Source organism: Sus scrofa, chromosome 1 (assembly GCF_054392235.1).
Source record: "Sus scrofa isolate SSC_HxYL_T2T_F1_AM1 chromosome 1, Sscrofa_HxYL_maternal_Yorkshire_Landrace_v2.0, whole genome shotgun sequence".
Taxonomy (NCBI): Eukaryota; Metazoa; Chordata; class Mammalia; order Artiodactyla; family Suidae; genus Sus; species Sus scrofa.
Genome location: NC_139383.1, coordinates 196,492,370 through 196,617,376, shown reverse-complemented (window position 1 = coordinate 196,617,376; position 125,007 = coordinate 196,492,370). Strand labels below are relative to the sequence as shown.

General features: G+C 41.2%; 1 long non-coding RNA gene across 2 annotated transcripts; it reads right to left on the bottom strand.

Moving 5' to 3' along the window:
- Window positions 1–32,170: 32,170 nt before the first annotated feature.
- On the bottom strand, window positions 32,171–97,149 carry LOC146406941 (uncharacterized). Of its 2 annotated transcripts, none has more exons than XR_014819687.1 (3): window positions 96,942–97,149; window positions 35,648–35,879; window positions 32,171–34,343 (listed from the first exon to the last, which is right to left on the bottom strand). It is a non-coding gene; the product is annotated as an uncharacterized LOC146406941 (long non-coding RNA). The 2 variants fall into 2 exon arrangements; XR_014819691.1 differs by having other exon boundaries at window positions 35,717–35,879.
- Between the last annotated feature and the right edge of the window lie 27,858 nt (window positions 97,150–125,007).

Here is a 125,007-nt window from a genome sequence, read left to right as displayed (position 1 = left end):
CTTTTCTTAAATCCAAGCCACATGCAGACTTTCTCCTTGGAGATTCTGTTTAAAGGAAAAAAAGGAAGCAGATAATAGATATAATACCTAAAACAAACTCCCTTCAGCCATGACAGTGTTATTACAAACTTGAGTGAGTACCATTATTATAGATAAATAAAAACAACAGACCAGAACCAATTTTACATAAGGAAGTATCATTCAATTTGTTGCACGGCTTGGTTTAGGCTTTTCTATGGTCTATCAAGTGATGATTAATAAAAATAAGAATGTTGGTCTTTGCTCAAAGATGGCACTCTTAGAAAAGCACCCACATCCAGTTGTTAACAATGTTAACGTTTTTGTGTCTCCCAACCAAAGGAAATAGATTCACTACGTTTGAAAGGTAAATTATACTCTTAAAATCAAACAACCACAAACTGGAAGGCAAAAAAAAAATCAACACATTTCAAAAAAAAACTTTTAAAAGCCAGAAGCTTTGTGTTCTATTGTGTTTAGACTTAAAATATGGAACTATTTAGAAAGAATTAAAGAGATTATGTTTATTTGATTTCAAGTTATCTCAGCAAGGAACACATTTTTCCTACCTCTTTGGAAGAACAGCAGGTCAAATGACACATTTGTGAGTGCCTGTTTGAAATATTGCAGCCACGCTGCAGGGTTCACCTGACCTGAGCACCACAGATTGAGGGAACAAAGGCTTGTGTTTTAAATGTTCCTTTAAGAGCCTTTCTGGGGAGTAGGGGGAAGTGGGAAGCTGTCACAGGCCTGGCTTTTTATTTTTATCCTATGACACTAACCAGTTTTAATCATATTTCTAACCCATGACTTAGGATCCTAATTAATTTTCCCAAAAGCAAAGCGTATATACCATAATTCTGCAACTTGGCAAGAATAATAGTTTCAAAGTCACCGTCATCCTTCAACTCAAGAGTTTCCCCAATACACGCAGATTCATTCCTCTCTTTGAGTAGGTTTGCTTGTGAGACTGTTTATAGCAAAGGGTAGGGCTTTATTCTCAATGCAAAAACAAGAAGCAGAACAGGTTTATTAAAGAGATCTAGGATCTGAGAAAATGATTTACTTTATCACTTGACTAACTGAAAATCATTCATTCACATATAAGGTTCATTGGGGCTGCAGTTCCCTTATTAAATGGAACAATTAATATTAAAGTATCTGAAGATCATGCTTGAAAGGACTTTGCTAAATGTTCCTGAGAGTAGTATTTCCAAACACAGGGCAGAACACAACCCCTGTTTAGGGCGTAACCCAATATGAGGACTTGTGGGTCAAATCTTGAGCCCTTCGGAATGACAAACCTTTGTGGCCTTCTTAAAGAAACCCTCCCCCCTTCATTTAAAAGGATAGATTGCCAAAGCCTAAGTCAAACGCCAGAACCTAAAAAATGGTTGGACCTTCCTGCTGCACCTGATACTTCCAATGCTGATTTCCTGCAAGCTCCCCTTTCTTCACCTCCTCTGCCCCAGACTTTCCTAAGCCAGAGAGAAAAACAAATTTCCCTTCCCCAGTGCTAGGATTGCTGGTGCAGAATGTAACTAAATGTCAGCAGCTGGGCCAGGGCAGGGGCCATATAAGGAAACATGACAAGACTTGGTTCTGAAAAAGATTCCAGTTCTTTGCTCATCTTGGCTTCCTGTACTTGAAGAGCACAGAGAATTGCAGTTAGGCTCATTTAAAAAATTAAAAATGCATATAAGGGAAATTCCTTAGAAGGAGGATAAAACAGATGCTCTAAGGGAAATTCCTTAGAAGGAGGATAAAACAGATGCTCTAAGAGCAACAAAACGGGACAGAAGTATCGATGTTCCTCAAGACCACTGCTTTCAACTTGAAGGTATAAACGTATTGCCTGGGCGTTGTGTAAGATGCAGATTCTGAACCAGGAGGTCTGGGGTAGGACCTGAGACTGCATTTCTGAGAGGTTCCCACAGGATGTTGTTGCAACTGATCTGAGGATCACATCCTAAATAATTAGGGGCTAGACCACTTTACTGGCCTTTCAAATACTCCCCTTTCCATATGACTGTTTCAAAGTAGTTTCATTTAAGAATTGCTGCCCAACTCAAGAGATTTCCTGAAGATGAGCACTGTGTATTCTAGCTCCCTGATCTGTTCTTTAGCACCTAGCCTGGCACCATCTTCAGAATAAGAGAGATGAGGTCCCGACAGTTTGAGGCAAACCCTTTAGGAGGTAATAGCACAGTTGGAGAAAGGGCACTTGGGTTCAAGGACAAGCGTGTGACGCTGGCAGAAAATGTGTCTGAGAGCCTCTCCTCGTGTCTTCATAGAGTCTCTCATGAATGTTTGAGAAGAGCATCTCCAGTCTCTCGACCTCCTTTTAGTGTTGGGCATGTTGGTGCTGTTCTTCAAGAGAACAACAGTTAGAGCAGGAGAGGGTTAGGTTGGGGGTGGGGGCAGACAGGATAGACTCCGTGACCTTGATTTAGCCTGAAGGCTTGGTTCACTCACTTCCCCAAAATGAGATGAGCACACACCTACCAGCAAGTTGATTTTTCAGGATTAGAAAAGATCCATGGAAAACACCCAGCACAGTGCCTGGGGGACAGTAATAAATATCAGATGCAATAAACCCTCCTTCATCAAGGCCTGCTGTAACCCACGGCTTTTCAGCCTTGGCATGTTTGTGGCTGAACATTAGAATCCCCTGGAGTTCAGAAAAATCTCCATTCTCTTCCCTTCCTCTCCCCCTCCACCATGTTCCAGTCCAATTAAATGATAATCTGGCTGGGGGGGTGGTGGTGAGTGGGGCCATTTTTAAAGCCCCCAGGTGGTTCCAGTGTTCAGCCTAGATTGAGAACCACTGTCTACCTATAAGGAGCCTAGTAATAGGCACTAGCTAATTAGCCTCTCCTAGGAGTTGGTGGGGGAGTGCAGAGGCTTCCCACCCTATCCCATGCACAGCTCCAAGGCTCCTCTGTCTTTTGGATCTTGCTGATCTTTCTGGAACAGCAATCTGCCAGTCATCAGTGGTAATCACTTTCTTCCTAGGTACACGTCTGCCCCGGGGACACTGGCACAGTGTGGCTCCATCTCTCCGGATGTGGAGCTAGGACTTCGTTTGTGATCTGTGGTTATCTACCTTCTCCTTAACTCAATGATTATTTTATTGTCATCCACATTTTCTGAAGTTTCTCCAGTCAATGAAATCAAATAGGGTCGATTAAAACAGCCAGCAGGAAAACACTCCCCAGTATTTAGCCCTGGAGATCTTGCCCACAGGGTGTTTCATGGGGATGTGGCAGGGTATGTGGGGAGGGCACTCCTATGTGTTGAACAAATCAAGTCTGTCACCTTCCTTGTTGCATTCTATCCAAGACTTCAAACTACCACAAGGGATTGTGAATAGTAAATAATATAAAGGATGTTAGCCTAGTGTTTGGAACAAGACATGTTTTCAGTCAATGTTAGGGTTTTTTTTTTTTTTTTAGCTATTAATAGGTTACACCTGCTGGGCTCAGCCATGCCACCCAGCACCACTCTGTTTGCTAGTCTCTGCATCCATTCCCAATGCGGCTATTTTTTCCCCCATCAGCTCACTCCCTCACCATGCTCCTACCGCTGTTTGGGGGGATTCCTGGCAAAGTTAAACAGAGTCCTAGACTTTGGGGAGACCCGTTCTGTTACACATATTCCTGGGCAGCACTGCTTGGGCTCCAGAGGCTTACCAAGCTTTTTGCTTTATTTTCTCCCTCTGAACCAGGCATAACCTACCATGTCCTCAGAAGCATGACCTGCATTTTATTTCTTAAATGGTGCTACCAGGTCATGCTTAATGGACACATAGAGCTGAAATATGCAGGGAGCACAGCGTGGGCTGGGCTGGGATGCTGGGACTCTTCCTCTCCAGGAGAGGAGCCGGGCCTTTGGAGGGGGTACTGGGTTTACACTTCTGCCCTCTTTGCTGCCAACTGATGAACTATTACTGTGCTCCTCCTGGGCCATCTGGAGATGATAGATGCCAGACCTGGTCCTGTCCACAGGTTTTTTTGAGGAGGTATATAGGCTGTATGGGAGGGAGTAACTAACATGTAGGTTCGTATTTAAATAAGGGCCAAACATGGCTAATCTATAGTATCACGGCTGTAGAAGCTCTCAGAAGAAACAGATACTAGGGGTCAGCTTGACATGGGCTGGTCAAAAAAGATGTTATTGATGAGATGAACCAAGAATGTTGGAAGGAGGAGCCATGGGAGTATTACCCTGGGGTGCAGGCAAAAGGAAGGTGTGTTCTTTGGGGAGAATCTAAAAACAGTAAAACCAACTAAAAGTCCACTTATTACTGTGACCCACCAATCCTAGACAATGAAAGACTATCCTGGTTGTGTACTTTATTGCCCTAGTAACGTGCAAAACGCTATCAGCTGGGTGCTTCATATTTACTCAGAAATCAGTCATCTTTCTTCTGTTTTAAGTATTTGAGCTCCCCATTCCTTCTGTCGGGTAAGTTAGTATTTCTCTTAATCTCCCAGCTCATTCCATTCCTAAGAGTCTGGTACTTTGGAGGTCCTTTCTGGAAAGTGCAATGTTTGATCAAAGGTCATTATTACAACTTAGCATGAAAATGGGACATCAGTGGGTGATGGATGTGAACAATAGCCAAAGAATGGGCAGTGGGTCTAGAATTATAGAATTTTTGCCTTCAGTCTTTTGACTCTTCTTTGTAAACCTGCTGCCCCATCCAAAATCAGCCCATGATATTGTGGACAGGGGCTCTTTCCTTGGGGACACATGTGAATAGCACAAGGCCCCAAGATTAGTGCTTGGCCAGAGGAGATGCTCGATAAATATTTGTGTTGGAAAAAAAAAATTCAGGTGATTCAAACAGAGGTGAAAAGCCACAATCAAAGCTGCAAATCTGGCTCTGAAGACCCAGCAGCTCTCCAAGATGGAGCGGTATTGGCATCTCATAAATTGAGAATCGAGGAGCACATGACCTTGTGGTCTGGGCCAGGTTGCCATTTTCTTTCTAAAATTTGCCTTGCAGCAAGCAGTTGAAGATTGCTGTGGATGTTCATGACTCTTGCTGGACATCACTGGAGCAATCTCCTCCCAGTAACTATCAGAATAGTTCTTTTAAGAACAGTTTTTGTAAGCTTGGGGGTTTGTCTCTTAAGGGTCATGGTTGGAGGAGGAGGTAGCAAAAAAAGGATGAGGTAGGGAAAATGGAAAAGGAAAAATAAAGGCAACATTTGAAGCAAGGAAAATGAGGTCTGTGCTATTCCTTCTAGAGCTGAATCAATGAATTGCCTTTTTACCCCATCAGCCATGCATTCACACTTGGAAAATTGCTAGAAATATGTTTATTTTTTGGATCCATATGTATATCCAAAGCAGCTGCTGCAGAATATTCCCCTACCAGCTCTAATCTCATGCAGGAGATTTGCTACTCCTTTAGTTTCCAAAGCCTCTGTTCTAGCAGTCATGGTGAATTAGTCAGATTCACTAGAGGCATTTTAGCATTTCTTGAGTGATGAGATCAGGACTTGGGGTCCCCACCAAACACTTCAAACATCCAACCAAGAGAGCAAATCGGCCAAGTCCTACCAAGTTTAAAATCCAGTCTAATTTTGTGTTTGTGTGAAACTTTGATCTGTTTTAGGAACACTGCCTGCATTTCTCATCTGGGCCCATGGTCTTGGAAATGTGTGTCCTGCTCCTAAGAGATGCTGAGAAAGAAGGGGTTGATAGATCAGTGCAAGACTCCCACGATCACACCTGGGAAAAGCACCTCAAAGGCATTGCTGGGGCTAGGTCAGTGTTGCCACCTATAATAAAGAACTTTTGTGGTTTTCAAAAGTATTCATCTCTAATTAGGACTGTGCTTGACTTTGGACTTGATGGGGGGAAAAGAGATGAGGCAAGATGCCATTTTTACTTCTTGGGAAATCTCAAACCACACCATTCTTTTTTTTCAAAACACCATTGAACCAAAACAAGTCTTCTGCACTTGTCCATCTGTTCTGTAGTGGTGGAGTCTGCTTGCCTGGGCTCACAAGAGCCAGTTGGAATGTCTCTCTCTCACTTTCCATTCAGGGAGGTCAGGCTGGTAGCTCTCCATCAGCCACGGTGGGAATATTTATGGAAATTGTAGATGCTACAAATTGTGCTCTCCCAAGCCAGCAGCATACTTGCTCCCACCCACCTCCACGAACCAGCTTAGTACACACCTTCTCATACAGCTTCAAATCCAATCCAATAAGAGCCCCTGCCTGCTATGCTTGAGAGCACAGGGACCATCTGTTCCACTTGTCTATTGAAACATTTGCAATATATTGTGGCTGAAGGTTTTTTTGGTGTTAATTTTACTGTGCCACCGTGTAACCTTGAATGATACTTACGTGGATTGTAAGCTACCTGAGAGCAAGAATGGCTGTATACCTCATGGAGTTTGTCAGAATGAATGCAAATGACAGGTGCTCAAAATAAAATGTTAAAGAAATGAGGTACCTAGTAACAACTAGGCACTGGAAAAACCTAGGCAGTGAATGGAAAATGCGATACGTTTTGAAATGCCTCCTGAAAATATGACTCATATGTAATTTAACCATATAAAAAGCTGTTGTAATGCCATTTCCAGCTTTTTTCTTTGCTTTTTAGGGCTGCACGTGCAGCATATGGAAATTCCCGGCCTAGGGGTTGATCAGCTGCAGCTGCTGGCCTACGCCAGAGCCACAGCAATGCTGGATCTGCGCTACATCTGCAACCTACACCACGGCTCACAGCAATGCTGGATCCTTATCCCATTGAGCAAGGCCAGGGATTGAATCCACATCCTCATGGATGCTAGTCTGTTTCTTAACCTGCTGAGTGATGGGAGCTCCGCCACTTCCAGTTTATAGAGCTGGTTTATGCTTTCTAGAGACTTGGGCATGCCTTTTGTTCTTAGTACAACATTTTTGAGTCATGGACTCTGACACTCTCATTGATCATGGTGGAGGGTAGTGGAAGTGAACATATTCAAAGGCAGGGTAGTGGAGTTTTCTCCTCTTGGCTCAGTGGGTTGAGAACCCAACCAGTATCCATGAGGATGCGGGTTCAATGCCTGGCCTCACTCAGTGGGTTAAGGATCCAGCATTGCCGTGAGCTGTAGTGTAGGTCGCAGATGTGGCTTGGATCTGGCGTGGCTGTGGTGTAGGCAGGCAGCTGTAGCTCTGATTCGACCCCTAGCCCTGAAACTCCATATGCTGCAGATTCGGGCCTACAAAGGGGGGGAGGGGCAGGGAGGCAAAATCCCTGGCACGAGGTACCGGCTTCTTAATCTGCTGTCTCACTAATCAGTTTTCAAATGGCCATCAAATTTTTGCTCTGCTACTAATTGAAAAAGTGTAAGTTGTAATCTATATTCTCTACCCAACTTCACATACAGTCGTGATTTCTACTAAACATTTTTGGGGTCAGGATATGTCTTAATACCAAGAAATAAAGCTCCATGGGTAATGTACCAGTAATGGATACACATGTTTTTAAATATTCTAATACTAATGTGAGATTACTTAGGGCCTAATCCATTCTGATTGGACCCGCTATCAGTGGAAGGATAAAGATTTCTATCCCTACATTAACACATTTTATGGGTTGCAAAGCCACTTTTTCCTCCACTGCAGCGTAGGGTCGTGAACTAAGAGGATCCTCACTTTCTGAGGGTTTCGTCTGGCTTTTAAAAAACCGTTTTAGAAAAGATTAATCTGTGAAATAGGCTTCTAGAAGAAGTGGGTAAATAAGACATCTGAGTTTTATGAAATGTTGCTCTCAAAGTACTCTCTGCTCCTCAAAACATGTTAAATGGGGTAGAAGTAAGTGTTAAGAAGCACTCTATTCAAAGCTATTTATATAAATGTGCTGTCACAGATTAAGTGACTTGAGACAATCTGCCCAAAACAAAACCAAAAAAGACTTAAAAGGCAAGATTTTGTATTTTTCCATATCCTTTTTCCTTACAAATGGCTAACATTTCTATCTTAGTGGCACTAATCGTGATGCTATATGATTTTGTTTACTGATTTCATTTTTTTCATTCCCCCCTCCATCACGAGTCTGTTCTATGCATCTACTCTCGTGTCAGTAAATAACAGTTTTATAAAGAAATGGGGCAAGGTGTTCCTTCTGTGTTGCAGCAGGTTAAGGATCCTGCATTGTCTCCTAGGTGGCACGGGTTCGATCCCCAGCCTAGGACCTTCCGAATGCTATGGGTGAGGCTGAAAGATGGAGAAAGAGTAGAAGAAAAAGGACAATATAACTAGCACTCTTTCGTTTTTTAATGATTTTTATTTTTTCCATTATAGTTGGTTTACAGTGTTCTGTAATTTCTACTGCATAGCAAAGTGACCCAGTCACACAAATATGCACTCTTTGTCTCACATCATCCTCTATCATGTTCCATCACAAGTGATCAGATATAGCTCCTTGTGCTATACAGCAGGATCTCATTGCTTATCCACTCCAAATGCAACAGTTTGCATCTACTAATCCCAAACTCCAGTCCATCCCACTCCCTCCTCCTCCCCCTTAACAACTACAAGTCTGTTCTCCAAGTCTGAGTTTGTTTCATTTCTTTATGCTCAGTTCTTGCCAATCTCCTGCCTGACACTAAAGAATTTTTTTTCTTTTCTCCTCTACTTTCCCTCCTAATTTCTAGGGTTCTACTGCATTTTACTAATTTCTTGCTCTCTCCAGAATGGTCCATTACTCTTTCCCTTGAAGACTAGGAGCTGGGTGACCTGGCTCTATCCCTTGTCCTTTGTCTGCTATTCAGGCTCCTGGCAGCTGATTGAGGACTCACAGCCTTGGACCAACAGCTGGAGTCCCATATCCCAAGAAAACCTGGGCCCAGCTATCTGTGTGCTTGGCATCTTTGCTCTGAATTGTACCAGACTGAGTAAATTACAAACTTTTTGCATTCAAAGTAAGAAAAGGCTATTGTAGCGCCGTTACCAGAGCTGAAACCAGTTTCAGGTGCCTGAGAGATTATATTTGCCCTGCAGGAACTTAGTAAACACTGGGTTTTGGCTTTCAAGGAAAAGGAAACCCTTTAAAAATACTCTCCTAAAGTAGTTTTCCCTACTGAAACAATGGAGGGTAGACATCCTATGATTTGTCTTGAGTAAATTTGCATGGTTCTTTCTCTCTGAATTTTTGCATAGCACGTTTTCTCTTTACTGCTCCTAAAGCATCTGTTAGCACTTTCTTTTCCACCCCCATTTCTGGGGCATTTTCTTTCTTCTGCTCCTATTGGACCATGTGTATCTATGGCCACATTCTAAACCATCCTCCTTGGACCAACATAGCCAACCTGAGGGATCGTCCCCAAACAGAAACTTTATTATGTTATTCCACTTAAAACTTTTTTAAGTCCTAGCTCCTTGAAATGGCAATCAAGGGTATAGTTGCTTGAGAAACTAAAAAGCCTCCTGGGCAGCAAGCCTGTGATGTTCCCAACTGAACATAAACTGTGGCCACAAAAAACTTCCCTCCACAACCATGTCTGAAACGGAGACAAGGATGCTTTGCAACCACGAAAATGACTACATATCTCATTTTCCCAACTAACATGGAAGACTTTATGTGACCATGCTAACCCCACTTTAATCCTTCTATCTCCTAGATATAAAACTGTCAAATACTCAGTTACTGAATAGTCCCTGTTTGGGATGCCAATCAATCCAGAACAGCCTTGTGCCTTCTCCTACACTCCTCAGAACCACTCAGCAGAAGCCTGAATCTTGTAAAGAGACCTTCTCCACCTCCTATTATCTTCGCTCATCATTTTCTCTTGTTACAACAAGCTCAATTTTTCCTTTTTCGCCCAGGTGTGGGTTTTTGATAGTTTTGGTCCATTGACTTTAACACGTCCCTCCCCTCCACAGCGATTGCTCTGGTCACAGCTGTCCACATTCAGTTTCCCAAACATGCATCTTTTAGTCTAGGCAGTTCCCTTGGCCTACAGGACTTTTTCCTTCCCCCTTTCCACGTAGAAAATCCTTATTTTTCAAAATCCTACTCCCATGTCAACTCATGTGTGAACGCTTCTGAGGACATACACACTTTCCTGGGTCAAATTCACATCATCTCCTGTTAACTCAGCTTGAACCTATGATGCAGAGGTTCAACATCTGTGGACTTTGAAATCGGAGAAGACCAGATTCAAGTTCAGGTTTCGGCAATGCATGACCTTGAGAGACTTCCTTATTATGCAAATCAGGTCTGAACTAGCAAATTCCATTCCTCTAACGAATTCAATTTTCATTATCACCCTCATTGACACTTAAGAGATGACCCTGAAACTTACTGCACACCTGTTAACCATCCTAGGGCTGAGAGCAGTACATCTTATTTGGCGCTTACTAAGACAATGCCCAAGATATCTAAATAAAGCATGTTCATCTTCTTTGCTTCTCTAGTTTGTAAACTTGGAATTAGCAACTTGATTTTTTTCGAGAGCACGTTTGTGAAACGTGTATGAAGAATTGGCGCTTAAGAAACAGCAGCACAGAGTTCTCGTTGTGGCTCAGCAAGTTAAGGACCTAACATTGTCATTGTAAGGATGCAGGTTCAACCCTTGGCCTTGCTCAGTGGGTTAAGGATCTGGTGTTGCTGCGAGCTGCAGTGTAGGTGGCAGACGAGGTGTTGTCATGGTTGTGGCGTAAGCCTTAACTGTAGCTCCGATTTGACCCCTGGCTGAGGAACTTCCTCTGAGGGTTAATGGGATGGGTTGTGTGAACTTTCTAAATCAGTGTTTGTCAACCTGTGATGCACAAAAGAATCCCCTGAAGAACGTTTAAAACCTATCCATGCCTGGGTCTACTCCCTCTAAATTCTGCAGTGTGACCTGGGCCTGAGGACTCTTCTTAAACTGTGTAGGTTTAATTCATAGGGAGAACACTGGTGATCCAGATCTAGGCAGGAAATTTCCTCTAAAAACATAAGGCATTTCCCAGGACCAGGGAATGGATAATAAAACAAGCATGGAAATCTACATCCACCAGTGATAAGTGATCCAAATTTTATGAAGACACCCCCACACCCACCCCAGCACACTTTCGCAAGGGCAGGACTCCTCCAAACTAAAAGCAAATAAATGATAAGCTTCACAATGAAATGCAGGCAGCAGACATTTTAAAACATTAACAAATTTGGAAATGTATACTGTTGCACAGATTAGGGAATACTGAAATGGGGCCAGAAGCTAATTACATGGAAATATTTCTATTTGCACATATCTCCAGAAGGCAAAGTAGAGATTGCAACCAATATATCTATAAAAGTGACAAGAATATTAAGTTTTCTGCCATTCCCCTAGTACACTACCTTTCTCAGCATGTATTCTGTCCTAGTTCTTGTGAAGGTGAGAATAATATCAAACTCATTAATTGTCTACATTTTAGATACGATAAGACTTTAGTGGATGGTGTTAATTAAACTACAAAACAACTCCTCTTGCTGTGGTCTGCATTCCAAGTTAGAGCAATTAATTCACTCACTTAAACTGATCAAGATTTAATTACCATCACTCTGTGCAATTACTCCATAATTAAAGTAATTTGGTTCATTCCACTTGCTGACAGTGTCATTGAACAGCCATTCACAGAACCAAAAGAAGTGATAATTAACTTAAAGAATAGCTCAGGGCAGTTTTTACTCAGACAAGTTCACTGTTAGTTATTCTGAAAATACCTTGAATTGAGGTAAAGTGTGGAGAGAAAATCCTGGAAGAATTTTAAAACAAAAATGATAAAAATAAACAACACTCTAGGATTTTTTTTCCCTCCCTCAAATAAGGTCCCCGGCAATTTAAATAGCTATAGTTATAACCTAACCATAAATTAGTGTCAGGGGCAAAACAAACAGAACTTCAAAAAAAAAATTAAGCACTTAAATATTGGTTAGGACTAGTCACTGGTGGGGATTAGTGCCTGCTTGGGGAGTGGTAGGTATGGTACAAAATATACTGGTACAAAAAGAACACCCAGAATCTCTAGAGAAGTACCAAAAAGGTGTTTAAGGATGGCAATGCTCAAGTTTGAAAGACGCTTTGGGACACACAGGTCATGGAGATGAACAGTTCTACTTACCTATAGAATCATTGTTGTATGTAGTTAATTGACTAGTTTTCCAACCAGGGAAAATAGATTACATTAGGAATTCTAATGGAGCATTACTGGGAAGTATTAGACTAGACTAATAAGGTATGTGATCTGCCCAAGATCGTAGGACTGGAGAACAGGAGACTTGCCTCCTCAGAAGGAGTACTCTGAGGCAGGTTGCCTTGAACTGAACAGAACTGGATTAAACTGAATTTCTGGGAACGGACTCGATGAGATCCAGAGTAGCCTCCCTACTAAAGGGCCAAATGAATTCAAATATTCAGTTAATGGTGGTTCTGCTGGGATTTGGGGGAAATTGAGAATAGTTTCTGACCACCCCACTTCTAAGGGAAATAGTCACAGAAGCAGTAACCTTCCATCATCCGCCAGGGAAAACATTGGCTTTGGGAGTGTGATTCTCAAGGGTCTGTCTGCTGGGCATGACCTCTGAGCAGCTTCCGGATCCTGTGCTTGGAGCTGGGGAGAGGGAGAAGGGCACCATGTCCTTCTGGCCTTTTTTCAACATAATTTTGATGAAGATTGAAAATTTTCACTATTAATGATATATCCTATGGAGCCTGTAAAAGAGGCCAAGAGTGCAGTGACCTTGGGTGGGCCACACGGGGGGAGTGGCCCCAGAAGCAAGACCTTTTGGGAGGCTCTGCCCATGTCATCACCATAATACTAGTAAGGAAATTGTCCTAAATGGCTTTCATAAAACACCGAGAACTAGGAGGTAAGGGGACTCTCCCAAGATCACAAGTCTGGATGGTCCCAGAGTTGGGGCCAGAATTCCTGCCTCATGTCTGCCTAGACGATGCTCTTCTCACTGACAGTGATTAATACAAACTATGGCACAAATGACTCTATTTAAAGCATTGCGTATTTCCCCATTCATGACACTTCCATGCATACTCAGAAAATTTAGCCTAATGCATGGTCCAGCCTTGTCTCTTAGAAAATTCCATCTGAAATCCTTTCTTTCCTGACCCCATTTGAACATATTAGCAGGGCACGATAAAATATTATTCAAGGGATAAAATATACCCTCAGAGTTTTACTTACAAATAAGTTGTTATCTATATAATTAGGCTATTTCCTAAATATAATGAAAAATTATAAGAAGCTGTGTAATGATAAAACTAATTTTTTTGGCTACAGCATGCAGCAGCTTGAAGTGGGACCTCAGTCTCAGCCCACAGGGGTGAAAAGTGCTGAATCCTAACCACTAGACCACTAGGGAACTCCCTAAAACTAATTTTTAATAGGATAATCTGAGGGATTGGGATCATAGAACTTCATAGTTAGATGTGATTTTTGTGATTGTTGGAATTAGCCTAACAGGAGAATGTGCATAAAGGAAATGGATGCCTAGAGTGATGTGTGTAACTTGCCCAAGGGCAGGTGGCTAACTGTTGGCAGAGTTAGGACCAACTCAAGTCTTCTCACTCTCATCCAGAAAGCAGTATAGAAAGTCAGGTATTTGAACTGAACATAAAACTTTGTTTTCTGAGGGAAGAAAACCAAGGGCTCTGCAGCCAGACCACCTGAGCTGGATTGCAGACCCACCACTTCCTGACCTCGCTGTTCCTCATGTTCACCACTTGTACAAAGAGGATAATGGTAGTACCTCTTCCTAGAATTACTGTTGGGTGAAATGAGTTGACTCCAATTGAAGCTTAGAGCCATCTGCCCACGGGACTTTGAGATCTTAGCCATTGTTCTTGGTCCAGCTCGGCAAAGATGGGCTGTCTTAGTAGTCATGCACTTTCTCTGTGCTGGAGCCTCCAGCTCCCCGCTTCCCCCGTGTTGCTATTTTTCTGAAGTAGTCCCTTGAGCTTATTAAGGTTCTGATGCTCCTGGATTGGAATGCGGTGGAACAGGAGAAAGTGCCAAACCGAAACGTCAATTCTCAGATCAGATTATTCATGGAATGATTAACCCAGATTTGCAGATAGAGCCACAGCTCCAGGCAGGGTTTTCTGTTTTTTGGTTTTTTTTTGTTTTTTTGGGGGGGTGGGGGGGGCAAGGGGTGGGGGGTGTTCAGGGCCACACCTGAGGCATATGAAAGTTCCCAGGCTAGGGGTCAAATGAGAGCTGCAGCTGCCATCCTCCACAACAGCCACAGTGATGTGGGATCTGCAATCTACACCAAAGCCAGATCCTTAATCCAATGACCGAGGCCAGGGACCAAATCTCAGAGATACTATTTGGGTTTGTTTCCACTAAGTCACAGCAGGAACTCCTTTTCCATTCTTATTGAAAAACTATGGCTGCTTCAGAATTCTCACCAACCATAATTGCACCTGTTAGCTAGTGAATTCTCTCATGACCAATGAAAAGTCCAGTAACTGATGGACTTTTCTATCATGATTTGAGTTCCAAATGCATCTCCTGCTAGTTACAAAAGCAAAGTTCTCATTTAAGTAGGTTACTTTCATTTTTATAAAGTGTGTGTACATGTGTGGCCACATGGTTCTGTGCACATGTGATATAATGTGCAAGAGCTCTGAAGTAGGAATTTGAGGACTTGTCTTCTGGTCCTGATTCATCCCCATCTGGCTGTGTGACCTTGAGCAAGTCACTAACCTCTCTGGTCTTTAGTTGATTCAACTTTTAGGATGAGGAGATTGGATGAAAATCTTTCTGTATTAGTCAGGGCTCTCCAGAGAAATAGAACCAATAGGAGATTCATTCATTCATGTTAAGGAATTGGCTTCTGCAATTATGGAGGCTGGCATGTCCCCAGATCAGCAGATTTGGAGATGTAAGAGAGCCAACGGTGTGGTTCCAGTCTGAGGACCAACAGACACGAAACCCAGGAAGAGCTGATGTTTCAGTTTGAGTTTGGAGGGAGAAAAGGAACCTGATATTTCAGTTCTAAGGCTTTCAGGCAGGAAGAATTCTCTCTCACTTGGGGGAAAGTCAGTCTTTTGTTCCTATTCAGACTTACAACTGATTGGATGAGGCCCACCCACATTATGGAGGATCATTCAATTTACTTATCTATTGATTTAAATGTGAATTGTGGAGTTCCTGTCCTGGCTCAGTGGAAAGGAATCTGACTAGTATCCACGCAGGTTCGATCCCTGGCCTTGCTTACTGGGTTAAAGGATCTGGCATTGCCGTGAGCTGTACGTAGCAGATATGGCATTGCTGTGGCTGTGGCGTAGGCCAGCGGCTACAGGTCCCGATTCAACCCTTAGCCTGGGAATCTCCATGAACTGTGTGTATGGCCCTAAAAAGACAAAAACAATAAGTGTTAATCGTATCCCCAGATTCCCCCTTAGAAACATCAAGTAATGTTTGACCAAATATCTGGGTACCCTGTGGTCCAGCCAAGTTGACAGAGAAAGTGGACCATCCATCCCCTTCTGAAGCCTCTTCCAAATTTAAGCCTCCATGATACAAAAATCATACTTATCACTAGGACATAGGCAGAAATCTCTCCTGTAAGCAGAATCTGTGCTCTGTTTCCTGAGCCCTTCCCTGTGTGCAGGAAGCCTAACCACCCCTGGAGCAGAGGTGTGTGTAAAGCAGGGTGAGGAGAGAAGGAAGGAGCCCTTAGTTCTGAGTAGGGCTCTTTTCATCAAATAGGCAAGTGGATCAAAAATAGGAAATAGTTCCTTAATTTTTTATAGTAGGCACTAAATACTATTAAAGGATATGAAATGATTAGAAACTTGATCACTTGGGGAAAGAAACACTTCAAAACATTGAACATGATATAAACTATCAGGTCCACAAGATAAGAAGTTGGACTGGGAAAGTCCTAACATTAAAATTAACTTCTGGAGTTCCCGTCGTGGCACAGCAGAAATGAATCCGACTAAGAACATGAGGTAGCGGATTGATTCCTGGCCTCGCTCAGTGGGTTAAGGATCTGGTATTTTGGTGAGCTGTGGTGTAGTTCGCAAACACGGATTGGATCTGGAGTTGCTGTGACTATAGTTGCTAAGGCTATAGCCCGATTGGACCCCTAACCTGGGAACCTCCATATGCTGCTGGTACGGCCCTAAAAAGACACACACATACCAATCACCTGTTTCTCTTTTAAAATGTGGCCACTGGTAAGTGAAAAACTATGTGGCTTGCATTATATTTCTGTTGGATAGCACGTCTATGGAATGTTGGTAGAAGGCTTTAATGAAGTGGAAAAGCATGGAAATTTTACATGAGCTACAGGAACCAGGAAGGCAATAATAAGGTCATGAGTACATTTTAGGAAAAAGTCTAGGAGTTTAAGATACAAGGGTATAGAATATCTTTGTTAAATACCCATGAAGAATGTATAGATTGAATATATCCCATTAATGCAATACCTGGTTGAGTACCTGCATCAGTCCTTTGACACTGGAATCAAGCTTTATCCTTCCTCTTTAATCTCATTGGCCAGAATCACCACAAACAATAATGGGATGACCACAGACCTGTGAGGAAGAGTCTTTCTCAAAATTGAGAAATCTCTGCCTATTACCTAAAGAAAATCTGGGTTGTTTAGAGGAGGGAGTAAAGGTGACAATTGCTGTATGCCACAATCAACATGTGTGCACCGGTGTCCTGGTTAAAAAATGGGCAAGCTCTCAACATCTAACATTATGATCCCCTAAACTAGTAATTAAAAATATCATTAAAATCATTTGGGCTCCTTCATGTTTGATCCCCATCTCTCCAAAACTTCATGCTCGGGTATGAATTTTAGTTTTGCTGACATAGGACTCTAACAATATGTGTTTCACTTAGACTTAGGGGAAAAATTGGGTTTAAACTGAAAAAGATACATGGAAGCATATGGCCCCCCTTTTTTCTCTTACTTCCTTCCTCCCTTCTCAAGGAAAGAGATATATCTTAGCATTGACTTTTTTTTTTAATTAAAAGAGGGGAAAGAATTTTTTTTAATTAAAAGGAAGGGGAGACTCGAAGCTTTTCTGGAACATAGGGTTTCCTTGGATGAAGTACACCTGTGATTATTCTTGTAAGGATGTATAATAAAATACCAGAAAGTCATATCTTCAAACTGAGTCAAGCTTGGACTCAATTATACATCCCTTTATAGCATGGACTGAAGTACAGATTTATATCAAAAAGATTTGATTCAATGCAATCCCTATCAAATTACCCATGACATTTTTCACAGAACTAGAACAAACAATCCAAACATTTATATGGAACCACAAAAGACCCAGAATTGCCAAAGCAATCCTGAGAAACAAAAACCAAGCAGGAGGCATAACTCTCCCAGACTTCAAGAAATACTACAAAGCCACAGTCATCAAAACAGTGTGGTACTGGTACCAAAACAGACAGACAGACCAATGGAACAGAATAGAGAATCCGGAAATAAACCCTGACACCTATGGTCAATTAATCTTTGAAAAGGGAGGCAAGAATATAAAATGGGAAAAAGAAAGTCTATTCAGCAAGCATTGCTGGGAAACCTGGACAGCAACATGCAAAGCAATGAAACTAGAACACACCCTCACACCATGCACCAAAATAAACTCAAAATGGCTGAAAGACTTAAATATACAACAGGACACCATCAAACTCCTAGAAGAAAACATAGGCAAAACACTCTCTGACATCAACATTATGAATATTTTCTCAGGTCAGTCTCCCAAAGCAATAGAAACTAGAGCAAAAATAAACCCATGGGACCTCATCAAACTGAAAAGCTTTTGCACAGCAAAGGAAACCCAAAAGAAAACAAAAAGACAACTTACAGAATGGGAGAAAATAGTTTCAAATGATGCAACTGACAAGGGCTTAATCTCTAGAATATATAAACAACTTATACAACCCAACAGCAAAAAAACCAATCAATCAATGGAAAAATGGGCAAAAGACCTGAATAGACATTTCTCCAAAGAAGATATACAGATGGCCAACAAACACATGAAACAATGCTCAACATCGCTGATTATAAGAGAAATGCAAATCAAAACTACCATGAGATACCACCTCACACCAGTCAGAATGGCCATCATTCATAAATCCACAAATGACAAGTGCTGGAGGGGCTGTGGAGAAAAGGGAACCCTCCTGCACTGTTGGTGGGAATGTAAACTGGTACAGCCACTATGGAGAACAGTTTGGAGATACCTTAGAAATCTATACATAGAACTTCCATATGACCCCGCAATCCCACTCTTGGGCATCTATCCGGACAAAACTCTACTTAAAAGAGACACGTGCACCCACATGTTCATTGCAGCACTATTCACAATAGCCAAGACATGGAAACAACCCAAATGTCCATGGACAGATGATTGGATTCGGAAGAGGTGGTATATATATACACAATGGAATACTACTCAGCCATAAAAAAGAATGACATAATGCCATTTGCAGCAACATGGATGGAACTAGAGAATCTCATCCTGAGTGAAATGAGCCAGAAAGACAAAGGCAAATACCATATGATATCACTTATAACTGGAATCTAATATCCAGCACAAATGAACATCTCCTCAGAAAAGAAAATCATGGACTTGGAGAAGAGACTTGTGGCTGTCTGATGGGAGGGGGAGGGAGTGGGAGGGATCGGGAGCTTGGCTTATCAGACACAGCTTAGAATAGATTTACAAGGAGATCCTGCTGAATAGCATTGAGAACTTTGTCTAGATACTCATGTTGCAATAGAACAAAGGGTGGGGGAAAAAATGTAATTGTAATGTATACATGTAAGGATAACCTGACCCCCTTGCTGTACAGTGGGAAAATTAAAAAAAAAAAAAGAAAAAAAAAAGATTTTGTCCATAGGCTTACTAGCCCATATTAAGGCTTATAAGAAAGTATTTGAGAAAATAGGAAGGAGAGAGGGTTCCACTGAATTGACTCAAGCTTCCATACACAAGAATGAGGCACATCTAGTAATAGGTGGATGTGGACATAATTCATACTAACCTTGCACATTTAATACCATTAATTTGTCAAAACTAATAATATTAATTCATTCAAAAATGAGATTAAACCCAGGCACCCCTGGAAGCTGTAATCCTTGACTGATGGCTCTGTGACACGGCAGCACAGTGCCTCTAGCAGAGCAAGCCGCGCACATGTGGCAGATTGCGTCAGGAGACCACCTAGCATCTCCTGTCTTCAACTACAGCATCTTAAAAAAAAAAAAAAAGTTGCTTGTCTCACTGCACTTCTTGAATATTACATTTTAGCAGCCCAACCAATGATTTATATTTAATGCTAACAGGGCAGAGTTGCACAATTATTTTTTTAAACAGTGTTTTAATGGAAATCAGCAGGTATGAAGAACCTGACCAGGCTCATAAAATGCTGGTCGCTGCAGTGGACTTTATTTCTGACCATGTAAATCAGGTACAGGCATCACTAAATGCAGCCAACCTTGGACGGGGCAGCGTGTTCCATGGCATCCCTCTGAATTAGGAAGGACACCTACTTGTCCCTTCCCTCATTTTCCTCTCTTGCTCCTTTGCAATATGTTAACAATCCATGTCTACTTGTCTCCAGTCTTTTCTCTATTATTCATTCTATAAACATTTACTGAGCACCTACTATGAGTGAAGGACTCTTCTAGAATCAGGCATGTGAAGATTAATAAGAAAGAGCCATCTCTCTCCCGGAGATGATTGCAGATTGAGAGATATTGTGGTACATGGAGAAAAGCATGCAGGTGTCTTGCAGCCAGGCAGCTCCAGTGTCTCATTCCAGATGCTGCAATTGGAATAACTAGCTATGTGACCTTGGGTAAATTACTTAGCTTTCCTGAGCTCCCATTTCCTCCTCTGTAAAATGGAGATAACCACTTCACTGCTTATAACATTGTCATGAGGATGAGCCGAAAAAATTGATGTAAGACAATTATAACACAACACCTAGCAAATGCTTATTTTTACAATGATAGCTAATACTGCTTTTTATTACATAAGGTACCCAGCAGAATACGTGTGTGAGGCGGACACTCAACAAATATTCACTCCCTTCTTCCTTGTTATTTAAGATAAATTTTCTCAGGACCAGCCTTAGGGAGGCATGAAGGGGGGCAGGCATTGGTGTGGGGCACATGCCCTCTTCCTTCCTGGTGAGTCTTCTCTCTCTATGCTCCTGTGTTTTCTGTTTAAACACCTACTTTCAGGAAAAAGTCTGAAATTTCTCCAGGCTTAAAAAATGAGTAAATGACTGATAAGGGAAATAAAACTCTAACAGAAATTTAGTAACTTGCATGTAGATAGGGGGGCCTTCTGCTTTTATTAGGTGCCAAGGCACTGGAAATAGCAAGGTACCTCTGCCTTCTAATTCTAAGCACTGGTGGGTTGTCATAAATAGTATATTCTTATAATAGAGAAAAACATGAAAAAAAAAAGACTTTTGGGGCCCCAGATTCTATAGCAGGCATTTATTAAAGTATTTTTTCCAGTCAGAGTTTTCTAAGATAAATTCCTGATAGTTGTTAGAATTAAAAATCAGCAAGTGACACACACACACAATAATAGTACCATCTATATGTTCTGTGTAAGTACATAATAGGGATTTTTTTTTTCATTACATTCTTCAAAAGTTCTAGGAAGTAGGTAACTTACCTGCATTTTACAGATGGGAAAACTGAGGCCAGAGAACTAAAACATCTCTACTAAATCTACACGGTTAGGATCTCCAGGCTCTTCTCCGTGAACAGAGATGGTATTCTCTATATTGGCCAAGAATTTGTTCTCAAAAAACTGAGCCTCTGCAAATGCTATGAGTGAAAATCCAATTTTTATTTCATCATGTGTTTATAGATGAAATTTCTTTATAGCTACTTCTACTGATAAAACACAAGGTCACCAATTATGACTAGCATGGCTGACAGAGGATACTATGCACTGCCCAGGAAGGAGAACTAGAGCGCCTCCTCATGAACAGGATCCTCCACTGCAACATATGGTTTTCTTTTAATAGGATCAATTCAATCTATGCTTTCCTTTAGCTAAGAATTAGGGGCAAGCCAAGTAGAGAGCCACTTCCATAAAGGCGCCATGGCATGAAGGTGTTAAGCTAATGTGGGTATCTGGGACATAGTTTGGAATGGGGATATGTGAGAAAAAGTGGCTGAAGACTGAAATGAAAGGACAGATCAGGGCTTAATTGTTGAGGGCCTTGGTTACCAGGCTAAGGGATTTGGTCGTAACCCCGTAACAATGGGGACCAGTAGGAGGTGTTTAAGATTAAAAACTCAGAAATAAGCTCTGAGTTGTAGACCACCTGGGTAGCAGAATAAGGATGGAGGGAAGCTGGAGTCTTGGAGACGGAAAGACCCATTGGCACTTGAGTCTGATGGGCCACCTTAGGTGGGCCAAAGACCTGGATGAGCTTGCACAACATGCCTAAAGAAGAAAAAACAGATACTCCAAATATGTTTTGGATGTGGAATGGTGGAAGAGGGGGAGGCAGCCTAGGGATCACTGTCTATGTATTAGGGATCATTGTTTATAGACTAGGGATCATGAAGAAGGCCCAAGGATGGCTGAGTTTCTAGACCCAAGATAAAAGTTAGGTTTCCTCCGGAATACTGTAGAGGATTCTGAGGCAGAGGGCTAGCTTCACGATCTTGCCACAGGCACGGGAAGGGCAGGGGCAGCACACTTGCCAGGCATTTGTCATCTTTTCCAGACTAAATGAGTGGTTTGCCATGAAGACATTTTAATCTTCTAAGTAAATTTATGATACTGCCTGATGGCGGTGATTTTATTGGTTGACTTTCAGCAAGAATGCTGAAAGTCAGAAGATGCAATTAGATAATACAGAACCAATGTATAACCACCAGAAAAGCCAAGCTAAAAGATCGGTACCAGGCAATACCGAAAAATAAACCAAGTAAGAAAACCTGTTACTAAGGGACCACTAGAGGTTTTCAGACAGGGTAAATATTGGTTATAATGTGCCATAAATGTACATGTTGGAAAGCTAAGAGATGAATCCAAATTCTTCCAGATATTTTTGAAAAATTGACTCCAAAATTCTCTTAAAGTACAGACTCAGGCTGCTGTTTTGCTGACCATTTCTTAAACTTGAGGGTGGGAGTCTTGCCCTAAGATCCCAAGGGAGACGGAACACATGACACTGGACAGAGCAGATGAGATTGACAGCAGTTTATTGGTCCCATATATTCACAGCCTGGGGGAGGGCACCACGTACCCTGCAGAGCCACATAGAGATTGCAAAGAGAAGCAGCAGGCTCTGTGGGAGGCAGGCTTTGTAGTAACAAGAGGGTGGGGTGACGGGTTCCCGCAGGACTATGTGATTGGCTTGTTTGAATCATGCCACAGGCTGGCAGAGAGGTGAACCTCATTAGGGAGGACCAGGTGGGGAGCAGCTGGTCTGGCTGCTAGGGAGACTTGCTGGGGTGAGGAGCCTTTTTCAGCGAGTTGAGGCAGGCTATCTGGTAAGAGCAGGGAAACTCAGCCTTCAGAATTGGGGGCCCGATGACGTTCAAAGATGTCAAGGCAGTACATGAAATTTTAGTCTCACGATACAGCTATCCAGTGTAACAGCCACTAGCCACATATGGCTATGGAACGAACACCTGAAATGTGACAGGTGTGCACTGAAATGTGCTATATATGTGGATATGTTTTGGGGTTAGGTAAAACTGAAATTAATTTTACATGTCTTTATGTTTTTGAGTAGTGATTTTTTTAAACTTACATATGTGGCTAGCTAGCATTTGTGGTTCACATGGTATTTCTTTTGGACAGGGCTAACATACACCTTCCTCTAGGAAACCAAGAAACTCAAAATGCCTTGGAATAGTTGACTGAAATCTTTGTAGTATGGAAAACTCTTACTTTATGAACCGAGAGACTCATTATAGCTATTTAGTCCTGGTATCACTCCTCAAGCAGGCTCCCTAACAAACAGGTACACTTTTTTTTTTTTTTTCCTGGCCAGGACCAAATCTTAACCTTCATTGACTAGCATTCCAATTTATCTTAGCAGAAGTTCAGAAAAAGAGGTTTTACTGTTATTGAGCTGAACTGTAGCAAAGTAACAGAAAGGGCAGGGGTAGGGCAGGCATTGCTACTTCAATGGTCTTTGCCAAGGACTCTCTATATCCCCACATGTGATTTATTTTTAAGTCTCTTGTATTGATACTGCTGGACCAAATATCAACAGCCTTCTCCTAAAACTAATTTGTACAGGTTAGAACAGCAACAACAGCTCATGTTGTCTACAAAACTGAAACCAGGAGGCCAAATGCCTATCACACTAAATAAATCAGAGTCAGGGAAACTCCACACACTTGGGGAAAAAAATGCTATCTTTAGAGGCAAAAATTTATGGCCAATATTCTTTGGTTTTTAATTGAAAGGCTATATTAGATGCTAATTTTGCAGTTTTGCTGCTGTGGTTACCTCTCAGTTATGAAATGCAGCCAAGGAATTTGGTTTCACTATAAACGAAGCAACAGCTTGTTCTCCAAGTGTTTAAAAACGGCTAGTAAGCATTAGCATGAGGCCAGAAAAATCTAAAGTAATAACAGAGGGATGCAGTTTGGGGATTGACGATTTATAGGCCATCCAACTAAGTAAAGTCAGTGTCCTAAAAAGCTAAGTTCAGTCAGCTGGTTTCCACCCCACTGTGACTGTAGCATCTTGCCCAGGAGACGGTGCTCATCTCGAGGAAAACTGGACTCTGCTTCTTTTAAGTTTTCTGAAAGGAAATACGCATTTCAATCTTACCGTATAATAATAATAGCCTCCACTTATTACTGTGAGCAGGCATTAGGTTAGAAATTATACTAATTATGCTTTCCAGCAAATCTTCAAAGCTGATAAAGATGAGATCCCCATCTTGTAGATGAGCAGAAGAAGCTCAGAGACATTGGTTTTATCATTCAGAAATGCCTTGGCTGCAAATAATAAAATACCTGCCAACTGGTGGCTTATACAAGTTGGAGGTTACTTGGCTCATGCAACAGGGTGTTTCAGGGAGGTCCTTAAGTTTGCTGCATTGGCTCGAAGACCCAAGATCTTTGTGTCTTTCTGCTCTGTCAGTCAAAGTGTGTTGGCTTTTGTCCTTGGATTCATCATTGCCATGTGGTTTCTAGATCTCTAGCAGGAAGAGGGGAGAAGGACAGAGAGGCAAAGGACCTTGCCAGCTAAGGCTGCCCTTCTCAACTACAAGTTTCCCCAGAATCACATCCAGCATCTTGTTGTCCAGGACATGTCTCATGGCTACCTCTAGCTGCAGGAAAAGCCAGAAAAGTGTTATTATCTGAACAATGACCCTAAAGCAGGATTCTTCTAGCAAGGAATAAGAAGAGATTGATTAGACAAGTAATTTTAGCATCTATCATTTTAGGGTTGGATTCTAGGGTTATCAGATTCCAAAACCCATGCTCTTAACTGCTTTGCAGCCTCCTAAGGAGGCTTAGTACATTCCCACCCTTGACTGGTACAAGTAGGCATGTGGGCTCTGTTGACTTGAGGCACCATGTTGAAATCCCACCACAGAAGGTTTAGTGTTCCACCCACTTTCCTTATAATTCCCCTTGGATGCTGGTGAATGCAGCACAATTGGCTGTCATTCAGTATGAAGATAGTCTCTGTTTAGAGCATTCTTTTTTTAAAGGCAAGAATGCTAAGTAATCTTTTTAAGGTTTGGAGACCATCTATGGAAAAGATTTTCCCACCAGCTAGATGGAGAAAACTATTCCAAAACTAACTCTTGCCCCTTATTCTATCTAAGCTTTTACCAACATTTTTAGCTCCAAAGACCTGCCTCAATTCCTTTGCCTCTGGGTGGCAAGCTATATGAGTTAAGCTTCACATTTTTGGTGAAATATTTTCTTTGTAGGAGACATGGGATCCTATAGATAAAATGGGGGATGTTTTAGTAAGTGGAAAACAAATGGGGATTTGTGTGAGGCTGTGTATACACACACATAGACATGGAAGCTGTGGAGAAAGGGTTTCAGGGACAACAGTTGATGAGAGACCCTGGATGGCAGAACTCGGGAAGGAATGGGAAAAGCCATCATAAATATGACTTTCTTTTAGAGCAGCAACAGAATCCGTTATAGGGAAGCTCATGGATTAGTGAGACCTTCTGTGGCAGCCCCAATTTTATTCTATCCTGTTACAGATTACATGTTTGATGGTGTGTCCTGTTTGGTCAGCCAGGTATGGAATATGACCTCCTAGAAATGAGTTATTGGTGGCCTTGGGACATTTAATTAAAATGGTCTGGACCTATTTAGGTTCAGTGTCGTTGAGAGATTCAAAGTTTGGCCATTCCCTCTTCTTTGTTCTTTACTCTTTTCCTTTTGTTGTCATAAGTTTCTATGAGTCAAACTCATATTTTTAGGCCAAGATGCTTCTGCAATTCACACCAGAGTTGCTGTGGTCCTGGTACCAGGCAGTCCTAAAATGGGGTATCTTTTTGAAGTGGCTAATGGTTAACAAACTCACAATATCCATTTTCTCTGAAGTCATTATACCTAATTACAGATATGCTAATCTAATGGATGTAGCTATAGCTTTTCCCTAAAATTAAGCAAAAAATAGGAGTTCCCATCATAGCGCAACAGAAACAAATCTGACTAGCACCCATGAGGATGTGGGTTCCATCCCTGGTCTTGCTCAGGGGGTTGGGGATCCAGGGTTGCCATGAGCTGCAGTGTAGGTTGCAGATTCGGCTTGGATCCAGCATTGTTGTGGCTGCGGTGCAGGCTGGCAGCTGTAGCTCCAATTCAACCCCGAGCCTGGGAACTTCCATTTACTGCAGGAGCGGCCCTAAAAAGCAAACATAAAATGTAAAATAATTCATTTTTTTGCATTTTTAAATTTTAAGTGTTAACCCTTGCAGAAATGTTTGAATTTTATCATATAAATGGCATACATTGAATTCCAATCTGTGGACTGCTTGGCCATTAACTGGGAGCATTACAGCCATTATTAAGAATTTAGTTATTTATATTCACAGGTGAGTCTAATTTTTTTGAGATTGCTTCTAATTTCATTCACTTTATGGTAATTTATACTGAAAAAAGGCCACATTATCTTCATATTTGACATGGGAAGTGCCCTTTTACTTATGTTAACCCAATACAATTCTATTTACAGTATTGGTTTTCTTTTGTCCTTCTTTTCCTGCTTCACTTTACTCCCAAATCTCTGGCATTTGGAAACTTTGACTGAAATGTGTATTTTTATTTATTTTTTCCACTGTACAAGGCAACAGAAATAAGAGTGAAAATAAAACCAATGGGACTTAATCAAACTGACAAGCTTTTGCACAGCAAAACACGTATTTTAAAAACTATGGTGATTGAGGCTTTCTTTCCCAGGGTCTGCTGAAAATGACAACAGACAAGACTAAAAAGGGCAGTTAATCAGTGCTTTGTCTCACCTTCTGGCTCATTGGTTCCACATTTTCCGTCCAACTAACATCAGTTGGGATGTTTCTTTACATTGTCATATAGCTGATGGCTTCTGGAGACTTTTTCGTCAGAACCAAACTATCTCAATACACCCTCATCCATAATCCGAGGGTGGGCTCAAATGGGACTAGACTGTGTGAAATGTTTTCATTTCCTATTGACTGGTTGTGTACTTCCCTTGTGTTAATCCCTTGTTAATGGACACTTTCTTTGAGCCAGCTGAGATCGGAGTTGTGTTGTCTTTGTGATTCTAGCAGATTTTATTACTTGGATATCTTTGTTTTCATTATTTTGAGATTTTGGGATTTTGTCTGTTTCATTGATATTGATTCTCTCAGTTAGAGATGCCCCAGTCTCCCACTGTTTCTGTTTGTGTTTGATCTACAAACAGTGGGAGGGAATCCTTAGGCTGCAAATGTTTTGGTACTGTGCTTCAACTGGGAAAGGCATGGAAAGAGCCATTAGCAGCTTTCTCAACGGAGAACAGATGAATGTGGCTTTGTAGCTAGATGGGGGACTTACATTTTGTCATTTAAACGACCTCAGGTCATTGTTCTGGGGCACTCACTTTAGAGGGCAATGTGGAATTTTGAAGAGCTCTAGACAATCACTTTTCTGAGAAATCCAAAGAAAAATACGTATGGTTGCTTTAGTAATTAGCTCTGCCTCTTCCCAGGTGTGTGACTTTGGGTCATTTTTACCTCTCTGGGTCTCAGTTTCCTTATCTTTAAGATGAAGGTACTAGACCAAATGATCTCCCCTTGGTTAATAGACGTACAAGAAGTAACATTTCTTAAGCTGTTACTTTGTGTGCAGGTATTTAAATATCTTATTTCAATAATGTATAGTTAATATCATTGAGCAGTAATACTCCATGTTTTAAGTATTAATTTGCAGATGAAATAACTGAGTTAAAATGTAGGTACATGATCTATCATCTACCTGTGTTGACAGTTTTCTCCATAACTGCTTAGTAGGGAGAGATACCACATCTGCCAGAACACTGACTCCAGGATTTGGTTTTAAATACATTCCTGTTAAATTAGTTTACTTAGTAGTTTATACGCAAGGATAAGGCACCTTTTCAGCAGCACCCCAAGCAAAGGGGTCATGACCTTGAAGATGCACTAGCTGAGTGGTGGCAACCAGGCTGACTTCAGATGGCAGTTGCAAGACCTCTGTCCACTCCCTCCTCTGAGGAGTCTGCTGTTTATTGCCTTGTCATCCAACCAAGGACCAGAAAGATGCCACTTCCTATTCAGGAACCCTTTTTAGGCAACATATCCTTTCGCTTCTGTGTCTCTTAAAGATTAAGAATTGACTGAAAAAAGAAGAAAAATTTTAAAAATGCTTATTACCAGAATTAGTAAGGATTTTTTTAAAAAGTGAAACATGCTGGCAAATGTATTTTATAACTGTACAAGTAAAAAATATAAGCTAGGAGTTCCCATTGTGGCTCAGCAGGTTAAGAACCTGACATAATGTCCCTGAGGATGCAGGTTCAATCCCTGGCCTCACTCAATGGGTTAAGGGTCTGGTGTTGCTGCAAGCTGCGGCATATGTTGCAGATGCCACTGGGCTCTGGTGTGGCTGTGGTGTAGTCTGGCAGCTGTGGCTTTGATTCAACACATAGCCTGGGAACTTCCATGTGCTGCAGGTGTGGCCATAAAAAGAAAAAATCTAAATTGGGTAGAGGTTTTACAACAACTCTAATAAAAATGCCGTCTCAGAAGGAAGGATTCTCTTGAGCTCCCTGCTTCATTATCAATAGCAGTATGGGCTGGACATCCCTTGTCTTAGAGAGGCAGGACCTGGACCAGAGATTTTTTTTTTTAACCAGAAGGTAGAGGAGATGAAGGGCCCAATTTTAGATGGTGTCACAGACGATCTAGAGAGAGAAGTCACATGGAGTTCTTAACCTTGAGGAGAAAGATAACACATTGTAATGAAAATTGTGTGAGCCAGAACTCAGGACCAAAGCACAGGGCACCCAGCCTTGGAGCAGTAGGCATGGTCTGGCCTGTGCTTAACTTGCCATGCTTGAACTCTGTCCCATTACCTAGGAAGGTGCCATATGGACAAGTCTCAGCCTTGTCAGAGGGTTATCTCAAGACCAAAACCATAGACCATGACTTACCATTCCCCAAACTGGTCACATTCTGGACACCTTTGTGCTTGATTTCTTCTTTCTCATTCCTTCTTGCTCATCTGGAGAATCCCATCAAGTCTTCACTATTTAATTACATGAGTCACCCTCTGGGTAAAATCTTTTCTGATCCCTCCAAAGCCAGTTGGGGTATCCTGTAGGCTCTTGTGGCATTTTGTGCCTGCCTGTGTTTTTTTTTTTTTTTTTTTTTTTTTGTCTCTGTATCTTATTGTGGCCTCCAGAACCTATGGTGCTTGTCAATCTCAGTGTTACCAGTGGTTCATCAGGGGCTGGCCCATGGCAGGTGCTCAAGACATCTTTGTCGAGTGGAGTCAGGAGGGCAGGAATAGGCAACTGGCCAACTCCCCCACATGATGGGAGTGAACATCCTGAGCAACGGGAGTAAGATGAGAAGATGCTCCCATCCCAGCATAAATGTGCATAATAGCCCCCCTTCCAGAAGTGCTGAAGAACCATGGGATGGGAATATCCTGCTGTAAGGACCACCACATCCAGCATACTGATGGATACAGCTCCTCCATAGCTCACAGTTCCAAAGACAGCTACCCAGTGAGCAAAGACAGGCTGTGTCACAAATCAGGATAGCTTATACACAGTGCTTCCTGTGTGTGTGGCCCGACTCTAAGCATGCTAGTAACCCCCACATGGGTCCTACTTAACAGGTGAGGAGACCAAGGCACAGGGTGCGTAGTTAACTGGCTCAAGGGATATAGCTTGAAGTGGCAGAATTACCATTCAACTCACTATCTAGTTCCAGGGCAGTTTTAACCACCATGATCTAGTTTTCTCTAAATACTTGAAGGTGTTCATTTTATGGCAGAAGAAGAAGGGGAGAAGGTCATCCCTTGTATTTTGTGGCAATGACTCATCATCTTTAGTATTTAATGCCCCCCCAAAAGGTATATTAATTCACTCGGTTGAGACTTTTAGAATTCAACATTTTTGCTTACCTCTTCAGCTGGTATGTAGGAAAGCAAATTGACCATGCAGAATCCTTTCCAGTATTTGGTATGATTTTATAAAATTATTTTAGTTATTTAAGCTTAAATAATTTCCAGTGATAATTGCCTAATGCTCTCCATTGAGCTTGCATTTTTACTCTTTTGATTGCTTCAAGGTATTCACTAAAAAGTATTTAAAATTATTGCTTAGAATGTTCTTTCCCTCAAGCAAGAAGAAAGTGCATTATATATTTAATAGCCTGTTAACTCACCTTTTCCCTTTAACCTTTCAGAGAAGTTACCCCATGCTTAATATTTGCAAGCAGATAGATTAAAAAAGCCTAGATATTGATGATTTTTAGGAATCAATGCAAGTGAGCTCTGGGAGAACTGGCACAGCTACAGCTCAGCAGAAAAAGACCCTTCAGAAAGGCTAAAAAGAGATGATCTCTCTGAAGCCCCTTAGCTGGAAGTGGGCTGGGGCAGAGGCATTGAATGCCTGGATGGGCAGCCTGGTGCCAGAACCTCCAGTGGAAGCTTCCTTCTGTTGCCCCAGGCGGGGCCATTCTGCTTCCTCGGCAACCAAAAAGTCAGATTGAGAGCTTTTGCATTTTTCAGGAATTGTGCACCAACTCCGTCTCTTTTGTGATGATTTAAGGAAGAAAGGAGAGAAGGGGAAAGAAGGGATTAAGAATGGTGGGAGGATACTCTCCCCAAACAAAGAAGCAAATACACTCATAGACTGCAGAAAAAAATGGCAACCCTCCTAAATTCTACATATTTTCTTCAATGACTGTACTTCTAAATTTTCTCAACAAACAGAAATTTGAAGTCTACTGTCTTAATATAGTTCCTTCTGCTTTCTTTTAATTAGCATGATATAGATTAAAAGTACATGAATAGAGAAAAATATGTGTCTTTAAAGTGGGTTTCTTGTGGACAACATATAGATGGGTCATGTTTTTGGATCTACTCTAACTTTGAATTGCTGCATAGTGATTCAAAGTAATTATTGAAAATCACTATTATTGATAAATTAGGAGGTTGGGATTAACATACACGCTGCTATAAATAAGATAGATAACCAAGAAGGACGTACTGTATAGCATGGGGAACAATACTCAATATTTTGTAATAACATATAAGGGAAATTGTGTGTATGTAACTGAATCACTGTGCTGTATGCCTGATATTGTAAATCAACTGTACTTCAATAAAAAGATGCTCGAAGAAACAAAACACCCAAAGTGATTATTGACATAGATGCATTAATCTCTACCACATTCATTACTGTTTCCTGTTTGTTCTTTCATTCCTATTTTTGTCTTTTGTTGTTTTTCTGTCCTTTGTGGTCTTAACTGAGTGTATTATGTAACTTTATCTGCTTTCTTAGCTTATAAGTTGTACTTCTTTTAACTTTTTTTAATGGTTGGCCTTTCTTCTATAGTAAAATTACTAATTTTTAGTTAGACACATTGTCATTCAGTGAAGAGAATATGCTTCTCAATCTTCCTTACAGCTGGGTGTGGCCAAATGGTTAAAATTTAGCCAGACATGTTAAAAAAAAGTGTAACTTAAGGAAAGTGACTTCAAAGGGAGAAGTATACTCTTTGATTTCTTCCTTCTGCTTGGAAGGTGGACATGAGGGCTGGAGCTTGAGCAGCCATTTTGGAACATGAGATGGTGTATGAGTCATGGCAGAGCTTGAGGGGGAGGCCTGGACCCTGATGACCAGGGAGCTATGGTCCATGATGACTAGGACTCTGCCAGCCCTGGATTGCCTTTCCTTGACTTCTTTTAGTGAGAAAGACACCCCTCTTGTTTAAGCCTGATTTTTTTTTTAATCATGATATTATATAGAGAGATAGCCAAAGCTAATCTGAAAAGATATATCTGCTTTTTATACCTCTTTATGGTTCTGCTATCTATTAATTTATACAAGTATGGTCTCTTTTTAGACGAGGAAAGCTAAGAAAGATTTTCTTAGAGACTTGGAACTAAGAAACTTGTTGATACACTAAAGTATATTTAATAGCCCCCCTTTAGGACAAAAATTGATGAACAATATCAAAACACCACAAACTGGGCTCAAGAAATAAGGCATAAAAAAGGAAAAGAAAGGCTAAATTAAATAAATTTCTGAAGGAGTGAATGATTTGATATTTTAAAATTCCCCTTCCTTCATCAGCAAGTCTCCAGAGGAAGAACCCATTCTATCCTGATGCTTAATAACAAACATGGCAAACATCAAACTGACCTCCTACTTCTCAGCAATAGCTGGTGAAAGCATTAATCTTATCATTCCATGAGTTATTTTTAATCAATGCAACCCAGCTGCCATTTCCTCATGTACTAAATGAAATGAAGCCCTCAGTGGGTGCATAGTACACTTTTAGATGTGTGAAAAACTGATACCCACAATGTAAATCACAATTATTTTTTTTTTCCTTGGGACCATGACCTTGATTCAATATCCACATTGCCAGCTCAGTGTTGGGGAAATAATCCAGCACTGACTCCCAAATACAAGATGTCATTCTTCAAAACATTTTTGACGTTTTTATTGACATATACTTGATTTACAATGTTGTGTTAATTTCTGCTATACAGCAAAATGATTCAGTTATCCCCACACACGCATACATTCTTTTCCTATTCTTTTCCGTTATGGTTCATCACAAGATGCTGTATATGGTTCCCTGTCACTATACTGTAGGATCTTGTTGTTTATCCATTCTGTATATAATAGTTTGCATCTGCTAAGCCCAAACTCTCAGTCCATCCCTACCCACCCCTTCCTCTTCTCCCATCTTGACAATCCTGTCTGTTCTCTGTTTGTGGGTCCGTTTCTGAAAAACATTTTTGAAAAGAACTTTATAATTTCTTCAAGCAGGTGGATGATTGAAGTAGTAAGTTGGCTAGAATGAGCTTCTGGAAAAAAATCCAGCACAGTAGTCACAATTGTTGACATTGCTTTAGAGAGGAAATGAGAGAATAGGGCATTCTGCAGCGGAGAGTGCTGGAGTGGGTCAGCAGCATCTGTGGGATCTGACTCCTCCACAAGACAGGGGGTATCTCATTCTGATCATGAGTAGGTGGCTCTAGGATTGAAATTTGTATCTTTTGAATGACTCACACCACTTCATTTGAATAAAAGTAGACTTGAGCTTAGATATGGCAAAGAGTTAAAAGAAGATAACCAGTAGTAAAAACGTCTGTTTTTTTGTTTTAATTTTTTAAAATTTTTGGCCACACTTGCAGCATGTGGAAGTTCATGGGCCAGGAACTGAACCTGCTGCACCACCAGGAAACTCCAAGAATGTCTGCTTTTTAATTTGTGTTTATCTTTTTCTGGATCACAAGTGGTGAATATATGGTCTTTTTCTCACTGTTTCCCTTTCACACTCTTGGAAAATATTGTTGATTTCTTTGAACTTCTGCTTACTGAGTTCAGATTTAACTTTAGAATACTGCTCAACTCAACAGCTAAGCAGCTCCTACCAATCCCTTGGCTGTGCCATAAAAACAATAACTGGTTTCCTGCTATGGATGTTTGAAAGTTTGGTGAAAAGTTATTTCATCCAGTGAGCTGGATGGTAGCACAGCCTTCCTACTGAAGATGAATTGGCTAGTTTCTAATCATCTAGGTTTAAAACACGTCCAGGGTGCCTCATCCTTGGTTTCTAGTTTTAAGGTCTTTCGAGTGAAGTAAAAACATTATAGATACTTACAAAGCAACCTAAGTTCAGAATTCCTTTTTATTTTTGTAGTGTTACCAATATAACTTTGTCCACACCTAGTACAGCCCCAATATTTTTTTAGAGCTTACCTTTATCAGGCTTGACTAAGGCATTCAATCGGGTTGAGCTCACATTTCATCTACTTACATAATACTTAATTAAATTGCATAATTAAAATAGCCTGATAGGAACAGGTTTGGGAACAATCCGAACTGCATCTCAGGAGGCATTCAACAAACCAGTGAGAGCAGAATGCAGGAGCATATACAGCCGTGAGGAGCATCAGCTTTTCTTGAGCCTTGGTCAATAGATCTTACAGATGCAGTGCCCAGTGTTGATTAGTCCTCCTGCATCCAGAAGTCAGTTAAGACACCCCACTGCCAAACAAATGCCCTAACTCTCACCACAGATTACACTAGGACAGGTATCCCTTTTTGCATGCATTTTCTTTAAAAAAAAAAAAAAAACCAATTGGCTGTGAATATCCTCACTACTTATTTATTTGGCAGTAAGAGCAAATAATTAAGGGGCTATTTTTTAAACAAAAACACTGGAGAATCATATGATGCTGCCAGCCTTGAACGAAATCCTGGGCCACAAGTCTGCACACACCTCTGGAGCTGGCCTTATGATGGCAGAATCTTTCATCTTGACTTACTGTTCACTATGACCTTCCTATGATGGCTAATATAAAGGAACTCAGCATCTTTCTCCAGGATGCCTTCTGTTGTTGAATTACCACTGCTGGATGTGTTTCCTTCTCTGAGTTCTGGTCCACTTTTCCTGACTGTGGCCACCATCATGTCACCTACCCCAGCAGAAGTCTGTTCAGCCGTTCCTTGCTGCACTTCACAGAGAATATGCAGAACTGTCTTTGGTGGTGTTGGCACAGCACAGTTGATCATGACTCCTGCTAGAAGACCCAGGGAAATGCAGTATTTTGCATGAAGGGAACCACCACATCTTTGCTTATACCTGTTGAACATGAAAAAAAGGCCACATTACTTTTGTGACAAAATGTATACAACATATAATTCATCCTTTAAACACCCTTTTTTGTGCCATAGTGGTGACCTGAGCCATAGCAGTGACAATGCCTGATCCTTAACCCACCTGAGCCATGAGGGAACTCCCCTTTAAACCTTTTTTTGGGTGTATAATTCAGTGGCATTAATTTCGGTGTCATGTGCAGTTATCACCACTCTATTTTCAGAACTTTTCCATCACCACTGATAGAAACTTTACTGGGTCAATGCCAACTCCCCATTCTGTCCTCTCCTTGGCCCCTGGCAACCATCCTCCTTCTTTCTGTCTTTATGCAGTTGACTATTCTAGGTAACTCTCACAAGTGCAATCTACATTTGTCCTTTGTGCCTGGCTTATTTCACTTGGCTTATTTCACTTAGCATTAACGTCTTCAAGGTTCCCCCATGTTGTCTCCTGGCTTTTTAAATGGTTTTCCCACTCAGACAATACCATCATAGCCTAGAGCCTTTTCTGTGCCCCATGAAGACTATTTTGAGGTCACCTTTCTTCCTCCAGCTTTGTGCAAAGAGGTGATTCCCTGCCATCTCCCAGAGCGTGTGTGCCAGCTGTGGGCCTTTTATGGACACCACACCGCTGTCCCCAGATGTGGCTGTTGGGCTCTATTCGTCCTTTCTGAGGTTCTAGGATTTTCACTTGCCTGTTAAATCTTCTGCCACAGTCCATTCAAATACACAAGTTTGGCTATTCAAATTACTTTTTCCAAAAGTACTTTAAAATGCATTAAGTTATTAATTGCCTGCTGGCACTTTAATCAAATGGGAAAATTGACATAGCCAGAGGCATGTATTTTTGTGGAAAGAAAATTTATTTAAGAAGAAACAGCAGCTCTTACTGCTTAATTTAAACTGAGAAAACTGTGGAAAATCAACTGCTATGGAAAATTAATAAAACATTTCCAGCTGCAAACAGTGACTAATTGTACAAGATGAAGACTGCCCGGAATTAATAACTTGCAGTCTTCTGTGTGAAGAACCCCCCACCACTTCAATTTACTGGGAGATTAAATTACTTCTAAGTTTGCCATATTAAAACAGAACATGAATAAAACGTTAGTGAATGCACATCTATTATTTACTGTCTGTGATATGGATATAATTATTTCCAAACAACTACAATGTGACGTGACCAGTAATATTTAAATGACTCTTTTAGCAAAAGAATCTACTGCAACATTTTTTTTTTTTCCCTCAAGGGAGGAACAACACCCTTCTTCTAAAAGAATAAAATGGTACCTAGTGGACTTCTGCAGATGGTATGTCCCTGCCCCCGTGGACTGAAATGTGCTCAGTGTCCAAATTTACTCTCCCTCTCTGCATCAGATGGTGCTTTATGTGCAGCAGAAAGTCTTCGCACCTCATTTATGAGCTCTGATCTTAACTGGAAGCTGATCCAGAGGAAAGAAGTATAGGTGCTTCGAGGCTTCTCCTGATGCCTGGCGTGACCAGGGTCCAATAGAATGGCTTCCTTTATGGAAGGACAGAAGAGAAGGTCAGAGCGATTTCCTGGGAAAATGGGGTTCATTCATCAAGGACATACATTTGTACAGGCCCTGTCAACACCAAGGGCACATACTCCACGCTTGATCATGACATTGCTCTTATAGGCATTGGTTTCCTCTGCAATAAAATGAGGAATGAAGAACATACATCAATGCGGTGGTCCCTTTTCTAGCTCTGTTGCCAGGATTGGACTAATTTTCTTGCCCCGAAGCTCCACCAGGTGGGTCTCTCGGTTTCCTAGAGCAATTCAAACTCTGAGATCCTGTGAAATGAGATACAGCAAGGAGATACCATTCAATAACCAGGAGAGATCTATTCAAGTGAGAGGGATAAAAGAAATTTAGAAAACGAAGAGCCCTGTTTTTATGAAGTGATGGGATGTTTGGGGGGGCTGTTTAGTTTGTTTGTTTTTCACGTTTTAGAGGTGAGCAGAAAGCTCAAGAAACCGAGAGAGAATGAGCCAATTTGAAGTTGCGTTGAGATGTGTCGAAGATGGAGATTTTCTCAGTGGAGAGGCACTGCCTCCCTTGGCTGTTTATCCTTTAATGCTCATACAGAGGGGGCATTCAGCCTCTTGCTATTTGATATTGCTGGCAGGAAGGTCCGAGTATTGGCCTGGAGAGAATAAAGGCACGTTGTTTAGAAATGCAGAGGCTTAACCTGAAGTGTAACTGGTTTGGGGTTTACCATAGAAGTTATCTGGACATATCATTTGATTTCCAGATTTTAAATGTAATTCTAAACAAGATCGGGCCGCACAGCCTTCTGCTGTATGACAGAGAGACTTTATCTGCTGCCGAATGCCATTCAGGCTTAATGCTGCCGCAGTGAATTGTATAAATTGGGGCATTCTTTGAGGCCCTAAAGCATTATGGCGTCTCAGAGGAGGAGAGATGAGGCCTGCCTCCTCCTCCCTGTTGCTCAGCAACACATGATTTAGGTTGTTTCTCTCTATTTTGGCTTTATTTTGGGTTCATTTTGGTTTTCCTTTTTAAGAACTTCTTAGCACTCTTTACTGCAAGGCTGAGCCTTCTCTATAGGCCAGGTGTCCAGCTGCAGATACCCCTGGGTTTGAGGAGTCCTGGGGAAGATTCCTCACCCTGCTGGCAAAAACAAGACAACTGCCCTCAAGAGGTAACAAATTGGTTTGCACTTGTGCTAGTGACGGCTGTCAAGCAGAATGTGAACCGGTGGCTCTCCAGATCCTGAAGGGGAAGTAGCACTAAGAAAGGCACTGCAAAGAGAGAATGAGGACACAAAGTCAGACTTTCCCAGGCCTGGGTGGATTCTGCCCTTTAGAAGAGGTGGACCAACCCACCCTCTTGCCTTCACGTCTCACTTCACGTACAGGGTTTGCCCCAACCTTGAATAAAAACAGGACATTTAAAAATCACACATTTGCCCTAAAGAGTTGTCTCTACTCCATATCTCCAACTCCCCTCAGTGTCCTTGAACTCACTTCAGGCCGACTCTCATCCCTGCTGCTCCTTCAGAACCTCCTGATCCTGGTCATCATGACCTTCCCATTGCCAAAGCCAGTCCTCATGTTATTTCATTATAAGGAACATCTGATTCAGTTAATCTCTCCCCAAAACACCTTCGTGTTTTCAATTTGGATACAGAGACATCAGAGGGGCATGTACACAGAAAAACACCTTGTGAGGACACAGCAAGAAGGTGGCCTTCTGCAAGCCAAGGACAGAGGCCTCCAGAAGAAACCATACCTGCGACACCTTGATCTTCAACATCTAGCCTCCAGAACTAGGAGAACATAAATTTCTATTGTTTAAGACCTCCAGTCTGTGTGTTTCGTTCTGGTCGACCCAGCAAAGTAATACACTTGTCAAGATACTAACTACTGGAGTTCCTGTTGTGACTCAGTGGGTTAAGAATCTGACATAGTGTCCATGAAGTTTCAGGTTCCATCTCTGGCCTCACTCAGTAGGTTAAGGATCCAGCATTGCTGCAAGCTGCAGTGTAGGTCACAGATGCAGCTTGGATCCAGTGTTGCCGTGGCTGTGGTGTAAGCCACAGCTGCAGCTCCAGTTGGACTCCTGGCCCAGGAGCATTCATATGCAGCAGGTGCAGCCCTAAAAAGAAAAAACAGACAGTGACTACTGATAAGTCAAGTGTTAATCAAGGATTTGTTTCTGAAAATTATACTCGGACAAAAAAAATAGAGTTACCTGGTAGCCTAGCAGTTAAGGATCTGGCATTGTCACTGCTGTGGCTGGAGTCATTGTTGTGGCATAGGTTTAATCCCTGGCCTGGGAATTTCTACATGCATGGCCAAAGAAATAGAAGACAAATACTTTGGCCTCAAGAAGCTTGCCATGTGTTGCCCATGCAGATGTACTTGCGTTGTTAGGGATGGTTCTGTTTATTCTCAACTTCCCTCTCTAGTCCTGCCCTCCACAGCAGCTGCTCTGTCTAGTGCCCCGGGATGTGGAACCAGGGGATTGGATCTCCTGGGCTCTCTGGCTTCCAATTGGTTTGGCTAATGGAAATTAATAGGAGGGGATTGGAGGTGGAAAAGAGAAGTAAGTTAGCCATTGCAGCCCCTCTCTTTAAAGGGCCAGGTTTTGTCAATGCCTGGGTTTCTTCCTGGCTAGAGATTTTTCTAGGTTCTGTCACCTCTGTTTTTCTTGTCCCTTCAGGCCTACAGGGGGTCATGGCTTCCTGCCACTCCTTGTCCCCAGGTGCTCTCTTTTGTCAATTCCCCCCACCCTACCCACCTCTACAAAGAATCCTGTTAGTCAAGCTCTTTTTGACTAGACCTCTTTTTATGGGCTATTTGTTTTACATCAGAACTCTGATACAGAGGGTAGTGTGGTGAAAAAAACCATCACTTTGGTGTTAGACAGCCCTGAATTTTTAAATCCACCGCCCCTATATTGCCCATTCTCCCTTCTCTCTCCTGACTGGTAACCACTAGTTAGTTCTCTATATCTGTGAGTCTATTTCTTTTCTGTTGTATTCACCAGTTTATTGTATTTTTTAGATTCCACTTATATGTAACATCATATAGTATTTTTCTTGTTCTGCCTGAGTTATTTCACTTAGCATAATACCTTCCAAATCCATCCATATTGTTGCAAATGGCAAAATTTCATTTTTTATGGCTGAATAATATTCCTGTGTGTGTGTGTGTGTGTACACACCTTTATCCATTCATCTGTTGATGGACACTTACTTGCTTCCATACCTTGGCAATTGTAAAGAATGCTGCTATGAACATTGGGGTGCATGTATCTTTTCCAATCGGTGTTTTTTGGTTTTTAGATATATACCCAGGAGTGGAATTGCTGGGTCATAGGTCAGACAGCCCCGAATTTGAACACCAGTCCATCAATAAGCAGTTGCACAATTCTGTGCAAGTTTATCTCTCAGATCCTTAGTTTCCCCTGAGGTTATATAAAGTGAGCATAATAACACTTTTCTTATAGGGGAAGTTGAGAAGATTAAATAAGATAATATATAGTGCTTGGAAAATAGGTGCTCAACAATGGTATTACAGAATTAGAGAAGCAGCTGGCTTTATTTTACAGGGCACTCTTAGAAATATTCATTTTAAACCTAAAGAATGACTTTCTCATGAGAAAGTTTCAGGTGCCACAGCAATTTCAAGGAAGAGATTGAGGCCCTGACAGGTCCCCTGCACTGGACAGAACTGTTGGTCCCAGCCCATGGGGTACACACCCTTTCTCTCAGGTTTTCAATCCAATACTACAGTAGGTACTATTTTGAAGGGATTTTGCAGATATAATTAAGGTTCCACACCAGCTGATCTTAAGATGGGGATATCACCTAATCACAAGAGCACTTCAGAAGCAGAGACTTTTCTTTGGCTGGTCACAGAAGGGAAAGCAGAGAGAACACACTCCAACTTGCCTGGAGGAAAGAACAGCCAGGTTGTGAAACTGCCTGCAGAGGTGACATGGCAAAGAACTGCAGGCAGCCTCTGGGAGCTGAGAGGGTCCCCGGCCAAGTGCTAGCAGGAAAACAGAAAAACAAAGACCTCAGTCCTACAACCATGGGAAATAGATTCTGTCCACAAAAGGACCTCAGGCTCCAGATGAGAACTGTGGCCTCAGCTGTCACTTTGATTTCAGCCCAGTGGATCCTGCTCCACAGAAACTACAAGAAATAAACTTGGGCTGTTTTAAACCACCAAGCTGGGACTCATTTGTTTCACAGTAATAGTAGACTATTTCATTCCCAACCTCTGTACCAGCGAGTTGCTCTTCCGACTGTAAAGAAGATGCTTTTTGGTCCCAGCCCTGTCTGTACCCTGCTCCAGCCCCTGGTGTTCCCATAAGCATATGCTCGTGCCTCCCTATACTTCCAGCTCACTTATCTTGAATGTTCACCCTCCAGGAACAAGATTTCAACAATGTTAAGTCATAACAACCCTACATCGAGCTTCTGCCATGCTGGGAAATAAAATCGTCTGCACGGCTATTGGCCAAAGGGATAAACAAGTGAGGAGAAACAACACAGAAGAGTAGCTTCTAACTTCAAACGACATTTTTCACAGGCTGTCTTAATTTTAAAAATGGTACTGGAAGACTTTGGAACATTCCACAGTTCAAGCTATTCATGGGTAAGGGAAAATTTACTAAAAGGTGACCACCTCAGTTCCTATCTGCACATGCTATTTCTTTTCTTTCTTTCTTTCTTTTTTTTTTTGTCTTTTCTAGGGCTGCACCTGTAGCACATGGAGGTTCCCAGGATAGGGGTCTAATCGGAGCTGTATCCACCGGCCTACACCACAGTCACAGCAATGCCAGATCTGAGCCACACCTATACCACAGCTCACGGCAATGTCGAACCCTTAACCCACTGAGCAAGGTCAGGGATTGAACCTGCAACCTCATGGTTCCTAGTCAGATTCGTTAACCACTGAGCCACAACAGAAACTTCTGCACTGTCCTATTTCTTTAGGCTCCTAAGCTCTTTCTTTCTCATGGGGCCATAGTGCAGACACCTAAAATCTTAAAGAAATGATCAAGTAAATTAAAGCATATGGGAAACCTTGATTATAGAGTTGAGGTGAGCCAGAAGAGAAACATGGAATTTAAGGAACTATTTTGGTTAATCAGAGCAGATGCCCTAAGAATCAAGTTGACCATTTAAGGAACATTGTGAAGTCTATATTTGTCACATCATAAATTATAAGGGAAGAATGTTACTTTGGTGACCCATATCCTCCCACTTCATTATCTGTTACATATATTTGCTTTTCTTTTTCCATATTTGAAAATGTGTACTCCAGGTAGATTTTCATAGATCTTTAAAAGATTTAAGAGAATTTAAATTCTTTTCTGAATCCTTATTGTTACTCTGTTGTTCAGTGGGATAATATGCAGAATTGAGCTTTGCAATACAGTGCTAAGGTCTTTGTTTTTATTATGGGGCTAATTATTACCATAGGTCATTATGCGATAAGAAGCCACAAATACATTAGTAATGGCAAAGATCTAAGCAGCTAATATAGCGTACATGCTTGGATGGGGATATATTCTTGCAAAGATATCTCTACATTTCAGTAATTAAGTGTGTCATATTAATTGCACAGCCCTTTCACAAAACCTTGCCAAAAAAAAAAAAAAAAAAAAAAACCCACCAAGAACTTTTCCTCTTGATATCAGATTGGAACTGATTGCATAATTACATTACCTGGATAATTAAATACAGATCCAGTAGCTTCAGAAATGTACAATGTTGTGGTTTCATTTTCTAATAGAATTACCCTGCGTTTGGTGTAGAATCTGCTAAGCAATGGAGATCTAATTACTTACTGACCTGACATTAACCCCTCAGGGAACTTTCCTCAGAGAAAAGGCTCAGATTAAAAACGATTCAGGGAGCTTCTTTCTCATTTCATTACTGGAATCCCAATCATAGGAGTTAGAGATATGAGGGAATCTATGAAACTTTTTTCCTCTCTTCTCCAGGGGCAGGGCAAGAGCGTTCATCAGACGTTATTCTGGGTTTGCTCAGGTCCAACTTAGATAAAAAAGGAAACGTTTCTGGATGTAACACATCGTTACTCACTGGGAATAGTTCTTCCTCAAGCTCCTGAAAGACACCTCATTTCTATCAACTCACAGATTCTTTAATGCTGATTTGAGGACACATGTGTTTGCCAAGTTACAGGCTGATAACATGGCTGTGTTCCTGACAGAGTCGGTACCTCATGTCCAAAATGATATCTGGCAGAACTAAAACAGGAATATCCTCATGTGAGGAATGCTTTCAAGTAGCTCTGGAAATAACCCTGCATAGGATTTGAAGGCCTTCATCATTTGGTTTGATAAACAGATCTTGAAGCCCCTTTTGCAGGTCAGAGCTCGACTATTTCCACAGTTGTTCAAACTTGTACCAGCTTCAACTCTTAGGTTATGCAAATAAATATCATCCATTGCCTCTACTATTGGGAACGATCGGGGAGAGTTTCCTCCAAGTTCACTGTCTGTGTCAGCTTATGTTTTAGGTCATACATCTGAGGCCATCGAGAAATCAGCACATTGGTCCTGCTGACCCTGGATGGGCTTGCTTCCATGGCTAGGGCTAGGCTGGGCTGGTGTGACTGGTGTGAATCAGCTCTTGTCCCACATCAGGCTGACCCCAACATGCCCCCTGGTGATGGCAGGAATGCAGGGAAGTGTAAACCCAATTCACGAGCCCATGTCAAGCCTCTGCTCACAGGTTATCTTCTAACACACATGGCTGGATTCAGTGTCAGGTACAGGGGGCTCCCCTCAGGCCATCCTGCCTGTGGAAGAAGGCAAAGGGATATGACAAAAGGCTTGGATATAGGAAAGAGTGGAAAATTTGCGGCCGCCATTGCTATTTACCGGTACAGTTCCATCAGCAACTACGAGATTGCTCTTTTATTTAACCTGGAAGAGATCTCTTTATTATTAACCTGTCTGTTAGATGACCTTCAATCTTGGGAGTAAGTTTAGAAACGAGCCATTAAATAGGACATGGTAGAAAAAAGTATGTAGTATCCTTATTATCTTTGAGTTCTTTAGTCATTCTTCACATTACTAATTAGGTGATCTTGGATACAAGTGATGGCTTTTCTATCTTTATCGATTAGAAGTATTATTCCTTAAGTCTGTCTTAGCCTATTCAGGCTGCTGTAAGAAAATGCCTTAGACTGACTGGGTGGCTTAAATAGGAATGTATGTCTCATGATTCTGGAGGCTGAGATATTCAAGATCAAGGTGCCAGACAATTGAGTTCCCCAGTAAGGGAGCTCCATGAGCACACTGTCTCCATTGCTACAAGTGACGTGTGGATTGTAATGGAAGCTGGTGAGGGGTGAACTGGGAGGACATTGTGAATAACGTAGGAAGCAGAGCGGTGGGGGTATATCACTCAGAGAGCTTATTCCTGTGAGCTGGGCTTCAGACTTCACGTGACCTCCTCCATGGTAATCACCCATCTAGAGCCCGGTCCCAATGTCTAAGACTTGGCAAGACAAACACTGATGACCCCAGTGAGACCATGCTAAGGGTAGCTATTTTATAATTGCTTCCCAAAAATGAAACATAGCTTACTACAATTGCAAAGATGATTAAGATAATGATTGTTCATGTATTTTTATTTGAAATGATGCAATGAAAGATGGATTTTTATTTATAAATCAAGTGTGAGTTTTTTATACATGCAGAAGATACTATTCAGAAGATAACTTTAGTTTTGACACAATAATATTTGATATGCTAAATTACAAATTCAAAAATGTAGCTCTTCCATAAGCTTTTGGCTTGGCTTACAATTTTTATTATTTGTCTAGCAAATTTAAACAATTGCTTTTTAAATTGGCCTTCAAATAAACTTGTTTAACTTAACTAAATATCTTAGAATACCTTCAGTCACATTTATTAATTTATGTACTTGATTTTCTTTTAAAGTCCTTTGACCAATCTTCCCAAGTACTCAAATTACTCTTATAAGTCCAATAATTGAAACCCATATATGGTGATTCTTAAGCTCTCTGAGACAGTCCAGTGCTATTTATAACCTTAGTTAAAATTCAGCTTAAAAATCACAAGACTAAATCAATTACTGGCTCATACATTTTAATACTGGAATTACAAGGCTGATCAGTTACTCTAATAGGACAGATTCTCTTAAATAATACAAGTAGTAATATATACCAAAAATGCACAGATTTCTTTCCACTCAAGCATATTGAAACTACAAGTTTGAGCCTCTAAGCTCGTCTACATTTCATTCTGAAAGATTTGAATTATCTCAAGTCCTGTTAAGGACTGAGATCGCTTAATGATCAGAGGTTTCATGTAGGACCAAGATTAGATTCTTGTCAGCATTCTTAGAATATGCTGTTCCTGCTTTATAGTCATAATGTTTTTAAATTATTTTATAATGTGCAAATTTCTACTGTATCAGCAAAGTGACTCAGTTATTTATGCATTCTTTTTATATCCTTTTCCATCATGGTCTTTTCCAGGAAATTGGATATAGTTCCCTGTGCTATGCAGTAGAACCTCATTGCTTATCCATTCTAAATGTAATAGTTTGCATCTACTAACCCCAAACTCCCAGTCCATTCTTCACCTCCCCACTCCCCTTTGACAACCACAAGTCTGTTCTCTTGTCTGTGAGTCTGTTTCTCTTTTGTAGCTGGGTTCATCTTTGCCATAGTTTAGATTCCACATATAAGTGATAGCATACGGTATTTACCTTTCTCTTTCTGTGCAGTCATTATATTTAAACTCCCAGCCCCAAATGGGTGATCCAATTAGAACTTTGCCCTAAGGTTATATATTACCTGATTCTTTAATCAGTCTGAACACCTCCACCCAGGAAAACCACTAGATTGTATTTGACATATTTTGTCTCAAACTGTATGTAATTTTTTCTAATTTTAAATATCTTTGAACTTACCAGATTTATACATTCTTCCCATATACTTTTTATCTCTTATGATCACACAATTTTTTTCAGATATAAAAGTTATACCCAATTTGATTGTGGAGATTTCTCATGGCTTCGTTTGACTATTTTGGTCACAATTTTAAGGGCCTTTTAATGACACAGGTGTTTTTCAGAAAGTCAAAGTCTAAATGCTATCAGATTTCTACATTTCAAACCGCTGGAAGATGCCATATCTTCCAGATGCTGCATTTTATCACTGCATGGCAGGATCAAAATATAGTATGAAGTTTTAGGCAATATTCAACCATAAATGATGAATAATGTTCCTATAGCTTAATTTAAACCTTGTGGGTTGACCCGGAAATGTTGATTTCTTATGAGCAAACTTTTAGTACATTTAAGTATGGATATTTTTACATGTTTGTATCTTGTTTCCTCAAGTAGAGTATAAGCTCCTTAAAGAGAAACACCTGGTCTTGTATTTATTAGCTGGAGAACCTAATTGGCTAGATAATGAAGACTCTTTGATTAGGACTTGCACTCTTACAAAGGAGGAATATTTTTATTCTTTAAGTCAGATGCTCAAACCTGCAGCAAGAGAATGAGTTCTGGAGACAAAGACACTGCTTGGCTTGTAAAATGTATTTAGACTCCTTAAATCTAGGACCAGGAATGTATCCTCAAGGGATATCGCACTCTAAAAAAGTTGTTCACTTTATGTAGAAGACAACCTTTTAAAAATGTAATATAATCCTATTCTGGACTATCTGGATGATGAGCATAATGGAGTCCTGCCATGTAATTTCATCACCAAAGTCTGTGATTATAGTATTATTGGAGCCTTGCCGTATGTTCAGTTTCAGCCTAATGAGTAGAGAACACCACAAACTCAGTATTAGGTTTTCTCAATTGCATCAGAAAAACAGAACAGAACCTATATTACAGTGGAAAAGATCATTAGGAGAACAGTCACTCGAAGAAGCAATACCCGGACCAATAAGTAATAAGGATCAAATAATGTCAAGATATTTGGTTTGAAAAATGCTTTCTGGGAATCCAGATGGCGACCTTGGTGTGCCCAACTCAACACGGTGGGGGTGGGGGGACAGGCAGTGCCATAGTTATGTTGTCAGTGGTAATTCAGTTTCCAGAAAACATTATGTATCTGCCACATTCATTTAATGGTGTTAATTTGAATTTTATTGGGTTTGCAATTTGTTTGTCATTTGTGCACAGACTTTGGTTTTGTAATTGAATAAGAATTGCAATAGGAGGAGTTCATCACTAATGTTAATACATGTTTGAATAATATTATTATAAACATAATTTAAGTCAACATCTGGGCATCAGTTGGAGTTTTTTTTTCTTTTAAAGGGATTTTACAGTACTTAAGTTGAGAAACTTTGATGCAACCTTCCCGTGCTAGTACTATTTCCATTTTTATCCTGGAGAACTTAAGTATTTTAGGAGTAATTTGAGTGAAATAATTGATAAGCACATAGATTATATATACATGTGCATGTATACATATATGTATCTTACCAAAAACTACCAAGTGCTTTGAACTCCTGGGAGATACATTATGTTTACATATATACCAGTATGATCAAAGTTAGAACGTTGTATCAGGGACTTGAAAATAAAGCCCAGAGTAGCTAATCCTGACCCAGGACTATAAATTATACAGTGAAGTATGTTAATTCATCTCATAGAGTGGAGTTAGGCTAAGCCTCTAGGATACCCTGCTTCTTGTTTGCATTTCTTTCTCTGGGATTTTCATGTCACATGCAAGCACCAGAGTGGACATTTCAGTCTGCCCTGCTGGATGGATTAAACAGTACTCCTTGTTTCACCTGTTCACTGTCACTGCTACATGTCTGAGAGGTGGGGACCTGGGAGGTACCTGAATACGAGTGTCATTTGATCGGGAAGATGCCTGGTGCCTAGTCTTTAAAAACACACCTAAAAAGCATTCTCTATCTGACTCTCTTAACCCAAAGTTCTTGCCCTAGGTAGGACTCTGGGAGCTTGGGGGAAAAAGAAAGGGAAAGGAAACCCTCCCCATACTGCAAAGAGCAAATCGAAAGTCACAGAGGGGTGTGCCTAGAGGCAGTCTGTAAATCCACTTCCTTTGTCATAACAAGAACAAATCCCACCTTTGAAGTTTTCCCTTCTTGTTACAAGGGGAATGTCTTTTGTTTAATCCATTTTAGCCCTTAATACCTGACCGGGATCAATCCTGTTGGTGAGATTACACAGCATTTGTGCTGATTTTAACCTGGCCTGGGGTGGGGGAGTGGGCAGGGGCACTAGGTTCTGCCTCACTGGTGTGAGAATTTCAAGAACAATCAACATCTCTGTCTAGACCACCTTTATTTTGGAAAACAAACCATCCTTTTATTCTTAAGTGAATAATCATAATGAGCATCATTAAACAGATTTTTGGTCTGTTCTATAAATTGTACATTTTTGTTGGTCCTTGAAAAACTTTTTCACAATGGTGTAAGAAACTGATTTCCATCATGTAGAACACAATGGCATCAATTAGAATTCAAGGGCAACCTTCTTTCCTAGTCCTAGTCATAACTATGGGGACAGTTTGAGCAATAGGGGACACTTAACTTCTCAATCCCAAGCCTCAGTGTTGTATCTCTTTCACGGGGATCTGATGCTTGAGTAAGAAAAAAAAAGCCTCTTCATAAAATGCAATCCTATTTTTTTTCAAGCTCTAAAAGCTTTCAGCTCCTTTTCTTAGAAGAACTCTCAAAGCTGGCGACAAGCAAAGGTGAGGAGCCCTCACAATAAACCCCCAAAGGGCCAATTGCTAATTCGGTATTTTTCTAGCCAAGCAGGCTATCAACTGATTCTTTATAATACACATTGCTTCTCAAATCAAGTGGCCTGAGTACTGAAAATTGCCCCTCCCCCCAAAAAGACTCACAAAATACCAAACCAAACAACAATAACAAAATTACATCAGAATGAGGAGGGGAGATGGAGCAGGCAGCAATTATTATTATTATTATTATTATTTTCTTGTTTTATTATTTTAATTTTTTCCCACTGTACAGCATAGGACCAAGTTACTCTTACATGTATACTTTTTTTTTCCCCCCACCCTTTGTTCTGTTGCAATATAAGTATCTAGACATAGTTCTCAATGCTACTCAGCAGGATCTCCTTGTAAATCCATTCCAAGTTGTGTCCAATAACCCCAAGTTCCCGATCCCTCCCACTCCCTCCCTCTCCCCCCGGGTGGCCACAAGTCTATTCTCCAAGTCCAAGATTTTCTTTTCTGTGGAAAGGTTCATTTGTGCTGTATATTAGATTCCAGTTGTAAGTGATATCATATGGTATTTGTCTTTGTCTTTCTGACTCATTTCACTCAGTATGAGAGTCTCTAGTTCCATCCATGTTGCTGCCAATGGCATTATGTCATTCTTTTTTATGGTTGAGTAGTATTCCGTTGTGTATATATACCACATCTTCCTAATCCAATCATCTGTCGATGGACATCTGGGTTGTTTCCATGTCCAGGCTATTGTGAATAGTGCTACAATGAACATGGAAACAACTCAAATGTCCAGGCAGAAATTATTAGTGGCACTTTAAGTTATCCTCTTGTCCTGAAGGAGGTCAAGACTTCACATCTACTTCTCACCAACCTGGTATGTCTTTGAAAGGTCGATCACCTAGGAATGGCCAGAAAATGGTCCAGGATCAAAAAGTACCAAAATGTACATTTGATGGTTGGGTCAAAGGCCAGACGGGGCAAACTCCTGATTCCTTCATTTTGGCTGGTTATGTTTGCTCTGATGGTCACCTTGACCTTCCCATGGTCACCTTGACCTTCCCAAGGACAGAAACTAGGCTTATTCACCTCTCCAGCCAGTAGTCACTTCTCAGAGCTTGAGCCTCATGAAGTCTCAGAAGATGTTTACGGGTAACCGAATGAGCTGATTTTGAGAGTACAGTGGGTGCCCCTCTCCAGAAAGTGAAAATATCATTTGTCAGTAATAACCATATCAAGTATCAAATGTGGAACATGCTGTTTTTTTTCTCTTTAGAAGTCATGAGGGAAAAGTACTATTTAAGTTATAACATCTGAGAACTGAAATTGCTTATTGATGTCATGTTAATTCATTTATTTTCATGGTGTTTTTTCATCTCCGACTTTCACACTGGTAGTGGAATATACTTTTTCTGGCACAAGATAGGAAATACTGGACATGATCCTGTAGATCCAAAGCAGAGCATCTTGAGTCACACGGATTAGATTTCCAAGTTACCTATTTATCAATTGATCTTAATATAAAAATGAATCTTGGTGCATAAATGGACAAGCAGATCCTCAAATTCACATAGAAATGCAAAGCACCCAGCAGCGCCAAACACAGTCTTGAAAAGGAAGAACGAAGTTAGAAGACTCACACTTCCTGATTCTAAAACTTATCACTAAGCTTACAGTAATCAAGACTGCATGGTGCTGGCCTAAAGAGAGACATTTGGAAGGTGATGGTCAGTTTTATATGTCAGCTTCGCTCAGCTACAGTCACCTGTTATTCAGTCAATCTCTAATCTAGGTGTTGCTGTGGAGGTATTTTGTAAACCGTGACTAAAGTCTATAATCAGTTTACTTTAAGGAAGATTATCCTGGATAATCTGAGTGGGCCTGATTCAATCAGTCAAAAAGCCTCAAGAGCAGAACTGGGGCTTCCCAGAAGAGGAAGTCCTGCCTGTGGACAGCAGCTTCAGCCTGTGCCTGAGAGGTTCAGCCTTGCCCTTCCTGACAGCCTGCCCTGTGGCTTTCAGACTTAACCATAGTTGCATAAGCCAGTTCTTTACAATCAATCAATCTCTCATCAATCTCTCTTTGTATGTAAGGATATATATAGGTGTATATATTCATTGATGTATATGTATCTCCTCTGTATGTGTGTGTGTAAATATGTAAATAACAGCACACCTTGTTTTATTGGGCTTTGTTTTACTGTACTTCACAGATACTGCATTTTTTATAAGTTGAAGTTTTGTGGCAACCCTGTGTTGAGCAAGTCTATCAGTACCATTTGTTGGGCTTCGAGGACTCTTCAAGGACTCTTCAAGGAGATAGAACTCAAAGCCTCTGGCCAAGACAAGAATGACCAGACCCTTGTCATTGCCCCACCTATCTCATTGTAGTGCTCCTTCCCCCAGCTTGAGCAACCCGGCCTATTCCTTCCCACCCCTACTAGGAAATAAATGTATGTGACCCTCTCCTCACCCCATCCCTATGGGGGCCTTATTACCCTCCAACCAACCAGTAAGTGTATCCTAAGATCCCTCTTTCCCCAACCAACTAGAAAGTCAGCAGGTGTGTCACGAGACGTCTCCTCTCTCTCTGGGCTATAAAAACAGATATAACCAGGAGTTCAGTGTCATTGCTCCCTGCTTATCTGGAGGTCCTTCCGCTGCTCTTGCAGCTGTGTCTCATCTTAAACTCTTCTCTGTCTTTGGGGTCAGCTCTCCCTATTTATCAGGAAGTTGGCCTGGTGTGTTAACAGCGTCTCTTGCCTTGATAAACTTGTCTTTTCTTCACCTTGTCTGGAATTCAGAAATTCTTCCTCCAACTCGCGTGCACAGACCTCAAAACCATTTTACCAACCACATGAGCTCCCTTCATATCTCTGTGTCGTATTTGGATAATGATTGCAATATTTCAAACTTTTTCATCAGTATCATGTTTGCTATGGTTGTTACCAAACCGAACTTGGGCCCACTCGCTCACCATGCAACAAAGCCAATCTGCTGACATGGGGCTATGGTGAAGGAAAGTATTTATTACATTTTTGGAGGGCACTGAGCAAGGAGAATGGAGAGCACAATCTCAAAAGATCCAAACTCTCTGACTTTTGGGAAAGGGTTTTTAAAGGCAACCTTACGGTAAAGGTTTTGTGGACCTTGTTCTGATTGGTTAGTGGTGAGGGAACAGTGTGAAGTTTTAGGAATCTTAATCACCAGTCTGGGGTCTATGTATTTGGAGTCATGATCTCCTGTACTCATGATCCTCCACCTGGGTAGAGGTCTTAGTTCCTGCAGAACAACTGGAAGATGTGCATCAGATTGTTATGTGCATCCTTCAGGAGGAGCTAGGACTCTGTTTTCTGGCTGAACTATTTGCTTTTCCTTTGTTTTTCCATTTCCTTACTTCCCTAATTAGAAGCTGCTTGACTTGGTCTTTGGAGCTCAGGCAAGGCCTAGGAGATGAAGGCCTTTTTCTACAAACAAGAAACAGGGGACAAGGAGGGGTTATATACCTGGGAGATTCCCGCAGGGTCCTGCTCAGTTTCAATCTCCCCCTTTTAAGATTCCTCAGTTCTGAAGGGGACCAGGTTGGGACAAGACAGGGAATAAAGTTTTGGGTAGAATAGGCAATCATAAACTCGACAGGGGCACTTAGTTTCAAGGAGCACTTTGTTTCATGGTGACAGGTGATTTGTGATCAGTGATAGTGTTACTGTTGTACTGGTTTTGGGGTCCACAGACCACACCCATAGAAGATGTCAAACTTAGCAAATGTTATTTGTTCTGACTGTTCACCAGCTTGTTGTTCCCATCTTTCCCCCTCTCCTCAGGGCCCCCTATTCCCCAAGACACAACAATATTGGAATTAAGACAATTAATAATCTTACAATGGCCTCCAAGTGTTCAGTAAAAGGAAGAGTCAAGTGTCTCTTACCTTAAATAAAAAGCTGGAAATGATTAAGCTTAGTGAGGAAGGCATGTCGGAAGTGAAGGTAGGCTGAAAGCTAAGCCTCTCACCAGTTAGCCAAGTTGTGAATGCAAAGGAAAAGTTTTTGAAGAAAATGGAAAGTGCTACCTCCATGAACACATGAGCGATAAGAATGCAAAACAGCCTTACTGCTGATTTGGAGAAAGTTTTGTGGTCTGGATAGAAGATCAAGCTAGCCACATTTCCATAAGCCAATGCTGAATCCAGAGCAAGGCTTAACTCTCTTCAATTCTCTGAAGGCGGAGGGAGGTGAGGAAGCCACAGAAGAAGAGTTTGAAGCTAGTGGAGGCTGGTTCATGAACTTCAAGGAGAGAGGCCAGCTCCGTAACATAAAAGTGGAAGGGGAGGCAGCAAGTGCTGATGCAGAATCTGCAGCAAGTTACCCGGAAGATCCAGCTGAGATCATTAATGATGGTGGCTACACTGAATAGCAGATTTTCCATGTAGATAAGTTTTTTTATTTAAATGTAGAATTATGTGTGTAGATGCATACATAATACAGAGCTAAGAAATTTTTCAGCTTCATTGTGTGATACAGAACTTTTGGGCTCTAGGGCAGTGAAATCATGTGCAGATAAGAGAACATTGACCCTCCCCAAACAAGTATATCATTGAAGATCCAAGATGCTCTCATCAACTATAATCATTTTTTGAACCTCTATCATGTGCTGAGCAGCTTACATATGTTCAGTTATTTAATACTCAACATAACCCTCTGAGGTTAGTATTCATACTTTATTATATCACAATCTACCAATCGGCAAACTGAAGATAAATGATGTTAATTGACAGGCTAACTCATATTGCTCTGTAGTAGATTTTGATAATGGCTGAGCCAACATTCAGACCTCCAGAGCTCAGACTCTTTTCCCAGTGAAACACTGCCTTCCTAGAGATGGCTCACGAATGAGGCCATCCCAGTCCACCATGTCCATTTCGGGAGTGGGCATAGGTAAAGGGATGGTACTAGAAGCCAGTAGACAAGGGAAGGGAAAATCCTACAGGACCAGCTTCTCTTTCAAGGAAGAGGTGCTCTGTCTCAAATGTGTGCTCTTCTGCAGCTGCAAATAATGAACTCTTCTGTATGTGCATTACCCAGAAACACCATTTCTCAAGGAATTACAGCGTGTAGCAGAAATCTTTCTGGACTTCTTCATTCAGTGAGTATGTGCCAGGCTTTGTGCTCAGTCTTGGGAAGGTGAAAATGACATATAAGACTAAGATTCCCCCAGAAGCCCATTCTGAGGGTGAACAAAGAGAAGAAAAGAGACAGCTAACAGTATGATACACAGCAGGATAGATTTTGGTGTGGGAACAGGTGTGGATATGTCTAATACTGGGATGTGAGGCCAGGGAAGGTCTCATGAAAAATGATTTCAGTAGACTCTTAAGGATGAGAAGGAATTTACATGTAGTCAACCTGTACATACGAGGAGAAGGGGCGGGGAAGGGAAGGGAGAAAGCGGCATTTAATGTGAGAGTGATGGAGTGTGAGTGTGTTGTATTTCCAACCTACGCCAGATAAAAACCACTTAGTCTGACATGGCAAGGGATTGTGACAGACCATGTTAGTTGTTCTACCCAGTAACTCTCTTCTTTTCTTGCTACTGGAACCGCAATGTTGTCTGTGATAACAAATGGCCCAACTCTTAGAGGTGAAGTATGGCTGGTTTAAACCAGTCATGACAATCCTCTTCCTCCTAGACATTCATTTATCTAGCCTCCACTAGAACTTGGGGCGACCACATGACATAGTTGTGGCCATAATAGGTAGAGGGAGAACCTCCTCCTTTTCCTGATAGGAGAGGCAGGAATGGCTGGTGCTATATGAAGGAATAAGGCAAAATTAAAAGCCAATATACTAAGAATGAGGGACAGAAAAGAGGAAAATGGAGTTCCCGTCGTGGCGCAGTGGTTAACGAATCTGACTAGGAACCATGAGGTTGCAGGTTCGATCCCTGCCCTTGCTCAGTGGGTTAACGATCCGGCGTTGCCGTGAGCTGCGGTGTAGGTCGCAGATGCGGCTCGGATCCCGCGTTGCTGTGGCTCTGGCGTAGGCTGGCAGCTACAGCTCTGATTCGACCCCTAGCCTGGGAACCTCCATATGCCGCGGGAGCGGCCCAAGAAATGGCAAAAAGACAAAAAAAAAAAAAAAAAAAAAAAAAGAGGAAAATCACTCATGGAGGACTTTTTGTCCTGCAGTACAATAAGAAGGCATCAATATTGGGTTTGCTGCAAGCAGCAATCAAAAGCATTTCTAGGAGTTCCATTGTGGTGCAGCAGAAAGGAATCTGACTAGGAACCACAAGGTTGCGGGTTTGATCCCTGGCCTCACTCAGTGGGATAAGGATCTGGCATTGCCATGAGCTGAGGCATAGGTCACAGATGGTGGCTGGAATCTGGTATTGCTGTGGTGTAGGCCAGCTGCTGTAGCTCTGATTAGACCCCTAGGCTGGGATCCTCCATATGCCGTGGGTGCAGCCCTAAAAAGAAAAAAATAAAAGCATTTCTATATGATGTATAAATACAGAGAAGCAAAGTTTTCTCCCTGCCCTTTCCTTAAAACCTGCCTATAAAGAGCTTTTCTTAATATTGTGCATAGACTTTCTCTCTGATGAAGCACCACCTTGATGGGTTCAGCTCTGTGGGTGTGCTTCCTAATGTCCATTTCCAGTTCATTTGCTCTGGGAAGTGACACGAAGAGCATGGCCATTCTGCCTTGGCACTTTCATGATAATGCAGCACCCATGGTCACCATCACAGAGTATGAGGCCCTTGGAGCCATGGCAGATAGCAAATGGCTGTGGCAGAGATGGCCCATGATCCTGGGGCCATGCACATGTCAGGTTGCAATTACCAGAAAAATTTCAGCTTTTGTTCCTGGCAGAGGACCTTGTTTATCTTTGTCATTGGCACTATGGCTTCCAGCACTGTGCCAAAAGCTTATTAGCTCCTGGAAGTTGGCAGAGGCACATGGACCAGAGCAACCAACTGTGACATGAAGAACTGATATTCTTGCAGGCTTAACTGTGTCTTCACTGCATCTTCCCATTGGCCAAATTTGTGATGAGCCACCTCTAACAAGGGGCAACTGGCTATATTTACTCTTCTGTGTCAAATTCATCTCCAGCCCAAAAGACAAAAATAATTCACTACTGAACTTGGAGTATTTTTTTTTTATGCTCAAAGTAAGAAAAACTCACAAGAAAATCAGCCCCAAATGACTTCTACCCTTGAAATGAAGCCACCTCAATTTAATTTTCCAGCAAAAATTCTGACAAATGATGGGTGTATGAAGAAACATATAGCCTTGCCCATGAATACCAGAGGCTTGATTAAGTATGATCTTCTTGAGGAAATTGTAAGCTCATCAAAGGCAAAATCAAAGTCTTTATTTAGTACTTCTCCGGAATGCAGTGCCCCGTTGTCTAACTTCACTTTGTGGTGACTCTCTTTCTCACACCCTCACTCTTTTCTCTTTTTTCTCTCACTCCCACCTCTTAGATTTTTTTTTTTTTCCCTTAGAGGTCCATGTCCTTTTATATGGAGATGAGTTTACCTTATTTGGGTTTCTCCAATTTTGCATCTCCACTTATTCCCCTCAGGTACACAAAGGCTGGCTAGCCAAGTAGTGCAAATAGAGTTTCTCTTTTAAAGATGAGGAAGGGGGAGTTCCTGTTGTGGCTCTGCGGAAATGAATCTGACTAGCATCCTTGAGGACACAGGTTTGATCCCTGGCCTTGCTCAGTGGATTGAGGATACAGCGTTTGCCGTGAGCTGTGGTGTAGGTTGCAGGCACAGATCTGTGTTGCTGTGGCTGCGGCGTAGGCCAGCAGCTCCAGCTCTGATCCGACCCCTAGCCTGGGAACCTCCATATGCTGCAGGTGCGGCCCTAAAATAAAAGACAAAAAATAAAGATGAGGGAGGGGAAAAGGCTATGAACATCTTTTGATTCATGTAACCCCTATAAATCATAATCCTGAAACATTTATTCTCCCACTTAAAAACCATCTGCATTTCTCTTTGCCTAGCAAATGATTTCCATCTCCATCATCTGACATTGAAGGTTTTCTATGACCAAGATTAACCCCGCTTAAGAACTGGGTTTCCCAGTACTGGCACTTATTGACCTTTGGGGCTGGATAAATTGTGTTGTGGGGAGCTATCCTGTGCGGTATAGGATGTTCAGCAACAGCACTGGCTTCTACCCAGTAAACACCAGTAGCATCCCTCTACCAGTTGTGACAACCCAAAATGTCACTAGACATTGCCAAATGTCCCTTGAATAGCAAAATCTCCCTAGGGTGAGAGTCACTGCTTAAAAGTTGCATCACCTGCTTCTTCCCTGGATTCTGTATTTGGCCTGTACTGTATAAACCCAGCCCACTCTGAATCATCTCACCTCCACACACTTGCTTTCTCTGTTTGGTTTGGGATGCCCTTCCTTTCATCACCCAATTCTATCAACCTAAAATTCCATTCATCCTTTAAGGCTAAAATCATTTCTCTGTGACCTATTACTGATTTCCTTACTGGAAGCTTTATGTGTTTGTCTTTTGAATTCTCAATAACATTTTGTAGGGTACCCCTTATAATTTAAGGAGTCAAACAGTAATGGAGGATTAAGTACAGGAAGCGTTTTGTGGGTGCTCAGCAAATGACTGTTTGCCAAATGGATATATGAATGAGTCTTTCATGGTGGAAAATTTAGAGCATGGGGGTAGAGGATAATGTTCATTTTCCTCAGGGAAAGAGGCCACAGGGGGCACATGCTCATGCTATTTGCATTCTTTTACTGAGTTACTGGCATACATATGTCTGAGAATTCAATAGATCTTGCCTTTACTCAGAAGAATTCAGAGAAACAAGCAAGCTGATCTTGATTATTCCCTCCCACAATACACATGGTGAGGACCCTAAACCCCTCTCATCATTACTAAAGGACCAGAAATGTTTAGGCCTCTCTCCTCCTCCAATGGATCCCTGGAAATGTGTAGACTCCAGCATCATCTGACCCCCAACGCCCTGCCCCCACCGCCATCAGCACTCACACTTTGGGAAGATTTTCTGCATCCATAAGTCATGTGAGCAATAGTTAAAAAAAAAAAAAAAAGTTTTTCCTACTCAGGCTCAAACTTTTCTTCCATAAGTCAATTCTCACCTCCAGGGACAGGGCAACTAGAAACTCATGGGTTCCAGTACATTCTTCCAGTGGTCATGGTGACTGGCATACGGTTTTGGAAACTGTTGTTACAACCAAGCAACCATCACAGGAGTCCTTCCCTGAGTAGTTTCCTCAGCAGGTAAATTCCTTTCAAGTATTTGTCCACTGCCACCTTGAGTTCACTGGGAACAATGCATCCTCCTCCTCCCGTCACCAGCAGACAGCTTGCCATGTGACTGCCTATTCTGTTCTTTGGGCTGCCAATGACAGGTGCTGCAGCAGGCTCAGAAACAAAAACCTTTCCTTATCACTGATGTTAGTCACTCAGGCTATTCTGGCCACGAGGCAGACCTGTCTGTGTAACAGGGGATGTCTTATTGTTGCTGGCATTTCCTGGACCTACTAGGTTGCTTTCTTTAAAAGAAAAGCTTAGACATTAAAAAAGCTCAGAATGAAATGAAATTACAAAAATACAAAAAAAAATCTTTTTTTCAGAATCTCTACTTCTATGAAACTGGCTAGGACTTTTAAAAGCAGAAATCAAAATAGTGACCAAGGAATACATATATATGTGTATAAAAGGAGAAAATACGGTATTGCTTAATTTCCCTCTGAATTCCCAACAACTCCATATCACTGAAGTTAATACTTTTTCATTGTATATAATGAGGTGTTTCTCTCTTTTTTTTACCCAAATGATACCTTTAAACAAAAAGTACATTTAAAATTATTTCACTGTGGGAAACCCTGGAGTAATCCTTTTCTCTGTGCTTGTACCCGGTGGCTGGTCTGAAAATTTAAAAGGTATTTCCCCCCCCTCCTTTTTTTGAGTGGGAATGTTTTTCTTAAATATGTTACACTAATAATTAAAAAAAAATTAAGTTCATCTTGGAAAGTGGTTAAAAAAAAAAGCATGGATTTGCTCTTTTCAGTTAGGTGATTTATTGCCCTCTAGTGGTATGGGATGCTAAATATTGATGTAAGGTGAAGGCAATGAATTTGAAATGACTCCGTTATTTATTGAACAGCTACTCTGTGCCATGTACAGTTCTAGGCTCTGTGGTTAGAATTCTGTTGTGGTTTACAACAAAAATATAAGGCAATGTTCTAACATCAAGGAGTATACACTTTAATGGGAAAGACAGAAAATTAAAGTTTAAATAAGACAAATTTTAGATAGTGATACTTGCTCTGCAGAGAATTAAAATAGGGTGATGTGGTTGAGAGTGAGTGGATAATTTAGGTTGGGGTATCTAGGATAGTCTCCCTGAGAGGGTGATATGTGTCTTTAGATCTGAATGCCAAGACAGCCAGCCACATGAGGATCAGGATAGAGAGAGAGAGTTCCAGGCAGAGGAAACAGCTAGTGCAAGAATCTTAGGACAGAAGTGAGCTTGGGGTGTTAAGAGAACAATGGTCAGGGTGGCTGGAGCATGGTGGATGGAGAGAATGGTATAACATGAAGTTGGAAAGACAGGTGATGGCCCAAATGTGTAGGGCAGTGAAAAGCCAAAGAAAAGAAAGTTGAAGGACATCAAGCAGGGGAATAACCCAATTTGGTTCACAGTCTTTCAAAACCTCATTGTTGTTACCATGTGGAGAATAAATTGTGGGGGGGGGGGGAATGAAGGAGGAGACCATGAGACTGGCTGCAAGTAATCCTGCATCAGAACTGATGGTGACTTACTCCACACTAGCAGTGGTAGAAATGGAGAGAGCTGACATATTCGAATGTGTTTTAATGGTAGAATCAACAGGACTTGTCCTGGCTTGGATGTGGCTAGTGAGGGAAAGTGGGGACTTAAGAATGACATCCTAATTTTTAATTGATTAACTGAGTGGAAGGAAACGGTATAGACCATGACGAGGAAGGTGGCCTGAAGGTGAGATCTGGGAAGCAAATCCAGTCACTGCTTTCATGGCTTTAATACAAAACACAGTAAATGGTTTTAAAGAATGTGTTATGAAATGATGCTAGACCAATAATATAAAGATCTCAAGAGACGCAGGAGAGCTCCAGAGTTTATTAAAGTAAGTAGGAAGAATTCCAGATTGCAGTGGGATTTTCTGCAATCTGCTCCCAGATTGCAGTGGGAGGCAGCCCAAGCAGGTAGGGAAAGAGAATTTAGTGCCCTGGGGCTAAGAACCAAGCCAGAGACCTTCGGTGACCAGCATTTGTGGCTCTCCTGAAATATAACAGGTATTCTATGAAGAAATTCACATGCCTTACCTCATCAAATTCTTCGAACAATCTTGCAAAGAATTTATATATTCCCATGTTTTTAAGTTAAGAAAACTGAGGGTCTGAGAAGACAAAGTCCTATAAGTGGTTACCAGCAGAGATGGAACTAGAACTCTCAAGTTCCATTGCTCTGGAATCCATGCAATGCTGTTCAAAAGATTTTTTGACAATTTGAGGAGGAAAATGAAACTAGTTTGTGTAACTCTTCTTAGAGTTTAACAGTCCATCCTTCTACTCAAACATCTGAGGGCAAGCCAGAGTGCCGGTATCTGTAAAGTAGCTAAGCAAAATCTCCTGGCTGGGGCAGAACTAGACTTGGGAATGTTGATGGTGGTGATGGTGATGTTACCATTTACTTAGTACTTTCCAGTATTTCTCTTGCTTAATCCTCACAAGAAGTTTGCAAGCTGTTATTGTCTCCACTTTATGGATGGAATTTAAGACTTGGAGAGGTTAAGTAATTTCCTCAAGGTTGTAGAACTCCTGTAGTCAGTGAAGAAGCTGAGATATGGGCTTCCCTTTAAGCCCTTATAACAGCTTCTCTTCTCTCAGGTCCCATTGCAAAGGCCCCCAAAGGCCTGTCTTCATTTGCAGTACTGGGGATCCAGGGAATGGGACCACAGCTGGGGCAATCTTTGGCCGCCACTGAGCATCACATGAACTGTAAGATCTTATTTAACATCATATTATGACCTTATGGGACAAAGGAGAAGAGCAAAGGAAAGGGTCTGCCTCTAAGCTGGAGGCTCTGAGGACCCTTTGTGAGTTGATGGAAGGACCCTTCTTCTGGTGGATAGTGGGTATTTGTACAGGCTCAGAGAGGACTCCGGGTTTGTCCCAGAGAGCCAGTTACACCCAATTCAGTTAGCAGAGGTAAAGGCTGTGAACCTGAGACCAGAAAGCAGGTGAGGGTAGAGACCTTTTCCAAATAGAAGACTCTGGCAATTGGAAGATAGATGTATATGGCTAATTCCAGGCATATAAATATGATTCAGAGATTCCTGAGCCACTGTCATTGTAGTTTTGCAGTTTAAGGGTGAAACTAGACAGTGTTAGCCCTGAGAGACCGAGAACTGAATTCATGCCTGGGTGTCTTGTACTGTGCTGTGATCTGCCGTCACACTGTTCATTGCCTCACCCCGAGACGGCTGTGACAACATCACACCCGGCTGCATGGTTGCTGGTGTACATTCAGACTTCTTAATGGGCAGAATGAACTCCAGTCTCAGAAAACTGGAGGAAGGCAATTCATCTTCCTGTGATGTTCAGTTACCAGGATATTTTTAATCCACACATGCACTTCCCTTTCTGAAAACCTATACCTCTGCCTGCCCTAGATACTGCCATTGTTTATCCCGACTGCAATATTGTTTGCTTTATCCAAATGGGGTCTAGTCTGTCTTTTTCTATCCAATTTTGCTGTTGACATTTGGCTATATAGTTACCCTGAAGATTAGAGGAAGATGTGAGAGTAATGACCTTACCCCCGCTAGAAGAGACAGAGGACCATGTCAGTGCTAGATTGATGAGCTGAGCATCTCTGGTTGGAGACCGTTAAGGGCTAGAGAGGTATAAGAGGAAGAAACAAGTGTGAAGCCATGGCCCTTATCTTTCTGGATCTGGTCCATCAACTTAAAATAGAGTAAGCACCCCCCCCCCAAAAAAGGGTATGAAACTAGACATCCCTCCCTTGGCTAATATTTACTGTTCTGGTGAAAACCATGGAGCCAATAGAGGGCGCTAAAGCATCACAAATGGGGCTTCAGGCTACAGAGACTGCAGAGAAATTCCCAAGTACTTGGAGAAAGGCTTAAAGTAACTTATTCCTGGGAATTTGGCATGCAATGGAAAGGAGGTAAAAGACCAATAAAAACATTGCTAACAGGATTCTGTTGAGCAGTGGTGATTACTCCAATATCTAGATATTCAATTAGAATAAATATCATGAATGAAAGAAAAACTTCTTGGCTATCATGCAGGTGACTAGAGTACAAAAAAAAAAAAAAAAAAAAAATGTCCTTTTCTCTATTTTAATGGGCCATGCTAAATACCTCTGGATTTATCAAGTCTCTGGGGTTACCAAAGATGAGAGGTGATAACTTGAAAATAGTTTAGGCTTTCTGGAAATAATAGGAATAGAACTTTTAATTAAAGAAATGGTGACTGTATGGGTGTTAATAGACACTAACTTTTTGGACATTTATTCCATTTGGCCATAAAAATTTTAGGCAGGACCTCTTCATTTACTCTGTAATGGTCTCTATAATTATAATAAATAACCCAAAGAAGATGCAGTGATCGAACTGAATGTCTTGATAATGCCTTCTTTTCCACCATAAGATAGAGATCAAGCAGGGACCATATGCTTTTACATGGAACAGAATGCAATATACTTTTACTGTACTATCTTAGGAATACATCCATTCTTCTACTTATGATAATAAGAAATCTGACTTTGATAGCCACAATCTTTTTTTGTAATAATTTTTAATTTGAAAGAGTTTAACCATATTTTCTTTTAAAAATTATCATTTTATCATTTTAAGATAACATTCTTATCTGTATGAGATAATAGAAAATATGACATCATCTTGTTGGCTGGTGAATATACCTAAGTAGGGACTAGTAAAAGTCCTAAGCATATCTTAAGCCTCTCCTTGGCTAGAAAAATAAGCTGAGAACATTTCTAATTCTACCCTCAGATGAAAACAAATGTACCAGTAGAATTACTTGGATATTGGAGAAGCCATTTCTTACCTGGTTGTATTTTGGGTATCTGTTTGCCACATTTGACATGAAAAGACTGATTTTAAGTGAGGAGAAAGCAGATGCTCACTGGGTCCTTATGAGCTTATAATATTGGTAGTTTCCATAAGAGAGGCCTATTGAGATTTGCAACCCTGGTGGAAACAAGGAAGAGTCTTAGCCATGGGACTTAAAAACTTGGCAATCTCCTAATGCAGCTGCCCATTGCTCCCCTTCCGAAAGACACCTGTCTGCTATTGATCACTGGAAAAGATGGCATCTTCTGTAAGAGGATGCCAAAATAATTCTAACACCAGAAACACCCAAACTGTCCTGGGTAACATTTGAAAGATATTTAGATATTAGAGGGGAGGCTCAAAAAAGGTTACTGATGAGAGAGAAATGGTAGAGTAAGAAATACACAAAAGGAAGTGAATTGATAGTGGTTCATAAGATCTGTAACTGGCAGCCACAGCCCCGGAGACAAAACTGCCCTCACCGTAAGATTTGCTTCTGGCTATGAGGATTTGTGAGTATACAGGATCTAAATTCAAAAGAACATGGCTGTGGCCAAGATGAGTTTACTGAGCATTGCCCACTTAACTCAGAAGGATCGAGGAAGGCTCTGACTATCCATTGGGTTGCAAGAAAATCTCTGGTAGAAGACAAGTGTGTGTCCATTCAATGGGCTAAGCGGAAAGTATTTTGGTTGACTCTCCTTACCTCCCAATACAAGCAACTCTCTTACTACTGTGTATTTTTATATAAACTCATAGCTGGTGAAAAGAACGTCTATCAAATCTTGGGCTAGAATTTGATCTGGCATGTATTAAAAAGATCTTAATTTAGGGACCAGATTTATAGAAAAACTATGGGCTTTTTAATCTCCACTATGGATGCCTACTTGTATGTATATGGATGAGAAAGTGGTGATAATCAAAACATCATGGGTTTTAAAGGTGGAAACCTGGGTCCATAAGATGAGGGAACACTGGGAGACCATGAGATGTGAAACGCCAAGTCCAGTCATGGCATATCCTTTCGACTCCATCTAAAATTGCTTCTTCTCTCAGGATTGCCGACAGCAAAAGACAAATCAATTTTTTGTTCAAAGGACAGAGCCCAGAGGGGTATGAGCCATTACATGCTGGCAGATTGGCTGTATTGAACCTTAACCTACAATACCAAGTACTTTTAAGTTATGTTGCCTGGTATTGACATTTTTCTAGTTTATTTTTTGCTCATCCTCAGTATAGCCTATAATCGATGGACTGGAAATAGAGACTTCCATTGATTCTGACTCTATGTTGATACATCAGCACATAAAAGAACACATTTTGTAGGATAAAGAGGGCAGGAGTGGCCAAGAAATGTAATACTGAGCAGTCTTTTCATTTTCACAATCAGTAGCAATATGCCTGGAAGTCAGAGCGGACAGTTGAAGAGGCGGTTGTACAAAGTGATGCCAGGTACATGGTGGATCCACTGCTTTCTAGGCAGGGACAGAAAAGGAACTGAACTTGCTGGGCTGCAAACGCAGGTCACTGGCTAAATGCATTTCCAAGGCGTCCAGTCAAAAATGAAGCAGTGGGGGAAAAAATGGAGTGATTCACACCTACTGTTTTGTTTGCTTTTCTTGGGTATTACATAAGCCAGGTTCTATCAGCCTAATCTTTTTGATTCCCTAGCATTAAACCACCATGTGCTGCTGTATCTATTCTGGCTCCTCCCACAACTATGACTACCACTGATAAAAATAATAGCAAACAGGGAGTGCTTATTTTATGCCTAACACTACCCTAAGCACTTTACATATGTCTTTACATTAAATGTGAGATTAATTGTCTCTGGCACATAGCCAATTTTTAAGGAAAATTGGCTCCTTTCTTCAGAGGTGGTAGAGCAAATACCTTTGAAAAAACTAAGAAATAAGGGAATTTTTTTTACTCCACCTATCAGAAATACGTGGAGTAATAGTTAAGGTGTTAGGATGTTTGGGTGATACATCACAAAACTTCAGCTCAGGAGTTCCTGCTGTTGTGCTGTGGTTTAAGAATCCAACTGCAGCATCTCGGGTTGCTGCAGAGGCATGGGTTCAATCCCCGCCCTGGAGCAGTGCATTAAAGGATTTGACATTGCTGCAGCTGTGGCTCAGATTCAATCCCTGGCCTGGGAATTTCCACAGGCCACTGGTGAGACCATTAAAAAGAAAAGAAAAAACTTCAACTCAAAGAAGCCTGGGCCAGATAGAAAATGCACTGGCTCCTATAAGTAGAAAGGTTCAGGGTAGAGCTCAAAACAACTCAGATGAGGAAATGAATGCCATCTGCACTCTTCCTTATATTTTGTCCCTGCTTCTCTCAAAGCTACAGCTTCATTCTCCTTGGGGCCAGAACTATGGCATCTGACAAGTCCTCAGCTCAAATCTTTCCAAGTTGACAATTACAATAAGGGAAGGGCCCAGGTGCAAGAATCCCAGAGCAGGACTCTGACTGGCCCCGCTTGGGTCATGTGCCAGCATCCTGATCCAAACTCTGTGACCAAGGGAGAGGAGAATAGTGATTGACAGCCCCCATTAGCACCCCCTACATGGCTAGGGCTGAGGGGATGGTGTGCTGGGAGAAAGCAGTTCCCCCAAAGGAGGATGGCCTGCTGGAAGGCTCCGTATTTGATGTGTATTGCAAAAGAACTACAAGAAAGCCCAAGAAAATAAAGTTTGTCCCAGGTCCTTCTGCTTTCTTTGCTTCTGCCACCCTTAGCAGTCAGAGTCCTACTGCTGTGCCTCTAGCCCACCCCATCTGTCGGATGAAAAGAAACACCCTTTTCTCCTGGCAGCACAGCCCTTCTCAACTTCCTCAATCCCCCTCCTAAGATGCAACTTCTCCTGGAAACTTTACTCATGGGGTTTTCACGCTGTGAAATGACAGGAGCTATTTGGAGAGAGTGTGATTCCAGCTTTTTGTTAGGGATCTTCTGGATACAAAGCCTTACAAGGAGACATCTTCATGGGCAAGACAGGCAGAGCTTGGCATCCCGTATTCAGTTAGCCACCCCTGTCTCCACATCTTCTATCAGGAACAAAACTAGCCACAGGCTCCAATGCTTACGGCAGGGACGATGCGCTAGAAGAAGCCTAAGAGTTCTGGGCTGAGGCATAACCTGCCGGACATCCCAGAAGACACAGTGGAATTATTGATTGGCTCTTAAATATGGAAATTAATACTCTGTGCAGGTTCAAGGGGATCTATCAGAGCATTTACCTGGATCCTGCTTTCTCACCGGGGCACCTGTTAACTCTGTCATTAGGAAGGGAGGCCTTTCAGTAAAATGAAGTTGGAGCCCCCAGAACCTCAACCAAATTCCTCTGGAGACAAGATAGTCAAGTAAAGGCTCAGGCGCTCTTCCTGAGCTTTCCACATGAAGGAGGAAGATTCCCCCTCCCTTGAGTGGGGGTGGGGTGCCCAGGGAGGTCAGAGCTGGCTCTAGGAAGAAGGGCCTACAAGCTGCATGAGTCATTGTATTCTGTAAGAATGATGCCCCACCCCCGGGGCATGGAAAGGAGCAACTCTGGCATAGCCATGTCACAGGAAATCAGAGAATGGTGATGATGGCCCTGGCAATAACCAGAAAAATTTAACTGATCCCCAAGTAAGTCTATGAGGTCCTGGATCTCTGAAAGGGAATGGAAGAACTGTTAGGGGTGTGGTTCATTTGGAGACCTATGATCTTACTGGAAACAGGAAGACGGATGGGGTCGATTCTGTTATAACTGGTAGCCACCTCCTTAATTACCGTCCCCCAAAGGCTGGTGTGTATGGCCAGGGGAACTGAAGGTTCTATTTCTCTTCTGAGTCCTTCGGAATAGAAATCCTAACACTGGTGAAGAGGACCAAGCTTGGACCTGACAGAGGAGAAAAAGAGTTGAAAAGCTGAGTGTGTATTACAGCTACATCTAAGGACAGAGGAAGTATTTTATAACCACACACAGCCTTCACTAGCAAAACAAATGGAAAAGCAATAGAGAAGATCATAAACTCCCAAATGTAGCCAGTGTTTTTATTACTATTTTAATTTTAATTAGCATCTTATTTTATGTTGTTTTAGGGCTGTCATTAGCTGATATACCAAGGTCAAACTAAGTGTCAGTGGGCAGATACCAGCCCTGTGTCAGCCAAGTATTTTGGTGATTAATGTTCTTCTTGGTCCAGAGAAAATAACATTCTCTTTCCAAATTCAGATTTTTTTGGCATGAAATTTTGGAAGCCAAGACTAAAATTCTCCATGGTGACCATCTTGTCTGTTCTCAGCCTAATCACAGGATTCATAATGTTGGATATTTTTGTAAAGTCAAGGAGAAATGGTTGAGGTCATCTATTCCAACCCTTATACCCTTCCCCCTTTCCTTCTTCATCTTCTTTCTATGAATTCATTAGTATATTTAATTTTAGATTGCATTTTATCTGATTATTAAATATATATTAATATTAAAACCCCAGGAACAGAAGATTTAAAATAAATGCCTGAACATATATATAGACAAAACTATTAATTCAAAAAGACACAGACACCCCTATGTTCACAGCAGCACTACTCACAATAGCCAAGACATGGAAACAACCTATATGTCCATCAACAGATGAATGGATTAAGAAGATGTGGTATATATACACAATGGAATACTACTCAGCCACAAAAAAGTGAAATAATGCCATTTGCAGCAACATGGAGCGACTAGAGATTCTCATACTAAGTGAAGTAAGTCAGAAAAAGACAAATACCATGTGATATCACTTATAAGTAGAATCTAAAATATTGCACAAATGGATCTATCTACAAAACAGAAACAGACTCATTGACAAAGAGAGCAGACTTGTGGTTGCCAAGGGGGAGGGAGGAGATAGAGGGATGGACTGGGAGTTTGAGGTTGGTAGATACAAACTATTAGATCTAGAAAGGATAAACAAGGTCTTACTGTGTAGCACAGGGAACTATATCCAATTTTCTGGGGATAGACCATGATGAAAAGTAATATTAAAAAGAATGTATAGATATCTATAACTGAGTCACTTTGCTGTACAGCAGAAATTGGCATGACATTGTAAATCAACTATACTTTAAAAATATTTTAAAAATATAAAAAAAAATGCCTCAAAATCTTCTACCCAAAGATAGACTGTAAACTTTTTTGGATATTCATTATAAGACTTTAACTCACTCCCTTCTTTTGCTCTTTCTTTAAATCTCACTGCTTTTCCATGAGACAATGGCCCTTAAATTTTTGATTAGCTAGAGGCAGCTAACCACTAGGGAGAGCCATAGAGAACCTCCCAGAGACCTTGGGAACTCAAAGACCTTTCGGAAAGCACTTCCCTCATTTTCAGATCTGCTGGAAACCAATCATACCCAGTGATTCATATGAACATCAAAGTTTGAGAATCATTGGGTCGATGACTGAATTACAGTGCATCCATTTGCCCTAGCCTCCTTCCACTGCCCCAACAACAGCAACTTACACACAGAACCAATTTAAAATTAAAGAGCAACACTTGTCAAAATCAGAATCATAGGATTTAATTGCTGACTGCAATACTGAAAATCCTCTTGTTGGAACCCTTCATATGGTAGAGTTTGCTATGTGTACCCCATTATCCATTCTCTCCTTTTTCGTTTTAGTAATAGAGCTCCCCAAGATTGAGCACATGACCAGTAATAGACTGCATTTCCCATGCTCCTTTGCAGTTAGGACTGGTCATGAGACCAAGTCTAAATCAACAAGATGTGAGCAGAAGAGATGCATGCAACATGAAGTAATTTCCATAGTAAAGTAGCTATTTGATTTCAAGCTTCTTTTATCCTTTTGGATGGGGAGCTGCAACAACTGTAGTAGACATCTTGGGCCGGAGATAGATGTCACATATTAAGAATGGCAGAGCTGACTAGCTGTCCTGGGTCAGCACAAGGTCTTGTGTAGTCAACCTACCCAGCTATTTCATCAGAGTGTCAGCTCAGCTTTGGAAGTAGAAGAGAAACCAAGCTTTGTCTATCATCTCATCGATTGAAACCCCTGTGATTTTGAATCTTTTTTTTTTTTTTTTTTTGATGTTATGGCAGCTTATCCTCTGTGACTTGATTAATAAATTAGGCACTGAGGAAGTCCCCCCAAAATTATGATTTACCGTGAAAAATACCACCTGTAAATCCCAAAATAAATCTGTGGAAACTTTTTTTAATTAAAAATGTATACTCAGTTTGATAATGAAAACTTTTTTCAAGATTCCAGACCAAGAATGGTAGAACACTTTGGCTTTCCTGACGAAGCTATTTGGCTTTGAGGTCTCATCTTAATTATCCTTGAAGGAGAAATCCATGCTTGTCTATTACAAGCAGCTCCTTGGATGAATGAATAAATGAGTGAAAAAATCAAGCAACCTCTGTTTTTACTAAACCAATAGATATTTTATATTTGTTTGGCCTTTGCTTATTTTAGATGTAATCCTAAGGTATATCTTAGTTTGACTTTTGGATCAACTTGTCAACCAGGAAATGCAGTAGTAGCCAATAAAGTTTTCAAATAGGCACGTCTTTTATAGTTTTAAGAGTTTTTATTTATAGCTGATTATGTGGGAGGTGGTTGTAGCTCTATGTGTTTGCAGTAGGTTAGGATGACAGCACAGCATGACTTTTTTGTTTGTTTTGTGGTCGTGCCTTAATAGTCATTAAACCAAAGTCATAAAGACAGTGGAAGATACCAGCGCATAATATTGTCTACATGAGGATGGTTTCTTGGCATCAGACTTTAGTCAAATGGGAATTCAAGTAGTCTTTGACTGGCGCGTACTTTTAAAAAAATTTTTCTAGAATCATATTTCTATGAATAGAAGTGAAATTGTCTCCTCCTCTACAAAGACTCTCACCCAGTGAGTTACCCAGTCATATTTATTTAATAATTTTAAAAAATTGACTATATGAGCTAGTTATAAAATAGGAAAAGTAACAAAGCACTAAATGGTCACCCCAGATTTTCTTTACTCACAAGGAGCCCATTATAGAATTGTCCACTGTGGAATTGTCTGAAAGAGTTGCAAGCATGGGGGTATGAACAATATGTAGATGTGTTTTATTTCTGTTTGTTAATATTTGCCCATCACTGACACAATGAACAAGATCTCATCTACCTCAGGGTGTGTTTATAATAGTGAAAAGAGCTCTTTAAATTCAACGTAAAATTGTCTAGGGCAATTAAAAATGACAAACATTTAATATAAATGATCATTTTTAAATGTTTTAAATTCATGATTAAAAAAAGTCTATAAACCATTCATATCTCTAGTTGGTTTTAGTTTGAGTTGCCTTAATAAATCCTAATCCCAAATCCATCAAAGTGTCCTGCTTACACTGAGGTTCTCAATCTTCATTACATATTAAAATCACTTGGGTAGCTTTAACAAAATCCCAAAGCCCAGGCCAAACATAAGAAATTATATCAGGATCTTTTGGGGGTGGGACCTTGACATAGTATATTCACTTTCATTTAGATGTAGGGAGAGGCTTGGCTGGGTCAACAGGTGTAATCTATTAACCAAGGAGACAGATGTTCATTCACGATAAAGGGACACCAGATGTTCACCAGGCATTCCACTCCAAGAACTATTATTTTCCATCTGAAACACAATTGCCCTCATCAGTTATTTCATATCTCTTTCACCAAAGTCACCAAGAGGATTTAGTGTGCTCAAAATAGAAGGACCTTCTATTTTGAGGGCTCTTCTGAAAAGTTAAACCTGAAGGAAATAAATAGTTCCTTGTCTTCTGATAGAATTCTCCCTTAGTCCATTACACAAGCTATGCAAAGTTTTTTTTAAATAACCAGGTGATGTCTTGGGCAGGTGCCTCTTAGCTAACATTAGTCTTCCCAAATGACCAGCCTGAGCCAGCCAGTTCTCCCATTTCCCCTCCAGCTCAGAGACTTCATTCTTAATCTGTCAGCACAGGAAATTGCTGGCAGGTATCTTCTTTCATGCACTAGTCAGGGGAAAACAAAGAGGTCATACTGCTCAGTGCTTTTTGACTGTGTTTGGTTGAGACTGGAAAATTTTCCCCAAATCGAATCCTTTCCACTTCTGATACATCAGGCCACCCCACAGTAAGAAGGAAAGACAATGCCTAATTCTCGGAATGCTTCCAGGCAAAAATTAAAATGAGCAATTTTTTTTTTCAATAAGATTACTAAAAAGTACAGGTAACATCACCACTAAATACAAAATCATTCAGATTTCTTTTCACAGACTTCATTTAGTTTTCTCAATCAGATGGCATACTACATTTCAAAACATAAATTTTTCTGGACATCTCTATTCTAAACCAATTGTTTAAAACCAGGCATTTAAAGTTGGATGCTTATGGAAAATAAACTTATGGTTACTAAAGAGGAAAGGGGCTTGGGGGATAAATTAGGAGTTTGGGATTAGCAGATACAAACTACTGTATATAATATAGAGAAACAACAAGATCCTACTGTATAGCACAGAGAATTATATACAGTATCCTGTAATAAATATTAATGAAAAAATATATATATACATATTTATACATAACTGAATCACTTTGCTGTACACCAGAGACTAACACAACATTGTACATCAACTACACTTTAATAAAAATTAAAAAACAAGTTGTATGTTTAGAATCATTACATCAGCATGAACTGAAGTCTAGTGAAGAAAGATGAGAGTTTGGCTAATCAAGGTCCTCTTGAACGCAATAGATCTCCATTGACAACCTCAGGTGAACAGAGCAAGTACATGGAGTGAAAGGGGTTCTCCTTCAGCTGCAGCATTTCCCAGTCAGGCTCAGAGGGCTAATCTCCAGCTGATGATGAACCTCTTAGTTTCATTGTTTTGTTTTCTTGGATTCTCCAATAAATTCATTTATCTGAAACCAGTACTGCTATAGACATTCTTCAGAGACTCCAAGGAGTATCCGCTGTTTGAATGAGTCTGTGTGTTGCTCAAATAACTATGCATGCAGTCCTTCCAGACTTTTCCTCAGGGGGCAGTCCAGTTTTTCCCCATATCTCTGGGTTGCTTTATTTAAAAAAGTTAACCTTGCCATGATCCTTGGTTCTTATTTTCTATTTCCCATCTTCAAATATACAAAGATTCCCTGGCATTACAGCTATTTCAAAGAAGACAGATCTTAAATTTGTGAAATTTCCAAAGGTATATAACTTTCAAATATTAATTTCAAATATATAGCTAGTTTTCTGAGACTCTCATAACTTTCTTACCACAATTTCCACACAAAATGTATTTGAACAAAATAAAACATTTCTTCACATCTTTCATTTCAGAAAAAGAGCCTTTACTACAGTCCATGAGAAAAATTGTTGACTGATTGTACAGTCACATGGGTATACAAACCCATGGGGGGGTGAGCCCCATGGGTATTGTGGTAGATCCCAATGTTAAAATAGAATTCCTTTGTAACTAGGCATTTATAATTTTATTGGAGTGCTTTATATTTTATATTTTATGTATCTATTTATATAGGGGTATATATATGGATACACATGTTTAAAGGGTTGAGACAGCAATAAAAAATAGTTTTAATAGGCTTTCCAGGAGAGACAGGATGAGAAAGAGAGAGAAAACTTATATGGAGTTTGGGGTGGATGTCTTCATTCATGGAAGGACTCACAGCAGAGGTCTTAACTGCTTTGCAAGAGAAGGTGCTTTATAGTAATGATGTTACTAACGATAATAGCTAATACCTACTAAGTGTCTTTGTTCCACAGATTCTGATATAAAACAATTATTCATTCCTTGTTCACATAAAGAAAACATTTATTAAGCTTTTACCATGGCACTGAGATAGAGAAGGAGCATAAGAGAGAGCAATGCAAACAAATAATAAAGCTATAATAGAGGTAGACCCTGGGAGTGACGTGTATTTCCTCTTACCTGGCAACACATTTCTTGCATTTTTAGGCAAAGATAGAACTGAGCGGTGGGACCTTTCACTTGCTAATTTGTAATTTGAAGTATAATGGGGGTGGAGCCTTCATTGCTGTGATACTAACTTTGGTCAAAAGATGGCAGCAAAGTTCAGCTAGTTCTGCAAAGCCACTTAAAGGCTACGAGAGAAGGTAATGGTCACACATCTTTTAAAGAATAATGGGTAAGTTGGGGAAAAGACTGTCTTGGTGGTTACACATGGACTTTATTTTCCTATCATTGATTACAATAGGTTTTTTTTTTGTCTTTTTTTTTTTTGCCATTTCTTGGGCCACTCCCGCGGCATATGGAGGTTCCCAGACTAGGGGTCTAATTGGAGCTGTAGCCACCGGCCTATGCCAGAGCCACAGCAACGTGGGATCCGAGCCTCATCAGCAACCTACACCATAGCTCACGGCAACGCCAGATCCTTAACCCACTGAGCAAGGCCAGGGATTGAACCTGCAACCTCATGGTTCCTAGTTGGATTCGTGAACTACTGCGCCACAACAGGAACTCCTACAATAGATTTTAAATATTTTAAAAAATCACAAGTTTAATGTAAGTCAAGTCACAATATTAAAATTACATTTATTCATTCATTTGGTAACTTACAAATGTAAAGAGCCATCAACTCCCCAAACGTGTGAGGCTTTGCTGGGAGCTAGCACTGCGCTGAAGGCTGAGAACCCTTGACAGCAAAAACAGACACAATCCCAGCTCTCTTTGGAAATAGGGCCCAGTGAGGGACAGACATTAAAAAGATCAGCACAGAAATGAATTTATAATCATTCATATCGTGGAAGCTCATTTTGAGCAGAGGTTTTTGCCTGTTGAGTTCCCTGATGGATCTCAAGTGCCTGGCACAAAGCAGGTGCTCAGGAATGGGTGGTCAACAGAATAAAGAAATGTAATTACAAATCTGAGTTATGCGTGTCCAGGCCATTGCTTTGTGCAAGCATTGGATGAAGGAATGTGGCCTGGGGTTGGAGAAATGATGCTTGGGGCGAGCAGTGGAGGATGGGCAGGAGGTGACTACGTGGTTGTGTATGTCTCTGTGCACTGGGGGTGGGGAGTCCCCTGGCACAGAAGACTATGCGCGAAGGCCCCCGGTAGTGGTGGTGGTGGTTGGGGAGGTGGGGGGAAGGGGAGCATGGCTTGATGCAGGAAACTAAGAAAATGTGGCACAGCATAGAGAGGGAGGGGTGGTGCTGCGAAGCCTGACAGAAGCAGATGGGTGATGTGCAGAGTCTCTGGTGTACAGATGAGTAAGAAAGGAACAAGAGCAGATTTGAGAAGAAGTAGAGGCTATTTATTGCACGTCCAGATGAGAGACGATGGTAGCTTAGACTGGTGAGATGCTGGTGGGATGCAGGGAAGTTTCAAAGTCATCAGATACTCAGCAGGCAAAACCAGTAGACCAGATAATGCATAGGCTCCAGAGAGGCAGGGAGAGAGGTGTTCCTAGGACTTTGCAATGGGATGTGTGGGAGATAGGAAATCCTGGAGGAAAACCAGTTTGGGGGAAGGGGGAAGATCCTGGGAGTTCTGTCTGGGGTTATGTTGAGAATTTGAGATATCCTAGTAGACTTGAAATCCATATTTGGATTTAAGGGTTGAAGCTCAGAGGGGCCTGCAGTAGAAATGGTTTGGGAGTTATCAGCATGTCGGTGACCTTTGAAAGAGAGGGCAAGGTTGAACCTAGTTAGGGAGTGAGTACAGGAAATAGGAGCCCATGACTAGCCTGGAGGAGCTCCCACATGGCCAGGTGAAGGAGGATGGGCTTGCAAACAAGGCCAGAGGAGTGGACAGGGCAGACAGGAGGAAACCCAGGAAAGACTGTGTGAGCATAGAGGAGAGAGCCCTCCAGGAGCAGGGAGACCCTCAGATCCTGAGAAAAAACAGGCCAGCATCTCCATCAACCACCACAGTTCTTCCTTCATGTTCATTCATCCATGCATCCATGCCACAGAGCCCCCTACTAGACCAACTCTGGTAGAATGAGGCCCTGGAAAGATTAAAATTCTAGATCCAGAAGTTCCTGTTGTGGCAGTAACAAACCCAACTGGTATCCATGAGGTTGCACATTCGATCCCTGGCCCCGCTCAGTGGGTTAAGGGTCTGATGTTGCCATGAGCTGTGGTGTAGGTTGCAGACACAGCTCAGATCCCAAGTTGCTCTGGCTGTGGTGTAGCCTGGCAGCTACAGTTCTGAGATGACCCCTAGCCTGGGAATTTTCATATACCACAGATGCAGTCCTAAAAAGCAAAAACAAAACAAACAAACAAAAAAAAACCCCAACAAATTCTAGAGCCACCAGAATATAGGTAAAGGCAAACAGGAGTAAGGAATGGTGGCATGGACAGCAACTCCTGTTAATTAGTGGAAGAAATTAATGGGAAAACTTACAGAGTCTAAAGGAAAGACTGCTGGACTAAGGGTCAGGAATCCTGAGATCCAATCCAAGCTCCCCCACTGGCTCCCATGTTAGCTTGGGCATCTCTCTCATCAGGCCTGATTTCAGTGTTATCATTGTTAAATTTCAGTGGAGAGGGTTTGTAGGCAGGTGAGTAGGTAGGGGAAAAGAGAAGAGAAGAAGGGGAAAATAATAGTCTGTAAACATCATGGGGTGTTTAGAGAAGATCTCCTGAAACCAAGGGTCTAAATATGCTTTTGAGAGCAAATAGCATCAGATATATTTCTATATGGCTAAAGGAATTTATTAGTCTGATAAAAATAGAAATATATAATTTCTAAATCTGGAGTATTTCCAGGCATCTATCCCTAAAAAGCTATGTGCATGCCTTTTATTCCTTTCTTGCCTCCTGCCAGCACCATATCCCTTTCCAACTAAAAATAAAAAATAAAACAGAGAACCTTTAAAATCTATCACTGATGCCAGAAAGAGGATAAATACAGAATTTTAAGAAAATAGATTCCAGACCACCCAAGTTAATGGATTTCAGGCCAAACAGTGAAAATGGAAGGATTACCACTAAGTCCTCAAATCTGTTGGAAAAACTGAGGAGAAGGGAGAGGCCGCATTCAACATCACCTAGAAACCTCTACTACCTGTGGGGGCTCTTTGGTGACCTCTCCTTGGGAAGGTCACCTGGTGCCCGGCTCTTTAATCTGCCCTCTTCTGAGTGGTCGTGGCAGTGGCGCCAGAGCTGGAGAGGCAAAGACCTTTCTTATTTGCTGCAAATTATCTCTCGAGCAGCTCCCAACGTCAGCCAAAATAATCACTGCCCTGGAACAAGAGCCAGATTCCAGCACCTTCTATCATAAACCCTTGTGTTTGAACTGCTCTGCCAAGGACTCAAGCTTTCCTTTTCTTTTTTTTCTTTTTTTCTTTTTTTCTTTTATTTTTTATTTTTTTATCTTTATATATATATATATATTTATTTTCCCACTGTACAGCAAGGGGGTCAGGTTATCCTTACATGTATACATTACAATTACATTTTTCCCCCCACCCTTTCTTCTGTTAAGCTTTCCTTTTCTAAAAAGAGAGGTTAAACATCTCATTCGTTTTCTTAAATCCTGCTTTAAAAGTATGTTGAGTTCAGAAGCGGATGTACCACATTGCAAATAGGTCTTCAATTTCAGGGCTTTTTGATGGAGGGATCCCTTCTCAGGGTCTGTACCTTGTTTTTTATTTGAGTATTTTGGTGTTCTTTTTCTCAAAGAGCCAGCTCCTCCAAACCTACTTTGACCCTGCTCAGAACTAACAAGATGATGCCTTGACTTGAAAATTACCAGACAGTAATCGGGTTGGCTCAGATGGCTTCAATCCACTTTCCACAACCCATTTCATTCCAGAATTTTTTTTTTTTTTTGGTTGCACCCAAGGCATATGGAAGTTCCCGGGCCAGGGATTGACTCCCAGCCATAGCTACAACCTATGCAGCAATGCTGGATCCTTAACTCATTGTGCCAGCCAGGTATCAAACCTGCACCTCTGCAGTGACCAGAGACAACCTGGGATCCTTAACCTGCTTACCACAGCAGGAACTCCCACACTCCAGATTTTTAAGAAATATTTATATAATGTGGATTCTCAAGTTCTCTAGCATTCTGGGATCATTCTTTTTTTTAACGAAGGAGAAAGAATTGAGCCCTCCTTTCATATAAATGTAGGGAATCTATGCTTTCTTGGGAGCTGAGCAGAGAGGGGAGGTGACTTTCTCCCGCAGCCACCTCAGCGGTGTGGCTCCTGTCCCCTCTTTTCCATACTTCTCATGGTAACCTCAGCCCTCTTCTCCTTCATTCCTCAAGGCATCTGCTTAAGGTAACAGATTTCCAATGAAAGGCTGGGGGACTGAGGGCAATCATAGGGCATCAGGAAAAAATTCAAAATCAGACACTGGACATGACTTTCATTCAAGAGTCTTCCCTCCATGGAAGGATCTGCCCCTCAGCCTCTGTTCTCTTATCTCAGCACTTTCTCTTCTGGGCACTTTCTCCACGCCCTTCAGGGACTCCTCTTCATTTTAATCATCTCCTCCCAGCTCAGGTCAGCAAGAGGCATTCACCGATGAATCTCATCATGACTCTAAGGAGGAAGCTCCTCTTGATCATTCCCTTCAATTTTAAGTATAAAAAGTTTCTCTCCACTTTAAGGTTAAATTTTCAGCAGGAATCCTGTGTTTGAGATCATACAGCATAGCTGATACCTTTTGGGGTTTGTGATTATATCTCTCAAGTAGAAAACCAGCCCTTCACATTTTGGATAACTTTAGTAGTTCTGGAAAGAATGGTCTTTTCACTTTGTTCCCCCCTCTCCTGCCCACATGACCAGCTTTCCCTCTGATAGTGACTTTGGGATGTCTCAGTTCAATGCTGGGCCAAGTTGCTGGCAATTCAAAGTCAATCTGGACTTTGGGCATGGTGAAAGACAAGCAATATTGACATTACATGGAAACTCATTTTTTGGTCTTTGAGAAAACAGTGGTTTCTGAAGTGACTACTGGTTACTTGCCTTCTTAGGCTTGGAGCAGTACACCAGTGTTACAGTATAACTTTAAGGTTACAAATATGATTCTTGTATAAAATAAAGTGAGTCACACTAAAAATCTACTTATATCATTCATGAAAGACCAAAACTGGTTCAAAAGAATACAGAAGAAACTGATCACCTGTAGTCATTAAAAAACAAAAAATAAAAAACAAAAACCACACTGGAATAAATGATGAAATTATACACAAAATTGGTTAATATTATACAGGGCAATAAAACTTCAACCTCTGGGTCGTAATCTTTTTTACCAGGCAGAAACAATTTCTTTGTGGATAAAATTCATTTGTATTGGTATCCGACAGGAATCATTTGCATTGCTTAAATTTACTATAGGTTAATAAATACAAATCAAGTGTAAATAATGCCAAACACAGGTACATATACCCTAGAGAATTCAGTAACCCTTAAGTGGCCAATTGGACATGAATCCAGTGTGACGTAGAAAGGATATGCAGTCACCTTTCCCCCTATTTCCAAGTTTGGGGTATGCTTTTTTCCCTCATAAGAAAACAATTTCCTCCACATCTCTGTGCTATACCAAATCATGTAAAAATCTTTTTCACAACAATTGCTTCTCTGATAGTTATTTTAGAGAACAACTTAATACACTTCCGAGTTTGTCTTCCTCACCTCCTGCCATGCTCTTATTTATTTAGAATAATCTTATGAATGGGTTGGTCCCTTCCCCTTGTCCTCTAGAACAACACATTTACATGCATGCAAAAAACTGAACAGCCCTTGCTATGGTTTCTACATGACACCTAGAGTGAACAGAAGCTGGGCTAAAGGTACCAGGATTATATTTTCATCAGAGATTAAAAAAACAAAACACAGTAATTTATTTCTTCTCCACTAACTTTGACATATTAAACAGAGGGAGGGAGTGGGATGGACTGGAAGTGTGGGGTTAGGAGATGCAAGCTATTGCATTTGGAGTGGATAAGCAATGAGGTCCTGCTGTATAGCACAGAGAACTATATCCAATCACTTTGATGGAACATGATGGAAGATAATGTGCATAACTGGGTAACTTTGCCGTACAGCAGAAATTGACAGAACATTGTAAATCAACTATAATAAAAATTATTTTAAAAAGTTATAAAACCTTAAGAGATGAAACAATAGATTCTCCTGGGTGTTAGGCATGATTTTAAATGTATCAAAGGGAGAAGAGTGTAAAATGTATCCATCTTCTGACTGCTGATCTTCCTATGGTCATCATCACTATAGAGCAAATGCAGGGTTTGGGGACAGCAGGTGACTTCTATAGCTGAGTGGGTGAGCTGTGCTCAGTTTAGTCACTGCCCCATCGCCTCCCAGCAGATGTCCAGAGGACACCGCCACAATGCTATGCAAGGGAAGTTTCCAGCAGTTTCTGCTTATTAGTACAACAGGAAGGAGATTATTCAGATAGGGAAACAGGCAAGAGTTAGTTGTGCTTTGGAAACATTATGTTAAGAAATAGCCTAAGTGTCCGTCTGCAGCATCCCCACCTCTGTGCCACAGCTCCAAATTCCAGTGCTAATCCTACAGAATCCCCACTGCTCCCCTTTGACTGAACTAGCGTGGAAATTCTTTCTGCAGCTGTTTTGGGGACCGGGGGGTGGGGGTGGGGTGCAATCAGAGAAGAGTAGCAGTGACAGCACTGAGCTTCTGCAAAACATAATACTTACAGCCATGGAGGATAAGTAGGAGAAAAATTCTAAATCTGCTGATAATCTCTAAACTTAAATATTGATTAGAGTGTAATAAATAAACCCCTCGTCCCAAGAGGACCATGACTTAGACCAATAATCAGCAGTATATATAAAGTTAAATTTCCCCTCTGCTTCTCTTGTTGAAGAACAATATGGGGCAAAAGGCCAAAGGATGCCGGGGGTGGGGGTGGGGGGTGGGGGACGTGGCAGTAAATATCCGTGAGTTTTACAAAATTGCATAATGTATCTATTTATATAATTTGGAATGCACTGACCTTGCATAGGAAATATTGCCTTTTTTTTGTATTTTTGTTATTGTGGTAAAATATACATAATGTTTACATTTGCCATTTTAACCATGTTTTGGTGTATAATTCATGACATTGGGTGCATCCACAATGACCTACAGCCATTACCATCATTTCCAGAATTTTTCTTTATCCCGAAAAAGATACTCTGACCCAATAAACAGTAAGTCCTCATTCCCTCCTCCCGCCTGTTCCTGGCAACACTTTGCTTTTTTCCTTTATGAATTTAATACTTTACGTCCCTCATATAAGTGGAATCATACAATATTTGTCCTTTTGTGTCAGGCTTATTTCTTTTGGCATAATGTTTTCAAAGTTCAACAGTGCTTTCTTTTTTAAGTTACTTCCAGTACCTTTTTAAAAAAGTTACTTTCAATACTTCATTGGTGAGTCTCTTATAGGGAGAATAACTTGGTAGTGTCTTGTGATATGATTTAATATGTTTCAAAGTCAAAATCCCCAGTTTTGTCTTACAAAACAGCTGGCAGTTGGGCTCTCTCTTTTTTTTTTCTTTTTTTTTTTTAAAGCCAGGTATTGGCTCTGTAAGATATGAACAAGGATCTGTTAAGAATCTTCACCAAGTGATTTATCTTTGCTGCAAGTAATTCATTAATAAAAATGAAATCTTCCCCTTGTACCTAACTGAAAAAAATCAGCAACAGTATGTTCTGTTCACTGCTGCTTCCTGTGTGCCAAGGCGAGATGGGATCATGACTGATGCCACTTGTTAGGTGATAATGAAATGCAACTGGTGTCCAGCAGACCCGGCAGAAATACTCTTGGGCACAAGAGAAATCTGCCCAGATGGTATTCTCCATTTTTAAAACCCAAAAAGCCAATTACCTTTCCATTTTGTGCCCAGAATCTTGCCTTTTCTGGATAGAAGCTAGAGCATTGATTTTCAGGCCCAGTGAAGCAGTGTACCTATTAACCAGCCAATCAGAGCTTCTTTCATGTCTAAATACTGAACTGGGGAGTGGGAAGATATGAATCAAGGGAACAGTGTAATGGGAAAATAAGATCAAGGATGAACACATAGAACCACCCCCCAGCCTACTGTGTCCCAGCTGTGTTTCAATTACAATCAGTAGCTCCCAGGTGTACCTCAAAACAGTCGGAACAAAAAAAGGAAATTCTTCTTTAGGATAAGCTTCTCACGAGCAATTCCAGTTGCATCCAAATTCATGCCATCAAATGAAAGCCTCAAATTACATGAAGCTTAAAACACAAACACATGTGAATACGCACGCAAGACCAAAATGAGATACAGTGAAGAGAATAAATTAGCACCAGCTGCAGCCCAATTAAGCAAAGGCTTCCACGAGGGAAAGCTTACTTATAATTTACCTACACAAACCCTCTTTCTTTTGGTTACAATTTGCTGCTTATTAATTTTTCTTATTAAAATGACTACAAAGAGTAACCAAGACATTGGTATCACATCAGGAAAAGAAAAAGTTCTTCCAATCAAAAGAATGCTTTGATAGGGTATTTTCAGTCAAATGTTTGTGTTTGTAACATTTTTAAAATATTTAAAATAAAAAAATCACAGTTGCATATGCACATAGTTGAGTCGAAGATTATGATGAAAAACATTAATTTCCAGCTCCATCCCTTCTTATCCCCTCAGAGGCCAAGGCTTTCAAATCCTTTAGCTACTTCTTCTAGAATTTATCTATTTCTCGATAGTATGCTTCCATTCTGACTGTTGGATTTATGAATTTTTACTTTGTTAATTTCCTGTATGATGAAGATTTTACTGCTTTTCTCCATGAGTCCTACCACCACCAATCTCTCATCTCTCTTCCAAACTCCCACTATTGAGGGGAGGAAGGAGAAAAGGGTGAAGAAAGTCTGCATATTGTGATGTCCACAAATATGGGCAAAGAAGAAAATAAAATCACAACCACTAAGTTCTAAGCACATTATAGATATTAACTTGTTTACCTTTCACTGTGATCCTACAAAGTAGGTACTATAATTATCCTCATTTTACAGATAAGAAAACTGTGGCACAGAGAATTTAAGTAACTAGGAGATGCTATAAATCATCCTTAGGCTCTACACTAGATCCAAGGTAATAGATGTGGCTGTCCTTGAGAAGTCAGAAGCAGCAGACACTTGCAAAGGAAATAATGGTCATGTGGATGATGACACTGTCGAGGATGCCTGGCCAGTACTGGACACACATGCAGCTGGGTATAAGAGCAAGAAGATGTACCATGACTGATTCAGGTTTTGTGGGGGAAATGATGTGTATGCATTTTGGGGGTGCCTATTTAAGGAAAAGAGTATGAAATAGCTACCCAATGAATATTTATTTAGAGTGAAAAAAGAACTAAAAAAATAGAAATCTAAAATAGTGACCAATACCACAACCATTACAATATCCAGAAAAGCAACATAATATATTCACTAACAATGTGACATACCTCTCCAGTTTTCCTATTTTAGCTGCATGCTATTTAAGTGCCTTTTTATCTATCCATAATATTTTAAAATATCATTTGCTAAAGAGAGCCTAGAAAGCAAATTCATTCTTTGCTCTACCATGATTGATAAAAATGCATTTGTAATATTAATGGCAGAGTACTTTATTTCAGTTTTACAAGTTGTTATTGGAAATATGAATTTTAAGATGTCCAATTTGAAGAAATCTCTAGTATATAGATCTTTCCTAATGGGCTGACAACTTCAGGGCATTTCCAGTTTTATTGTGTTGTGTCTGTCTTGTCTCCTCTTTGAATCGATAACATTGATAAATCAAAGAATGGAAAGGGACCCAAAGTGTGGAGCCCTTCGGCTCACCACTCAAGGCCTTAAGCCCCCATCCTCTAACCCCTACAGCCCTCACCTCACAGCTCTAATGCTGTAGCTCTGTTCTAAGAGACAGGAAGCTGGCATTCTGTCCCCAAGAGCAGATCAGATTTCATCTCCTAGGTTGGAGACTGACGTGCATCAGTGATGGCTAGCAATTCAGGCAATGCTGGCAGCAACATTGGGGGTAGGGGCCTTGAGCAGCTACTGGCTCATTCCAGGAAGAAGGCCAGGGCTTGATGGGCAAAGCCTGAACTGAATATGCTAATGAGAAGACTTGCTAGACTGTTCATGAGTGGAAAGGCAACTATGCACTTCATCATTCAAATCAAACCCCTGAGACATTCCGCCAAATTCAAGAGTTAAATCTTCATTTGAACAACTCTCCTTATAAAGCCATGGGAAGAGCAAAGTGGGGTTTGCTCTAGCTGGAACAGCAGTCAGGAGACCTGGTTTTGCTGCCTGTTCTAGGCTGTACTGAATAAACCATTTCACTCCAGTCTTCATTTCCTCACAGTGAATGGGAATGCTGGAACAGATTACCAACTCAGTCCCTTTCAGGACCCTGGACCAGCCAGATAAGAGTATGAATGGGAATCCTGACCCCTCACATCCCAAATCCAACCAAACCAGCAATTAACTGAGTGGGAACGTTGTCCTTGTTGCATTTCCTAGATTCCTCTCTGAGCAGCCAAGGTCACGTACCAGCCTGGGATTTTAAAAAAGGAACTCCAAAAGAGGGCACCATTAACCTTTTTATAAGAGAAGGATAGTTTCCACTGTCATCCAGGGAGTTTTAGAAAGTATACACATTCACAAAAACCTTGATGCCTGAAAAGTTAAATAGAAAAGAGGGAGTATGAAAAATCTGCAAGCAACTTCTTTTAGCTAAGGGCTTGCAGAGTGTATGTCCAATGATGGAGGGGAAGAGGAATCTCATTTTCATTTCAGGGCTTCCAAATGCTTCTCTTCTCCTTTCCCTCCTTTTCCTTCTTCTCATTAATGTATAATATAGAGAGGCTTGTCACTTTCCAAATTGTGTTCAGGTAAGCATCTCAAAACAACCTGTGGACTTTTTCAGTAAAAAATGGTAGGAAATAATCTATTAAGATACTGTTTCTCCAATCAGTGGAAAAAAATACCTTTTAATGATGCACAGTGGCATTGGATGGCAAATTAGAATGTAATTTGAGGCAGCAAAGAAACTTCTCTTCCCAAAATTTAGCCACTGGTATGCGATCAGAGGAACAGATGAATTTTTTTGTTTTGTTTTTTTTTTGTTGTTTTTTTTTTAGGGCCACACCCGCAGCACATGGAGATTCCCAGGCTAGGGGTCAAATTGGAGCTACAGCAGCTGGCCCACACCACAGCCACCACAACGCCAGATCTGAGCCGCATCTGCGAACTACACCACAGCTCACGGCAACGCCAGGTCGATAACCCACTGAGCAAGGCCAGGGATTGAACCCACAACCTCATGGTTCTTAATCGGACTTGTTTCCGTTGTGCCACGCTGGGAACTCCAGAACAGACTAATTTTTAAGAGTAGCATCCCAAGCTTCCTGAAGTCAGTTGCCTTTAAGAATGTGTGTGTGTGGCACTTTTTTTTTTTTTTGATCAATATTTTTTCTTATTTTAAAAATCATTATTGTTATCTCTGATAATAAAAATAATAGATAGCTATAATAAAAATCACAAAGTGTATGCCATAAAACAGTAAAAGTTGCTATAACTCCAGAGATAAACACCACTTGCTTTATACTTGTCCAGATATTTTTTTAGTGCATGCTATTATAGATCTTTATAGTATATATAAATCAAGAACAAACATAATGCTTTTTCACTCTCCCCCCTTTTTAACTTGGCTCTCAATAGTGGACATTCTTCTATGTCAATTCATGTAGAACCACTTCTCTTTACACCACCATGGTATCCCATTGTATGGAAGTGCTGAGATTGTTTAATCAGCTATTGACATGAACTTGGGTTGTTTCCAATCTTCCTAAATAGGAACAATAATGAATGAAATGCTTGTACAATCATCTTTGTACACATCTGCACGTGTTTCTGCCAAAGAAATCCTAGAATGGGAATTTTGCTGAGTCAGGGACTATGCCCATCTTATTTTGAACAGCTATCCCCAAACTGTCTTCTAAAAGGATTGCACCAATTTATACCCACTACCTCTATTACGTAAATGAGCCTACTTTTCTCTCACACTTTTGCTGATACTTGTCCCCCAACCTTTCTTTTTTCAATCTAATATCCCTAACTGTGTATTAAGTTTCTGCTGAAACAATTTTTTTTCTCTCTCTAGGATCACCCTCATCTCTACCAAAGACAGCCAAGTTAAGACCAATTTATTTGCAAAATTAGTCTCGTTAAAATTGGTCTGATCATGTACATGAGTCCAGCAAGAATACAATTGACCACATAGGCTCTTTTGAATCTGCTTTGTTGAAACTTTTCATGAGGACTCTCCAGATTGAAATTTTCACAGCTTCTGGAGGCTAGGAAGCTATGCCCAGAACTTGCTATCAAACTGTCCTGTAAAACCTATATGTGTGAATGAATTACTCTCTTCCTAAGGGCCCCCCCAATATCCCAAGATTCCTGCATCTGCCAGCAAGTGACCTCCCTTACCTGGTAAGGCTGCTGGAAACCCTGTAAGGAAGGTACCAGCCTCTTTTCCCAAGAGGCTTATGACTCCCTAAAGTCAACCTTAGTTTCTGAAAGCTATCTGGTCAAATGTTATTGGATATTCTCAGATATGACATTCCAGTCAAAGACATGGCAATCAATGCTATAATCAATGTTTTCAATTGTGTCCTGTTACAATAAGAACAGATTCTTAGTGAACTTATGCAAATAACTATATTGGCGTGAAAATAAGAATACTCACTAAGAGGTTCCAGGGGTTGGAGGGATCAGGTAGGAAGAAAAAAAATAAATGTTTTCATTCTACTTACAAAGGCATAATTTATCAAAATGCTGTTAGGTCATACATTTCCCTGTATCTTGAAAACAAAGATTTTAAAAAGCCAGCAATATTTCAGACAAAAATTATAAAATGTATAATCATATTCATGAGTTCATTCAGTCCTGTATAAGTAAATCTTGTTGGTCTTGATCTTCTGTTAGCAGTTTTATGAAGCCATGAGGTTTTCCATTAGAATTGTATAATTTCCTACCCAGTTCACTGTTCTGCTCTGAAAGTCATCAGAAATCTACATTTGCCAGAGTCCTTTAGAAAAATCTTCTTGAAGATGAAGCTTTTTTTTCCTTTTTTTTTTTTTTTTTTTTTTTTTTTTTTGGGCAAAAGCATTGGATTAAAACAATAACCTTCTCTAAATGAAAAAAGAATTATAATGGCATGGTTGAATATCTGATTACAATGCAACTGCTAAGGAAATTTGGTTATTTCTGTAACATAACATTTTAAGATAGCATCTATAATATGACTATTAACATATTAGGACATAATCAGATTTTAGGAATTTCATGTAATTTTTAGAACATCTATATTAATAACATTTACCTATATAATATAACCCAAGAGGGTTTATCAGTGCTTCCCATGTAACTTATCATATCAAATAAGCCTTATTCATTCAATATCTCTTTTTATAAGGAGAGAAAACAAAGTTCTTAAGATATTCCAGGGGCCGTCTGAAAATCTCAAAGATACTCCCAGGTCAATAACACTTCATTTAGAATTTGATTTCAGGGAAGTTTGTCAAAAATATCAAAGAGGTTTGAAAACACTTGGTCGTTTGTTGTGAGCCACAAAGGAATAAAAATCATTAAAAAAAAACAACAACCAAAAATGCTCAGTAAAAAATGACCATAGGTCACTAAAATAATACCTAGCTATCCACTTAACCAGAGTGACAATAGAAGACTTCAAAAGCAAATACAGAAAGTTACAACAGATTACATAAAAGATAAATGTTTACAATCTGTTATCAAAAGCAGGTTAAAAAAAAAAGCAGTGGTTCCTGTTGTGGTGCAGCGGAAGCGAATCCCACTAGAAACCATGAGGTTGTGTGTTCAATCCCTGGCCTTACTCAGTGGGTTAAGGATCTGGTCTTGCAGTGAGCTGTGGTGTAGGTCACAGACATGGCTTGGATCTGGCGTTGCTGTGGCTGTGGTGTAGGCCAGCAGCTGTAGCTCTGATTTGACCCCTAGCCTGGGAACTTCCATGTGCCACGGTTGTGGGCCTAAGAAGAACAAAAAAAAAAAAAAAAAAAGAGAGAGAAAAAAAAATCATTCACTTAAATTTACTCCAATCTTAGCCAGCTTGACCATGCATAATTCTTTTCTAAGTTTTTTTCTAAAATCCTTCTATAACTTTCTTTTTTTCATTAAGTTCGTCCTGCGTTTCTCCCCTAACCTGTTTTTTTGTTTGTTTGTTTTTTTGTCTTTTTGCCATTTTTTGGGCCGCTCCCTCAGCATATGGAGGTTCCCAGGCTAGGGGTCCAGTCGGAGCTGTAGCTGCTGGCCTATGGCAGAGCCACAGCAACGCAGGATCCGAGCCACGTCTGCAACCTACACCACAGCTCACGGCGATGCCGAATCCATAACCCACTGATTAAGGCCAGGGATTGAACCCGCAACCTCGTGGTTCCTAGTCGGATTCTCCCCTAACCTGTTTTTTAAAAATTCGTTTTAGGACAAATGTGTTTTCTTTCTTCTTAACAAAATATATTTCCATTCCTTACACTTTTTTCCCTTGCATATGAAGATGCTATCCTTATTAATTTTAGTCACTTGAATTGCATACATTAATTAGAACTCTTAACCCTTAGAAATATTAATTTCTAATAAATAAGAAGTAACTACTTGTAAACTGTTTATTATGCCAGTATTTTTTGATTGGCAAACTTACAAATATATATCGTAAGTATATGTTTTTAATGTTTAAAAACATATACTTTTATAGCAACTTTTTTTCAATGTGATATAGGACACATTTCTAAAAAACCCAAACAAACTTCTTTAGATTTTTCTTCAATAAGAAGACAAAAGTAGGTAAACTTAGACTTACATAGCAATTCATATTTCAGTACTTTATCCTATTTGGAAATGATTTACACATTTAATGAATCTACATCATATAACTGAGCCAGCAAAACTCTAAAGTTTTAAATTACCAAAAGATTTGGAGAAACTATTTTTAAGTAGACATAACATAAAATGTCATTATTCTTAAAGAATTCACCTAAATACTCTTGTCCTATTTACATTTACTTAATTTACTTGTTCCCAACAATTATGCTTAGACTACCTATGAAAACTTTATGAGACATTTGCTGAAGTCAACCACCACACCGGTTACAAAAGAGGTTAGATTCAGTTTAGGTTTAAGGCAAATGGAACAAGTCAAGGTGACCTGTTTAGATGGCTAAACCCTTTCCACTCATATTTATGAAGATACTTAAGATTTGTATTTGTCCTTGATGAATTGGGTTCCAAATGTCCTTTCTCCATTTTATTCTTTCTCTTGATAAGATTTACAGATCTTAAGTTTGCCTTTGAAAGAGGTGGTCTAGATAAGAGTTCCAGGAAGAAGACCAGGTAGAATATTTACATGTTAAAAGCACAGAGAGGGAAATAAAAGTCCCTCCTAGGAGGACTTTTGCTCCCTTAAGGCCAGATTTTTTCTTCCTTCCTTCCTTCCTTTCTTTCTTCTTTTCTTCCTTTCTTTTTTTCTTCTCTCTTTCTTTCTTTCTTTCCAGTGTTTACAAGCCCCTTAAGATAAATAGGGCAGGTTTGGAGAGTGGTGAAAAGGATTGGTGGGCTTTGAATTGCTGCTGAATTCACACCTTTGGTTCTGTAAAGACTAGATTTGTAAAACAAGGACAGCTGTTTTTAAATCCTCAAAGATTTGGGTGGCCACTTAAATGATATCAAAGGACAGACATACCTATCCACCTCAGTTGGAATGTTTTTCTTTCCCTCTGGGTGCACTTAGCTTAGGGGAGGAGGCCAAAAAGATTCCTATCAAGCTCTGAATGTCAGCTATGGTCGCTGTATGCTTACCATCTTGGTAATCAAGTTACAAAGATTTTTAAGGATCCTTCTCGAGTTTAAGCAGTTATTTAACTATGCTTCTCTATTTGGCCATCGACCTGAAGATGACAGCCTACAGCCTCATATTGTCCCATTTCTAAAGGTAATTTTTTAATAGTCTCTTCAGAGTGGAAAGGCAATTCATACAGAGGATTATTACTAGAATGAGTACCCAGATAAAGGAGGACAGAGGGGAGTGGTAGCTATACCAGTCTTTTAGTTTTAGGTACCTTTTATATATCTAATATTTCATTAGCCTTCTACAACCAATTCTTCAATGAAGCTCTTTTGTAATTTTGAAACTTTGGGGAGCTTTTGCATACCAATTAAAAAAGGTGCAGTTGTTTAGGATAAAAATCTAAAAATTTACCAGATTTTTTTCCCATTCAAAGGATACATAGTCTGGCCATTGTCAGATGAGTAGGAGCTTAATAGTGACTCAAATAAGATGCAAGAGGCATCCCGACAAGAGTTTGCCAAGGATGCAGCCCTCATAAGATTCAGAAAGTCACTCCCCAAAATAGTCGTAGAAAAAAAAAAGAACTTTGTTGCATCATGAACAAAGCAACAAAGGCTGAGATAACAAAGGTCCCATATGACAAACTCCCTTAAGAGCTGACAAAGAGACGCTTGGAATTCCAGTCTATTGGACTGGCCACAAAAGGCCCACCAGTATGGGCAATTTCAGGGCGGCAGGGGTCAGAGAGAGTTTTCTTACTGGTCAATAAGCCAAGCTCTCAAGACATAGAAAAACGCAAACGGAAAACCTCATCAGACCATTTTCATTTCTGATAGACCCTGCAGGTGGAGAATTGACTGACTGTAAGAATTCTCGCCTTTGGCTGGCTCTTGTCAGCTGTCCCAAGATCTCTTAGCTACAAGAGTTTGGGGGTGAGAAGTATCCAGCCAGTAAAGTCACATCCCATCCTGGTGCCAGCTGTTGCGAGGAATAAATTTTCCTCTACTTTTCTAGGTTCTTCTAGCTAGCCTGAGCATTAAATGAATAATACACAGATTAACAGAGAAAATCAAAAATTTAATAACATATGTACACATATAAATGGGAGAGACCTAGGAAAACTGAATAACCCCCTTTAAACTTTTAAAGCTTTACCAATCTAAGAAACAGGTATCTTTAAATTTCTCACATTTGGATTTATTGCTACATAAGATAAAAAGATATTATGTAAGGAATCACTAATAACCAATTACTAAATAATCAACTTATGAATAAATAAAACAGTAATGAAAAAAGTTCAATTTAATACTTTCTTAAGCTTTCTCCAAGTTTCCTAAGCGTCTTCTAAGTTTCTTAAGCTTCCTCTAAGTTTAAGTACATAGGGTCATAAATCATCAAATCAAAGTGCAGATGACTAATGTGGCAGTTACATATTGGAAACAGCATGAGCCCACTTGAGTTTCCCAGACCTAGAAGGGTCCAGAATTGAGGGCGTACTCTGGGTCCTGCTACTTTCTGAGCACACATGTCTGGATCCCCTTTACAACAGCAGAACTATGCAGAGAGGATGGGCAAGGTAGCTAACAGCACTTCTCAACAAGAGCTTGAAAGGAAACTGTCTCTAGGATTCCTTTCTTTAATTTCAGAGTCCCAAGTTCAATGTCTGTTCTTGCCATCAGTGGACATGGTTGGTCTAGAAGGGCAAATAAAGAAAGTTTCTCTCCTCTCCAGAACGAGTGCTGCTCATTCCTGCTTGGTAGCACTGTTGCTGTGGAAATGGGGCTTTCTTTTGGAAAAGGGCCAATTTGTTTCCTAGCATTTTCCCCTAGTTGAGAAAGAAGTGCGTACATAGGGTAGAATAAAATTCAAACAGTATAAGACCTAATGAAAAGCAAGCTTCTCTATGAATGCAGCCCTCAGGCCTTCCTACCCATGCTAATAATTTCTGGTCTATCCTTCCAGTAATATTGCCTGTGCATACACATCAAGTTTTGACATACATGGCAGCATGTCATGCACATGGTTGTGCCTCTTGCTTTTTTCCAGCTAACGTATTGTGTGTATTGTTCCAAATCTTCATGTAGAATGTACCTCATTCTTCTTACTATCTGTCTTCACAGTGTGCCATGGTAGCTCTGCCAGTTTATATCACCAGTGCTCTGCTGAAGAGGGCTGAGGTTGAATCCATCATTTGATTATCCTATGTACAAACAACCCTTTGTGCACACATGCTGGTATATGTGCTGGAATTAGTCCATCAAATAGAATTGCTGTGTCATAAGATTTTGCATTTTTAGGTTGACTAGATATTCCAAAATCACTTTCCAAAGAAGTGATTTCATGCTGCCAAGGGCACCTAGAAGGGCTTTTCTTCATTCCCTCAAAAGGAGCTCTTTAAAGATCAGCAATCCCACACACACTACACACACACAAAAAACATCCTAAAGTGAAATCGATTTCTAAATGAAAGATCCAAATTATACAAATTGGCAACTGTTGGGACCCCTCAAAGGGGTCAAATTGGGTCCATGAATCTGAGTCTCTTTATGATGACATTAGTTGTCTCCAGTACTCTGAGGTCCTTGGGAACCACACCAGTTCTGCAATCTTACCCAGAAATCACTGTCTCTGAAGGAGGTGATTGCCCCGATACCCCTTAAGTGCTCATACTGAAACAACTTTCTAGCACATTCTTCCATTCTGAAGCTTGAGCTTGTCCTAGCCCCCAAGGTATTACCACAGTCATTCTCCATGTCCCTGGCCCCTAATATCCTCTGCCCTGAGACTGACTGCACAGGGAGAAAATGACCACGTCCACTGTCATTTATAATAATGATGATTTTGGATGATGTAGACGTTCTCCACAACAGTGCTCGTAACATTTAAATATATCACCCCATTTATGTCCATTGCCCCTCACCAGGATGGGGAGAGTAGTGTTGAGAGTCTGTGGAGATACAGGAGAGGTCATCTCGATCCCTTTTACACACCATGAGAACAGCATCCTGAGCCAGGGTCCCAGGATGAATCAAGGTGGAGCCGCCACGATGCCAGACCTCCTCGCAGGGGCTAAGGATGTGCCAGCAGGTGGTCACGGGCTTAGATCTGGCCCTCCAGAGGGGACAGGTGCCTGTCCTCTTTTAACCTTTGGATAAAAGGATAATAAAGTGGGGTGGGGACGACTGGGGAAGGAGAACAGGTGGAATTGGGAAGAACAAATTTGGCACAACCCTGCTGTGAGGTGCATGATTCCATGGTGTTCAAGGAGGCTCTTTTAGGTTCAGCTCAAGTAGTGAGTGGTTGTTGGGGTGAGAGAAACCCCCCACGTCTGATAGGGATTGTGTACCTCATACAGGGCCTGATTTATTCAGGAGAGTAATGCATACAGTAGGAGGCTAGGTTTTGAATTCCAAAGAGGAACAGGAATGTAACTGCTGGCTGCTCTGAGCTCTCTGGTTCAGGAAACCACAGACATAATTGGTATTTTGGAAGGCTTTCGGCAACCCACCTGGCTGTCCCTGGGCTGAGCCCAGGCAGGAAATTCTCAAGTGTCCCACTGTGCCCCTAGTAGAACCAGCACTGGCATAGGAGCCCCACTGTAACAGCTCTCACCTAGAAGAGGATGTTATCTTCAATACCAATCAGGGAGTTCCTTGAACTTCCCTGGGGCTTCGAGATGAGGGCCAGGGGCAGGAGAGGAAGGAGGGAGGGAGTTAGCAGTTGCTACACCTACGCTCTGTGTGCCTAGGGCTACGTTAGAATCACATTTAGTATTCGTCAGTCCCCTAGCGATAGGTACACTCTAAAAGGGGAAACTGGAGGATCAGAGAGGTTTGGTAACTTGTCTGGAGTCACACAGCTCTTCAGTGTCTGTATGGACATTGACTAATTTGGCCTATCCTGCATCCCTTCCTTCTTAAGAAATACCACCTCCTCTCCTGGGCTCAAATGCAAACAACACTCCCCTGCCACCTGGGGGTGTACATGTGACTCAGAGCTGGCCAATCAGCACCCTCAGCACAACCTTTGCTGAATCCCTTGGCAGTCCCTCAGGAAATAACCTCACTGAGTCATCATTTTCTTAAGGCCCACGCTCATAGCCAGCAGCACTCTCCAGCAAGCAGTTTAAGTCCAATGTAGCCATGGACTCGAGGACACTTCTAGCATTTTGGTCCACTGCCAAAGCCACCCCTCCCCAACAGACACACATGCATGCACACACGCACACATGCACCCATTCCTCTGGGTGTTGAAGCTGGAAAAAGCGTCCCTTGATATCTGTCCCCAGTCCTGCTCTGTGGCCGTGGGCTCTGTTGCAATCAACCCAAGCTGTAATGGGGCAGGACCCTTAGAGGTGCAGGACCCTTAGAGGTGCCAGGACCCAAACATTGCCAGGAGATTGTCTTCATCTATTTGGGCTGCCATAACAAATACCATTGGCCACATGGCTCAAACAACAGCTCTTTATTTTCTCATAGCTCTGGAGGCTGGGAAGTCTAAAAGCAAGGTGCTGCCCAAATAGATCTCATTCCAAGGGCTCTCTTTTTGGCTTGCAGGCGATGCCATCTCACTGTGTGCTCATATGGCCTCTTCTTACATGTGCAGGGGGGTGAGGCTTGGAGGGGAGGGGCCTTGGGGGTGGGAGGAATGGCAGGCTGCTCTCTGATGGCATGTTTTCTTACAAGGACAACAATCCTATTGGATCAGGGTCCTCCCCTTATGACCTCACTTAACTTTAATGATGGACATAAAGTATTTCCAAATACAGTCACCTTGGGGTTAGGCCTCCAGCCTATAAATTTGGGGCAAAGACAAGGGCATAACAGAGATGTGCTGGAAGCTTTCAGTCCAAGGAGATGTGGAGAAAATACAGAGCAGAATATTTAGGGGTCTGGCAGGTGGTTGGTACTACTCTGCAAGGGTGCAGACTTGGGCAATGGCGAGTCTCAGGACGGACACCTTCCCAACTGGAGCTTCTCCTCCATCTCCTTACAGGACAAAATGTTGGCTTTTCTTCCACATTTTGGTGTCAGTATATGTCAGGGCTTGCTGGTTTCAAGATAAATCCACACCTTAAGGTTGTGCTATCCCAACTGGGAAAACTAAATTAGTTAACTGAAAATGAAAAATAGGAAAATTAAGCCAGCAAATTTTCCAAACATATTGGGCCAATTTAAAACCCAGGTTAACCCTGATTTATTGTTTTAATAAGATTCCTGTGTAAGGAAAAATGACTGGTCTGCAACATAAATAAGTACAGAGGAATGTGTTTATTCGTCTGCAATGTGCAGGAGCAAACAGGGCAAATGACTCCTCAAGCTTTCCGCATTTTTTTTCTTATTTTTAAAACCACTGGGCCTTGAAGCATTTTTGCCTAAGACTAATGTCCACAGAATAATATAAAAGACATTGATATTCTGAGTTCCTTTTTCCCCAGAAATGACCCATGTTGGGGGTCTGGGGAGCCACTGGCCCATGGCCCTCTGGTCAGGACAGTCCCATGGCTGAAAGAGAAGACACCAAGTGGAGGGACAGCTGGACCTGCCCCAACCTTCATACAGCCCAATCTGGGGCCATCCTGCTGTCACCAAGTTTTCACTGTAGATCTGAGTCTTCAGGAGGCAGAGGGACCCCATCCTTCTTAGTAAGCCAAGTCCACCTCACTGTCCATCTCAAGTTCAGGGAGCTTGGCTGGTTGCCCTTGGCCTCCCTGGCCGCCCACAATGCAGACCTATGGTCAATGGCTCTGGGGTGCTCACTGAACCCTCAGGTCATAGGAAGCTGTGTGCACTTTCATCTGACCTCAAGGCTGGAGGTAAAGTGCCCCAAAGTCACAGCCAAGGTCCAGACCATCCGTGGCTAACCTGCAGCCTCGAAAATCACATGGTCATCTCTGACTCCAAACACAAAGGCCAGAGACGTAAGGACCATGTCCAGGGCCTTGCAAAAGTGAGCCCCTGGTTCCCCAGGAAATAAATTCTTGGGAAGTAATAGGCTCTATCAAGAAGCCATGGAGCATAAAGTGGATCTAGCTGTGTTCCCAATGATTTATTTCTTGAGCTGAGCAGTGGATATAAGGGTATCTCTTGTATTTTTCCTCATCCTTTTAAAAAAATGTTTCATAGAATAGATTTAAAAAATAAAATTTCAATAAGAAAAAATGCAGTAAGGTGAGAAGTGGGAATATGTCTTGAAACTCAATATGCTTGATGAATTTGAGGGGGAACTAAAGAATTCCATGTTTTGTAAGAAGTTCAGATATGTTTCATCGAGGGTCAACAATGTTCTAAATCTTTGCCCAGGGTAAGAGAAATAGAATCCATCAGTGCCTGAGTCAAATCCTAAAATATTAGCCATAGACCATCCCATTATTTTTTGGAACCAAGAGAATAGAAAACTGATCCTTCCATCTTCTTACGTGCATTTCATCCTGGACAAACTCATTTTCATTGATGTAGTTCCCACACACAGCCCCAGAAAGTAGATGATGGCCTTTGGCCTTTTCGCCATGGAGGATGGGAGTTAGACACATCATATGAGGAGGCTGAGCACATACTAGGAAGGGGCAGGAGGGCTGGATTCAGAAACAAAGGCACTTTGCTCCATAAACCCTCGACCAAGCTCCAAGTCTTTATAAAAGCCCACCCTGCCCTGGAGCAATCTAGTGTGCGTTAGATGTTAGAGAACACTACTTGGGAACAGACATTTATCATTATTGATTTGAATTTGATGGGTATTTATAACACTGCCTTTTCAACGAAAAGTAGAAGATAAAAAAGGTTGGGGAGTAAGGGGGATTGGAATGGTTTCATGAAAACAGAATCTCTATCATGAGGCACTGGCTCATATTAACAAGTCCATGAAATTGATTTCCATGGAAAATGCTTTAGATGAAAACCCAAGGAATCCTTTTAGAATTACTGCAACAGTTAGCTTTTGGGGAATGTTTGTATGTCTGTATGTCTGTGTATAGGTATATATGTATGCATTGGTTTGTTTGTTTGTTTGTTTTTGGTCTTGCCTATGGCATGAGGAAGTTCCCAGGCCAGGGATCAAACCCACACCAGAACAGCAACCCAAACACAGCAGTAACATTATTGGATCCTTAACCCGCTGAGCCACCAGGGAACTCCCATATGTATGTATTTTTAATTGAACCATTTCTTGCTTTTGATAATGAGGCCCAAGTAAAAAAGGCTTTGTTATATACAGTTTGTACACATTTCAAATAAGTTAAATGCAGCTTAATTCATTGCTCCATTAAAAGTGATAATTTCCATGTGATTAGGTTGATTGATGAGTTACTAGTTGAGTTAATCAATGGAAATACAATGAATATTTTTATATAAGAAGAGTTGATTTAGGAGGTTGGAAAGAATATAGTGGATCTGTTTGATAAAATACACAGCCTTACTGCCTAGCTAGAGAATGGTATTCTCAATAGGTTTACAAGAAAATCTTTAGCTAAACTATAGTGTGATGTGGTGGGAAGGAAGGGCACCAGCTCAGGAGTCAGGTAGATTTGGTGGGCATTTTACAAGATGTGTGACCTTGGCACTAGGCTCTTCCTCTGTAAGTGGGAATAGTGAATCCCCATCTGGGTGGTGCTTGTGAGGGAAAGTGAAACCACGGGTATAAAACTGCCAGCCCACAGGCTGGCACTCAACACAGAGTAATTTCCCTTTCCACCTCAGGAAAAGATGCTTTTATCTAAAGAATCAGTCTAGGTTTGAATTCACTGTAGGGATAGTGAGAGAAAACAAAGTAATGGGATTCTATCAATCGTTTCTCTCCATGTCTCCAAAACCCTTTAGGAGAGTGGATGATGACTGGCGTAAGTAACCCTTATGCAGGCATAGAGCTTTTCCAGTTGTTAAGTATTGAAATGCTTTCTTACCAGTTGCTAAGTTGCCTCTGAATCAAGTCCATGCATGACCATTCCAACTACCTTGAAAAGCCTCACCTTCCCTTGATCTGGCAACCAGAGACTTAATGCCTACTCATGGGGGGAGGAGGAGGGAGCTGCTTCAGAACCTGCTTGAGAGCTCTGGCTAGTTGCCCATTCTGAGATACTGGAAGGTCTTACCCTGCCCTACTGGTGTCTACGTGCTTTATGACTCTGGTTTCTAACTAGTTCTCTCTTCATTCACCACTTTGATTCCCAAACTTATTTGCAGGATAACAGAGAACTCGCAATCACTGTCCCCTGGGGAGGTCCCTCTGGTGGACTAGAGCTGGCTGTCCCTGCTGTCTCATCTACTTGGATGGTTTCCCCTCTTAGCTCCAGCTGCTGGGGGTGGGGGGTGGGGATCACTTTTCCTTATAAGATTTGTAATATAAACCAAAAGAGTGTAACTGGAATCCAGTCCTACAGGGTAGCTTTGTTTGTTTTGAAGGATTCTGAACCATGAAAGGAGGGCTCTCAGCAATGTGGTTTCCTGTGGGTGGACTTGCTCTGAATGTGATCCCCTCCCTCCCCCAAACCAGGGCACTTTGCATCCATGGAGAGAGCTGACAGCCCCTCCCAGACCCAGCCCACACAGATATGAACTGGGCAAGTCTGGTGGGGCCCCCTCCTGGGAGTTACCTTCTCTCTGGAGGGTTGTGTAATTGTCAAGAGCCCATGAATCCATATTCACCCCAAGCGCTGTCTTTGTTCTTTCCATTAATATTATTATTATTATTATTATTTTTTTTTTTTTTTTGGTCTTTTTGTCTTTTGTTGTTGTTGTTGCTATTTCTTGGGCCGCTCCCGCGGCATATGGAGGTTCCCAGGCTAGGGGTTGAATCGGAGCTGTAGCCACCGGCCTACGCCAGAGCCACAGCAACGCGGGCTCCGAGCCGCGTCTGCGACCTACACCACAGCTCACGGCAACGCCGGATCGTTAACCCACTGAGCAAGGGCAGGGACCGAACCCGCAACCTCATGGTTCCTAGTCGGATTCGTTAACCACTGCGCCACGACGGGAACTCCTCTTTCCATTAATATTAAAGATCACATACTTAGTACCAGGCACTGCAGAAGACCCTGTCCTTGCTGGTTTTTAAATGCTATTAAATACTGTTGTGATTAATAAGCCACAAATGTATCCAAAGCTTACTGTACTCAGAGGCTTTCAGTGACCTATCTGAAAAAGCAACTGTTGCTAGAAGTAAAACTACAGCACTGTCCTGTGGGGAAGACAGTAAAATTTGACATTAACAAGAGGTTCTCATCCCAGAAAAGTTGAGCAGTATTATTGTAGCTCATTAACGGAGATGAGGAGAAGGTACAGAAGCAGTGATTAGTATATCAGTAAAGAGACATAAGAACGCCAACTCACCACTCTTCTGCATGGGAAGCCATCACTCCAGCCAGTGGGGTCTTCCTAGTTCTTCATAACTGTGAAATCAAGAGGAAGATGTGGGTGATTCCAGAAACTTAAATCTCAGGAAAGCATGCCCACATGTCAGTAGGACTGTTATGATTCAGATCAGTGATGGCTGCTGAATACAAGTATGTCATCAGCTCTGGGAGCGTGGAGGTGTAAGGGGGCTGCAGGCCAATGCAATTAGATTTGCATCTTCTCTTTCCTCCCTCCTCAGCCCCCTCCCCGCCCCCACCCCATTCCGCCTTCCTCTGGCTGGTCTTCAGAAAAGTGTTGGCAGGTAGCGCCAAGCTGGGACAGCAGCCAGGTTTCTAGATGGAGGCCTGAGCTGCAGCTGTGTTGGCAGAGAAAGGCCTGGAAGAGCCAGGGTAAATGAGTTAAGTCCTGATTCTCTGTGGGAGCTTTGGGATGTTTCTAACACGTGGGGGGCGGGGGGTGGGGGACTGCAGGCTGGATCATATCAGCTGGTCCTAGCACAGTGCTGCAGGCAGACAGAAACCCTGCAACAGGGACAAAATGAAAAGATTTGCTAGAGCAAAGTGGTGGAGAGGGCAGGGGGGCAGGGGGAGGCAACCCTTGTGGTAAACAAAACCTCAACACAAGTGAGTTTTATTTTTATTATTATTATTTTAAAATAAATTCTCCTTTTTCTTTTGATTTGCTGCCAAGGTTGCGATACCGCTTCAGTTAAGTCACACTATTTCAAGCAACCATCTCCTAATCTTACTCATCTGGGTCCAGACTGGCAGTGTTTTAGGAAGTATCCAGTGTCTAGGGGCAGCGGACCAGGTGTCTACAGAGTTAAATAAAATGGAGAATTGGCAAAGTGAAGGTGACAAATATCTGTAGCCATCTCTGTGTCTCAGATCCAAAAGCACATTACTCTCTCCTCAAGCAGTGAGATGAGTCACGACTAAGCCACAGAGGGGCGGGAGGTCTTAGCATCAGCTTAGCTGATCTATAAAACTTCCTCAGGAGTTAATTTTTGACATAAAATGGATGAAAACATTTATTATGAAATATTATGAAAAAATGGTTGAAGCTGGTTTAAAAATTGCTTCAATACCCTCATGGCAGCAGAATAAAGCCCTGCCACCACGAAAATGTTCACTCCCACTCAGCAGAATCTGTGCCCATGTCGCCTTACCTGTTAAAAAGTGTGAGATGACCCTGGATGACGAGGGTGAGCTTGATGTCATCACGACGGGGTTAGAAGTGGAAAAGGGAGACGGGGTAGTCTGTGTCAGTGACAGGATGTAGGAAAGGCTGGACGTGCCATTGCTGGCTTTGAAGATGGAAGGGAATCATGAGTCAAGGGATGCTGGCAATTTCTAGAAGATGGAAAAGGCAAGAAAACAGATACTCTCCAAAAAGGAATACAGCCTCACCGATACCCTGACTTATCAATACCTTGACTATAGCCAGTGAAAGATAACTTATATGTCATAAATCATAATAAGAAATAATAATGTGTGTTAAGTCACGAAGGTTGTGGTCATGTGTCACAAGCAGCAATAAGAAAGAAATACAGTCAGTATCACAGTCAGTATCAAAAGCAGTATCAAATAACATTAAAGAGCCAAAAAGTTCTGTATTTCATTTAGAATAGAAGACAGTCTGTTCTACTTAGATTCGCCAGAAGTATTTAGTCACTAAACAAATACATATGAAACACTTCAACTTTCATAAGATGTTATTTTCTTAGTTCCTCTTCTCAACAGGAGGTGAATATCAAACTTTAATTACATTCCTATAGTTGGGTAAATATGGAAGTAGGTGTTTTCACAAAACCTAAGGCACACAAAAAGTAGATTATAGACAGGGCCACTTAGGTGTCTCATGGGTCACTGCCTAGAGAGTTTAACCCCTGTGCCTCACTAGTTTGGGAAATTAGCAAATATCTAGATACGACTCTTACTTTCCCCACCCCTGGATTCTGAAATACATTAGAGATTCAGCCTTCAGAAGTGGTTAGTACATCAGCTAAGATCTAGAATTTTACTGGCAGGAGATGCAGGCATGAAACTTCCCCAAATTTACAGCTTTCACAAGAGGAAAAGTAATAAAGATACCTCGTACTTGAATATTTCAGGTTAAGCTACAATGTCCCAAGGTGTATTTCAATGGCCTTTGGGCAGGGAGGTGGGGGGGGGTGGAGGTGTACATTTCGTGAAAAATGATCTCTGATTTCAAAAGGTTTTCGGGTGGGAAAATAATGTTTCTATCATTGGCCTCCTACCATAACATGATAACCCAATCTGATGTTTAACCATAGGAAGATATAAACCCGAGTCAGACTGCATGAGAGCATGTTTTCCAAGTTCTCTCCCTATTCTAATTCCTTTGCAAGTAAATTGTGGGTCAGCTGTAAGTAATCCCAGGCTCCCAGTGGTGCCCCACAATGGTTGGAGAAGTAAAAATAAACTGGAATTGATGGGAGTCAGGATGAGAGGAGTGATCCAGCTATAGCGCTGGTCTCTCAGGAGGAGGACCCATACCCTGAATGCAGAGTTGGGACCGTGTGAAGCTTGGTTCCCGTCCCCCCACCATGGTATTTACTATTTAAATATTCTCACTGGTGGGCCATGCCTCTGGTTGGAGAGAATATCCAGTAGCACATGGATACTAGCAGTGCCTTCTAAGAAGGGATGGCGTCGCTGTGGATTGTGAGGTGGACTGGAGGCGGCTATGTGTACAGACAGCACATGCAGCTCTGCAGAAAGGAGGCATTTAATAGTCCAGCATGGGGTTTAACTAAGTGGCTGGGTTCATGGCAGCCCCAGGCTGCAGAGGAAAAAGTCCACAAGGTAGGGCAGAAGCTCCCTGTTACAGGGCAAACCTGTAAAGAGTTGCTTAAGAAAACTGTAGCTCCTCCATTCTAAATCTAATTCTACGGAGTTCCCGTCATGGTGCAGTGGTTAATGAATCTGACTAGGAACCATGATGTTGCCGGTTCAATCCCTGGCCTTGCTCAGTGGGTTAAGGATCCGGCATCACCGTGAGCTGTAGTGTAGGTCACAGATGTGGCTCAGATCCAGCGTTGCTGTGACTCTGGTGTAGGCTGGTGGCTACAGCTCCGATTAGACCCCTAGCCTGGGAACCTCCATATGCCGTGAGAAGCGGTCCTAGAAAAGACAAAGAGACCTAATAAATAAATAAATAAATAAATAAATCTAATTCTAAATCTCATGTACAGTGGGTGTGGGACCCTTTCTGGCTAGACCTTGGAGCTGGGATTTTTTCCTTGGAGCGGAGCTGGGGGTGGGGTGGGAGGGGCATTTCCAAAGTGGATCATTAAATGTTTTTTCAGTAAGAAGTGGCAAGAATTTGAATGTCGCATCCCTTCTCCAAACTCAAACCAACCTCAAACCAATCTCAAAGCCCCTGAGTTCCTGTCACGTGAACATTTCATTTTGCCATTCAATTAAGTGAGCCTGAAATTCAAAATGGAAAAGGTTCAAACCAGTCACTGCCACAGTGAGTCCTCAGGTTTCCTAGTTCAAAGGCAGAGTTGGGCAGCTCAAGAGAGATGAATCTGAGATGGTTGCAAGGAAGGAAAGGTTGGAAGTGAACACTTGGAACCAAATCAGAGCAAATGAGTCCAACAAAGCACAGGAGGAAGAAAGGTCCCATAGAAAGATGGATGGAGGGTCGCTGTTCAGGCTCTCTGAAGACTCCTACAGAAAACCTAGCACACAGGGGAGGCCAATAGAGACGCAGCTCTTCTGAGACCTCAGGCCGCCAAGCTCCCCGGAACGGCACATGGCTCTGCAGACAGGGATGCCGGAGAGTGCGCCGAGCCAAGCAATCAACACTTGGTGGTGTGAGGGTGGAGAGAAGAGGTTTGGGTTCACAGGAAAGGCTCTTGGGTTTCAGACCTGATAGCTTCTTAAACACATGGAGGGCTGATTGTATACTTTAGTGGAGTGGAAGTATGCCCAAGGATTTCCTTGGGAGTCCCCTTTGGTGTGGGCTCATAGAAGGATGGCAGAAGAATATTTGCACGGAGCCTGGACTTCAGAGTCGATACAGCTGATTAACAATCTTGTTTCTTTAATTCTTTTTTCATCCCTCTTATGCCTTCCTAACACGACCCTGATGTGCATGGGGTGGAGAGCGGGGCCAGAGAAAGGGGAAGGTGGGCTCAGAGAAGACTCTATGATCCCTGTGTCAGACTGTGAGTGGCCCTTGGGGTGTCCTTGGGCAAACGTTGATTGTGAACTTCAAGGACAGACGGAGGCCCCGTGTCTCACACAAGACTTGGCCACTGAATGATTGGTGACAGGCTGCATAGTAGCTCATTTCTTCTTTTCAGGCTTCCTACTGGCTTAGTTTATGCTAGGCTGCCTGTCAGACTAAAAGTGGTGTGGAGCTTTGTAAATGAAAATGCCGCTTATGAAAATGCATGTGGCAGTTGTCTCAGGTGGGGTCTCCAGGAAACAGAATCTGAGAAGGACACTGTGAATGCAGGTGATTTGCTGGGAAGTGCTGTCTCTGGGGTAGGGAAGGGGGCAGGACTAGGCAGTGGAGGAAGTTTAACTGCTATGCAGCCATCAAAAAGCCTCAGCTGATACCAATGGGAGTTTTGGGTCTGGGTGGCCCTGCAGAGTTGCCCTGAATTGTGAGCAGGCCAGAGGTCACCACTTCTGCATTGCTACTTCACAGTTGTGGATTCAGGGTATGCCTGCATCATGGAGCATCCTCACAGGGTGTCTTCTCTATCCAATCCCCTCAATGGTCCCCAATCTTTTTATCTTTCTTCTTCTAAGTCCCTGACCCAGCAGCTAAGAATTCACCAATCTAAGAGGCTCTATCTATTCTAACCTTGGATCACTTCTCTTTCTACCCAAAGTGGATAAGCAGGTAAATCACAAAAAGCTCTGCCCATTGTGAGGATTTCCAAATTGAGCCTACATACTGAGCTGATTGATCCATGAAGCAAACTTGACCCCCACTCTCCATTGTCATGTGGCCATGGAGCTGAGGGAGAGACCCAGGTTCTGAGTGGGTGACATGGGGACCTGACTACTTCCTTAAGTAAGCTCACTTACGCCCTCTGGCCCTGTTTGTGCCCATTTCCAAGGGCACCACTCCCCCTTACTGACAGCAGAAAGTGGAAGAGTTAACATAGCTCTGGGAAAAGACCATTCTCTTGTCTGTCCAAAGTGACTGTGAATGATTTCAGATCTTCCTTTCTGATCAGAATAAAAAATAATAGCCCCAAACCATGTGCCAAGGCCATGTTAATTTGTTATAGCTAAGATACTCACTGTGGCAAAGTATCTGCAATTGGGGCTACTCTTTGGTTAAGTTGTTAGCAATTCACTCTCATTGTTCAAAGTCTGTCTGGCTTTTGTAGGGGACAGACTGGTTGATTAATGGGGATATGATGGGCACCCCTCCCTGTCCCCTGTATCCTTCGGGTCTTTAAGGATGGCATTAATCTTTGTCATTCCCCTTTGGTCATGAAGTTGTTTGTTTACTATCTTGACCATTGGGGCAAGAAGACTTTCTGAGTGGGCTTCCTCTCAATGACCACTCTTACTTCACAGCTAAGTAGCTACAAGGGTGTTCTTCCAACTACCAATTATTTCTGTTCCAAATATACATCCTGGGTCCAGGGAGGAGACTGTCTGGTGGGTCTGTGTACCCAGTGGACTCACTGAGAATTGGGCCTGACCTGGACCCCATTTATCACCCAGACTCTGTGTCTACCCTCAAACAGGTGGCCTAAATGACACCTCCATTCCCCAGGGCATCAAGATTGGCTCAGAGCCTGTATCCAACAGTAGGTGAAATATTGGGGTCTTCCCTTTTGCCCATTGTGTGAGGACTCAAGCTCTGGAGGCAGCATATTCTGAGAACTTTCTGCCCTGATGGAGGATATCTGTTCTAGTAGGCCTGCTTCTGAGTCTTTCGGTCCTGCCTTCTGCCGTCTTCCATGGCACTTCTGGCCTTTCCTTCACGTAGTGTGAGCCATCAATTTCTCCAAGCTCAGAGAGCCATCCATAGCACATTAGAATGTTTCCCTGGAGTCTTTGTCAGTGTAGTACCTCCTGTACCCACTGGGTACATAACCTCTCCCTCAGCCAAATTTATTCTCTGACCCTATTGATTCAGCATCTCAGGATCCATTTCTATCAGTTATGTCCAGGCTCTGTTCCAGTCCCTGTTGACAAAGTCCTGTAGCGCCTCCAGGGTCTAGCCCTTTGCCTCATTAGCAGACCCAGCACCTCCCCAGACCAGTGATGCTGTGACTCGACCCTCCTCACTTGCCTACTGGTCAAGAGAGTTATGAGTAGAGTTTGGGGAGAAGACACGCACTGTCATTCAAGACAGAGACTTCCGTGCCATCTTCAGGCAGGAGAGGAGACTTTAATGTGGAAGAATGGGCCATGTTGGTGAACCCAGATGGTTCAGAAGAATCTGGGAATTCATGTTATAGGTATACCTATCCCATGTCTCAAAGCCTTAGCACAGCAGACCTGTTGAGGCCAAGAACCCAACCTTCTCTGGAGCTCTGCTACTTTCATAATGAAACCCTGGGCCTGTTGCTTAGTTTTTCTGCCCGCCACCTGCCAAGGGGTCTCTTCATATGCTCTGGCTTTCACACTTGGCTTTGAGGTCATGATTTATCATTCCCAGCATCCACTATTGTAGGTCTAGTTCCCAGGGAAGCCAAGTTCAAGACAGAGATTTGCCCACAGAAAGCTTATTGGGGGGTGGAAGTGCTTTTGGGATCACCTCTTGTGCAGGGAGGAAAGAAAGCAGAATTGGGCAGAGGGAGTGCACAGAGATGAGGTCATAGCATATGCTTTAGCTGATCCCATGGGGATCTCAGTCTGGGATGGCTCTGCAGGCTTGTCCCAAATTGGGATAAGGGCCTAGGCCTTTATGCCCTGCAGGAAACAGTCACCCAGGAAGGGTGGCCCCTGGGAAGGAAGCGAGGTGACCTTGAGTAAAGCTTTCAGCTCAGAGTAAGTCCCAGAAGGGACTTGGCTGAGAGCTGCTGGCCTCTGGCACAGAGAGGGGCAGGGAATGAATGTTTGAGGCCTCCAGGGAGATCTGGATGAGAATCCTGATGGCCACCGCACCAACCTATCTACTTATCTATAACATTTTAGAAACCTTAACCGCACACCAAGAAATGACTTGCAGATACTTGCGAGAAACAGCAGTGAACTACCTTTCAGGCCTTTGTGAACCTCAATCAACAGCACTTTAGGTTTTGCAGGGGTCCAAGTTTCAAAATAAACTCAGATCTTTTTGTCTTTTTGTTTTTAAACCTAGACACCAAAAGAAGTCCATTTGGCATTCGGAATAGACCATTGATGTTTCTGCTAGAATTTCAGTCCTCTGCTCTATTCTCTTGAAATTAAAGCCACATCCACTCTCTAAGCAATTCAAAGTAACAGCCTCATGGCATGCAAACATGTGTTCCCAAGGATGCCACACTGAGCCAAGCTTGTGGTCCTGAGCTGCCCAGAGCCAGCTGCTATTTTCACTGGGTCTGCAGACAGCGCACAGTCTGCTCCCCCATGCAAGGAAGTGGTGTAACAAGCATGGCCCGTTCCTTAGCCAGGAAAAGCAGTCGAATTCTGTGTGCCGAAGACAAATTGGCCATAAACTCTGCAAGCCACGGAGGTTATTTCAGTTACTAAATGATTAAAGTCTCTAATCTCTGGAGCGGTGATAAAGAAGACCAGAAAAGGGGGCCGGGTTTTTGATGTTTGGGGAAAGTAGAGAACGTCTCTCTTGAGAGCATGCCAGAGGAAGCCCACCCCATCAAGGAACCACAGATAAGTAAGACATCATTAATAAATCAATGACAGGAAAATGAAAACGGAAGCAGATGACTCAGCCAGTGGATCAGGTCGCAGATGAAAAACAGCACATCTGTTGCTACCATCGATGCATTAACGAATAAGTCTGCTGGATCAGACAGCCTTTGGTACTAATACTTGGAATAATGAAGCTTCAAGAGCGATTAAAGCATAAATCAATTTTTAAATGTATCTTGTACCTCCCCCAAACAGCAGGAGGCATATTTTTCCTTGCTTTGAATTCTTTCTGGCAGGCAACGGGAGGTGCAGGGATTTAAAAAAAAAAAAAAAAAAAAAAAAAGAATGCTGCCTCGTTTTGGCTCTGCTGTGAGGTATAGCACAGAGCTAATTTAGTGTTTAGCCTCACACTTTGATTCTTACCAGCTGAAGGTGCTGAGCTGTGCTTAATCAATAAGTTATATCCAAGCCAATGCATTTCAGCTCCAGGAAGAGCCATCAGCCTCCTTGTCCAGTGCAGCTTGGTTCTAGCCCCTTTTTCTTTTCATGCTGATATTGATGTACATTTTCTTTTGTTTTTATTGAAGACTTCAGCAACATTAACAAATGGAGGTGGTGAAGACATTTTCCTCTTTGGAGGCACAGCTTCTTCATAGCCGATGAAAAGAGTTGCTTCTCCCTAATGGAGAAATGGCCAGGTTTTAGGACATGAAGGATGAATGGAAGCCATTACTTTGACAAATCATATGTCTGTGTCCAAAGGAGGGAGCTGTACTCTCAACATAAAAATCTTTGATTTAGAGATGTTGGGATAAGGGGAGGCCCAGGGGAGATGGCTCAGGTTGGGAAAAGGGGGAAGGGCCAGAAAGGACATAGGGCAGCACCGTCAGGATAGGAAATTAAATTTACGTCCAAAGTTGCTCTGAAAAGCAGAAAATCCTGTAAGCTGGCTAATAAATGAGTTTTGACTGAAGAAGACAAATGGGAAAGGTGTAGGAATTTAAAAAGGACACAAGAGAAAAGGTAAGAAATAAGATGATTAGAAATGGAGGGGGCCCAGGGGGAAGGGGGAGAGACACGGAGTGGGGTGGACAGGCAGTCTGGGTTTTTGGATGCAAACTATTACATTTGGAATGGATGGGTAATGGGGCCCTACTGTACGGCACAGGGAACTGTGTGTGATTGGGTTGCACATTTTGCTGTACAATAGAAATAGAAGAAACCTTGTAAATCAACTATAATTTGAAAAAAAAAATAGAAATGGTGGGGGCAAACTCCAGATGAGGGAGAGGAAAACCAGGTCATGTTTCTTCCTTGTACTTGAGCTTCATATACAGCATACCTTCCAACCAGCCAGAGGACAATAGGACCGGAAAGAACTTAACTCTCTCCCCTTCTAGCCCTTCACCTGGAAACACAACAGTTCTTTCAGAAAACAAAAGCCAGGAGAGGTACTGTTTTGTTCATCTTGTCACAGAAAATATATTGCTACCTCAGGTCAGCAGATACAGTATTTTGAGTTCAGTTAGGACAGACAGCAATACTCGTGTTTTGTAAGAAGACTCCGAAGTATTGTAGTAAGTGTAAACCTGGGTACTGATTAATGAGCAGCAAGCAAACAATGCACAACAAAGCACATACAAACATTTCCTGATGCAGGCACTAGGTTCCAAGGAGATGGTATGGGTTTTGATCATCACAGGATCTAACAATATAAACTCTTCATATTAGGTCTTATCACTCTATGATTAGAATACAAACCAGCTGGAATATTCCACAGCCACCTGATGACTTTGAATAAGGGTATCTGGAAAGTTTAGGAACCAATGATAGCCTGTAAACCAGGGTTTCTCAAGATTTTATGTTCCTACAAATACCTGGGGATCTTGTGAAAACACAGATTCTGGGGAAATATTTCTGGAATGGAGGAGTAAGGACTTCCAAAAATACTCTTCCATAAAAGAAATGAAAGCACTAGTAACAATGATCAAAATCAACTCTTTCCAAAATTTGGAAATTAACCAAAGGCATTAAAAAATTTAAGGAGCATTTAAGAAAAAAACAATTATATCTTGGTAAGAATAGTAGCTTTGTGGTGTTTTAGCTTGCCTTTTTCTTAGTCTTCTCTCCTAGTTCCATAGCAGCCTTGAAAAATGAACATCTTTACAACCATAGCAGCTATGCAAAACCAGCAGCCTAACAGCTGCTGGGGGGAAGGGGGAAGAATGGATTTGGAGTACCCCTAAAAGACCCATTCTCAGGGCTTGTATTTATTTGACCTAAGAACTTGCTCAGCACAAATAACCCTATCACCAAGGTGTGTTGGAAATAATAAACAATTGCTGCTGAACATTCAGCGGCCATAGGTAGTGATGTCAGTTGACGAAAAAAAGAAGCTGACTAGAAAAAATTAAAAGGAGATACTGAGGGATGAGATGTTCATAGTGGGCTTGGAAAAACTTCAACTTATTCCTAGGGACCTAGAAGCCTGCATGCATGGGCAGGGGTATGCACTCACCCAAGAAAGACATGAGAAGGTTCTAATATCAGCTCTGGATGACCTTGAGAATCTGCATAAGCAGAAAGTGAACATTAAGGCAAAGTTGTAAATTGCCAGAGCACTGATCATGTGCCCTAGTACACATATATCAGCAAAGCTGAGAGATTAATTGGTTCAATATGTTTAAGAAAACCACTATCTAATAATTAGCTGATTATTAAGCTAACTGGGCAGAGACATCATTGGCTGCACACAACAAAAAATACAAACTTTATAGAATTAACCCAGGAAAGTCACTAAGCAAGCAAACAGTAGTAGCAGGAACAGCAGAAAGCTAACAGTGGCTTCTGGAGTGGGTGGCAGGGACAGTGATGGCTAGGAACAGGAATCTGATTTCCAGGGCCTCATTATATGAAGATATCTGAAAACCACAGTTAAAAAAGATACATGCACCCCCCTATGTTCATAGCAGCACTATTCACAGTAGTCAAGAAATGGAAACAGCCTAAATGTTCATTGACAGATGAATGGATTAAGATGTGGTTCATATGTACAAAGGAATACTACTCAGCCATAAAAAAGAAACAATGCCAGTTGTAGCAACATGGATGCAACTAGAGAGTCTCATAGTAAGTGAAGTAAGCCAGAAAGAAAAAGACAAATATCATGTGATATCACTTACATGTGGAATCTAAAATATGGCACAAATGAACATATCTACAGAACAGAAACAGACTCACAGACCTGGAGAATAGACTTGTGGTTGCCAAGGGGGAGGGGGAGGGAGTTGGATGGACTGGGAGTTTTGGTTTAGTAGATGGAGACTATTACATTTAGAATGGATAAGCAATGAGATCCTGCTATATAGCACAGGGAACTATATCCAATCTCTTGGGATAGACCATGATGGAAGATAATATGAGAAAAAGAATTTTGCTATACAGCAGAAACTGGCACAACATTGTAAATTAACTATACTTTAATGAAAAAATTAAAAAAAGAAAAACAACCCCTCAAATTAAGATGTCTAGTTTTTAACAAAAAATTACAAGATATGTAAAGAAGCAGGAAAAGATGAGCCATACATAGAAAAATGTCAATTGTAACTATCCTTTTCCCTAATAGGATGTTAGACTTAATGTATAAAAACTTTAAATCAGTTATTATATATGTTCAAAGAACTAAGAAAAATTATTTCCAAAAAATTAAGGGAAAATATGAAAATAACATTTTCTCAACAAATAGAGAATATCATTAAAGAGGTAGAAATTGTGAAAAGGAATCAAGCAGAATTTCTAGAGTTGCAAAGTATAAGAACTGAAATGAAAAATTCACTAAAAATGCTCAAAAGATTTAAATTGTCAGAGGAAAGTATCTGTGAACCTCAAGATAGGTCAATTGAGATCATCTAGTTTGAGAAATGAAAGAAAAAAATGAACATCGTCTGAGAGATTTGTGAGTAGGCACAAAGCAACAGGAATAATGAGAGTCCCAGAAGGAAAGGAGAGAGAGAGACAGACATAAAACATATTTAAGGAAATAATGGCTTAAAACTTATGAAATTTGATGAAAAACATTAATCTAGACATCTAAGAAACTCAGTGAACTTCAAGAAGAACAAGCACAAAGGGATTCACAAACAAATACATCAAACTGTCAAAAGTTAAAGACAAACAGAATTTGAAAGCAGCAAGAAAAAAATGACTCATCATATACAAAGGATCCTCAATAAGATTAACAGTAACTATCAAAAGCTATGGAGGCCAAAAAGCAGTGAGAAGGCATTCATATCCACTAGGATGGCTATAATCAAAAAGACAGATAACAAGTGTTGGTAAGGGTGCATAGAAACTGGAAATATAAAAGAGTTTTAGATATTTTGGAAAACAAATTGGCAGTTTTTCAAAAGATTAAACCTAGAGTTACTTTATGACACTGCAAGTCTACTCCTAGGTCTATGTATATACCCAAGAGAAATGAAAACATATATTCATACAAAATTTTATAGATGAATTTTCATAGCAGCATTATTTATAATAGCCCCAAATTGGAAAAGTGTCCATCAGCTAATGAATGGATAAATTTTAAATGTGGTATACTCATGTGGTAGAACATTATTCAGCCATAAAAAGAACGATGTAGTAACTTATTCCATAACATGGATAAACCTTGAAAACATTAAATGAAAGAAGTCAGTCACAAAAGACCACGTATTGTATGATCCCCTTATGTGAAATAACCAGAAGTAGCAAATCTATAAAGACAGAATAAAAATGTGTAGTTGCCAGGTGTTGGAGGTGGGGTAGGTTTGGAGGGGACCAGGAAGTGACTGCTAATGGGTCAGGTGATGAAAATGTTCTAAAAAGTGATTATGTTATTGGTTGCAGAACTCTATGAGTATCTAAATGCCTTTGATTTGTATACTATAAATGAGGGATTGATGGCATGTTAATTATATTTAGTAAAAATACTACTTAAAAAAGGAAAAAACTCCCTTATGGGATAGAGGGGGAAAAAGTAAGAATGGGAAACATCTCCAACTAGACTGTCATATTCCTAGTTCTACTACTACAGGAGAAAGGCAAGATGGATATTTATGAACAATTATCAGAATCTGCCATATATTCCATTCCCACCCTATTATTCTCTCTGACAGCTTTTATGTGTGAAGAATAGGGAAGAAGTCCTCCAGGACATCCTTTTGCATGGCTGGGGGCTCATGCTACCCTGTTAGCAAATGTGACCACTTCCCAGAAGGCCCTGATCCACTCTACTGCAACTCACCCCCCACTAAGTTTACCTACTTTTCTGAGATAGAATTCTTTTTATTCAAAATGGAAAAGCTGTGACTAAATCTAGTGCGACATCTCCTTCAGTTGCAACCAACATCCTGGCCTATGCAATGGAGAGCCTGACTTGGTAATCTGAAAATAGAATTACTCCAGGTTTCCAACAGCTTCAGCCAGATGCCTAAAAATAACTGTCTTGTATCAAACTTCCCATTTCTCACCATCCTGTACCCCACATCTTCAATGACCTTCCACCTGAAGGTGAGTTCTTTAGTATTCTTAAGTATCCCACAGGGGTTGGGGGGGCCTCCAGCTTAATCAGTATGTCAGGGCCCTTTACCTTATCCCTAGGCTTGAGGGTTCTCATTTCACGAAGACCCAAAATCCCTTATTTCCAATGGTGGGTCTTTCTGTCATCCTTGGTATACTTGTAAGAGGAAATTTAGTAGGTGTCAAATAAATGCTTATTGATATATTGTCATCTTCATCATAGAACTGATAAAATTTAATCTAAAAAGAAGTGATTCTTGGGATAGAAAGTGATGGAAGATAGTATGAGAAAAAGAATGTGTATTATACATTTTATATATATATGTATGACTGGGTCATTTTTCTGTATAGCAGAAATTGGCACAACAATGTAAATCAACTATACTTTAATAAAATAAATAAATATAAAAAATAAATTTCCAAAAATAAAAAAAAAGAAAGTAAAGTCATACTTAAATCCTATACCATAGGGTAGTTTAGGGAATATCACCAGGGACCTTAGCTTTTCCATTTGTTAGATGATGATGCTATGTTTGAAATGTTGGAGCATCTTAAGGTAAACACTAATACACAGAATATGTGTTGAACAGCCGAGTATCTGAAAGTGGCAGGACTTGAGAAAAAAGCCTTTCCTCCCTAGGCAGGCCTCACTACAACACAGGGGAGGCTGTTTTGCAGCAAGCTCGGGGAAGAACACAGAGAAGGAAATCTATGAGGGACTGGCTCATGACTCAACACACATCCTTTCCCCTACATGCTTTCTCTCTGTGTGTACTTGAGCAAAGTTAAAATTCAGTTTCCTTGCTGGGCAGGTTTTTCCCACGTTACATTAGGTAACATGGTCAGTAATTGGGATACATTTGTTCACATTAAAACTCACGAATTCAAGAAGTCGCTGAGTTCAAACTAAACTAAGTGTGATCTATAAAGTTCTTTAGTGATCTTTACCCCAGACCATGAGATTCCCCGGAGAACAGAAAAACTAGAACAATTCAAGAAACTCACATTGTGGTGTAAAGTCCCTGGCATTCCATATTCCAGGAGATCCATGCCTGGATGGGCTTTTCTTTTCTTTGCTTCCTGAATTCTTTATTTTACTAATGATCTCTGGACTCATTAGTAGCTGTTAGGACATTACAATGACCTTTATGAAGCATCCAGGGGGTAAAGATTTGTCCCGTATTTACTCTTTCATTCCTAAAGCTAATGCTCAGGTTTTCCTCCATGCTGGTTCTCTTTCCATAACACTGATAATTTTGGAAATAACACGGTCAGGGCCAGTTTCAGAGGAGTACAACTTGTGCCATCACACAGGGCTTTGTGCTTAGAAGGACCCCACACTTAGAAGAACCCCATGTTTAGAAGGACCTCACGCTTGGTTTAATGTTCTTCTGATGTCATCTTAAAATTCCTAATACTTTTTCAACAGAGGGCCACAATTTCATTTTGCACTTGGCCCTGCAAATTATGTGGCTGGTGCTAAACACAATACTTGGGATTTCAGATCTCAGCTTTGATCCTTATTAGCTTTGTGATCTTTGGGGAGTTTCTTGATCTCTCTCATCTTCATTTTCCTCAATTGTTAAATATAGAAAGATTAATATCTGTCTCACAGATTTGTTATAAGAATTAAATGAAAAACATGCTGATGGCTGGGACATGGTTCCAGTAACTAATCCTTATTAATTTCTCACTCTGTGCCAGGCAGTTTATGAAAATTAGGTCACTATTCCTCATAACCATGGCTGATAATCAGTCAGCACACTCTGGTTTGCACATACAGTCTATTCCCATGGGTCTAGCATCTATTCTGGCTGATTGGTGTCTGTGATCATAATAGTTATCACCACTGCTCTGTGTAGTCAGAAGTGTTTTTAAAATGAGGCACAGACATATTGGAGAAACTGCCCAAGTCCACACAGCTTGTGAGTAGATACTAACTATCAATGTCATAACATCTAGTAAAGGGCAGAGATTCTGGTGGAAGTGAGGTCTTTAAACTCGGCATTTAATGTTTTTTCTTTCTGGTCCCCAAGTTCCTCTATCCCCAAGGAATTAATAATTGAATGAGGGTGATAAAGCACATATAAATCTGGCTATCAGACTACTGCACAAGGCCTTGCACCCAACGTTACCTGCCACGCACTTGCACCTAAGTTGCTTATAGTTTTCCTTTCAGATTTCCAGGCCTTTGGTTAAGTTTTCCCCTCATCTAAAGGTTCTTCACTACTTTCCAGTCTTCATCACTCTCTACTTAATTGCTTATTTTCCTTCAAGACTCAACTAAAGTGCCTCATCCCTCAGGAAGCACCTCCTTTGAGTACTCTTAGTATTTTGTGCATAACTCTACCACAGCACTTCTCACATAAATTTTAAGTGCTGATTTCCTTGTCTGCCTTCTTCCAGGGTTGAAAGATCTTTGATGAACACAGATGATATATTACTCATCTGGGTGTTCTCAGCACTTAGGAAAATGTGCCCAATATGTAACTGCTCTTCAATAAGTGACCGGAGCAAAAATGGTGCTATTTTCCAAGAAACACCAAATGCTCCTTTTGTTCAAAGGAGAGAGAGATAAATTAAACTGATGAACAGAAACTTCATAGAGGAGGTGGTCTGCATGTTAGGTCTTGAGGAATGGAGAAAACTAAAATCAGTTGGATCAGGGATAGAGGCAGGAAATCAGTCTAAACAGAAGGAACAGCTTGAACAAAAGTGGGAATACAGAAAGGTTTAAGACAAAGCTTGTCTAGAGAACAGCAGGTAGACCATTTGGCCTGGAACTTGGGATTTTTATTGAGCAATGAATCTCAAATTCAAATGTTTCTTGGTACCAGGCTTATAGCCCAATAAGTAAATAAAACATGGCAGTAGGGAGGGGAAGTGTGGCAAGTTGGAAAACATGACCTACTTAAAGGGGAGGTGTCTGCTTTTCCATGACAAGTGGTCATGTATTGACAGCTTTCAACTGTCCCAGATAGCATGGAAATTCAGATTGTGGGTGTGTGTATGTGAAATATCCTAAGGATTTAAAAAAAACCTTTTATTTGAAAATATTTTTAGACCTGCAGAAGAGCTGAAAGAATAACGCAGTGAGTTCATGTATACCCTTCACCCAGCTTTCCCTAATATTAGTGACTTACAAATGCATAGTATAGTGATTGAAAACTACAAAATTAAGATTGTTAGCAGAGTATTAATTAAACTGTAGTGCTTACACAAATTTCACCAGTTTTTTTTTCTAATGCCTCCCCCCGCCCGCCTTTTTCTGTTCTGAGAGCCAACCTTGCTTCTAGCATTTGTATTTCTTTGGTATCCTCTAATCTGGGACAGTTCTTCGGTCTTTCATTGCATTTCATGATCTTGACAGTTTAAATGATCACTGGTCAGTTATTTCGTGGAGTTTCTGTCAATTTGTGTTTGGTGTTTTCTCACAGTTGAGGTGGGATGATGCATTTTTGGCCAAAATACTACAGAAGAAAAGCTATGCCTTTTTTCAGTCTGTCACATCAAGGGTACATGCTGCTGATATGTCTTATTACTTTGTGGTGTCTGCTGTGTTTTTCCGCTGGAAAGTTACCAGTTGTTCCTAAGTGATAAATATTGAGGGAGAGACTCTGGGGGCTATGCAAATGTCAGGTCCTCTCAAACCTTTGTCCACTGATTTTAACCTCCATCAGCAGATCTTGCCTGCATCAATTATTACTGTGATGTTCACCTAAAGTTGATTTTGCCTTTCTCTCGCCCATTCTACTTTTATTAGTTATATTCTTCTTTAAGAAAAAGTTGTCCCCTTCCCCCACTCACTTATTCATTTATTTATTACATTTATATTAGTATGGACTAATGGATATTATTTTACTTCATGGTATAATAGTAAAATCCAGTACTATCATTATTTTTGGTTGCTCAAATTGCCCAGATTTGGCTGTTGGGATCTCCTTCACATTGGCTCTTATATCTTTTTGACTTGCCCTCATCTTTTTTTGAGCACTTCCTTATTTCTGATGCTATGTAATCTTCCAGGCTCATCTGTATTTTCCTTGCCCTGGCCCTGGAATCAACCACTTCTTTAAGGAGCTCTGGGTTTTTTCTTTGGAGAACAAATATCTTGGTTTTGAAACATAGAAGATGAACTCAAACTTCTAAACAACATTGTGGATGCAGATTTGGTCCATAGTCTTTCACTCTGTGACATCTGATGCAGAAAATAGGTTAGTTCAGAGCAGGAGAGAAAGATTGGGTTCAGGATAAGAAAAGTCTTGAATGTCCAAGGAAGAGGTTGGAATTCATGCAACCAGAACAGGAAGTGCTGTGGACCAGTTTTGAGTAGAAATGTGATATGCCTAATGACATATTTTGGGAAGATAGGCAGGAAGACTTACAAAGAGAAGTTTTTAGAAGCTGATTCAATGGAACATTTAGAAGTAAAGTGATAAAAGTCTAAATTAGGGTCTAGTCTTGGCTATTCCCTCATGTTGGGGACGCTTTTTCCTGTTCTCCTCCAACCCAAATCTTCCCGACCTCTCAAGGCCTCTTTCTCCGGAAAAACTTTTCTGACTCCCTCCCAGCATTTGCCCTTCTTCCCATGTATCTGTGGCCTGGTCAGTTGGTTGGTTCCTCTCTACATGTATTCCATCCTGCCCCGTATGCTGGTGCTATGTTCGGATGCTCAACTTATTCATTTGGTTACTAACTTCTTGCAAACAGAAAAGGCCTTAGTCGTCTTTATTCCTACCCAGTGCCTACCAAAGTTGCTCTCACCTAGGAGACATGCTCAACTCAGAACTGGATTGGTGATAGGAACCATTTATAATTCACTTTGGGATGCTGGATAAAGAAAAGCAAAACGCAAGGATATGCACATTTTTTGAAGTCATACAATTTTTCAGTTGAAATTATACTGCCAGAAAAATTACCCCAACCTAATGTGTGAGGCAGCACAAATGATGGAGAATGTGGTGCTAAGAACATTAAAAGTGTGTACATGAATGGCACACACATACACACATTCATACCAAATTTCTGAGCCCACAGAAAAAGTCTGTTCTTAAGATGAATACTAGTCATATCTACACTCAATATTGAGGGAGTTTAATAATAAGAGGATTTTCCTTATGGAGGATACAAGAGATGTTTTGAAAGGTCCTTTTGGAAGGTACTTCTTAGGACCACACTAAGCCTTTTGAAAGCATGGTGGGACTACCTTCCCTTTCTGAAGGGAACAATCCTAAAGGCCTCAATGGGCTTGAATTCTGTGATAATCAGCTTTCCTCTTTAGAGTTGTGTTGTTAAAGAGACAGCTTTCCCCTCAAAGCATGATTAAAGCTGTGCTTCAAGTGGAGAAAACATTTACAAATCAAATTTCACCCCCCAAAACGTCTAAAGAAGAGACTTGACAATAGTCAATAAGGCAATTACCCTGCAGAAATTAGGATTCTGTGTTATCTGTTGAAGAGACAGCCTGAAGGCTGGCCTCTGCCAGTCCCCTTTCCTGGACTCCTGCTGAATCTGCCAATTTAACTTTGAGTAGCTGCTACCTCTGTGACAGGTGACACCTTGAGTCAGGAAGGAAGAAGGGGAAGGAGAAAAGGAGGGAGAAGTCAAGGAGGAGGAAGCCCCCAAAGGCAGCGTCTATTGACTGCTTCCTGTTCCACCAGGCTGCACTCCCTGCACGCACAGCATCAGGACAGGCAGGACTCTAAAGAAGGGCAGGTTGAAGAAATGCAGAACAAGGAAAATGCCAAAGAGCAAGAGGACAGACGTGAAGCGTGTGAAGAAGGTAGACCTCAGCAGCATGGGGACTGGGGAACAGAGGAGATGATTCAAGGGTGCAAACGAAACAGTCCACCCAAGAGACTGAAGTGGGATATCATTTCATCAAACTAACCCAAATTCCCTCATCTTTCTCCTGATTGCCATGACTTCCCCTCTTCCCTGACTCCCGTGTCAGTGGCATTCATTTGGGTCAGGAGCACCAGTCATTGGCCCCGGAGAAGGGAAAGAATGGGATAAAAACTAGGAAGATGACTCTCTGCATTTGAATTTCTAAATATATATTCTAAATTTATATCAGAGACCATAGCTTTCAGGTCTCTTATTTACTCAGAGCCAAGGTCCTGATACAGATAATAGATTTTTCAGAATTTTTCAAAGTTGATCCAGCAGCATGGTACAGGGACATTGCAGGAGGAAAGATGGAAACAAAAGAGGATTTGCACAGCCATCCTGACTCTCCTGCTAACACACAGGAGGACATTTGCCTTGCTCCTGGCAGTGTCAAAGGGGTGGTGGAGAAGGTGGGGGACAATGGATCCTAAGGGGCTTCCCATTGGGATGAGAGCTACAGAGTGTGTGGGCACGATAACCTGATGCTAGAAAAGGACTGAGGACGTGGGGCTATAACCAGAAGCCATCTGTTGCCAAGTCCAAAGACTAGATGGTACAAACTACATCTCTGTGAACACCAAGCCACTCCTTTCTACTGCTGTGAATGGGCAACTTAGGAGGTCTGGAGAAAAGAGAACAAGGACTTCCATACACTAGGTCTCTAAAAGTTACAGAAAAATCAAGTGTGTTACATTTAAGCCCACTTGATACTTTGGATTAAGAAAAAAAACTTACCTGCTACATAATTATGAAGCTGAATTAATGTTAATTTATTAAGCTTACATTTATGAGGTTAATTGTATGTCTGAATTCAGAATTCTGGAGCATAAGAGGCAGTAGAGCTCTCTTTAAGAGCAATAGAACCTTCTCTTTTCACTCGTGTGTGTGTGTGTTTGCGCACGCGTGCGTGCAGCTATATTTTAACCAGGAAAGGTCCCCACCCCTCACCCCAGGTAATCTTATTTAAAGTAGCATGTTCTGATGTGTTGGGTCATGACTAATTAGATAGGAACATTTTCTTCAGCCTCCTGTATTTAGAAGTCCACATCATCTAAGGTCAAGCCTCAAATGGAAGGAATATAAAAGTGATGCGATTATATTGACTTCAGAGCAGATGGCTGTTTTCTGGAGGGAAATTGTGCATAAAATACACAAACAGTGAAAGACTTTAGAGAGAAATTCTGCATGGCAATCATGGCTATAAAAGCAACACAAAGTGACTAGTTCACAGAATTGGTGCAAAGTTGAAAAGTATTAGGGAAAAGAAGGGATGCCTGCACACTAGTGGGCATCCTGCCTGGACTTGGAGGAGAAAGGACATGGGATGCAGTGCAGAGATGCATCTTTCTCTAAGTAGTGCATACAAATCTCAGATGACCAACCCAGTTGTGGACAACGTTTATTTTTCTGTGAATAAAGTCAGCACTTATCACCAACCCCCCTTTCTTCCAGTAGAAACAACTTCAGTCATTTCACTTTCTGCCCTTTCTTTGTGATGGCCTCTTAGTTTGAGGCTTATACCATGCTCAGATATGAAGAAAGCTAAGAGGTGTGGGGAGCATATCCTCTGAGCTGGCATCACTCGTCACTAGCACAGCAGCTTAGATGGGATGTGGACCCTTGCTGGTCACTGCTGAGTCATCCTTATTTGGGCCATAGCACAGTAACTTTGGGTCTGGCTCTGGGTCAGCTAACTCTCAAGACAATCTCAGGCACACAGGGTAATCCGCATGCTTCCAAGCCATTATGGAACTCTGGCACACTTGGTAGGGCCATCCAGATTCACCTGTCACTTCCATGCAAGTCTTGAGTACCAAAAAAAAAAAAAAAAAAAAAAATCATTCCATCTCCCCAGCACTACCCCTACCCTTCTGCTCTGAGGCTTTTTCAAACTCATCTGCCGGGAATGAATAGACTGCCATATTTCACTGGGTTCTTGCCTCCTTCCAAGAGTCTCTCTGGGCAGGTAAACATAGGTTTCCTGTGACTTACTGTTCCCAAATATATCTGGAGTTTCTGCTGTGGAATATTCGCTCTGCTTCATTCCAGGAAAGCCTCATCACCATCTAATGTCAATTCTCTTCTTGCAACTTTCTGCATTTTTCGGGTTAGTGGAAGTGGATGTGGGACAATTTAGCTTAGAGAATGGGGAGCAGTGGGGAGTGGAGAAGCGTCTTTGTTATTACACATCACTTCTTCTCCCACATCCATTGTACATGCTTCAGTTCTTTCTGTTCTATTGAAGCCAAGATGTTAACATCTAGAAAGTTAGTAATTGACCCCTTTTGTGTTATTTTCTTTCTGCTGACTAATTCACTGGAAGAATGATTACAAGGTTAAAGGAGAAGGTGAAATGCTAAGTATAGCATAACTTTGTGATGGTGATGGGGGACTGGTTCTAGGACCCCCACTGTCCTGTGGATGCTCAAGTCCCTTAAATAAAATGGCCCTTATATAGTATTTGTATATAACCTAGACACATCCTCCTGTATGCTTTGTCATCTTTAGGATACTTATGATACCTAACACAATGTAAATGCTACATAAATACTTGCCAGCATTCAGAAAATCCAAGTTCTTCTTTTTGGAATTGAATTTTTTTTGTTGTTGTCTTTTTGTCTTTTTTGGGGTGGGGGAGGGGCGCATCTGTGGCATATGGAGGTTCCCAGGCTAGGGGTCGAATTGGAGCTGTAGCTGCTGGCCTACACCACAGCCACAGCAATGCCAGATCCAAGCCGCATCTGCAACCTACACCACAGCGCATGGCAATGCCAGATCCTTAACCCACCGAGCAAGGCCAGGGATCGAACCCACAACCTCATGGTTTCTAGCCGGATTCGTTTCCACTGCGCCACGACGGGAACTCTGAAATTAAGTTTTTTATTCAAATATTTTCAATCCCCGCATAGTTGAATTTGCACATGTGGAAGTGCAGTTAGGGAGGGCTGTCTGTAGTTCTATATTTTAGCTACATATATACTACTCTGTTTCCCCCCCCCCCCAGTCCTGGCTAAGATTAGTCACAACCCATAATGTATGCTGGGAAGAAATCATCAAACAATATGGTGTAAGGACTTAGCGGCTGGATTAACCAACGGTCAGCTCAGGTGATCTTACCTTAGATACTTTGGTCCATTCTCCAGTCTTGCAGAAGTTCCAGTTAGTGTATTTTAGAGACTGTAACTTTTTCCATCGGAGGTCATATGTCAGTCTTTGTCTTGTTTCCTCCCACTGTGTTTCATCTCCTTTTCCTCTTTTTCTTCTCACCTCTCTCTACTTTTCTTAGTCCACTCAGTTCTGATTATCCTCCATGCCCAATGGCAAGTCCCAAGGACACGATTCCAGAATCTTTGTAGGAGATGGTTGTTTGCCTCGTTACTGAAATGACTGTGGGTCTTGCTTGAATCTGTGGCACTAACATCCTTCCCAGATAGCACTTCCCTTCACTTTCAGTCATGTTCAGATGTGAATGATGGATTCAATGGCTGCTTTCAACATTAGAGACCAGCTCATTCTCAAAAACATTTGACCTCAGCTGAGATGAACAGTTTAAATGCAATGAAGATTTGACAAATACAAACATACAATTTAGGGGTATGTCAAAAGAGTCATCATAGAGCTAATAATACACAGAATGAGGTTGTCAATGAGAAGTCCCACTAAGGGTCTATAGGGTTATGCCAAAGCTGGGAAACTTTGGCTATGATGCTGAGGTGGGATTGTTGGCTATTAGTAGGCTTGGCTTTGGGGTCCTGTTCTGAGGCACATGGATCTGGCTTGGAGTTTTGAGGGTGGCTTTGGGGTGGAAGCAAGGGAAGAACAGAAAGTTGGAGTATCTTCCAGTCTGGAGCCTTGACAAATGGCAGGTCATGCAGGGATGAAGCTGGAGCAGAAACAAAGAGCTCAAGAGAGATTCTGGCCAAGGGATGTGCTTCCCAGTTGACAGTGAGGGGAGATTTAAATCAGACTTTGCCCAGCTCTTCAAGGGTCCTCTCTTTTGTGAAAAATTTTCTTCCTTTTACGTAGCTTAAATAATTCCTGGACTAAGAACCATTTTCTAATCATTGGAAGTAATTATTTTTATGAAAGAGGGAGAAGAACGACAAAAATATGTGTTCACTTCAGCAGCACATATACTAAAATTGGAACAAAAATAGATATATGTGTAAAAAACTGGATCTTTCATCCAACACTTGTGAACAGTGATTACAATCAATAACTCTTTATTGAAAGCCATAGATTTGAACCAAAATTATAGCAAAATCTAGAATCTTTACTTATGTAGCAGATATACCGTTCCAGCCATGTTTAGTTTACACTGTTTGGGAGATGGCAATCTGGCAGGGCTCTGAGCCCTGGAGACTTGGGGCTTGGAATAAAAAATTTAGAAAATCCACAAAGTGAATAATCAAGAATTGCTATTATTAGACTCATTATCCTTCAGAATAAGGGCTCTGCATAGAATATACCAAGGAAAGTAACAATATTAAAGCCACTAAAGAAATGTTCAAAGTTTTGGTCAAAGCAGACCAGTGTATGGGGAGCTCATTTTGTCTTGAGACATCATTTCTTCTCTTGGCCTGGTGACACGTCTTTTGAAGAACAGAATAAGGAGTATTGGTACATGCAGCCCACCACGAACAGTCACTGTCCAAGTGATGAGTGAGGCTCTGTTGGGGGATCCAGTATGGATGGATTAGCCAAGACCCAAACTGAGTCACAGTCAGATGGCCAAGTAGAGCCTATATGTCACCAAATAATCAGTGCGTCTAGAATCCGGTCAAAACACTCTTCTTTTTATAAGGTTTCTTTCTTTCTTTACACAAAGACGATCCTAGCTAGAAATGGGAAAAAGAAGACAAAGAAACTCTGAGATTCAAGTTCTTAAACTCTGTGTATAAAAATCTGGGTGAGCACAAGAATCACCAGAGCCCTTGTGAAAATGCACATTTCTGGGCCCTGCTTGCAGAGCTTCTGATTCAGTGGGTCTGCAGTCAGCCTTGGGAATCTGGGTCTGAGGCAGGTGCTATACTGGCTGTGGATTGGATGCCAAATGCAAATTCTTGTGGTTCGGGGTGGAGGGGAGAGAAAAGCTATTGAAACCTCAGGCCTCACAAGCCAGTACTGCCATGGTTGTGCTTTGGTCAGGGCTGAGCCCACATTGTCTGAAAAAAAGGCTCATATACATAAACCAATTAATGGTTACTGGTGGGGAGAGAGAAGGGGGAGGTGCAGGAGAGGGGAGGGGATTAAGAGGTACAAACTACTATGTGTAAGATAAATAAGCTGCGAGGATGTATTGTACAACACAGGGAATATAGCCAATATTTTATAATGACTATAAATGGAGTATAACCTTTAAAATTGTGAATCACTCTGTTGTACACCTGAAACTCATATACTATTGTAAATCAACCATACCGCAAAAGAGTAGCTAATCATATATATAAAAAGAAGAATTAACTGCTTTTTGTAGCTAAATGGGCAGCAGCAGTGACATTGTTCACCCAGAACTTTATCAAAAAAGGAAAAGTAGGAGTTCCCATGGTGGCGCAGTGAAAACAAATCTGACTAGTAACCATGAGATTGTGGGTTTGATCCCTGGCCTCGCTCAGTGGGTTAAGGATCTGGCATTGCCGTGAGCTATGGTGTAGGTCCCAGACATGGCTCTGTCTCTGTGTAGCTGTGGCTGTGGTATAGGCTGGCAGCTACAGCTCTGATTGGACCCCTAGCCTGGGAACCTCCATATGCCATGGGTATGGCCCTAAAAAGACAAAAAATAAAAATTAAAAGAGTTTTAAAAAATTAAAAATTAAAAAAAAAAGGGAAAACTAAACTCATGACCATCAGTGCAGGGCCTGCCTTTCCAGAATCACCCCAGAACTGAGAAGTCACCTCCACCGACAAACATCAACCAACTTAGTTGAATCTGAGCCCTTCGTTAAAGTTCGACTTGCTGCCTCCACTGCCCTTCCCATGTGAGCCCAGTTCATTATCTGGTTCCTTTAAACCAGAGACTTTTATAATTCAGAGCCAAATGGAAGTTCTCTTTGGGTGAACAAAGTACAATTTTTGGATCTTGTTTATTTCATAATTTTGCATATAAAGACTAGGCAGCCAGAAAAACAAATGATCCATTTTCCTCTATTCTCTTCCTTCTACCAGAATTCACATTAAAGCCAGAACAATATTATTTTTAAAATCACCAGGTACTGGGCACAACTCACAGGCAAAGCAAAGTGGTACAAATGCCACCAACAACACATACACAAGCCACAGGGCACCTTCACATCACACCATACACCCTCTGACCTACCTAGTGTTGCTTTTTAAAACACTTTTTAAAAATCACACCTTCTAATGTTCTCTTGCTCTCCACTTTGGTATGGAGTTCACTTTTTGATTTGGTGGGGATCTTAAAGATCCTACTTAACACAGATAATCAGATCTAATCCTGCAAGGAGCTGCTAATGCAGGAACTTGAGTAATAAAATGTCTCCACACAAGCAAAAGAGAAGCAAGCTGTGGATTAGTGAGCCACACTCTGCTGATGGTCTTTGAGGGCTTAATGAAAGGAGGTTCAGGCTGAGGACCTCCGGCTGTGCAAATTGGCTAAACCAATGTCAATTTGTCTACCAACATGCCTCCGAATTACAAATGAGTCAAATCGAGTTGTCTTGGGATCTGAGTTATTTGGCTTTGAACTTGCCTCTCAGTACTATTAACAATTGATCCATTAATTTATGATGGTTTAGAACAAGGCTTTGATGGAAGCTTGACCAGAAAGTCAATATGTCTTTTATAAAGCAACCTTACCCATGTATTATACATGTGCTCATTGGCAAGACTTTGTCTGGGGCATTTCTCAGTCATGCTTGGATTTACCATCTATTCATAACAGCGAAAACCTCCTATTAAACCCAGACCATTTAAATTTCTAATTATCTGACCATTAGACATTACCATTCTACTGATGACTCGGTATTCTGTGACTCTCTAATGTGCTAATAAAAAGAGAATGGGAATCATTTTCATATGTTCCTTTTCTGGGAGGTGAATCAGAGACTCTTGCTCCAATGTTTGGGTTCAGTTTATTTCAAAGGCAGAGTAATTGGAAACATTTCTCTATATGGAAAATCTAATGAAAGTGTTCTTAGGCTAGAACAGACATTTGGGTAAGGTTAATGGGCCAGGGAATGGAGGACCAGAGAGGCTTGAAACTAGAAAATCAGGAGCAGGTAGGGAGAAATGCCTTATGTGCTTCTTTCTGTACAGCAGGTCTTTAGTGTGTGTCTGTCCTTTTCAACCTTTCCTTCACTTTCACGAGTCTCATTTTTCTTTACCCACCAGACTTCCTGTCTCCACGTTGAGAGACAGTCCTCCCCAAGGTCTAGTTTTCTATAAACAAACTGTCCTGAAAGATTGACTTCTCTCATTACCCTACTTTGCATAGGAGCCCATCTCACTGGGCTCAAGACACTTTGCAAATTGGAGGGATATTTGTATGAAGTCGAGCAGCAAGGATCCATCCCCACATGACCTTAACTGTTCCCTCAGTGTCCTGCTCTGCTCAGTCCAGCCTGTCAATGACCCTTTACTGTGGACCACTGAGCTCGGAAAAATCTTTCCAGATAATTTAAGGGAAAAAAAACATGCACATTATGGACAAACTTATGAATAATAAACATGTGATCTCATCAGTAACTAAAGAACAGCAAATTCCAACAAAATTAAGGTGCTATTTTTGTGGGTGAATTAATTGGTGAAAGGTTTTTTTCAGTAATTATAATACTGCCGTTCCCATTAACATGCTTTTAGGCTACAGGAACAAAACGACCAAATCGAACTTCTTAAATAACATGTATAATATATGATTTCAAGTGAAAATAGGTCCTAAGGAAGGGTGGCTCCTGGGTTGATTAATTCAGGGTTTCCACGGCATCATCAAGCTCCTGTCCTTGATGGGACCGATTTTGTCCCTGGCATGGTTCAAGTTGTCACTTGCAGACATGACAATGTCCAGTGAAAAAAAAGGAGATTTTTTTTCATTATCTCTTTTTGATAATGAATTTTACTTAAAAATAAATGAAGAAGGTAAATCATTTTCAGGCAACCTCTGAGGCTAAGGACTCTATGCTTTAAAAAAAATTTTTTTTGAACGTTTTTACAATGTCATATTAGTTTCAGGTGTATAGCAAAGTGATTCAGATATATACACATATACATATCTACATACACATATACGTATCTATATACACATGTATACATATAATATATATTCTTTTCCAGTTTCTTTTCCATTGTAGGTTATTACAAGATAAACATAGTTCCCTGTGTTATACAGTAGGACCTTGTTGTTTATATATTACATATATCATAGTATCTGTTAATCACAAACTCCTACTTTATCTTTTCCCCACCCCTGCTATCCCCTTTGGTAGCCATAAGTTTATTTTCTATGCCTGTGGGTCTATTTCTGTTTTTTAAGTGTTTATTTGTATCATTTTTTAAGATTCCACATATGCGATACGATGCATTTGTCTTCCTCGGTCTGACTTAGTATGAGAATCTCTAGGTTCATCTATGTTGCTGCAAATAAGAATGAAAAATATTTATCCAGTAAACCTCACATCTCATTTCCTTAGCCAGGACTGGGCCATATGCCAACCTCTAGCCCAGTCACTGGCAGGAGAAACAAGATGGCCAAGATTGGTTTAGACTAATGCAGATTTATTCCTAGAGGAAACATGGATACCTAGACCAATGCTCTGTCAACAGGGAAAAGGGGAAAA